This window comes from Telmatherina bonti (genome assembly GCF_933228915.1).
Source record: "Telmatherina bonti genome assembly, chromosome: 9".
Taxonomy (NCBI): domain Eukaryota; kingdom Metazoa; phylum Chordata; class Actinopteri; order Atheriniformes; family Telmatherinidae; genus Telmatherina; species Telmatherina bonti.
The window spans coordinates 37,321,849-37,464,698 of record NC_136627.1 but is presented as its reverse complement, the minus strand read 5'-3'; the positions used below and the strand labels follow the sequence as shown (position 1 = coordinate 37,464,698).

The 142,850-nt window shown below is 46.6% G+C and overlaps 5 protein-coding genes across 23 annotated transcripts in view; 2 read left to right on the top strand and 3 right to left on the bottom strand.

Moving 5' to 3' along the window:
* Positions 1-30,650: 30,650 nt before the first annotated feature.
* iws1 (interacts with SUPT6H, CTD assembly factor 1) lies at positions 30,651-56,578 on the bottom strand. Of its 3 annotated transcripts, none has more exons than XM_079246541.1 (16): positions 56,401-56,578; positions 55,313-55,395; positions 49,586-50,693; positions 46,379-46,447; positions 46,098-46,308; positions 45,975-46,032; positions 45,804-45,904; positions 45,573-45,723; positions 41,395-41,477; positions 41,094-41,223; positions 40,814-40,931; positions 40,625-40,736; positions 39,445-39,501; positions 37,823-37,879; positions 36,689-36,800; positions 30,651-32,605 (listed from the first exon to the last, which is right to left on the bottom strand). In XM_079246541.1, the coding sequence occupies exons 1-16, from the start codon at positions 56,441-56,443 to the stop codon at positions 32,480-32,482; spliced, it is 2,619 nt and encodes an 872-aa protein (XP_079102667.1). In that variant the 5' UTR covers positions 56,444-56,578; the 3' UTR covers positions 30,651-32,479. The 3 variants fall into 3 exon arrangements, with proteins under 3 accessions (XP_079102667.1, XP_079102669.1, XP_079102668.1); XM_079246542.1 differs by lacking the exon at positions 39,445-39,501 and adding an exon at positions 36,414-36,564 and having other exon boundaries at positions 32,488-32,605; XM_079246543.1 differs by lacking the exon at positions 39,445-39,501.
* A 1,295-nt stretch (positions 56,579-57,873) lies between these two features.
* On the top strand, positions 57,874-59,454 carry wdr74 (WD repeat domain 74). Its single transcript, XM_079246511.1, has 2 exons — positions 57,874-58,566; positions 58,640-59,454. The coding sequence occupies exons 1-2, from the start codon at positions 57,958-57,960 to the stop codon at positions 59,147-59,149; spliced, it is 1,119 nt and encodes a 372-aa protein (XP_079102637.1). The 5' UTR covers positions 57,874-57,957; the 3' UTR covers positions 59,150-59,454.
* Positions 59,455-59,629: 175 nt separating this feature from the next.
* On the bottom strand, positions 59,630-86,963 carry LOC306760585 (arf-GAP with coiled-coil, ANK repeat and PH domain-containing protein 2). Of its 3 annotated transcripts, XM_079246509.1 has the most exons (21): positions 86,622-86,963; positions 76,872-76,929; positions 76,678-76,797; positions 76,554-76,607; positions 69,934-69,992; positions 69,623-69,806; positions 68,741-68,785; positions 68,573-68,668; positions 68,422-68,496; positions 67,124-67,227; positions 67,000-67,051; positions 62,783-62,883; positions 62,408-62,713; positions 62,262-62,331; positions 62,096-62,190; positions 61,941-62,023; positions 61,720-61,871; positions 61,528-61,637; positions 61,330-61,440; positions 60,757-60,818; positions 59,630-60,680 (listed from the first exon to the last, which is right to left on the bottom strand). In XM_079246509.1, the coding sequence occupies exons 1-21, from the start codon at positions 86,672-86,674 to the stop codon at positions 60,529-60,531; spliced, it is 2,142 nt and encodes a 713-aa protein (XP_079102635.1). In that variant the 5' UTR covers positions 86,675-86,963; the 3' UTR covers positions 59,630-60,528. The 3 variants fall into 3 exon arrangements, with proteins under 3 accessions (XP_079102635.1, XP_079102636.1, XP_079102634.1); XM_079246510.1 differs by having other exon boundaries at positions 61,330-61,444; positions 61,941-62,190; XM_079246508.1 differs by having other exon boundaries at positions 61,941-62,190.
* An 855-nt stretch (positions 86,964-87,818) lies between these two features.
* Positions 87,819-90,335, bottom strand: ilkap (integrin-linked kinase-associated serine/threonine phosphatase). 6 transcript variants are annotated; one of them, XM_079246515.1, is made up of 10 exons: positions 90,049-90,335; positions 89,417-89,524; positions 89,200-89,311; positions 89,011-89,117; positions 88,853-88,946; positions 88,704-88,791; positions 88,504-88,631; positions 88,314-88,433; positions 88,116-88,197; positions 87,819-88,037 (listed from the first exon to the last, which is right to left on the bottom strand). In XM_079246515.1, the coding sequence occupies exons 1-10, from the start codon at positions 90,089-90,091 to the stop codon at positions 87,882-87,884; spliced, it is 1,038 nt and encodes a 345-aa protein (XP_079102641.1). In that variant the 5' UTR covers positions 90,092-90,335; the 3' UTR covers positions 87,819-87,881. The 6 variants fall into 6 exon arrangements, with proteins under 6 accessions (XP_079102641.1, XP_079102642.1, XP_079102643.1 ...); XM_079246516.1 differs by lacking the exon at positions 90,049-90,335 and having other exon boundaries at positions 89,430-89,522; XM_079246517.1 differs by lacking the exon at positions 90,049-90,335 and having other exon boundaries at positions 89,394-89,493.
* Positions 90,336-108,781: 18,446 nt separating this feature from the next.
* Positions 108,782-142,850, top strand: part of ltbp4 (latent transforming growth factor beta binding protein 4) — a 46,612-nt gene continuing 12,543 nt past the window's right edge. For 9 of the 10 annotated variants that reach the window (XR_013771457.1, XR_013771458.1, XR_013771459.1 and 6 more), the window contains exons 1-19: positions 108,782-109,113; positions 123,468-123,725; positions 124,240-124,313; positions 125,168-125,350; positions 126,557-126,659; positions 129,964-130,023; positions 131,022-131,144; positions 132,922-133,098; positions 133,532-133,660; positions 134,706-134,987; positions 135,059-135,205; positions 136,903-137,034; positions 137,276-137,401; positions 138,180-138,293; positions 138,410-138,529; positions 139,416-139,529; positions 139,668-139,787; positions 140,670-140,795; positions 141,430-141,555. Coding sequence is in view for 7 of the 10 variants with exons in the window: in XM_079246866.1 (XP_079102992.1) it covers positions 108,828-109,113; positions 123,468-123,725; positions 124,240-124,313; positions 125,168-125,350; positions 126,557-126,659; positions 129,964-130,023; positions 131,022-131,144; positions 132,922-133,098; positions 133,532-133,660; positions 134,706-134,987; positions 135,059-135,205; positions 136,903-137,034; positions 137,276-137,401; positions 138,180-138,293; positions 138,410-138,529; positions 139,416-139,529; positions 139,668-139,787; positions 140,670-140,795; positions 141,430-141,555 (2,800 nt within the window). In the remaining 3 variants the exon portion in view is untranslated. The remainder of the gene's footprint in view (positions 109,114-123,467; positions 123,726-124,239; positions 124,314-125,167; positions 125,351-126,556; positions 126,660-129,963; positions 130,024-131,021; positions 131,145-132,921; positions 133,099-133,531; positions 133,661-134,705; positions 134,988-135,058; positions 135,206-136,902; positions 137,035-137,275; positions 137,402-138,179; positions 138,294-138,409; positions 138,530-139,415; positions 139,530-139,667; positions 139,788-140,669; positions 140,796-141,429; positions 141,556-142,850) is intronic. The other variant, XM_079246863.1, reaches the window with a different exon arrangement.

Genomic DNA, 142,850 nt, shown 5'->3' with positions numbered 1-142,850 from the left:
TTGATGTGGTGGAACGGGAGATTATCATGGTGATGAGGTGGAACGTGAGAATATCATCATGATGAGGTGGAACTGGAGAATCTAATCATGATGAGGTGGAACGGGAGATTCTCATGGTGATGAGGTGGAACGGGAGAATCTCATGGTGATTAGGTCGAACAGGAGATTCTCATCGTGATGAGGTGGAATGGGAGATTCTCATCGTGATGAGGTGGAACGGGCGATTCTCATCGTGATGGGGTGGAATGGGAGATTCTCATGGTGATGAGGTGGAACGGAAGATTCTCATCATGATGAGGTGGAACGGGAGATTCTAATGGTGATGAGGTCGAATAGGAGATCCTCATCGTGATGAGGTGGAATGGGAGATTCTCATGGTGATGAGGTGGAACGGGCGATTCTCATCGTGATGGGGTGGAACGGGAGATTCTCATGGTGATGAGGTGGAACGGGCGATTCTCATCGTGATGGGGTGGAACGGGAGATTCTCATGGTGATGAGGTGGAACGGAAGATTTTCATCATGATGAGGTGGAACGGGAGATTTTCATGGTGATGAGGTGGAACGGGAGATTCTCATGGTGATGAGGTGGAACAGGAGATTCTCATCATGATGAGGTGGAACAGGAGATTGTCATGGTGATGAGGTAGAACCGGAGATTCTCATGGTGATTAGGTGGAAGTGAGAATCTCATCATGATGAGGTGGAACTGGAGATTCCCATCATGATGAGGTGGAACGGGAGATTCTCATGGTGATGAGGTGGAACGGGAGAATCTCATGGTGATTAGGTCGAACAGGAGATTCTCATCGTGATGAGGTGGAATGGGAGATTCTCATCGTGATGAGGTGGAACGGGCGATTCTCATTGTCATGGGGTGGAATGGGAGATTCTCATGGTGATGAGGTGGAACGGAAGATTCTCATCATGATGAGGTGGAACGGGAGATTCTAATGGTGATGAGGTCGAATAGGAGATCCTCATCGTGATGAGGTGGAATGGGAGATTCTCATGGTGATGAGGTGGAACGGGCGATTCTCATCGTGATGGGGTGGAACGGGAGATTCTCATGGTGATGAGGTGGAACGGGCGATTCTCATCGTGATGGGGTGGAACGGGAGATTCTCATGGTGATGAGGTGGAACGGAAGATTTTCATCATGATGAGGTGGAACGGGAGATTTTCATGGTGATGAGGTGGAACGGGAGATTCTCATGGTGATGAGGTGGAACAGGAGATTCTCATCATGATGAGGTGGAACAGGAGATTGTCATGGTGATGAGGTAGAACCGGAGATTCTCATGGTGATTAGGTGGAAGTGAGAATCTCATCATGATGAGGTGGAACTGGAGATTCTCATCATGATGAGGTGGAACGGGAGATTCTCATGGTGATGAGGTGGAACGGGAGATTCTCATGGTGATGAGGTCGAACAGGAGATTCTCATGGTGATGAGGTGGAACGGGCGATTCTCATTGTGATGGGGTGGAATGGGAGATTCTCATGGTGATGAGGTGGAACGGAAGATTCTCATCATGATGAGGTGGAACGGGAGATTCTAATGGTGATGAGGTCGAATAGGAGATCCTCATCGTGATGAGGTGGAATGGCAGATTCTCATGGTGATGAGGTGGAACGGGCGATTCTCATCGTGATGAGGTGGAACGGGAGATTCTCATGGTGATGAGGTGGAACGGAAGATTCTCATCATGATGAGGTGGAACGGGAGATTTTCATGGTGATGAGGTAGAACCGGAGATTCTCATGGTGATTAGGTGGAAGTGAGAATCTCATCATGATGAGGTGGAACTGCAGATTCTCATCATGATGAGGTGGAACGGGACATTCTCATCATGATGAGGTGGAACGGGAGATTCTCATGGTGATGAGGGGGAACCGGAGATTCTCATGGTGATGTGGTGGAACAGGAGATTCTCATCATGATGAGGTGGAACGGGAGATTCTCAAGGTGATGAGGTGGAACAGGAGATTCTCATGGTGATGAGGTGGAAAGGGAGATTCTCATCGTGATGAGGTGGAATGGGAGATTCTCATGGTGATGAGGTGGAACGGGAGATTCTCATGGTGATGAGGTGGAAGGGGAGATTCTCATCATGATGAGCTGGAACGGGAGATTCTCTTGGTGATGAGGTGGAACGGGAGAATCTCATCATGATAAGGTGGAACGGGAGATTCTCATGGTGATGAGGTGGAACGGGAGATTCTCTTGGTGATGAGGTGGAACGGGAGATTCTCATCATGATGTGGTGGAACTGGAGGTTCTCATGGTGATGTGGTGGAACGGGAGATTCTCATGGTGATGAGGTGGAACGGGAGATTCTCATGGTGATGTGGTGGAATGGGAGATTCTCATCATGATGAGGTTAAACGGGAGATTCTCATGGTGATGTGGTGGAACGGGAGATTCTCATGGTGATGAGGTGGAACGGGAGATTCTCATGGTGATGAGGTGGAACGGTAGATTCTCATGGTGATGCGGTGGATCGGGAGATTTTCATCGTGATGAGGTGGAACGGGAGATTCTCATCATGATGAGGTGGAACGGGAGATTCTTATGGTGATGAGGTGGAACGGGAGATTCTCATCGTGATGAGTTGGAATGGGAGATTCTCATCATGATGAGGTGGAACGTGAGATTCTCATGGTGATGAGGTGGAACGTGAGATTCACATGGTGATGAGGTGGAACGGGAGATTCTCATGGTGATGAGGTGGAACGGGAGATTCTCATGGTGATGAGGTGGAATGGGAGATTCTCATGGTGATGAGGTGGAACGGGAGATTCTCATCATGATGAGGTGGAACGGGAGATTCTCATCATGAAAAGGTGAAATCGGAGATTCTCATCATGATGAGGTGGAACGGGAGATTCTCATCATTATAAGGTGAAATGGGAGATTCTCATCATGATGAGGTGGAACGGGAGATTCTCATCATTATAAGGTGAAATGGGAGATTCTCATCATGATGAGGTGGAACGGGAGATTCTCATGGTGATGAGGTGGAACGGGAGATTCTCTTGGTGATGAGGTGGAATGGGAGATTCTCATCATGATGAGGTGGAACGGGAGATTGTCATGGTGATGAGGTAGAACCGGAGATTCTCATGGTGATGAGGTGGAACGGGAGATTCTCATCATGATGTGGTGAAACCGTAGACTCTCATCATGATGAGGTGAAAAGGGACATTCTCATCATGATGAGGTGGAACAGGAGATTCTAATGGTGATGAGGTCGAATAGGAGATCCTCATCGTGATGAGGTGGAATGGGAGATTCTCATGGTGATGAGGTGGAACGGGCGATTCTCATCGTGATGAGGTGGAACGTGAGATTCTCATGGTGATGAGGTGGAACGGGAGATTCTCATGGTGATGAGGTGGAACGGGAGATTCTCATGGTGATGAGGTGGAATGGGAGATTCTCATGGTGATGAGGTGGAACGTGATATTCTCATCATGATGAGGTGGAACGGGAGATTCTCATCATGATAAGGTGAAATCGGAGATTCTCATCATGATGAGGTGGAACGGGAGATTCTCATCATGATAAGGTGAAATGGGAGATTCTCATCATGATGAGGTGGAACGGGAGATTCTCATGGTGATGAGGTGGAACGGGATATTCTCTTGGTGATGAGGTGGAACGGGAGATTCTCATCATGATGAGGTGGAACGGGAGATTGTCATGGTGATGAGGTAGAACCGGAGATTCTCATGGTGATGAGGTGGAACTGGAGATTCTCATCATGATGTGGTGAAACCGTAGACTCTCATCATGATGAGGTGAAACGGGACATTCTCATCATGATGAGGTGGAACAGGAGATTATCATCATGATGAGGTGGAACGGGAGATTCTCATGGTGATGAGGTGGAACGGGAGATTCTCATGGTGATGAGGTGGAACGGGAAATTCTTATGGTGATGAGGTGGAACGGGAGATTCTCATGGTGATGAGGTGGAATGGGAGATTCTCATGGTGATGAGGTGGAACGGGTGATTCTCATGGTGATGAGGTGGAACGGGTGATTCTCATCGTGATGGGGTGGAACGGGAGATTCTCATGGTGATGAGGTGGAACGGAAGATTCTCATCATGATGAGGTGGAACGGGAGATTCTCATCATGATGTGATGGAACGGGAGATTCTCATCATGATGAGGTGGAACAGGAGATTCTCATCATGATGAGGTGGAACGGGAGATTCTCATGGTGATGAGGTGGAACGGGAGATTCCCATGTTGATGTGGTGGAACGGGAGATTATCATCGTGATGAGGTGGAACGTGAGAATATCATCATGATGAGGTGGAACTGGAGAATCTAATCATGATGAGGTGGAACGGGAGATTCTCATGGTGATGAGGTGGAACGGGAGAATCTCATGGTGATGAGGTCGAACAGGAGATTCTCATCGTGATGAGTTGGAATGGGAGATTCTCATCGTGATGAGGTGGAACGGGCGATTCTCATAGTGATGGGGTGGAACGGGAGATTCTCATGGTGATGAGGTGGAACGGGCGATTCTCATTGTGATGGGGTGGAATGGGAGATTCTCATGGTGATGAGGTGGAACGGAAGATTCTCATCATGATGAGGTGGAACGGGAGATTCTAATGGTGATGAGGTCGAATAGGAGATCCTCATCGTGATGAGGTGGAATGGGAGATTCTCATGGTGATGAGGTGGAACGGGCGATTCTCATCGTGATGGGGTGGAACGGGAGATTCTCATGGTGATGAGGTGGAATGGAAGATTCTCATCATGATGAGGTGGAACAGGAGATTGTCATGGTGATGAGGTAGAACCGGAGATTCTCATGGTGATTAGGTGGAAGTGAGAATCTCATCATGATGAGGTGGAACTGGAGATTCTCATCATGATGAGGTGGAACGGGAGATTCTCATGGTGATGAGGTGGAACGGGAGATTCTCATGGTGATGAGGTCGAACAGGAGATTCTCATGGTGATGAGGTGGAACGGGCGATTCTCATTGTGATGGGGTGGAATGGGAGATTCTCATGGTGATGAGGTGGAACGGAAGATTCTCATCATGATGAGGTGGAACGGGAGATTCTAATGGTGATGAGGTCGAATAGGAGATCCTCATCGTGATGAGGTGGAATGGGAGATTCTCATCATGATGAGGTGGAACAGGAGATTGTCATGGTGATGAGGTAGAACCGGAGATTCTCATGGTGATGAGGTGGAACGGGAGATTTTCATCATGATGTGGTTTAAATGGGAGATTCTCATCATGATGAGGTGGAACTGGAGATTCTCATCATGATGAGGTGGAACGGGAGATTCTCTTGGTGATGAGGTGGAACGGGAGATTCTCATCATGATAAGGTGGAACGGGAGATTCTCATGGTGATGAGGTGGAATGGGAGATTCTCTTGGTGATGAGGTCGAATGGGAGATCCTCATCGTGATGAGGTGGAATGGGAGATTCTCATGGTGATGAGGTGGAACGGAAGATTCTCATCATGATGAGGTGGAACGGGAGATTTTCATGGTGATGAGGTAGAACCGGAGATTCTCATGGTGATTAGGTGGAAGTGAGAATCTCATCATGATGAGGTGGAACTGGAGATTCTCATCATGATGAGGTGGAACGGGACATTCTCATCATGATGAGGTGGAACGGGAGATTCTCATGGTGATGAGGGGGAACCGGAGATTCTCATGGTGATGTGGTGGAACAGGAGATTCTCATCATGATGAGGTGGAACGGGAGATTCTCAAGGTGATGAGGTGGAACAGGAGATTCTCATGGTGATGAGGTGGAAAGGGAGATTCTCATCGTGATGAGGTGGAATGGGAGATTCTCATGGTGATGAGGTGGAACGGGAGATTCTCATGGTGATGAGGTGGAAGGGGAGATTCTCAAGGCGATGAGGTGGAACGGGAGATTCTCATGGTGATGTGGTTGAACGGGAGATTCTCATCATGATTAGGTGGAACGGGAGATTCTCATCATGATAAGGTGGAACGGGAGATTGTCATGGTGATGAGGTAGAACCGGAGATTCTCTTGGTGATGAGGTGGAACGGGAGATTCTCATCATGATGTGGTGGAACTGGAGGTTCTCATGGTGATGTGGTGGAACGGGAGATTCTCATCATGATAAGGTGGAACGGGAGATTCTCATGGTGATGAGGTGGAACGGGAGATTCTCTTGGTGATGAGGTGGAACGGGAGATTCTCATCATGATGTGGTGGAACTGGAGGTTCTCATGGTGATGTGGTGGAACGGGAGATTCTCATGGTGATGAGGTGGAACGGGAGATTCTCATGGTGATGTGGTGGAATGGGAGATTCTCATCATGATGAGGTTAAACGGGAGATTCTCATGGTGATGTGGTGGAACGGGAGATTCTCATGGTGATGAGGTGGAACGGGAGATTCTCATGGTGATGAGGTGGAACGGTAGATTCTCATGGTGATGAGGTGGAACGGGAGATTCTCATCGTGATGAGTTGGAATGGGAGATTCTCATCATGAAAAGGTGGAACGTGAGATTCTCATGGTGATGAGGTGGAACGTGAGATTCTCATGGTGATGAGGTGGAACGGGAGATTCTCATGGTGATGAGGTGGAACGGGAGATTCTCATGGTGATGAGGTGGAATGGGAGATTCTCATGGTGATGAGGTGGAACGGGAGATTCTCATCATGATGAGGTGGAACGGGAGATTCTCATCATGATAAGGTGAAATCGGAGATTCTCATCATGATGAGGTGGAACGGGAGATTCTCATCATGATAAGGTGAAATGGGAGATTCTCATCATGATGAGGTGGAACGGGAGATTCTCATGGTGATGAGGTGGAACGGGAGATTCTCTTGGTGATGAGGTGGAACGGGAGATTCTCATCATGATGAGGTGGAACGGGAGATTGTCATGGTGATGAGGTAGAACCGGAGATTCTCATGGTGATGAGTTGGAACGGGAGATTCTCATCATGATGTGGTGAAACCGTAGACTCTCATCATGATGAGGTGAAACGGGACATTCTCATCATGATGAGGTGGAACAGGAGATTCTAATGGTGATGAGGTCGAATAGGAGATCCTCATCGTGATGAGGGGGAATGGGAGATTCTCATGGTGATGAGGTGGAACGGGCGATTCTCATCGTGATGAGGTGGAACGTGAGATTCTCATGGTGATGAGGTGGAACGGGAGATTCTCATGGTGATGAGGTGGAACGGGAGATTCTCATGGTGATGAGGTGGAATGGGAGATTCTCATGGTGATGAGGTGTAACGTGAGATTCTCATCATGATGAGGTGGAACGGGAGATTCTCATCATGATATGGTGAAATCAGAGATTCTCATCATGATGAGGTGGAACGGGAGATTCTCATCATGATAAGGTGAAATGGGAGATTCTCATCATGATGAGGTGGAACGGGAGATTCTCATGGTGATGAGGTGGAACGGGAGATTCTCTTGGTGATGAGGTGGAACGGGAGATTCTCATCATGATGAGGTGGAACGGGAGATTGTCATGGTGATGAGGTAGAACCGGAGATTCTCATGGTGATGAGGTGGAACGGGAGACTCTCATCATGATGAGGTGAAACGGGACATTCTCATCATGATGAGGTGGAACAGGAGATTATCATCATGATGAGGTGGAACGGGAGATTCTCATGGTGATGAGGTGGAACGGGAGATTCTCATGGTGATGAGGTGGAACGGGAAATTCTTATGGTGATGAGGTGGAACGGGAGATTCTCATGGTGATGAGGTGGAACGGGAGATTCTCATGGTGATGAGGTGGAACAGGTGATTCTCATGGTGATGAGGTGGAACGGGTGAATCTCATCGTGATGGGGTGGAACGGGAGATTCTCATGGTGATGAGGTGGAACGGAAGATTCTCATCATGATGAGGTGGAACGCGAGATTCTCATCATGATGTGATGGAACGGGAGATTCTCATCATGATGAGGTGGAACAGGAGATTCTCATCATGATGAGGTGGAACGGGAGATTCTCATGGTGATGAGGTGGAACGGGAGATTCCCATGTTGATGTGGTGGAACGGGAGATTATCATCGTGATGAGGTGGAACGTGAGAATATCATCATGATGAGGTGGAACTGGAGAATCTAATCATGATGAGGTGGAACGGGAGATTCTCATGGTGATGAGGTGGAACGGGACAATCTCATGGTGATGAGGTCGAACAGGAGATTCTCATCGTGATGAGGTGGAATGGGAGATTCTCATCGTGATGAGGTGGAACGGGAGATTCTCATCGTGATGGGGTGGAACGGGAGATTCTCATGGTGATGAGGTGGAACGGGCGATTCTCATTGTCATGGGGTGGAATGGGAGATTCTCATGGTGATGAGGTGGAACGGAAGATTCTCATCATGATGAGGTGGAACGGGAGATTCTAATGGTGATGAGGTCGAATAGGAGATCCTCATCGTGATGAGGTGGAATGGGAGATTCTCATGGTGATGAGGTGGAACGGGCGATTCTCATCGTGATGGGGTGGAACGGGAGATTCTCATGGTGATGAGGTGGAACGGAAGATTCTCATCATGATGAGGTGGAACGGGAGATTCTCATCATGATGAGGTGGAACGGGAGATTCTCATGGTGATGAGGTGGAACAGGAGATTCTCATCATGATGAGGTGGAACAGGAGATTGTCATGGTGATGAGGTAGAACCGGAGATTCTCATGGTGATTAGGTGGAAGTGAGAATCTCATCATGATGAGGTGGAACTGGAGATTCTCATCATGATGAGGTGGAACGGGAGATTCTCATGGTGATGAGGTGGAACGGGAGATTCTCATGGTGATGAGGTCGAACAGGAGATTCTCATGGTGATGAGGTGGAACGGGCGATTCTCATTGTGATGGGGTGGAATGGGAGATTCTCATGGTGATGAGGTGGAACGGAAGATTCTCATCATGATGAGGTGGAACGGGAGATTCTAATGGTGATGAGGTTGAATAGGAGATCCTCATCGTGATGAGGTGGAATGGGAGATTCTCAAGGTGATGAGGTGGAACGGGCGATTCTCATCGTGATGGGGTGGAACGGGAGATTCTCATGGTGATGAGGTGGAACGGAAGATTCTCATCATGATGAGGTGGAACGGGAGATATTCATGGTGATGAGGTAGAACCGGAGATTCTCATGGTGATTAGGTGGAAGTGAGAATCTCATCATGATGAGGTGGAACTGGAGATTCTCATCATGATGAGGTGGAACGGGACATTCTCATCATGATGAGGTGGAACGGGAGATTCTCATGGTGATGAGGGGGAACCGGAGATTCTCATGGTGATGTGGTGGAACAGGAGATTCTCATCATGATGAGGTGGAACGGGAGATTCTCAAGGTGATGAGGTGGAACAGGAGATTCTCATGGTGATGAGGTGGAAAGGGAGATTCTCATCGTGATGAGGTGGAATGGGAGATTCTCATGGTGATGAGGTGGAACGGGACATTCTCATCATGATGAGGTGGAACGGGAGATTCTCATGCTGATGAGGGGGAACCGGAGATTCTCATGGTGATGTGGTGGAACAGGAGATTCTCATCATGATGAGGTGGAACGGGAGATTCTCAAGGTGATGAGGTGGAACAGGAGATTCTCATGGTGATGAGGTGGAAAGGGAGATTCTCATCGTGATGAGGTGGAATGGGAGATTCTCATGGTGATGAGGTGGAACGGGAGATTCTCATGGTGATGAGGTGGAAGGGGAGATTCTCATGGCGATGAGGTGGAACGGGAGATTCTCATGGTGATGTGGTTGAACGGGAGATTCTCATCATGATTAGGTGGAACGGGAGATTCTCATCATGATAAGGTGGAACGGGAGATTGTCATGGTGATGAGGTAGAACCGGAGATTCTCTTGGTGATGAGGTGGAACGGGAGATTCTCATCATGATGTGGTGGAACTGGAGGTTCTCATGGTGATGTGGTGGAACGGGAGATTCTCATCATGATAAGGTGGAACGGGAGATTCTCATGGTGATGAGGTGGAACGGGAGATTCTCTTGGTGATGAGGTGGAACGGGAGATTCTCATCATGATGTGGTGGAACTGGAGGTTCTCATGGTGATGTGGTGGAACGGGAGATTCTCATGGTGATGAGGTGGAACGGGAGATTCTCATGGTGATGTGGTGGAATGGGAGATTCTCATCATGATGAGGTTAAACGGGAGATTCTCATGGTGATGTGGTGGAACGGGAGATTCTCATGGTGATGAGGTGGAACGGGAGATTCTCATGGTGATGAGGTGGAACGGTAGATTCTCATGGTGATGAGGTGGAACGGGAGATTCTCATCGTGATGAGTTGGAATGGGAGATTCTCATCATGAAAAGGTGGAACGTGAGATTCTCATGGTGATGAGGTGGAACGGGAGATTCTCATGGTGATGAGGTGGAACGGGAGATTCTCATGGTGATGAGGTGGAATGGGAGATTCTCATGGTGATGAGGTGGAACGGGAGATTCTCATCATGATGAGGTGGAACGGGAGATTCTCATCATGATAAGGTGAAATCGGAGATTCTCATCGTGATGAGGTGGAACGGGAGATTCTCATCATGATAAGGTGAAATGGGAGATTCTCATCATGATGAGGTGGAACGGGAGATTCTCATGGTGATGAGGTGGAACGGGAGATTCTCTTGGTGATGAGGTGGAACGGGAGATTCTCATCATGATGAGGTGGAACGGGAGATTGTCATGGTGATGAGGTAGAACCGGAGATTCTCATGGTGATGAGGTGGAACGGGAGATTCTCATCATGATGTGGTGAAACCGTAGACTCTCATCATGATGAGGTGAAACGGGACATTCTCATCATGATGAGGTGGAACAGGAGATTATCATCATGATGAGGTGGAACGGGAGATTCTCATGGTGATGAGGTGGAACGGGAGATACTCATGGTGATGAGGTGGAACGGGAAATTCTTATGGTGATGAGGTGGAACGGGAGATTCTCATGGTGATGAGGTGGAACGGGAGATTCTCATGGTGATGAGGTGGAACAGGTGATTCTCATGGTGATGAGGTGGAACGGGTGAATCTCATCGTGATGGGGTGGAACGGGAGATTCTCATGGTGATGAGGTGGAACGGAAGATTCTCATCATGATGAGGTGGAACGGGAGATTCTCATCATGATGTGATGGAACGGGAGATTCTCATCATGATGAGGTGGAACAGGAGATTCTCATCATGATGAGGTGGAATGGGAGATTCTCATGGTGATGAGGTGGAACGGGAGATTCCCATGTTGATGTGGTGGAACGGGAGATTATCATCGTGATGAGGTGGAACGTGAGAATATCATCATGATGAGGTGGAACTGGAGAATCTAATCATGATGAGGTGGAACGGGAGATTCTCATGGTGATGAGGTGGAACGGGAGAATCTCATGGTGATGAGGTCGAACAGGAGATTCTCATCGTGATGAGGTGGAATGGGAGATTCTCATCGTGATGAGGTGGAACGGGCGATTCTCATCGTGATGGGGTGGAACGGGAGATTCTCATGGTGATGAGGTGGAAGGGGCGATTCTCATTGTCATGGGGTGGAATGGGAGATTCTCATGGTGATGAGGTGGAACGGAAGATTCTCATCATGATGAGGTGGAACGGGAGATTCTAATGGTGATGAGGTCGAATAGGAGATCCTCATCGTGATGAGGTGGAATGGGAGATTCTCATGGTGATGAGGTGGAACGGGCGATTCTCATCGTGATGGGGTGGAACGGGAGATTCTCATGGTGATGAGGTGGAACGGAAGATTCTCATCATGATGAGGTGGAACGGGAGATTTTCATGGTGATGAGGTGGAACGGGAGATTCTCATGGTGATGAGGTGGAAGTGAGAATCTCATCATGATGAGGTGGAACTGGAGATTCTCATCATGATGAGGTGGAACGGGAGATTCTCATGGTGATGAGGTGGAACGGGAGATTCTCATGGTGATGAGGTCGAACAGGAGATTCTCATGGTGATGAGGTGGAACGGGCGATTCTCATTGTGATGGGGTGGAATGGGAGATTCTCATGGTGATGAGGTGGAACGGAAGATTCTCATCATGATGAGGTGGAACGGGAGATTCTAATGGTGATGAGGTCGAATAGGAGATCCTCATCGTGATGAGGTGGAATGGGAGATTCTCATGGTGATGAGGTGGAACGGGCGATTCTCATCGTGATGGGGTGGAACGGGAGATTCTCATGGTGATGAGGTGGAACGGAAGATTCTCATCATGATGAGGTGGAACGGGAGATTTTCATGGTGATGAGGTAGAACCGGAGATTCTCATGGTGATGAGGTGGAAGTGAGAATCTCATCATGATGAGGTGGAACTGGAGATTCTCATCATGATGAGGTGGAACGGGACATTCTCATCATGATGAGGTGGAACGGGAGATTCTCATGGTGATGAGGGGGAACCGGAGATTCTCATGGTGATGTGGTGGAACAGGAGATTCTCATCATGATGAGGTGGAACGGGAGATTCTCAAGGTGATGAGGTGGAACAGGAGATTCTCATGGTGATGAGGTGGAAAGGGAGATTCTCATCGTGATGAGGTGGAATGGGAGATTCTCATGGTGATGAGGTGGAACGGGAGATTCTCATGGTGATGAGGTGGAAGGGGAGATTCTCATGGCGATGAGGTGGAACGGGAGATTCTCATGGTGATGTGGTTGAACGGGAGATTCTCATCATGATTAGGTGGAACGGGAGATTCTCATCATGATAAGGTGGAACGGGAGATTCTCATGGTGATGAGGTAGAACCGGAGATTCTCATGGTGATTAGGTGGAAGTGAGAATCTCATCATGATGAGGTGGAACGGGAGATTCTCATGGTGATGAGGCGGAACGGGAGATTCCCATGTTGATGTGGTGGAACTGGAGATTATCATCGTGATGAGGTGGAACGTGAGAATATCATCATGATGAGGTGGAACTGGAGAATCTAATCATGATGAGGTGGAACGGGAGATTCTCATGGTGATGAGGTGGAACGGGAGAATCTCATGGTGATGAGGTCGAACAGGAGATTCTCATCGTGATGAGGTGGAATGGGAGATTCTCATCGTGATGAGGTGGAACGGGCGATTCTCATCGTGATGGGGTGGAACGGGAGATTCTCATGGTGATGAGGTGGAACGGGCGATTCTCATTGTCATGGGGTGGAATGGGAGATTCTCATGGTGATGAGGTGGAAGGGAAGATTCTCATCATGATGAGGTGGAACGGGAGATTCTCTTGGTGATGAGGTCGAATAGGAGATCCTCATCGTGATGAGGTGGAATGGGAGATTCTCATGGTGATGAGGTGGAACGGGCGATTCTCATCATGATGAGGTGGAACGGGAGATTTTCATGGTGATGAGGTGGAACGGGAGATTCTCATGGTGATGAGGTGGAACAGGAGATTCTCATCATGATGAGGTGGAACAGGAGATTGTCATGGCCATGAGGTAGAACCGGAGATTCTCATGGTGATTAGGTGGAAGTGAGAATCTCATCATGATGAGGTGGAACTGGAGATTCTCATCATGATGAGGTGGAACGGGAGATTCTCATGGTGATGAGGTGGAACGGGAGATTCTCATGGTGATGAGGTCGAACAGGAGATTCTCATGGTGATGAGGTGGAACGGGCGATTCTCATTGTGATGGGGTGGAATGGGAGATTCTCATGGTGATGAGGTGGAACGGAAGATTCTCATCATGATGAGGTGGAACGGGAGATTCTAATGGTGATGAGGTCGAATAGGAGATCCTCATCGTGATGAGGTGGAATGGGAGATTCTCATGGTGATGAGGTGGAACGGGCGATTCTCATCGTGATGGGGTGGAACGGGAGATTCTCATGGTGATGAGGTGGAACGGAAGATTCTCATCATGATGAGGTGGAACGGGAGATTTTCATGGTGATGAGGTAGAACCGGAGATTCTCATGGTGATTAGGTGGAAGTGAGAATCTCATCATGATGAGGTGGAACTGGAGATTCTCATCATGATGAGGTGGAACGGGACATTCTCATCATGATGAGGTGGAACGGGAGATTCTCATGGTGATGAGGGGGAACCGGAGATTCTCATGGTGATGTGGTGGAACAGGAGATTCTCATCATGATGAGGTGGAACGGGAGATTCTCAAGGTGATGAGGTGGAACAGGAGATTCTCATGGTGATGAGGTGGAAAGGGAGATTCTCATCGTGATGAGGTGGAATGGGAGATTCTCATGGTGATGAGGTGGAACGGGAGATTCTCATGGTGATGAGGTGGAAGGGGAGATTCTCATGGCGATGAGGTGGAACGGGAGATTCTCATGGTGATGTGGTTGAACGGGAGATTCTCATCATGATTAGGTGGAACTGGAGATTCTCTTCATGATGAGGTGGAACGGGACATTCTCATCATGATGAGGTGGAACGGGAGATTCTCATGGTGATGAGGGGGAACCGGAGATTCTCATGGTGATGTGGTGGAACAGGAGATTCTCATCATGATGAGGTGGAACGGGAGATTCTCAAGGTGATGAGGTGGAAAAGGAGATTCTCATGGTGATGAGGTGGAAAGGGAGATTCTCATCGTGATGAGGTGGAATGGGAGATTCTCATGGTGATGAGGTGGAACGGGAGATTCTCATGGTGATGAGGTGGAAGGGGAGATTCTCATGGCGATGAGGTGGAACGGGAGATTCTCATGGTGATGTGGTTGAACGGGAGATTCTCATCATGATTAGTTGGAACGGGAGATTCTCATCATGATAAGGTGGAACGGGAGATTCTCATCATGATAAGGTGGAACGGGAGATTCTCATGGTGATGAGGTAGAACCGGAGATTCTCATGGTGATTAGGTGGAAGTGAGAATCTCATCATGATGAGGTGGAAATGGAGATTCTCATCATGATGAGGTGGAACGGGAGATTCTCATGGTGATGAGGTGGAACGGGAGATTCTCATCATGATAAGGTGGAACGGGAGATTCTCATGGTGATGAGGTGGAACGGGAGATTCTCTTGGTGATGAGGTGGAACGGGAGATTCTCATCATGATGTGGTGGAACTGGAGGTTCTCATGGTGATGTGGTGGAACGGGAGATTCTCATGGTGATGAGGTGGAACGGGAGATTCTCATGGTGATGTGGTGGAATGGGAGATTCTCATCATGATGAGGTTAAACGGGAGATTCTCATGGTGATGTGGTGGAACGGGAGATTCTCATGGTGATGAGGTGGAACGGGAGATTCTCATGGTGATGAGGTCGAACAGGAGATTCTCATGGTGATGAGGTGGAACGGGCGATTCTCATTGTGATGAGGTGGAACGGGAGATTCTAATGGTGATGAGGTCGAATAGGAGATCCTCATCGTGATGAGGTGGAATGGGAGATTCTCATGGTGATGAGGTGGAACGGGCGATTCTCATCGTGATGGGGTGGAACGGGAGATTCTCATGGTGATGAGGTGGAACGGAAGATTCTCATCATGATGAGGTGGAACGGGAGATTTTCATGGTGATGAGGTAGAACCGGAGATTCTCATGGTGATTAGGTGGAAGTGAGAATCTCATCATGATGAGGTGGAACTGGAGATTCTCATCATGATGAGGTGGAACGGGACATTCTCATCATGATGAGGTGGAACGGGAGATTCTCATGGTGATGAGGGGGAACCGGAGATTCTCATGGTGATGTGGTGGAACAGGAGATTCTCATCATGATGAGGTGGAACGGGAGATTCTCAAGGTGATGAGGTGGAACAGGAGATTCTCATGGTGATGAGGTGGAAAGGGAGATTCTCATCGTGATGAGGTGGAATGGGAGATTCTCATGGTGATGAGGTGGAACGGGAGATTCTCATGGTGATGAGGTGGAAGGGGAGATTCTCATGGCGATGAGGTGGAACGGGAGATTCTCATGGTGATGTGGTTGAACGGGAGATTCTCATCATGATTAGGTGGAACGGGAGATTCTCATCATGATAAGGTGGAACGGGAGATTCTCATGGTGATGAGGTAGAACCGGAGATTCTCATGGTGATTAGGTGGAAGTGAGAATCTCATCATGATGAGGTGGAACGGGAGATTCTCATGGTGATGAGGTGGAACGGGAGATTCCCATGTTGATGTGGTGGAACTGGAGATTATCATCGTGATGAGGTGGAACGTGAGAATATCATCATGATGAGGTGGAACTGGAGAATCTAATCATGATGAGGTGGAACGGGAGATTCTCATGGTGATGAGGTGGAACGGGAGAATCTCATGGTGATGAGGTCGAACAGGAGATTCTCATCGTGATGAGGTGGAATGGGAGATTCTCATCGTGATGAGGTGGAACGGGCGATTCTCATCGTGATGGGGTGGAACGGGAGATTCTCATGGTGATGAGGTGGAACGGGCGATTCTCATTGTCATGGGGTGGAATGGGAGATTCTCATGGTGATGAGGTGGAACGGAAGATTCTCATCATGATGAGGTGGAACGGGAGATTCTAATGGTGATGAGGTCGAATAGGAGATCCTCATCGTGATGAGGTGGAATGGGAGATTCTCATGGTGATGAGGTGGAACGGGCGATTCTCATCATGATGAGGTGGAACGGGAGATTTTCATGGTGATGAGGTGGAACGGAAGATTCTCATCATGATGAGGTGGAACGGGAGATTTTCATGGTGATGAGGTAGAACCGGAGATTCTCATGGTGATTAGGTGGAAGTGAGAATCTCATCATGATGAGGTGGAACTGGAGATTCTCATCATGATGAGGTGGAACGGGACATTCTCATCATGATGAGGTGGAACGGGAGATTCTCATGGTGATGAGGGGGAACCGGAGATTCTCATGGTGATGTGGTGGAACAGGAGATTCTCATCATGATGAGGTGGAACGGGAGATTCTCAAGGTGATGAGGTGGAACAGGAGATTCTCATGGTGATGAGGTGGAAAGGGAGATTCTCATCGTGATGAGGTGGAATGGGAGATTCTCATGGTGATGAGGTGGAACGGGAGATTCTCATGGTGATGAGGTGGAAGGGGAGATTCTCATGGCGATGAGGTGGAACGGGAGATTCTCATGGTGATGTGGTTGAACGGGAGATTCTCATCATGATTAGGTGGAACTGGAGATTCTCTTCATGATGAGGTGGAACGGGACATTCTCATCATGATGAGGTGGAACGGGAGATTCTCATGGTGATGAGGGGGAACCGGAGATTCTCATGGTGATGTGGTGGAACAGGAGATTCTCATCATGATGAGGTGGAACGGGAGATTCTCAAGGTGATGAGGTGGAACAGGAGATTCTCATGGTGATGAGGTGGAAAGGGAGATTCTCATCGTGATGAGGTGGAATGGGAGATTCTCATGGTGATGAGGTGGAACGGGAGATTCTCATGGTGATGAGGTGGAAGGGGAGATTCTCATGGCGATGAGGTGGAACGGGAGATTCTCATGGTGATGTGGTTGAACGGGAGATTCTCATCATGATTAGTTGGAACGGGAGATTCTCATCATGATAAGGTGGAACGGGAGATTCTCATCATGATAAGGTGGAACGGGAGATTCTCATGGTGATGAGGTAGAACCGGAGATTCTCATGGTGATTAGGTGGAACTGGAGGTTCTCATGGTGATGTGGTGGAACGGGAGATTCTCATGGTGATGAGGTGGAACGGGAGATTCTCATGGTGATGTGGTGGAATGGGAGATTCTCATCATGATGAGGTTAAACGGGAGATTCTCATGGTGATGTGGTGGAACGGGAGATTCTCATGGTGATGAGGTGGAACGGGAGATTCTCATGGTGATGAGGTCGAACAGGAGATTCTCATGGTGATGAGGTGGAACGGGCGATTCTCATTGTGATGGGGTGGAATGGGAGATTCTCATGGTGATGAGGTGGAACGGAAGATTCTCATCATGATGAGGTGGAACGGGAGATTCTAATGGTGATGAGGTCGAATAGGAGATCCTCATCGTGATGAGGTGGAATGGGAGATTCTCATGGTGATGAGGTGGAACGGGCGATTCTCATCGTGATGGGGTGGAACGGGAGATTCTCATGGTGATGAGGTGGAACGGAAGATTCTGATCATGATGAGGTGGAACGGGAGATTTTCATGGTGATGAGGTAGAACCGGAGATTCTCATGGTGATTAGGTGGAAGTGAGAATCTCATCATGATGAGGTGGAACTGGAGATTCTCATCATGATGAGGTGGAACGGGACATTCTCATCATGATGAGGTGGAACGGGAGATTCTCATGGTGATGAGGGGGAACCGGAGATTCTCATGGTGATGTGGTGGAACAGGAGATTCTCATCATGATGAGGTGGAACGGGAGCATCTCAAGGTGATGAGGTGGAACAGGAGATTCTCATGGTGATGAGGTGGAAAGGGAGATTCTCATCGTGATGAGGTGGAATGGGAGATTCTCATGGTGATGAGGTGGAACGGGAGATTCTCATGGTGATGAGGTGGAAGGGGAGATTCTCATGGCGATGAGGTGGAACGGGAGATTCTCATGGTGATGTGGTTGAACGGGAGATTCTCATCATGATTAGGTGGAACGGGAGATTCTCATCATGATAAGGTGGAACGGGAGATTCTCATGGTGATGAGGTAGAACCGGAGATTCTCATGGTGATTAGGTGGAAGTGAGAATCTCATCATGATGAGGTGGAACGGGAGATTCTCATGGTGATGAGGTGGAACGGGAGATTCCCATGTTGATGTGGTGGAACTGGAGATTATCATCGTGATGAGGTGGAACGTGAGAATATCATCATGATGAGGTGGAACTGGAGAATCTAATCATGATGAGGTGGAACGGGAGATTCTCATGGTGATGAGGTGGAACGGGAGAATCTCATGGTGATGAGGTCGAACAGGAGATTCTCATCGTGATGAGGTGGAATGGGAGATTCTCATCGTGATGAGGTGGAACGGGCGATTCTCATCGTGATGGGGTGGAACGGGAGATTCTCATGGTGATGAGGTGGAACGGGCGATTCTCATTGTCATGGGGTGGAATGGGAGATTCTCATGGTGATGAGGTGGAACGGAAGATTCTCATCATGATGAGGTGGAACGGGAGATTCTAATGGTGATGAGGTCGAATAGGAGATCCTCATCGTGATGAGGTGGAATGGGAGATTCTCATGGTGATGAGGTGGAACGGGCGATTCTCATCATGATGAGGTGGAACGGGAGATTTTCATGGTGATGAGGTGGAACGGGAGATTCTCATGGTGATGAGGTGGAACAGGAGATTCTCATCATGATGAGGTGGAACAGGAGATTGTCATGGCCATGAGGTAGAACCGGAGATTCTCATGGTGATTAGGTGGAAGTGAGAATCTCATCATGATGAGGTGGAACTGGAGATTCTCATCATGATGAGGTGGAACGGGAGATTCTCATGGTGATGAGGTGGAACGGGAGATTCTCATGGTGATGAGGTCGAACAGGAGATTCTCATGGTGATGAGGTGGAACGGGCGATTCTCATTGTGATGGGGTGGAATGGGAGATTCTCATGGTGATGAGGTGGAACGGAAGATTCTCATCATGATGAGGTGGAACGGGAGATTCTAATGGTGATGAGGTCGAATAGGAGATCCTCATCGTGATGAGGTGGAATGGGAGATTCTCATGGTGATGAGGTGGAACGGGCGATTCTCATCGTGATGGGGTGGAACGGGAGATTCTCATGGTGATGAGGTGGAACGGAAGATTCTCATCATGATGAGGTGGAACGGGAGATTTTCATGGTGATGAGGTAGAACCGGAGATTCTCATGGTGATTAGGTGGAAGTGAGAATCTCATCATGATGAGGTGGAACTGGAGATTCTCATCATGATGAGGTGGAACGGGACATTCTCATCATGATGAGGTGGAACGGGAGATTCTCATGGTGATGAGGGGGAACCGGAGATTCTCATGGTGATGTGGTGGAACAGGAGATTCTCATCATGATGAGGTGGAACGGGAGATTCTCAAGGTGATGAGGTGGAACAGGAGATTCTCATGGTGATGAGGTGGAAAGGGAGATTCTCATCGTGATGAGGTGGAATGGGAGATTCTCATGGTGATGAGGTGGAACGGGAGATTCTCATGGTGATGAGGTGGAAGGGGAGATTCTCATGGCGATGAGGTGGAACGGGAGATTCTCATGGTGATGTGGTTGAACGGGAGATTCTCATCATGATTAGGTGGAACTGGAGATTCTCATCATGATGAGGTGGAACGGGACATTCTCATCATGATGAGGTGGAACGGGAGATTCTCATGGTGATGAGGGGGAACCGGAGATTCTCATGGTGATGTGGTGGAACAGGAGATTCTCATCATGATGAGGTGGAACGGGAGATTCTCAAGGTGATGAGGTGGAACAGGAGATTCTCATGGTGATGAGGTGGAAAGGGAGATTCTCATCGTGATGAGGTGGAATGGGAGATTCTCATGGTGATGAGGTGGAACGGGAGATTCTCATGGTGATGAGGTGGAAGGGGAGATTCTCATGGCGATGAGGTGGAACGGGAGATTCTCATGGTGATGTGGTTGAACGGGAGATTCTCATCATGATTAGTTGGAACGGGAGATTCTCATCATGATAAGGTGGAACGGGAGATTCTCATCATGATAAGGTGGAACGGGAGATTCTCATGGTGATGAGGTAGAACCGGAGATTCTCATGGTGATTAGGTGGAAGTGAGAATCTCATCATGATGAGGTGGAACTGGAGATTCTCATCATGATGAGGTGGAACGGGAGATTCTCTTGGTGATGAGGTGGAACGGGAGATTCTCATCATGATAAGGTGGAACGGGAGATTCTCATGGTGATGAGGTGGAACGGGAGATTCTCTTGGTGATGAGGTGGAACGGGAGATTCTCATCATGATGTGGTGGAACTGGAGGTTCTCATGGTGATGTGGTGGAACGGGAGATTCTCATGGTGATGAGGTGGAACGGGAGATTCTCATGGTGATGTGGTGGAATGGGAGATTCTCATCATGATGAGGTTAAACGGGAGATTCTCATGGTGATGTGGTGGAACGGGAGATTCTCATGGTGATGAGGTGGAACGGGAGATTCTCATGGTGATGAGGTGGAACGGTAGATTCTCATGGTGATGCGGTGGAACGGGAGATTTTCATCGTGATGAGGTGGAACGGGAGATTCTCATCATGATGAGGTGGAATGTGAGATTCTTATGGTGATGAGGTGGAACGGGAGATTCTCATCGTGATGAGTTGGAATGGGAGATTCTCATCATGATGAGGTGGAACGTGAGATTCTCATGGTGATGAGGTGGAACGTGAGATTCTCATGGTGATGAGGTGGAACGGGAGATTCTCATGGTGATGAGGTGGAACGGGAGATTCTCATCGTGATGAGGTGGAATGGGAGATTCTCATGGTGATGAGGTGGAACGTGAGATTCTCATCATGATGAGGTGGAACGGGAGATTCTCATCATGATAAGGTGAAATCGGAGATTCTCATCATGATGAGGTGGAACGGGAGATTCTCATCATGATAAGGTGGAACGGGAGATTCTTATGGTGATGAGGTGGAACGTGAGATTCTCATGGTGATGAGGTGGAACGGGAGATTCTCATCATGATGAGGTGGAACGGGAGATTCTCATCATGATGAGGTGGAACGGGCGATTCTCATGGTGATGAGGTGGAACGGGAGATTCTCATCATGATGAGGTGGAACGGGAGATTCTCATCATGATAAGGTGAAACGGGAGATTCTCATCATGATGAGGTGGAACAGGAGATTCTCATGGTGATGAGGTGGAACGGGAGATTCTCATGGTGATGAGGTGGAACGGGAGATTCTCATGGTGATGAGGTGGAACGGGAGATTCTCATCATTATGTGGTTGAACGGGGGGTTCCACCTCATCACATGTGTTTAACTTGTGTTCACATCGGGGTAAAATAACTTCTGGTGCTCACGGTTCAGGAATTTTTTTTAAAAAGACTTTTTATTTGTTAACAGGTATTGGTTGTTTGAAAAGAGAGAGCACCACACTGTGTTTACTGTCATTCATTAACAGTAAACATGACGTTAACCCAGTTGGAAAAGAGAAAAACCCAGTCCAGGATCAGTTCATGATGCCATTATTCATCACTGCCTGTAACTCAGCTGCACTTCTGTTGACCTGACGGTCGGGTGTATCTCAGATCAGGTCAGCAGCTCGGTTTTCAGAGCGAGTCAGTAAACATGGAGGTCAGGGAAGGCCGTAGGACGGTGGGGATCCTTTAGGCCCGATGGGAGTCATCTGATCTCTGTCAACATGCAGTGCCAGCAGAGAACCTGCCGGGCCTTTTGGCGTCCACCAGGTGGGACGCTGAGGTGTCTGCTACCACCAGTTAACTCTTTTCAGCCATTTTTCTCATCGTTTTTATTTTACTGGATCATTTTAGTTGTAACTTTCATGAATTTCTGCAAAAAGTTTTGCTTTAGTCAGTTTCATAAATCATTACAGACACTTCAGATGTTCAATCAGTTTTAGGATTTTAACGCTTTAAAACCAGGCAGAATATGATTACTGCTGTATTTATTAAAAAATAAATAAATAAATAAAACACAACAAATTCTGAATTATTTTCCATTATTTTCCATTTGGATGATTTGATTTTTTCTTTGAATGTCCCCAGAAGGAGTTTCTGAAACTTCAGACAGATGACTTTGATTTATTCTTAATTAATATTTTAAGCCAGGTCTGAACTCTGAGGAGTAAAATTCTTCATCTCCACCTTCCTCATCAGCTCCTGCTAACTTGTTATTAGCATCATTACAAAAAACTAAACCGCAGGTGGGAATAATTTGTGTTGTAACTTCTACATTATTCCCTCTTAAACCCCTCCTGATGTTCATCTTTCATTCGTTTGTTCCTGAAGTTTGACACGGCAACCATCTAGCTAGTTAGCTAGTTCTGGCTAGCTAGCTAGCTAGTTCTGGCTAGCTGGCGCTAGCTGGAGTTCGGCTGAAGAATCCAGATTTGAAGTATTTTTTTTCAGCTTCCAGGGCAAAATGTTTTGTTGGCCATGTTGGCTCCACAGCTCCGTTGCTATGGACGACAGTGTTGTTTCCGTTGCCACGGTGACTTTAACGGTAAGTTTAACAGATCTGGTAGAAATTAAAGCTATGACTCATCGGGAGCTCTCATTGATTTCCACCCTGAACACTGGAAGTTCAATCAGTCCTGTTGGTTCTGGTTCTGGTCCAGTCCAGTCCAGTTACACCAGAAGTTGGGACGATTCCTGAAGGTCTCACACCAGGACACCTTCAAAACATTTTCTCTCTTGGTTTTAAATCATCTGTGAGTTTTAATCCACCAACACACTAAAATTTCAGTTGTGAGTGAGGTTCTGGACCAGGACTCACTTATGGGTTTTCAGAGTTCTTTAGAACACAGAAACTGTTTTGTCTTTTTGTTTTGTTTTGTTTTTTCTTTTCTGTTTTAAACAAAAAAAAAACAAAACAGTTTTTTTCCTCTGTTTAAGATAGAAAGTTGAACAATACAGAGATGAGACTAATAAGAATCATTTAACCTGAAACTGGATAATTGTTTTTCATAAACGAGCAACAAATTAATTACGTTTTAATTGGATTTTTTTTATGTTAAAATGCAATGAGTGTTTTAAAAGAATTAATGACCAAACCTGTGCGCCACATGGATCACTTTCTGGATCACTTTATGTGGTCTTAGAGGGAAACTTATACAATAATCTTATATTCTTATTAACTGACGTCATGAACAAAATATATACAAACTGGGTTAATATGGATCATGTAGTGAATTTATTTTAACAAGATTATGTTTGGAATAATTTGTGAATTGAAATTAATTGTGTTATTAGGGTTGTTTCCACTGTACATGTGTCTGTGTGTGTGCGTGTATTAGGGGTTGGATTTTAACACACTACTTGTGATTAATAATTATAGAGAAGCGCAGAATACAGATTGTTTATTTTTATTGATTCATTTATTGACCTTTTTAAATAGACTTTTACTAGAAAAAGAAAAACATATAAGGATGTTTTCAGAACTGTAAGTTCACATACATCCTGAACTGACATCCCACAGGCCAGACCAGAGGCCCTGGGGCCCGGTTCCGACCCCTGGACCAGATGTTTGCGGGAAAAGTCTCATCAGAAAACTGGTTTATGTGGTTCTGCAGGTCCATTTGGGTCCATGAGGCAGTGACTCAGACTAGAACTGGGACCTGATCCTGGTGCTGCAAAGACCTCTACATGACTCCATTTATGCCGTTGCTACGGCAACGGGAAGGCCAGGGCAGAGCTGAACATGAGATCATCGGGAGCAGTAGAAGGTCTAATTGGTGGGTGTTTCCGTCCTAATGACCGTTATTAAGACAGGTGTGTTTTCTCAGTGACGCAATCCTCCGTCCAGGAAGCCGGGGTGGAATGGAGGTCGTCCGGACCCAGAGGACATCCCAGCAGACGGGCCCAACGGGAGCACAAGGGAGGAGATCCCAGTGTTTACTGGTCAGAAACTCTACAAAATCCTCCACAGTTTCCTTCAGAGAATGAATGGTGTTTCCATGACGACCTGGACGAATCCAATGAAAAGTTACAATAAAGTTCTGTTACACAGGAGACCAGAAACAGGAAGGAAAACCTCCATCAGGACCAGAACCAGGAAGGAAAACCTCCATCAGGACCAGAACCAGGAAGGAAAACCTCCATCAGAACCAGAACCATGAAGGAAAACCTCCATCAGGACCAGAACCATGAAGGAAAACCTCCATCAGGACCAGAACCAGGAAGGAAAAACCTCCATCAGGACCAGAACCAGGAAGGAAAACCTCCATCAGAACCAGAACCATGAAGGAAAACCTCCATTAGGACCAGAACCAGGAAGGAAAACCTCCACCAGAACCAGAACCATGAAGGAAAACCTCCATTAGGACCAGAGCCAGGAAGGAAAAACTCCATCAGGACCAGAAACAGGAAGAAAAACCTCCATCAGGACCAGAACCAGGAGGGAAAACCTCCATCAGGACCAGAACCAGGAAGGAAAACCTCCATCAGGACCAGAACCAGGAAGGGAAACCTCCATCAGAACCAAAACCAGGAAAGAAAACCTCCATCAGGACCAGAACCAGGAAGGAAAACCTCCATCAGGACCAGAACCAGGAAGGAAAACCTCCATCTGGACCAGAACCAGGAAGGAAAACCTCCATCTGGACCAGAACCAGGAAGGAAAACCTCCATCTGGACCAGAACCAGGAAGGAAAACCTCCATCTGGACCAGAACTAGGGAGGAAAACCTCCATCTGGACCAGAACCAGGAAGGAAAACCTCCATCTGGACCAGAACCAGGAAGGAAAACCTCCATCTGGACCAGAACTAGGGAGGAAAACCTCCATCTGGACCAGAACCAGTTGAAGATGAGTAAATCTTGCTCCACCTATTGGTGATGTTTAGTACTGCAGCATCTCAGTTTTTCGGCAGTGAAATGTAATATTCTCAGAATATGTTTGTCCAAATTGCGGCCCGTAGTGTTTCACGTTTCTATGGTGATCACATCACGTGATACAAATGAAGCATCTCTCTGCATCGTATGGATATTCCTGTACCTGCTACGCATGTTATGTTCTGACGAGCTTCTCAGTAAATAATTAGTGCTAAAAGTCGTACTGACTCGTTATTGTACAGTTATACGCCAATCACTGAGTAGAACAATATAAAATTTTCAGATTAATAAAAACAGTTTACATTCTAATTATTTTATCTTCAGGCTTTAAAGAGTCAAACTAAAGTTTATAATTATTATTTCCATGTTTATTTGTGTTCCTGATGTTTCTCATCACGTGATGCTCGCTGTCTCCAGCAGCTTTTTTTATTCTGGTTTTATTCTGATTTCTTCTTCTTTAAATCGGTTTTCCTTAATTTCGCAGCTGTTTTTGTGACTGGGACATAAATCAGTAAAATGCTCTTCATGAGGTATTTATGAAGTCTTGTGTGAACTGTGGAACCTGCAGACTGGTCATGAGGCGTTTGCTGGCAGCCGTGAAAAGGAGCTCTCCTCTGGGATTTCTGGCGCTGAGCAGATGAAGGGATGAGAATTGCTGCGAAGCAGAGAAGAGACGTTTGTTTTTACAAGGTGGAGGCTTTTATTAACAGGTAATGGATCTGATGATGAAATGTCTCACACTGAGTGGAACAGAGGACAGGAAGTGACATCACCACAGCGGAGGCTGCTGATTGGACAGTTGGCTCCTGACAGCTGCTATAAAACATGATGTGAAGCCTGAACACCGACCAGAAAGACGACGATCGTAAAGCCACAGAGATCAACAGTCAAGGTATGTGTGTGTGAGTGTGGTGCGTTCAGGTTCGTTCTCTGCTGCAGGAAAACAGGCTTTCCTCCTTGGAGGAGTTTAAACTTCTGAACCTGACTTCCGGTGTGTTTAATAACAGTTTTTGATCAGTGATCAGAGACGTTTACAAGCCATCGAGTCATTTTGCAGAACAGCAGCTAGATAGAAGTGTTAATAACTGGAAACCAGGAAAATGTAACTATGGAAACGGCTGCGGTCGGGTGTTTGCTTCAGTGCCGGCGGTTTCAGGTTGGATGTCTGGAGGCGTGCCACAGGGCTCTGCACTTGGGCCACTGCTTTGTCTTTTCCAATGAGGAAAAGGTGTGTGTGTTATGTCTATAAACGTCTGGTTGCTCTTTGTGCTGCTTTTTCTATTCATACGTTCATTTTACATCAGAATCTGACAGCTGAAGCTGAAATATCACGTCTCCGTGGAAACAACACGTTGCCGTGGAAACAAAACGTCTCAGTGGAAACAATATGTTGCTATGAAAATGACACGTCTCCGTGGAAACGACACATCTATGTGGAAACGACACGTCTCCATGGAAACGACACGTCTCCGTGGAAACGACACGTCTCCGTGGAAACGACACGTCTCCGTGGAAACGACACGTCTGCATGCTGTTTGACAGGAAATAACGTTTTGGGGAGTTCGGAGACGGCTTGACGGTCGGTTGTTGTTGCAGATGCAGTTCTGCAGCTGCCTGCTGGTGTCCTGGCTGATGTCCATCAGGCTTCTGTCCTGCAGCGTCTACAGCGTCCAACAGCATCACGAGCAGGTCTGGACAGCAAAAACCACAAACTTTAATCTGCTTCCTGTGCTTTAGTGTTGTGACAAACAGCCAGGTAAGTCAGATAGCTCAACTGGTGCACGATGACGAGGAAGACGAAGAAACGTCCTCACTAGTCAGACTGCAGGACATCAACGTCCTCACAGAGGAGCCACGTCTCAGACATGTCCTCATCAGACCTGAACCTGCTCTTAAACAAAATCCTCTGTCAAACTATTTCCCCACAAAACTCTGTTTTTATTTATTAAAATGATTTTTTTAAATGTAATATTTCTACCTCCTGCTGTAATCACGTAGTCTGTAGTTTTGGTTCAGACTAACTCCTGGAGTCATCAGACCTGCTCTGGATCAGACTTCATCCCATCAGGGCCAGAACAAGCGCCCCCCCCTCCCCTCAGGGGTTATGGTGCTGATATCAGATGTTGCAGAAGGGAAGCCGTGTTTAGTCTGGACGATATGTGATCTGTCCGACTCCTCAGAGGCAGCAGGTGGACGGGAAACCAGAAGCTGATTCGCAACAACGTGTGAAAACGCAGCAAGCTGAGGTCCCTGGTTCTGTTTGGAGAAAGAAAACATGGAGCAGAAGCCTTTGTCCATGTCTTCATCAACAGTTAGCAGAGTAAAAGAAACTCATTATTACATGTTTCAGATTCAGTAGAGAAACATGGACTCGTCGACTTGAACATCGTGCAGGAAACATGTTCAGAGAAAAACATCATGTCCAGCTTGTTTAGCTGGACATGATGATAGAAAACCTGTCAAAACTTCTTTATAACAGGTAAAAGTAACGAAAACGTGAAGTTTTACTAAATGCTGAGCCTTCTGTCCTGGAGTTCCACATGTAAACTTCCTGATTTAGCTCAGCGTCTTAAACTATATGAAGATTTCTGGATTGATCTGTTGGTTTTAAATATTTCTCCACCCATTCATGCTGTAGTTAAATTAATCTTTGAGCATCTTTATAGTTTATTTTCAGGTCCAATGTGAAAATCTTGATGAATTGATGTTTAGTCCTTAAAGTCGCTCACTGAAAACCAAACATGACAGTTTCTGCATGCTAGCTTAAAACAAATCTTTTGCTAGCGTGGAGCTAGATTAGCACTTCTACGTAGCTTCTTACTAACATAACATAAGCAGAAGTACTTGCACAGGGACTAAATTTCTCTGGAACTGAGCAGCAACATGTCAGTACTATAAAAGGTCGTGATCACCTGACCTGTCAATCACCTGAGGTGGAACTTTGGGCGTTTATTCAAATTTCAGCTCTAGGTGACGGGGCGCTGGAGGACAGAAATCAAAGTGAAACTTTGGGACCAGAGTCCGATGGTAAGACAGTATATCGTTATATTGCACGTAGCTGCTGAACAACAGGGGGTCCAACATGGAGCCTTGGGGAACTCCACATGCAGATCCGTAGCAATCAACTGGTTTGAACCCTGTTCAAACCAGTTCAGAACCAGACCAGAGATTTCCACCCACTTGTCAGCCTAACTTTTGGTTGTGCTCCAGGATGTAGACCAGCCCATGTCGAGGTCTCCTGCTGCCTTTCGCCATGGTCCTGGCCAGGTGAACCTGGAGGAGCTAACAGCAAAACTACTCCGATTGGATGACTTGGTGAGGATGCAGAATGATGTCATGGAGCCAAAGAGGAAGAGGAGTTTCCCTGGCAACAACTCTCCACTGGACCGCCTGTCAATCAGCTCTATGGAAAACAAACAGGGCGCAACCAGGCAGAGGTGGGACACCTGAGACACGCCCCTCACAGGTGCATTCAGGTTGCCTAGAAACTGGTGTTCTTGTGTCTGTAGTAAAACAGTGCCGTTGCCGCGGCGACGAACCAACCCACCTCCCATTGACAGGATCGCTATGAGTCGTCTACCTAGCGGCAGAGGATAGGACACACCCCCTTTCCTGCGGAGTCCCTGCCCCCTCTTCTGCACAGGTATAGCTCTGCCAGTTGATCAGATTTATTAACGCTAAAGATAACGAAATTATTGATAAAAGCTTAAACATTCCTGAATCTTTCTGCAGAGGAGTCACCTGACACGCCTGCTGATCGCCTTCCCTTCACCTAGACACGCCCACAAACACACCGCCTTGAACGTTTAACTGGGATGCATTCAGGTGCAGCTCCATGTTGCTTTAAATGTACTAAACTGCTTTCTTCGTATTGCATCAGATTTTCTTACTTTCAGAGATAATTTGTAGATTTTGGGATTTGATTTGATATTTTAGTCTTTTTGTAACTTGGAGACAAAAGCTGATCAGTGATCGCTCCCAGAGAAGCTGCATTTATTCAGATATTCCAGTCAATATTTCATACTTGTTGGTTTTTGATTCCTGAACTTTTGGCTGCAACAGATTTTCTGAATTCAGTTTCAAACCAGATAAAACAAGAATGTTTCGGAAGCTTTGGGGAAAATCAGGAGAAAACTTCCAGATTGAAGCTAATTAGCTTTTTTTCTGTAAACTTAAATCATTTTTAAAATGTATATCTTTTTTAAAATAATCAGATAAGAACCAAAAACATAATCTTTCTGGTAAACTTCAGTTTTTAGCTTGTCTCTTAAAACCAGACGAATCTGATGTTGCAGCAGTTGTCCAAGCATCACTTGAACGCAACATTACTTCTGACAGGGGGCGTTGCCGTCAGATTTCGACGTTCATGCGGCCAATGGAGACAAAGCAACATTTTCCTTTTCATGTCTACGTCATAATTTTTTATAAATCTGATTGAACTGATTATGTCTGATAGATGGTACGATGACTTTGTATTGATCATACAAATAAATCTGAATTTAATTCATTTGAATTCCTGCAAATGTTTCTTATAATTTTGTCCATTTTGAATGTAATAAGTTACTAACGATGTAATAACATTTTGCCATTAATGTAATGTAAGTTATTACACTAGTTACTAACCCGTTGTCAGCCAGTATAAAACAAAGAAAATTAAGCTGGTATTGTAATTAATAAATGACACATTTTTCCAATATAGTAATTTTTACCTATTTTATAAATTTAAACATACTTCAATTTATGTTTAAATTGAAGTATATATATATGTATTTAGTTAAATTAAACCAAATTTTAAGTTTCAAATTTCTATGTTTACTTTAAAACATTTACCTGTTTGATAGAAAAACGAATAAGTAAAAACCTGCTGCGGGAAACAATATGAAACCTCGTGTGGAAAAATATGGAATTAGTTACTTTTATTTTAAAAAATGACAACTTCCATCTTCTGTCATTTTTCATATTTACCCACTCCCTCCTGTGGGCCAAACTGGACTTTCTGGTGAACCAGTTTTGGCTCTTGGACCACATTTTAAGAGCTAATCTTCAATATGTGCATAAAAACAAGATGATGGATGCTGGATGCATGAACACCAGAAGTTTTACCTGACCTGAGAGGAATGACGGAGCTGCAGTGAGGTTTTCTTCATCTTTATTTAGAAAATACCATCTGATCGAGAGCAGTACACACACTGAACCAGAAACCCGTTCCAGACCCAGATGGCACTGGGAACGCAGTCTGTACAAACACTACGGCAGCTGAAAGGGCACAAAATGAACCAGATTTATCGTGACATTACAAACACCTTCACAAACAGAGACAGGGAGGGAAAATATAAAGTGTAGACTCTGCTGAAAACATTATGGCAAGCTGGACAAGAAACTCACCAAAACCAGCACAGATGTCTGATTTTTGAGTGTAAAACCTGCAGTAACCAGAATCTGTGACTGTTACAGAGGTCTGTAACTCCCCCAGTTAAAGTTTAACAAAACTAAAGCGTCATAAAATCATAAAAAAATTCTGAAGTTTTCTTTGTTTGATGGTTTTGAACAAAAACAGTCAGCTAGCAGCTAACACAGGCTAGCCATCCATTTCTTAGCATTTCCCACAGACATAAAAAAGTCTAGCACCAACATTTATTAACTTTTAAAAACTTCTTACTGAGGAACCGATGCGTCTGACTGCTGTTCGCTGATGCGAGGATGCTAACTGCCGGAGATGAAATGGCCGATATTTACCACACACTTGCTTTAAAATTAGCGAAGTTCATTTAAACAAAAAGCTAAAAGCTAATGTTGCATCAGCTGTTTTGGTATAAACTATCACTTAGCTAACCACATGTAGTAGTAGCTTTAGGGCTGAAGTTAAACTATTTTACCTTCTTAAGGTAAAGCTAACAGTGTTCAAACTACGAAGCATAACATTGGTGTTCAACAACTAATCTGGCTTCAACATGCTGCAAATGTAAGTTAGGACTAGCTTTGAGCTAATGTAACTGAAAGCCACCCCAATGATGCTAGATTTCAGACATAGCTAAAGTAGCTAAATGTTAACACTAACCGCCTTGGCTAGTTGATATTTCCAACATTCCTTCCATTTTACAGATAACATTAGGTAGTATCATGAGCTTCAAAGCTAAAGGTAAAAGTAGTTTGGAGCTAAAGCTAGCAGACAGCTAACTGAGTTTTCTTTGTTAACCTGGATTGGAGATATAGCAAAGGTGGAGTTAATCAGGCATTCAGTTAGTTAGCAGCAAATTTAGCATGCTGTTTAAAGGCAATACAAATACAAACCTGGTTTGTTTTTTTTGCAGCAATGGCTAACAACACCTTAGATTGATGTCACGTATAGCTGATGTCATCGAGCACCAGCTTTAGCTCCATTTGACAGCCACCATAAGATAGTATGACATGTTGAGATAAAGCTAATGGTATACATGGTTTGAGGCTAAAGCGAGCAGGCTTCTAACTTGTGCATTATTGTTAACCTGTTAATTAGTTTTAACATACTGTTTAAATTCCACTATGCTAATTGAGATAGAAACAAAAGTGGTGTTTTTTTTAAGAGTTTTGTTTTGTGGCTAAATGAATTTAGCATGGCTAATAGTTATTCTGTAACACAAGCTTATGTTGTACATTTTGCTCAGCTGTGGGAAATGCTAATGTTAAAGCAGCTATCTGATAACATCAACCAAAGAAACTTGGTTTGAAGCTAATGTGACTAACAGCTCACAAGCTAAAAGCTGGGAAATAAAACAAACTCAGCTGAGTACAGCAGTCTACTTTATGGTGGAGGAGGTTTAATGTTTGTTGTCCAGAGAGCACATGAGTTTACAGCAGATTTTCACATTCTGACTGAGGCCCTTGAGCAAGGCAGAGCTGGACCTGAAGAGGGACAAACTTGGAAAGTTTGGGGACAAAAAAAGAGCTGAAATCCTTAAAGAAAAAAAAGAAAAAGAAAAAGAAAAAGAAAATCAGAGAGGCATCCGGTTGCCTTCCACGCTGATCTTCACAGCGTGACCCGTCTTCGTCAGGCGGCGGATGTCAGCAAATCTACGCATCTGTTTGTCGACCCGGGACAAACCCTTCTTCATCGGACCCTGCAGGAGGACGGAGTACGTTAAAACAATGAATAAAGGCAGAATAATGGAAGACAGCATGCAGAAAACCAACACGATGTTAGCAAACCAGAGTTAGCTTGTGAGAACATTCTGGTTGACGCCTGGTGAGATCATTCAGAAGATCCCAGTTTCCCAACAACTCAATCAGACGGTTGCAGAATTTCCTCATCATAACAACTCGCTGATTAATCAACCTGATGGGTTTATTAAACCTTTTCATGCCCTTTCAGGTAATTTTCACCTCTGGTGTTGCCACCTGTCTGTAAAAATATGTCTCAAATTGCTGAAATAACTTTTCATTCATTCATGATCTGAACCGCCTAATCAGATCAAGGGTCGCGGGGAGCTGGAGCCTATCCCAGCAGCCTGCGGAACAGAGGCGGGTACATCCTGGACAGCTCGCCAGTCCATCGCAGGGCACTGAAATATCTTGTCCATAAGAAAAAATCCTAATAAATAATTATGTTATTTAAATGCCAAATTAATTAATTAAACAAAAAAAACCAAACTGGTGTTGTCAAGCTGTAATGCGGGTGACCAGTAGGGGGCAGTGTGGGGGAGGTGATACCAACACGCCACTGCATTTCTCTCTGCTTTATCACAGCCTTTATCGCCCCCTGCTGGATCCTCCGGTATCAACTGCAGTGAGCATGACGACGTGTTGGTGGCGACACTAAACGTCTTCAACAACAAACATGCGAATGATTCATGACAGACCAGAATAAGAACCACACGGCAGGCTGGAAACCTCACACCATGCAGACTTACTGCCCCTGCAGACGACTTTCTGCCCCTGCAGACGACTTTCTGCCCCTGCAGACGACTTTCTGCCCCTGCAGACGACTTACTGCCCCCTGCAGACGACTTTCTGCCCCTGCAGACGACTTTCTGCCCCCTGCAGACGACTTTCTGCCCCTGCAGACGACTTTCTGCCCCCTGCAGACGACTTACTGCCCCCTGCAGACGACTTACTGCCCCTGCAGACGACTTACTGCCCCCTGCAGACGACTTTCTGCCCCTGCAGACGACTTTCTGCCCCCTGCAGACGACTTTCTGCCCCTGCAGACGACTTACTGCCCCTGCAGACGACTTACTGCCCCTGCAGACGACTTTCTGCCCCTGCAGACGACTTTCTGCCCCTGCAGACGACTTTCTGCCCCTGCAGACGACTTACTGCCCCTGCAGACGACTTTCTGCCCCTGCAGACGACTTTCTGCCCCTGCAGACGACTTACTGCCCCTGCAGACGACTTACTGCCCCTGCAGACGACTTACTGCCCCTGCAGACGACTTTCTGCCCCCTGCAGACGACTTACTGCCCCTGCAGACGACTTTCTGCCCCTGCAGACGACTTACTGCCCCTGCAGACGACTTTCTGCCCCTGCAGACGACTTACTGCCCCTGCAGACGACTTACTGCCCCTGCAGACGACTTACTGCCCCCTGCAGACGACTTACTGCCCCTGCAGACGACTTACTGCCCCTGCAGACGACTTTCTGCCCCTGCAGACGACTTACTGCCCCTGCAGACAACTTACTGCCCCTGCAGACGACTTTCTGCCCCCTGCAGACGACTTACTGCCCCTGCAGACGACTTTCTGCCCCTGCAGACGACTTACTGCCCCTGCAGACAACTTACTGCCCCTGCAGACGACTTTCTGCCCCCTGCAGACGACTTACTGCCCCCTGCAGACGACTTTCTGCCCCCTGCAGACGACTTTCTGCCCCCTGCAGACGACTTACTGCCCCTGCAGACGACTTACTGCCCCTGCAGACGACTTACTGCCCCTGCAGACGACTTACTGCCCCTGCAGACGACTTACTGCCCCTGCAGACGACTTACTGCCCCTGCAGACGACTTACTGCCCCTGCAGACGACTTTCTGCCCCCTGCAGACGACTTACTGCCCCTGCAGACGACTTACTGCCCCTGCAGACGACTTACTGCCCCTGCAGACGACTTACTGCCCCTGCAGACGACTTACTGCCCCTGCAGACGACTTTCTGCCCCCTGCAGACGACTTACTGCCCCTGCAGACGACTTTCTGCCCCTGCAGACGACTTTCTGCCCCTGCAGACGACTTTCTGCCCCCTGCAGACGACTTACTGCCCCCTGCAGACGACTTACTGCCCCTGCAGACGACTTTCTGCCCCTGCAGACGACTTTCTGCCCCTGCAGACGACTTTCTGCCCCCTGCAGACGACTTACTGCCCCTGCAGACGACTTTCTGCCCCCTGCAGACGACTTTCTGCCCCTGCAGACGACTTTCTGCCCCCTGCAGACGACTTACTGCCCCTGCAGACGACTTTCTGCCCCTGCAGACGACTTTCTGCCCCTGCAGACGACTTTCTGCCCCCTGCAGACGACTTACTGCCCCTGCAGACGACTTTCTGCCCCCTGCAGACGACTTACTGCCCCTGCAGACGACTTACTGCCCCTGCAGACGACTTTCTGCCCCTGCAGACGACTTACTGCCCCTGCAGACGACTTTCTGCCCCCTGCAGACGACTTACTGCCCCTGCAGACGACTTACTGCCCCCTGCAGACGACTTACTGCCCCTGCAGACGACTTACTGCCCCTGCAGACGACTTTCTGCCCCCTGCAGACGACTTACTGCCCCTGCAGACGACTTTCTGCCCCTGCAGACGACTTTCTGCCCCCTGCAGACGACTTACTGCCCCTGCAGACGACTTTCTGCCCCTGCAGACGACTTACTGCCCCTGCAGACGACTTTCTGCCCCTGCAGACGACTTTCTGCCCCTGCAGACGACTTACTGCCCCCTGCAGACGACTTACTGCCCCTGCAGACGACTTACTGCCCCTGCAGACGACTTTCTGCCCCTGCAGACGACTTTCTGCCCCCTGCAGACGACTTACTGCCCCTGCAGACGACTTTCTGCCCCTGCAGACGACTTACTGCCCCTGCAGACGACTTACTGCCCCTGCAGACGACTTACTGCCCCTGCAGACGACTTTCTGCCCCTGCAGACGACTTTCTGCCCCTGCAGACGACTTTCTGCCCCCTGCAGACGACTTACTGCCCCCTGCAGACGACTTACTGCCCCTGCAGACGACTTTCTGCCCCTGCAGACGACTTTCTGCCCCTGCAGACGACTTTCTGCCCCCTGCAGACGACTTACTGCCCCTGCAGACGACTTTCTGCCCCCTGCAGACGACTTTCTGCCCCTGCAGACGACTTTCTGCCCCCTGCAGACGACTTACTGCCCCTGCAGACGACTTTCTGCCCCTGCAGACGACTTTCTGCCCCTGCAGACGACTTTCTGCCCCCTGCAGACGACTTACTGCCCCTGCAGACGACTTTCTGCCCCTGCAGACGACTTACTGCCCCTGCAGACGACTTACTGCCCCCTGCAGACGACTTACTGCCCCTGCAGACGACTTACTGCCCCTGCAGACGACTTTCTGCCCCCTGCAGACGACTTACTGCCCCTGCAGACGACTTTCTGCCCCTGCAGACGACTTTCTGCCCCTGCAGACGACTTTCTGCCCCTGCAGACGACTTTCTGCCCCTGCAGACGACTTACTGCCCCCTGCAGACGACTTACTGCCCCTGCAGACGACTTACTGCCCCTGCAGACGACTTTCTGCCCCTGCAGACGACTTTCTGCCCCCTGCAGACGACTTACTGCCCCTGCAGACGACTTACTGCCCCTGCAGACGACTTACTGCCCCTGCAGACGACTTTCTGCCCCTGCAGACGACTTTCTGCCCCTGCAGACGACTTACTGCCCCCTGCAGACGACTTACTGCCCCTGCAGACGACTTACTGCCCCCTGCAGGCCACAGCAGGAACTACAGCGGCATTCTGTTGCCCTCGATGCTGATCTTCACGGCGCCCTGAGGCCGTCTCATCTTCTTCTCCTCTGCGAAGCGGCGCTTGTGCTTCTCCAGCAGGTTGAGCGCTTTCTTACAGCCGCTCTAAAGAGACCAATCACAGCTCAGCACCGCCTCACCTGAGACGCCAGGTAGCCAATCACAATAAACATCCCGCGGAACACAGCGTTCATGTTTCCTGTCAGGGTTCAGAGGTCACATGACTCACCCTGCTGGAGTCGCCCTCCACGTTCCATTTGGGTCGGACCACATAGTCCTTGTTGGATGGCATGGGCACCCGGGCCCGGGCGCAGAACCCGGGGTCACCAGGCCGCAGGGCCCTGCAGGCAGGAGGGAGGTAATCTGATTACAGGAAGGCTGGTCAGGGCGTAGAGGTAATCTGATTACAGGAGGACTGGTCAGGGGGTAGAGGTAATCTGATTACAGGAGGACTGATCAGGGCGTAGAGGTAATCTGATTACAGGAGGACTGGTCAGGGGGTAGAGGTAATCTGATTACAGGAGGACTGGTCAGGGGGTAGAGGTAATCTGATTACAGGAGGACTGATCAGGGCTCAGAGGTAATCTGATTACAGGAGTACTGATCAGGGCTCAGAGGTAATCTGATTACAGGAGGACTGGTTGGGCGTAGAGGTAATCTGATTACAGGATTGATGGGGGCATAGAGGTAATCTGATTACAGGATTGATGGGGGCATAGAGGTAATCTGATTACAGGAGGGCTGGTCAGGGCGTAGAGGTAATCTGATTACAGGAGGACTGGTCAGGGCGTAGAGGTAATCTGATTACAGGAGGGCTGGTCAGGGCGTAGGGGTAATCTGATTACAGGAGGACTGGTCAGGGCGTAGAGGTAATCTGATTACAGGAGGACTGGTCAGGGCGTAGAGGTAATCTGATAACAGGAGGACTGGTCAGGGCGTAGGGGTAATCTGATTACAGGAGGACTGGTCAGGGCGTAGAGGTAATCTGATTACAGGAGGGCTGGTCAGGGCGTAGGGGTAATCTGATTACAGGAGGACTGGTCAGGGCATAGAGGTAATCTGATTACAGGAGGGCTGGTCAGGGCGTAGAGGTAATCTGATTACAGGAGGGCTGGTCAGGGCGTAGAGGTAATCTGATTACAGGAGGACTGGTCAGGGCGTAGAGGTAATCTGATTACAGGAGGACTGGTCAGGGCGTAGAGGTAATCTGATTACAGGAGGACTGGTCAGGGCGTAGAGGTAATCTGATTACAGGAGGACTGGTCAGGGCGTAGAGGTAATCTGATTACAGGAGGACTGGTCAGGGCGTAGAGGTGATCTGATTACAGGACTGATCAGGAAGATGAGATGAAGATGGACTTACTTCTCTTCCCCGGTCAGCTGTTTCTCCAGGTCTCTGCGGGGCGTCTGGCCTCCGGAACTACAAAAACACACAACGTCATGACGAGTCGGAGGTCCAGCTGCACCTCCATGCAGTCGCCATCGTTTTCATCATCATCATCATCATTATCATTACAGTTGGTTAGTCAAACAAACATAGAAGGACTGGGTCTGGAGGGACACCAGGACCGGATCTGGAGGTCCAGAAAGTAGCTGTTGGACTCACACACAAACACATTCCCAACGTTCCCAACAGTTAGGAAAAGAGCAGCTCAGATTCAGACTAGTCCACATGTTCAGAGCCTGATCCATCCAGTCTGATGGGGATCAAACCACCGAGCCAGATTTACCCTGCGCTCCTACTTTAGCAGCAGACATGGAAACAAGCTGCGGGGAAAACGTCGGATCATGTTCAGCCTTTTTGTGCTCAAAAAAACAAGGACAGAATCCTGATATGAGAGGTGATGAAGATGATGGTGGAGGAAAATTTAATGACATTTTTCTTCTGACGTTTTTCATAAAAAACATTTCAGCTCATACTTCTTCAGTTTCCCTCTGAATCAAAGCGGTTCTGTTGCCGTGTACGAGGCGACGTGCACACAAACCCAACGATCTGCTTGCAAAGCTGCTTTTCCACATTTCTGAGGCTGAGGCTAAAAGTTGTGTAAAATATTCATGTTGGCACGGTTTGCAATTTAACTAATTGTTTAAGTGTAATTTTTAGTGTAATTTTTAACGTGTACATTTTTGCATGTAATATTTTACGTTGAATTATTTTGCGAGTAATTTTTTACACGTATAAGATTTTGCCTGTAATTTTTTGTGTGTAATTTTCTACCTGTAATTTTTTTGCCAGGAATTTATTACGTGTACATTTTTGCGTATCGTTTTTTACATGTAAATTTTTGCGTGTACATTTTTTACTGTAATGTTTTATGTTTAATTATTTCGTAATTAATATGTAATTTTTTATGTGTACATTTTTTGCATGTAATTTTTTCTACGTGTAAGTTTTTGCCTGTAATTTTTTTGCGTGTAATTTTTTTATCTGTAATTACTTGCATTTTTACATTTTTGCATGTAATTTTTTAAACATTTTTTACATTTAAGTTTTTGCCTGTAATTTTTTACCTGTAATTTTTTTGAGCAATTTTTATGTGTACATTTTTGCATGTCATTTTTTACGTGTAATTTTTTGCGTGAAATTTTTCACGTGCAATTTTTTTCTGTAAAATTTGCTTTTTTTTTTTTTTTTGTGTAATTTTTTTAGTGTGTGTGTGATTATACACAACAATCCTGACGGATATTCTCCATATTTCTCCATATTGGTTTACTGGGAAGAAACTGGGTCCAGAACCAGTGGCGGTCTAACTGGTTTTATAAAATTTTCTGGTCATGATGTGAAATGCTGGATGAAAAGAGGAAACGGTACATGTGGACCAGGTCTGTGTTAACCCGTCTCTGCTGTTTACCTGAGCAAAACCCAGACTTTACATTTCCTCTTTCTTCTTCTAAACTCTTTAAAACATTAATGTTTCAGGTTCAGAGCAGCACAGACGGGTTCCAGTTAGAAACCAGTGCAACCATGCCACTCAGTGACTGGACCTGCTTGGTGGAGAGAAGACGTCGGGTTCCTTCGTCCTCTCCACCTTCTGAGGTTGACTGGAGGAGGGGAGACGAGATGAGATGGAAGGAAAGAAGAAGAGAGCAGAGGATCTGTCCCAAAACTCACATTTATACCACAAATACCGATTTAAGACGTTTTGAGGGGGAAGGTTTTCAATGCTGCACCACTAAACCTGCAGCAGGAAGCTGTTTGAGGGGGAAGGTTTTCAATGCTGCACCACTAAACCTGCAGCAGGAAGCTGTTTGAGGGGGAAGGTTTTCAATGCTGCACCACTAAACCTGCAGCAGGAAGCTGTTTGAGGGGGAAGGTTTTCAATGCTGCACCACTAAACCTGCAGCAGGAAGCTGTTTGAGGGGGAAGGTTTTCAATGCTGCACCACTAAACCTGCAGCAGGGAGCTGAACAGCTGAAATTTGCATGAAACAATTTGATTTATTCTGTTTAATTAACGTATTCAGCAACTAATCACCATTAATTACAGAAAATTAAAAGGATGAATTCCATAAAATCTTGAGATCAATCTAATGACTGAAATAATGGAGAAAACTATAATAAAATATTTGATCATGATTAATTACTCAAAGATATGAAATGAATTCCAGTAAATCCTGTAACTCATCCCGCCTCGCGCGACTGATCACAGTTAGTCACTGACGTTGTTACTCTGCATCACCTGTACATCAGGTGACGTCAGGCTTCAGGACACTAACCTGTCGAGCCCAAAGATCAATAAACTAGGACTGAAAGCAGAAAATGATGAGATTAATTATGTGCTTCTGATTCCAGATTAAATCAGGTAAAAGGTCAAAGGTCAGTACCTGCTGACATTCTGGCTTCATGTTTTTCAACAGTTTGAACTGGGATGAAACCACATTAATAATGTGATCAATACCTGCCGATTGATCCGGTATCGGGACTAATCGTGTGATGAACGCTGATTAATTGCAGGAAGTGTGAAATATTTGGCTGAAATTAGAAGACTAGAAGCAGTTTTTCCTCCAGAAGCGGAGCTCTGTGGGTGTTGAGACGGAACCAGGAGGACCAGTGGACAAACTGGTGGGACAGAGGACACAGACTGCTGCTGGTGGACCTGCTGTTTGAAAGAGAGCAGAGGCGTGACGGAACCGGGTCGGGATCCGGGTCGTGGGCTTTTCCTCACCTCAGTCTGCGTCTCTGAGGCATCTGCTGGTCCAGATCTCTCTGCTGCCGCTCCTCCCTCGTCATGCCCTTGTAGTTGGAGGTTAACCCGAAGATGGGCCGCGACCACTCATCTGAACAGGACAACAGAGACATGAGTCTGGACCCGGGTTCTGATCCGGACGGGCCGCCGTGACGCTGCGGGTCTTACTGATCAGTTTGAGAGCCAGGTCTTTGTTGGAGCGGGACTCTTTGGGATGTTTGTAGAGGAACATGACGGCCCGACCGATCCCGCTGTGCTTCAGGGTCTCCTGGCTCACGTTGGGAAGCTGCAGGAGGACAAACACGTCACGCGTCCCCACGGCGCCATCCGGGCCCGGGTTCCAGACCCCGGGGTCCGGACTCCGGGTTCCAGACCCCGGGGTCCGGACTCCGGGGTCCGGACTCCAGGGTCCAGACTCCGGGGTCCAGACTCCGGGGTCCAGACTCACCTCCTGCAGGATCCGCAGCAGCTCCTCTCTGATCCGGAGAGCCGGCAGAGATTTATCCGGAAGAGGACTGATCCACTCCTTAATGGCCGACATGACGCCGCTGTCGATGAACGTCTCCTTCAGGTCCTGCCTGAGGACGGAAACGCCACGGTGACCAATCAGGACGGGTTCTACAGATCCGATATGCGACGAGACCAACGGCTCCTCCACTACGTTATTAACTTGTGTACGACGTGGTTTCTCATTTTATGGTATCTAAGCAACGACGTTGGCGTCTCCACGCCGCGGTTCAGCTTCTTACTTCTTCAGGTGCATGACGACCTGCGGCAGCAACGTCAGCTTCTTCAGCGCCGGTTTCTTCTGGCTGTTCAGCGTCCGGTCCTCCTGTTGGACAGCCCAGGTTACACTGCTGGACCGGTGGACAGGTGGACACAAAGACAGGAAGACACGAGGACACGAAGACAGTTGGACACAAAGACAGGTGGACACGGGGACACGAAGACAGGTGGACACAGGGACAGGAGGACACGAAGACAGGTGGACACGGGGACACGAAGACAGGTGGACACAGGGACAGGAGGACACGAAGACAGGTGGACACGGGGACACGAAGACAGGTGGACACAGGGACAGGAGGACACGAGGACAGGTGGACACAAGGACAGGAGGACACGTGGACATGAGGACAGGTGGACATGAAGACAGGCTGACACGAGGACAGTTAGACAGGTGGACAAGAGGACAGGTGGACATGAGGACAGTTGGACATGAGGACAGGTAGACAGGAGGACACGAGGACAGGTGGACAGGTGGACACGAGGACAGGTGGAAAGGTGGACAGGAGGACACGAGGACAGGTGAACAGGAGGACAGGTGGACACAGGGACAGGAGGACAGGAGGACAGGTGGACAGGTATACACAGGGACACAAAGACAGGTGGACACAGGGACAGGAGGACACGAAGACAGGTGGACACGGGGACACGAAGACAGGTGGACACAGGGACAGGAGGACACGAAGACAGGTGGACAGGTATACACAGGGACACAAAGACAGGTGGACACAAGGACAGGAGGACACGGGGACAGGTAGACAGGTGGACACGAGGACAGGTAGACACGAGGACAGGTGGGCAGGAGGACACGAGGACAGGTGGACAGGAGGACACGAGGACAGGTGGACAGGTGGAAAGGTGGACAGGAGGACACGAGGACAGGTGGACACGAGGACAGGAGGACACAGGGACAGGTAGACAGGAGGACACGAAGACAGGTAGACACAAGGACAGGTGGAAAGGTGGACAGGAGAACAGGTGGACAGGAGGACAAGAGGACAGGTGGACACGGGGACAGGTGGACAGGAGGACACGAGGACAGGTGGACAGGAGGACAGGTGGACACGAGGACAGGTGGAAAGGTGGACAGGAGGACACGAGGACAGGTGAACAGGAGGACAGGTGGACACAGGGACAGGAGGACACGGGGACAGGTAGACACGAGGACAGGTGGACAGGTATACACAGGGACACAAAGACAGGTGGACACAGGGACAGGTAGACACGAGGACAGGTAGACAGGTGGACACGGGGACAGGTAGACAGGTGGACACGAGGACAGGTAGACACGAGGACAGGTGGGCAGGAGGACACGAGGACAGGTGGAAAGGTGGACAGGAGGACACGAGGACAGGTGGACAGGAGGACACGGGGACAGGTAGACAGGAGGACACGAAGACAGGTAGACACGGGGACAGGTGGACAGGAGGACACGAGGACAGGTGGACACGGGGACAGGTGGACAGGAGGACACGAGGACAGGAGGACAGGTGGACACGAGGACAGGTGGAAAGGTGGACAGGAGGACACGAGGACAGGTGAACAGGAGGACAGGTGGACACAGGGACAGGTAGACACGGGGACAGGTAGACACGAGGACAGATGGACAGGTGGACACGGGGACAGGTGGACAGGAGGACACAGGGACAGGTAGACACGAGGACAGGAGGACAGGTGGACACGAGGACAGGTAGACAGGAGGACAGGTGGACACAGGGACAGGTAGACACGGGGACAGGTAGACACGAGGACAGATGGACAGGTGGACAGGAGGACACAGGGACAGGTGGACAGGAGGACAGGAGGACACGGGGACAGGTAGACAGGAGGACACGAGGACAGGTGGACAGGAGGACACGGGGACAGGTAGACAGGAGGACACGTGGACAGGAGGACAGGTGGACACGAGGACAGGTGGAAAGGTGGACAGGAGGACAGGTGGACACGAGGACAGGAGGACACGGGGACAGGTAGACAGGAGGACAGGTGGACAGGAGGACAGGTGGAAAGGTGGACACGAGGACAGGAGGACAGGTGGACACAGGGACAGGTAGACACGAGGACAGGAGGACACAAGGACAGGTGGACACGAGGACAGGTAGACACGGGGACAGGTAGACAGGAGGACACGAGGACAGGAGGACACGAGGACTGGACAGGTGGACACGAGGACAGGTGGACAGGAGAACAGGTGGACAGGAGGACAGGTGGACACGAGGACAGGAGGACACGGGGACAGGTAGACAGGAGGACAGGTGGACACAGGGACAGGTAGACACGAGGACAGGAGGACAGGTGGACACGAGGACAGGTGGACACGAGGACACGGGGACAGGTAGACAGGAGGACACGAGGACAGGTGGACACGAGGACAGGTGGACACGAGGACAGGTGGACAGGAGGACAGGTGGACACAGGGACAGGTAGACACGGGGACAGGTAGACAGGTGGACACGGGGACAGGAGGACACGGGGACAGGTAGACACGAGGACAGGTGGACACGAGAACAGGTGGACAGGAGGACAGGTGGACACGAGGACAGGTGGACACAGGGACAGGTAGACACGTAGACAGGTAGACACGAGGACAGGTAGACAGGTGGACATGGGGACAGGTGGACAGGAGGACACGGGGACAGATGGACAGGTGGACAGGAGGACACGGGGACAGGTAGACAGGTGGACACGAGGACAGGTAGACACGAGGACAGGAGGACAGGTGGACAGGAGGAGAGGTGGACAGGAGCACAGGTGAACACAGGGACAGGAGGACAGGTGGACAAGAGGACAGGTGGACAGGAGGACAAGAGGACACGAGGACAGGTGGACAGGTGGAAAGGTGGACAGGAGGACACGAGGACAGGTGATAGGAGGACAGGAGGACACGAGGACAGGTGGACAGGAGGACAGGTAGACAGGTGGACAGGAGGACACGAGGACAGGTGGACACGAGGACAGGTGGACAGGAGGACAGGTGGACACAGGGACAGGTAGACAGGTAGACACGAGGACAGGTAGACAGGTGGACACGGGGACAGCTGGACAGGAGGACACGAGGACAGGTGGACAGGAGGACAGGTGGACACGAGGACAGGTGGACAGGAGGACAGGTGGACACAGGGACAGGTAGACACGGGGACAGGTAGACAGGTGGACACGGGGACAGCTGGACAGGAGGACACGGGGACAGGTAGACACGAGGACAGGAGGACACGAGGACAGGTGGACACAAGGACAGGTGGACAGGAGGACAGGTGGACAGGTGGAAAGGTGGACAGGAGAACAGGTGGACAGGAGGACAGGTGGACACGAGGACAGGAGGACACGGGGACAGGAGGACAGGTGGACACGAGGACAGGTGGACACGAGGACACGGGGACAGGTAGACAGGAGGACATGAGGACAGGTGGACACGAGGACAGGTGGACACAGGGACAGGTAGACACGGGGACAGGTAGACAGGTGGACACGGGGACAGCTGGACAGGAGGACACGGGGACAGGTAGACACGAGGACAGGAGGACACGAGGACAGGTGGACACAAGGACAGGTGGACACAAGGACAGGTGGACACAAGGACAGGTGGACAGGAGGACAGGTGGACACAGGGACAGGTAGACACGGGGACAGGTAGACAGGTGGACACGAGGACAGGTAGACAGGTGGACACGGGGACAGGTGGACAGAAGGACACGGGGACAGGTAGACACGAGGACAGATGGACAGGTGGACAGGAGGACAGGTGCACAGGAGGACAGGTGGACAGGAGGACAAGAGGACAGGTGGACAGGAGGACAGGTGGACAGGAGGACAAGAGGACAGGAGGACAGGTGCACAGGAGGACAGGTGGACAGGAGGACAGGTGCACAGGTAGACAGGAGGACAAGAGGACAGGAGGACAGGTGGACAGGAGGACAGGTGGACAAGAGGACAGGAGGACAAGAGGACAGGTGGACAGGAGGACAGGTAGACTGGAGGACAGGAGGACAGGTGGACAGGGGGACAGGAGGACAAGAGGACAGGAGGACAGGTGGACAGGAGGACACGAGGACAGGTGGACAGGAGGACAGGTGGACAGGAGGACAAGAGGACAGGTAGGCAGGAGGACAGGTGGACAGGAGGACAGGAGGACAGGAGGACAGACCTCTGCGGCCTCATTCATCTTGGTGATCATGGCGTTGACGACATCGTCGGCGTCGCTGATGAAGGTTCCTCCGTCACGGTGGCGTCTCTTCCTGCTGTTCATGGCTTTCCGTTTGGCGAGCATGATGTCAAAGTCGGACATGAGGCTGGTGCTGCGCACACACACACACACACACAGACAGAGTTAACAGGAGGTGGGCGTGGCGGTGGAGTGGCGTGGGACCAGACGTACTCCTGGCCGCTGCGGTCGATGCCTTCATCGGAGTCGGACTCCTCCTCCACCCGCTGCTTCGCCTCCTTCTTGTCTCCCTCCAGGTCTTCCTGGTTGAAGCCCTGTGGGACCAGATCTGCGTTAAAACCGGACTCCAGCCGCCGACAGACGGCGCCGCAGGCGGCACCTTACCGTGAACTCCTCCTCTTCCTCGTCTCCCGATTCCCCGAAGATGTCTGCGATCATTTTCCTGGAAGAAACGGCAGCCGTCAGCCGGACGACAAACCGACCCTGAACACCTGGAAAGGAACTCACTCCTCCTCATCGTCGCCTCCCGACTCGCTGTCGCTGCCAAACAGCGCCTTCTCGTCCTTCTTCCCCGCCGCCTTCGCCCGCTCCTCCTCCTCGTCACTCGCACTGTCCGAGCCGAGCTCCTTCAGCTTGGCGGCCAGGTCTCTGTCGGGGCCGACGGAGGCGTCGCTGTCCGAGTTCTCGTCGTCCGACACCGCCCGACTCCTCTTCACCGCTGAGGAGCAGGAGGTCACATGATCAGGATTAAAAACCTCCGGAGCGTCCTGGTTTACCTCCAGACGTACCGGGTTTGGGTTTTTCCTCTTCCTCATCCTCTTCCTCGCTGTCCGACAGGACGGCCTTCTTCCTCTTCACTGCAAACAGACAAGATTTTCTTATTTAAATCTGTTGTTTAATTTCCGTCTTCACACCAAAAAGTCCCGTTTTCACGCCGTTTACCCCTTTAAAGGCCGGTTTACGGCACCAGGCCGCTGTTCCGTTACCATAGTTTCCATAGAAATTACTTTTAGTCTCCAGATATTTGTTTTATATCATGATAAACTAAAAACAATCTGCTGCAATATTTTTATTATTAATCATTTTATCTGTAATTTTCCAGAGTCCGGTTTATTTTGTTAAACCCTTTTGGGTCATTTAAAGACAAAAATCCCACAAAAACATATTTTCACTTATTTTGCTCAAATCTTTTAAACTTCAGTCATAGTGAAGAATATTAATCGTTTTATTCACGTTATTTTCAGCCTCTGAATCAGTCGTTACGGCGGGACGTTGCCGTTCTGGTGGAAACAAAAATAAACAGGGTTTTTTTTTTTTTTGAGATGTAATTAAAATATAAAAAATCTGCAATAAAGCGGATCTGGGATAGAAATGGGATTTCATACGATATCGGACCGTCACAGCTGATTCGATGCTTCACAGAGTCTGTAGACACCGCTCTGCGCCGTTTCATCCTTCTGGCGGTGAGAAGCAAACCACCTGATCAATGCAGCCAATCAGGCGACGTCACAACGAGGCTTTGTTCTGATATTTGAGGTTTATATGTTTATTTTACATGTTAAATTTCCCATTTAATCAGTAGTTTAAAGCTGCGGTAGGTGATGTTGGGGCGCGAGCAACACCCTGTCGTGGCTGCTCCCTTTTATATGGCCCCTCCCCCAACATTGCCTCCTCCTCATGTCTTGCCCCTCGATCGACTTCAGTCCCGATCAATACCATAAAATATTCATTATTTCATGTCTTTAACTGAAAGTTGAATGTTTTACTAAATAAAAAAAAAAAAAAAATCCCGTTGAGGAATAAATTAAAGGTGCATTACGTAACATTTTGACCTTAAAGCTCCGCCTCCTGGACGTATTCTATGACACCGTGGAATTTATCTTGTGTATGTCTAGAGCCGCTGCTGCCCAGCAGCGTCCTGAGGCAGAGAAACCGACACGTTACAGCGTTTACATCTGTATAAAAAGAAACTGGATGTTCTAAACGTCTCCGATTCTATTCTATTCTATTCTACAGTCATTTAGATGCTTTTATCCAAAGTGACTTACATATGAGAGTGAGAACAAGAGTGAGAACAACACAAGCAGGAAATCCGACAGTAGAGGACATGGTAGGAAGATGCTGGTGGACTGTCCAGTTGGACACAGGTCCTTCCATGAAGCTACAGGCTTTTTTTTGTTGTTGTTTTTGTTGTTTACTCGCGGGGGCAGCAGCCTAAGCAGGGAAGCCCAGACTTCCCTCTCACCAGCCACATTTACCAACTCTGCGGGGGGGATCCCGAGGCGTTCCCAGGCCAGCCGAGAGATGTAATCCCTCCAGCGTGTCCTGGGTCTTCCCCGGGGTCTCCTCCCAGAGGGACGTGCCTGGAACACCTCACCAGGGAGGTCCAGGAGGCATCCTGACCAGATGCCCGAGCCACCTCAACTGGTTCCTCTCGATGCGGAGGAGCAGCGGCTCTACTCTGATCTCCTCCTGGATGACCGAGCTCCTCACCCTATCCCTAAGGGAGAGCCCGGCCACCCTGCGGAGGAAACCCATTTCAGCCGCCTGTATACGAGATCTGGTTCTTTCGGTCACGACCCACAGCTCATGACCAAAGGTGAGGGTAGGAACGTAGATCGACTGGTAAATCGAGAGCTTCGCCTTCTGGCTCAGCTCCTTCTTCACCACGACAGACCGGCGCAGAGCCCGCATTACTGCAGACGCTGCACCGATCCGTCTGTCCATCTCGCGCTCCATCCTTCCCTCACTCGTGAACAAGACCCCGAGATATTTAAACTCCTCCACTTGAGGCAGGACCGGACTCCCGACCCGGAGAGGGCAATCCACCCTATTCGGCTGAGGACCATGGTCTCAGATTTGGAGGTGCTGATTCTCATCCCAGCCGCTTCACACTCGGCAGCGAATCGCTCAAGTGAGAGCTGGAGATCACGACCAGATGAAGCCAACAGGACCACGTCACAGCCCATTCAGACTCAATGTCCCCCGCCTCACTCAGGACATGTTTGAAGCTCTGCTGAAGGTGGGAGTTGAAGCTCGCTCTGACGGGGGACTCAGCCAGACGTTCCCAGCAGACCCTCACAACACGTTTGGGCCTGCCAGATCTGCCCAGCTTTAAATTTGATGCGTGCTGCGACTGCTAACCACTGAAGTCTGATTAGCAGTGGAGTGACATGAGCTGATTGGGTGAATGGGTTGGTTGAAAACCAGATGTGCTGCGGCATCTGCAGAGGTTTAACCAGCATGCAGGCAGACCTGCCAGTAGGGAACTGCAGTAATCTATCTGTGAAATGACCAGAACCTGAACCAGAAGCTGAGTCGTGTGTTCTGTCAGGTACGTCTGATTCTCTTGATGTTGTAGAGAGCAAATCGGCAAGTATGAGCAAAATGGACCTGTAAAGGTCAACTGGTCATCCATCATGACACCCAGATTCCAGGCAGCAGACGTAGGAACAAGTGTGATAGAGTGGAGCTTCACACGTATCTGCGGCGGTAAGGAAGGATCGGCTGGACAGACAATGAGCTCTGTCTTTGACAGATGGAGCTGAAGGTGGCGATCCTTCATCCATGCAGAGATATCAGCAAGTCAAGCTGATATTCTCAGTGAAACGTTGTGTCGTCTGGTGGGAAGGAGAGGAAAAGCTGAGTGTCATCTGCATAGCAGTGGTAGGAGAAGCCGTGAGAGCTTCTAACTGCACCGAGTGAGGAGGTGTATGGCGGAAAGAGAAGAGGGCCGAGCAGAAACAGATAAAAGTTAGTTTCCCTTCTCAGGTCTTTTAATGTGAGAACAGAAGGAAACTCGTTTAGCGGCATGTTCAGCTGATGGTGAGTCTGAGGGTCACATCGCAGGTCGAAGTTTCTGTCCCATTGACCTAAAAGAAGACCGGAACCAGTCTACATGGTTCTCGCCCTCCCTGCTCCGTCTGCCGATAGTCAATAAAGATCATTCAAACAGCCTGAGTTTCCATGGCAACACCACAGAGTCAGGTCCCTACCTGGCTTGTCGTCCTCTTCGTCGCTATCGTCTCTCTGCTTCTCCTCCTCTTCCTCCCTCTCCTGCTCTCCGCTGCCCGCTTTCCTTCGTCGCCCTTCCTCCTCTTCCTCGTCGCTGTCCGACTGCATCACCCCCTTCCATTTCCCTCCTCCTCCTCCTCCATCCCGCTTGTCCTCCTCATCCTCAGAATCTGTCTGTCCCACCTTCCGTCTGGCCGCCATCTCTGTGTCAGAGTCACTGTTGCTGTCTGAGCGTCGTCCGGGAGACGGAGACCCTGCTGTGGCTTTGGGGACGTCCTCTACGTCCGAGCTGCTTCCTCTGCGTCTGACGGGGGACGGCGCCTTGTCCAACGGCTCGCGTCCGACGGGGGATGACGCCTCGTTGTCTGACGCCTCGTGTCTGATGGGGGACGGCGCTTCGTTGTCTGACGGCTCGTGTCCGACAGGGGATGACGCCTCGTTGTCTGACGCCTCGTGTCTGATGGGGGACGGCGCTTCGTTGTCTGATGGCTCGTGTCCGACGGGGGACGGCGCTTCGTTGTCTGACGCCTCGTGTCTGATGGGGGACGGCGCTTCGTTGTCTGACGGCTCGTGTCCGACGGGGGACGGCGCTTCGTTGTCTGACGCCTCGTGTCCGACGGGGGACGACGCCTCATTGTCTGACGCCTCGTGTCCGACGGGGGACGGCGCTTCGTTGTCTGACGCCTCGTGTCCGACGGGGGACGACGCCTCATTGTCTGACGCCTCGTGTCCGACGGGGGACGACGCCTCGTTGTCTGACACCTCGTGTCTGATGGGGGACGGCGCTTCGTTGTCTGACGGCTCGTGTCTGACGGGGGACGACGCCTCCTCTCCCTCGTTGTCCGATGCACCGCTCGCCCTGCGTTTCGTCGGCGACTCGTCCTCATCCTCAGACTTGCTCATCCTGCGTTTGACCAGGGAGTCTTCATCGCTGTCAGCAGGAGGCGGAGCTTCTGAGTCGCTTTTGTCAGCGTCGTGGCGACCCCCGGGGGCCTCGGCCTCTGAGTCGCTGTCGGCCCGGCAGTGGTCCTCATTTTCAGAGCCGCTGGCTGCCCGGCCCACCTCCATGGCGTCGTTACTGCCGTCGTCCTGAGGAGACATCAAACTCAACTAACCATCAAAAGGCTTAAAACCCAGTTTTACCAGGTAAAACAGGTCAGTGAACGCATCTCCAGCGCTTCAAATCCAGACTGAGAGGTTGTAAAGTTCTGGAGATGAACCGGGTCAGGATCAATAAGAACAACGAGACGCCAACGGGTTGCCAGATCAGGCATCAAAGCAGAGTAAAAACTAGCACTGCTGAAGCTTCTGAGACGAGACGGCTGCATTAAAACGTTTCTACCAGACAGATGGACAAAAAAAACAGCCGACTGATTCTTCGCTGTTTCTATGTTTTGCAGGAAGAAAAAGTAATAATGATTCAACAACAACAACAAAAAAAAAGTAGAAAGACCCTGAAGAACCTCCTTTCCTTTTGGTGGAAAAATCAGCCAATCAGACAAGGACAAGGAGACACATCTGGTTGCTGAGAGGTGTGGGACTGCTGCCTCCTGCTGGACCGGAGGACAAACGCATCCTGGACATGTCCAGCCTGTGACGTGGTCTTTCTGAGGGACAGGACCTGGTTTCTGGACTGGAACAAATCCTTTATGTGGCTCTTCTGGGGAAAAGGTTGCTGCTTTTTCATAATCATTAATAACTTTATTTGCTCAATTTGTAAATAAGTAAATAAAAAAATCAGTTGTTTACTTTCAGTCCAGCTTATAAAAAGGGTTTGTTAAACACGTTTGTGGTTCCTGCATTGAAAAAGATTAAATTTTTTCTGCTCAGATTTGATTTATTTCTGTGATTTTAGGTCCAGTTTGTTAAACAAAATTATTAAATCAGAAGTTTATGGTTGTTCTGAGATGGGTGAAACCAAAGCAAGCTGCTAAATTGCTTCAAATAAAATAAAAAGGTATATATCTATATATACATCTATACATACAGTTCCAGTTGAAAGTTTGGCACACTTATGACATTTTCTCAATCAATTTCATAAGGCAGTCATCTGGAATGGTTTGTCATTAACAGGATTACCTTGTCAAGAGTTATTTGTGGGATTTCTTTCCTTTTTAATGTGTTTGAGGCCATCGGTTGTGATTTCCAGTGGCATGGTTGCTACAAGGTCTATACAGTGGTTTCACCCCATTTGATCTCTGTTGTAATCCATATTATGGCAAGAACCACTCAACTAAGTCAAGAGAAATGACAGTACATCATTACTTTAGGACATGTTGGTCGGTCCATCAGGAAAATTTCAAGAAGTTTGAGGGTATTCTCTAGTGTAGGTACAAAGACCATCAAACATGATGTTGAAACTGGCTCTCATGAGGATCTCCTCAGGACAGGAAGACCAAGATTTACCTCAGCTGCATAGGATAAGCTTATCAGAGTCACCAATCTCAGAAACCACAAAAAAACTGCACCTCAGATAAGAGCCTACAGAAATGCTTCACAGAATTCAAGTTGGTGATGCATTTCAACAGCAGCTGTTCAGAGGAGACTGCATAAATTGGTCCTCCATGGGCAAATAGCTATAAAGAAGCCACTTCTAAAAAAGAAAAATAAGAATAAGAGACTAATTAGGACCAAGAAACATCAGGAATGACCTCATATCAGTGGAAATCTGTGCTCTGGTCTGGTGAGATGCAGAAAAGGTAAGTAGATGGTTCCTATATGTGTGGTTCCCACGGTGAAGCATGCAGGAGGAGACGTGGTGGTATGGGGGTTCTTTGCTCGTGAAACAGTTGAATAATTAGTCAACATCCAAAGAACACTTAACCAGCATGGCTACCACATCATTCTTCAGCAACATGCCATCCCATCTGGTTTGCACTTAGTGGAACCATCACTTGTATCTCAGAGGGCAATGATCCCAAACACACCTCCAGACTGTGTCGGGGATGTTTGACCAAGAAACAGAATGATGGAGTGCTGCATAAGACAACCTGGTTCCATAACCGCTTGACCTTAACTCACTTGAGATGGTTTGGGATGTTTTGGACCAAAGAGTGACAGCAAAGCATCTAACAAGTACTCGACACCTCCGGGAACTCATTTGAGACTATTGATAAGTCATTCCAGGTGACTGCCTCATGAAGCTGATTGAGAAAATGTCATGGGTGTGCCAAGCTGTCATCAATGCAAATGGTGGTTACTTTGAAGAATCTAAAATATAAAAATATTCTGGTTTATTTACCACTTTTTTGTTTACTACATAATACCATATGTGTTCCTTCTCAGTGTGGATGTATTTAGTTGTACTCTGCAATTAAGAAAATGAAAAAAAAATGAAGAAAAACCACTAAGTGAGAAGGTGTGTCCAAACTTTTGACTGGTACTGTGTGTATCTATCTATCTATCTATATATATAGATATATATATCTATATATATCTATATATATTTATATGATTCCATTCTAGATTGCGCCGTCTGATGGCAGCGAATTGTAGGAGCTCTGACTTGCGATCTTGATTTTTTTTTTTTTAAGTACAAACTCTTCTCACACAGATATTACCTCAAATTAGGTCTTTTATTCTGAGGATTTCATGCCGGTTCGGAGGGTGTGCCGCAAGACTTGTTCTGATGAATCTCCATGGCAACAAAAGACTTGTTTACAATCAGGATCAATTGATTAAACTCTCCCAAATCAGGATTATCAGCGAAACAACACATCAAATCCTGATGGAGTTGAAAAGAAAGAGAAGAGTGAGACAGAGGAGAAAGCGATGGAGATTTAAACCACATCTACCAACCGTTCCTAATGGGTAATGTGAGATCACTAGCTAACAAAATGGACGAGCTGGAGATGCTAACAAGGTCTCAGAAAGAATACAGAGAGTGCAGTATTATGTGCTTCACCGAGACATGGCTGCATGAACACATCCCTGACTGTAATGTGTCTGTACCGGGCTTTAAAACGGTCCGTGCAGACCGCAGTAGACAACACAGCGGAAAGCTAAAGGGTGGTGGAATTGCAGTGCTGGTTAACCAGCGTTGGTGTCATCCTGGACATGTTACTGTCAAGGAGAAGATATGCACAAGGGACATGGAACTGTTAGCTGTGAGCTTCCGTCCATATTATTTACCCAGAGAGTTTACCTGTGTTATTCTGGTAGCGGTTTATATAATACCTAGTACCGCACCAGACACAGCCTGTGATGTCATCAGCTCCGTCGTTGCTCGGCTACAAACACAGCATCCAAACTCATTCATGGCGATCTCCGGAGACTTCAACAACGTCTCCCTCTCTGCAACTCTACCAACATTCCAGCAGTTTGTCAGCTGCTCCACCAGAGAAAATAAGATGTTGGACTTATTTTATGCAAATATGAATAATGGATCCAGTTGTTCTGCCCTGCCTCCTTTAGGAAGATCTGACCATAATCTGGTTCTTCTCACCTCCACCTACAAGCCCATCGTTCAGCAGCAACCAGTCATCACAAAGACTATCAACATCTGGTCTGCTGAAGCTGAAGATGCTCTTAGAGGAGGCTTTGAGGCTACAGACTGGAACGTCCTCTGTGAACCTCATGGAGACGACATCAACGCCATGACAGTGTTATTCCAGGTGGACACCTCCACAACCACCTGGATCTATGACTACCTCACAAACAGACCCCAGTTTGTGAGACTGAAAGGTTGTGTGTCTGAGATGGAGGTCAGCAGCACTGGTGCACCACAAGGAACTGTACTCTGGCCATTCCTCTTCACTCTGTACACCTCAGACTTCCAGTACAACTCTGAGTCCTGTCATCTGCAGAAATACTCTGATGACTCTGCAGTTGTGGGGTGTATCAGGGATGGACAAGAAGCAGAGTACAGAGAACTGGTCAGTCAGTTTGTTAAATGGTGCGGTGACAATCATCTCATATTAAATAGCAGCAAAACAAAAGAGATGATTGTTGACTTCAGGAGGAAGAAGAATAAACAAAGCACTGTTTCCATTCTGGGAGAGGAGGTGGAGGTGGTGGAGGAATACAAGTATCTTGGAGTCTAGCTGGACAACAAACTGGACTGGAAATGCAACACTGACTACATCTACAAGAAAGGTCAGAGCAGACTGTACTTCTTAAGGAAGCTGAGATGGTTTAACGTCTGCACCAAGATGTTGCATATCTTCTAGAAGTCTGTTGTGGAGAGTGCAGTCAGCTTTGCAGCATCTGCTGGGGTAGTAGCATCAGAACCAGAGACTTGAAGAGAATCAACAAACTGATCCAGAAAGCTGCTTCTGTGCTTGGAGTAACTCTGGAGCCGCTGGAGCTGATTGTCCAAAGAAGAATGCTGCACAAGCTGATGAAGATGATGGAGGATTCTTCACACCCTCTCCACAACACAGTGATGAAACAACAAAGTGTGTTCAGTGAGAGGCTTCTTCAGGTCCGATGTAAGACTGAAAGATACAGAAGATCATTCCTGCCAGCAGCCATCAGCCTCCGGAACAAGACCTCCTCATATTAATAATTATTATATACTACAATATTGAATTTCCCTTTGGGATTAATAAAGTATTTTGCATTTCATTTCATTTTCATAGGGGAAACGTGAGACGTTGTGATACAAAATCAGCATCGATCTTTAGGAAATGTGGATTCAGAGGTTTGTGAACCAGACTGGTATTTTGCTAAATCTGTGACAGAAATGCAACAAAACGAGCCAGACTGACCTCAGATTGGCGTCCATCACTCCTCATGTCTTCTCCGTCTGATGGTGGATGTTCGTCCTGAACAGGAGTGCCGCCTCCATCATCTGACAACACACACCAGGGCTTTTAACATGTCACAAAGAACCTACAGGTCTGTTTTCCTGTTGTTGATCAGTTAGCTTTAACATGCTAAATATAACACCATCACCACAAAAACATACACCAGAAAAGGATCAATTCACCCCCTGCAAAGTGTATGTAATGTACAACAACCCGAGAAATTAGTCTGAAATATCCTCCACAGTGACCTTTCCTGTAATACTGACACCAGGAAACCCTGAGTTAGCATTAGTGTTTTACATGATGCTAATAGACATCAGGAAGCTGTTTATACACCAGAGCTGCAGCCATGTCTGACAATATTAAGTAAACAGAACACAAACTTTACTTTTACTACAGTTACTGATCAGTTTGGAGGCTAAAGTTGTGTCTGTGTTGCTTGAACTACTAGAATGTAGTAGCTAACCCTGCTAGCTTATTAGCCTATTAGCCGCTAACCCTGCCAGCTTGTTAGTTTTTTAGCCGCTAACCCTGCTAGCAGCTACTATTTTTGTTCTTTTATTTTTATCACATTCTTTATTATACAGGCAGTATAGAAAATTTTAAATTATTATACTAGTCGTATGCGGTGTGAAATAGTACAAATCTGAACAATATATCCGCCGGGGGGGTTACAATTTCTTATGACATCAATAACAATAGTCCCATAAATACATAAATCAGTCTTCATGGTTTCATGTTGGTGGAAAAATGTGATAGGATTAATTTGTTTGTCCTCATTATTCAAAATAGAGAAAAGGGGCTTTTTAATAGTATATCGTAAATATGCCTTTTTGTCAAGTATAAAATAAGATTAATCATATAGAACAGTTTGTTTTCCTCCGGTGGAGTTAATGAAGCCAAACAGGATCTGTTCAAAGCTAAAAACTCAGTTCAAGCAGCGGCTGGTTGTTTTTAGCCTGCTAGCCTATTAGCCTATTAGCCGCTAACCCTGCTAGCTTATTAGCCTGTTAGCTGCCGGTGCTACACAGGAAACAAAGCGGACTTGCCGGAGTTGTTCCCGGACAGGAATTCCTCCTCTTCTCCGTCCATCTCTGAGGCGAGGACAGAGTCGAGGTGGGACCAGGCGGGTCTCTGATCTGCAGATCTTTAATCCAAGCCGGAAAAGTGAAGCTGAACGAGGCAACCCAGATGCTAACACCCACAGCTAGCTACCACACTCGAAACGGTGCTGCTCGGGTTTTGCGCATGCGCCAGGAATCCGGCGCTTCGTACTGACGTAAAATAAACTTTATTTATAAACTTTTCACTTTGTATTTATGACCATTTAAAACACGATTTTTAAGACATATATTAATGTAAATACTTTATAAAATTAAATATTTTAGGCGCCATTGCAGATTTATCCAGCTTTGGTTGGTGAGTTTAAAAAAAAATATTGTAGCGATCCAACATTGACGTTTGTGTCTATGACCGTCAAAAATGTTGAGTGAACGGGAGAGGTTTTGTTTCGGGAGTTGTTGGTTGTTCAGGGAGTTAAGGAAAAGTGTAAAATTAGAGGTTAATAAAATAAAAAGCTGTTTTGGAAACGAACCTTTAAAGCGCTGTCGGACGCTATAATATTTATATTTAATCATTTATATATTTAGCTGGAGGAGAAATAAATAAATATGTTACAGCACGATGTAGGATATAAATTTTAATATAAATTAAGAAAATAAAATTTTTTATCTGCACTGTTTAAAACATAGACATGTGTATACAGAGACGCCTCATTGAGCGCTGGAGAGTGAACCAGCGTCTCCGCCATATTGGATGGGTCTCCCCCTTCGAGTCTTGCTACAGATCAACGTAGTTTCACCACATAACTGTTTTCTGTGGAACAATGTGTATATATTACACACAAATAAGACACTTTTCTACTTGGTGGAGGTGTGCACTCTCCGAGTGTTTTTCTAGTTAACTTTTGAATTGCACAAATCTGATACAATACTTTATTTTCAGACTTTGTACAACTGTATCTCCATATTGATAAATTAATAAATCTAAAAATGAAAGAGTCAACCATAGACAAGAGAAAACCAGCATTTATTCCCGTGTTTTGTTCAGCATACGGTTGGAATAACCGGCAAAATATTTAAAGCGGATCGTGTGGAATTACATTTTATTTGATCAGATAAAATTAGATAAATCCAAATGCATCAATAAACAATCAAACATGTTAGCATCAAAATCATTTATACATTTATTTATACTGTAGCTACCTTATGTCTTAGTTAAATAGCGTTATGAAAATATTTTTTCATAAAAACACGTAGTTTCTAATGTTTTATAGTGACAAGTATCATAACAATATCTCTGTCCTTTGTAACAAACCGAGCTGTGAGAAAAATCAGGTAAAAATTGGTGAAGTCATTATTGTGCTGGCGGCGCGATGCCGCGTCTATGTATATTATGTCTATGGTTTTAAACACGTTTCCTGAATTTTTAATCCAGCCACCGACTGCCGTCATGAACGTGCGACGTAGACAGAGAACCACGCGTGATTTTTGCGGGTCCGGAGCGGATACACGCAGTTTTGCGTGTTTCTAGCAGGTTCGGCCGCGATGGACGAGCGCAGCCGGTTCTGCTCCGTGTGGCTCGGTTCGGAGACCGGCATCCTGAAGGGGGTCAGTCTGACCCGGAAACAGGCCTTTAACTTCTGCAGCGCGAGCCAGCTGAGCCGCGAGCAGGAGGTGCGCGCGCTGTGCTGGCTGGAGCCCACGGAGAGCGAGCTGCTGCTGGGCTCCGTGGACGGAACCGTGAAGACCTTCAGCACCCAGAAGGGCCGCTTCACCGAGGCGCGGCGGTGCGGAGACCCCGCGGACGGCTGCTTCTCCGGGCTCGCGGCGCTGCGCGGCTCCGCCTTCGTCACGTGCACGGAGTCCGGGTCGGTGCGCGTGTGGAAGGACGAGGCCAGCGAGCCGGTGCGCGAGCTGAAGGCGGGGAAGAACGTGTGCAGGATGCGGTTGAGCCCCGTGGACCCGCAGAAGGTGGCCACCGGCGGGAAGGAGAACGGGCTGAAGGTCTGGGACCTGGAGCGGCCCGAGGAGCCGCTGTTTGCCGCCAAGAACCTGCGGGACGACTGGCTGGATCTACGGAGGCCGCACTGGGTCAGAGACATGGCCTTCATCCCGGACTCAGACAAGCTGGTCACCTGCACAGGTTACCACCAGGTGTGCTGAACATTTCTCTCTTTAAAAACACGTTTTATTTATTTATTTATAAATAAAGTTGTTTGTGTTGTAGGTGCACGTGTTTGACCCCTCCACCCCCCAGCGCAGACCTGTCCTGGAGGCGGAGTACGGGGAGCACCCCCTCACGGCTCTGTCTCTGCCCGCCGCCGGCTCCACGGTGGTGGTGGCCAACACCCAGGGTCAGATGGCCCTGCTGGACCTGAGGAAGGGGCTGGTCCGCGGGGCCCTGAAGGGGCTCTCGGGGGGCGTGCGGGGCCTGCAGTGTCACCCCACCCAGCCCCTGGTGGCCTCCTGCGGCTTGGACCGCTTCCTCCGCATCCACAGCTTGGAGGACCGCAGGCTGCTGCACAAAGTCTACCTGAAGTCCCGGCTGAACTGTCTCCTGATGTCCGGGAAGGACATGCAGGATGGGGGGGACGGGGCGGCGGAGGGGGGCGGGGAGGTGAAAGAGGAGGAAGAGGATGATGTGTGGGGGTCCATGGAGCAGGTGGAGGAGGAGACGGCGAAGAGGAAAGCAACAGAGGAGGAAGAGGAGACTAAAAAAAGGAGAAAACAAGACTGAGGGGCGTTCAGGGTCTGAGGGGAGCGTGGGACGTTGGACCCTCAGCGGCTGCAGACTGGAGCGAAGGTTATCAGAGGATCTGCAGGACACCGGCTTCAGGATCACAGTTCTGTGATCCGGGTCACTCGGCCGGTTCTGTGGTTTTTATTGGGCAGGTAAAACAAGCGGTCCAGAACAGGAAGTGATGTCACAGCGGCCCAGTTCCTCGGAGAGGAAGTGGTCTGGATGTTCTGGATGTTTCCAGCCGGAGTGGGACGGAGAAGACCGGTTTAATCGGGATGAATTTCCTCTGTGTTTCAATAAATAACATGTTTTATGAAACGTCTGGTGTTTTCTGTCGGGAAGAACTGACGTTCTGCTGACCACTTGTCCGTTTCGTCCTCGGCGGTGAACCGGATGGAACTTCAGGGAACCTGGATGTACGCTGCAAACAGGATTATTCTGGTTTTCTTTCTGAAATATCTTTAATATTCGGCTTTTATTTTAATTATTTTTAGTTACTTCAATGCAGAAAATCCTGACCGGATCCGGAAACATTCATCATTAACCCTTACAGCTCCACCAGATCTGGAAGTCTTCCTCCACCATCAGCGTGGAACTGGGATGGTCATGTGACCCTCCAGCTGGTCTACAGAGGTTTTCCAGCATTTCTATCCGTCCAGGAGGTCTACAATCCAGATGTGTTTATTCAGAGACTCTAGATGGTAAATCCATTATTTATCACATCTTCATCACCATCACTACCATGTTGCTAAGAGACCTCTATTTTCACCTGGACATGATGATGAAGACACTTCCTGTCAGACTTTCCACCAATCAGAGAGCTTAAACTGACGGTAACGTCCAATCAGAGAGCTGAAGCGCGGACCTCCTGGTCCCTGATGCAGAAAAACTGCTTCATGCTTTTGTTACTGCGAGACTAGATTACTGTAAGTCTCTATTAGTGGGCTGTCCTAAATATGCCCTGAAAAGACTTCAGCTGATCCAGAATTCTGCAGCCAGAGTCCTGACCAGAACCTGTCCTTGAGCCGAGTTCTGCCCGAGGTTTCCTTCCTGTTAAAAGGCAGTTTTTTCCTTCCCACTGTCGCCGTGTGCTTGCTCAGGAAGCGTCTTGGGATGACATTGCCGTGATTTGACGCTATATAAATAAAGTTGAATTGAATTGACGGTAATGTCCAATCAGGAGCTGCCATGATCAGATTTCAGCCTCGCCGTCAGAGAGCGGACAGCATCCTGAAGACGTCTCGTTTCCATGGTGACAGGAAGGAAGCGGAGTTTTAAGGGTTAAAGTTGAGTGGCGGCGTTTGTCTGGACGTGTTTCTGGGGACACGGCGTCCTAACCGTTACCATGGTAACCCCGTTGAACTTCCCGTCTTCTTTCATTCAGTTTTTTCAACACTGTTTGGAGTCGCTCCCTCTAGCTCCGCCTCCTCGCCGCCTCGGCTGAACCGCCGCCTGCTCAGCTTCTCCGGGTCATGTGACGCCATGTCGCTGAAGTCTCGGAAGATGTCCTGAAACGTCTCGTCGTCTCCTGAGGGGACGACAGAACCGCTGCGTTCAGGGTTCAGATAAAACGTAGGAAGAACGGGTGGCGTGTGAGGACTGACCTGCGGCGCCGAAGATTCCCTCCGAGTCCCTCATCTCCTCGTTCATCCGCGCCATCCGCAGCCTGAAACACCCAATCACAGCGTTACTCTAAACCATCACTACAGTGTCCATTACCATGGAAACCTGCTGCTCTCAGGAAACAAGTTCAGATTTTCTGAATAAAGACGTTTAAAGACGTTTCCTGCTTTTCTTCTTCTTTCCTTCAAAGCAGCAGGTTCATCCGGTCCAGGATCAGGTTCTGGATCCAGGTCCAAGATTCAGGAACAGAATCCAGGTTCAGGTCCAGATTCAGGATCCAGGATCAGGTTCTGGATCCAGGTCCAAGATTCAGGAACAGAATCCCGGTTCAGGTCCAGATTCAGGATCCAGGATCAGGTTCTGGATCCAGGTCCAAGATTCAGGAACAGAATCCAGGTTCAGGTCCAGATTCAGGATCCAGGATCAGGTTCTGGATCCAGGTCCAAGATTCAGGAACAGAATCCCGGTTCAGGTCCAGATTCAGGATCCAGGATCAGGTTCTGGATCTAGGATCAGGATGCAGGATCAGAAGGTGAACATCATGTTTGACTCACAGCGTAACGATGTCGGCGTGGGCCGTTTCCATGGCGATGGCCAGTGGGTCCTGCCCCCTCTCGTCCACAGCGTACTGATTGGCTCCTCTCCTCAGCAGCAGACATACCTGCCTGCCTTGACCAATCAGAATCCAGTGTTGAATCTGTCCGTGAAGTGTGTGTGTGTGTGTGTGTGTGTGTGTGTGTGTGTGTGTGTACCCCGTGTGTCCGGCAGTGGCGGCGGCGTGCAGCGCTCCGTGCCCCCTCAGGTCTCGGTGGTTGACGTTGGCGCCGTTCTGCAGCAGGAACTCGCAGGCCGACAGCGACCCCTGCAGGCGACACGGGGAAACCCCACGGCTCAGCGCTCTGCAGCAGAACCAGAGGATTCGGGTCTTTACGGGTCCTACTCACCCCAATGGCGGCGCCAATCAGCGCCGTCCGTCCCTCCTCCTCGCCGACGCTCCCGTTCACCTCTGCGCCCTGTGCCAGCGCCGTCACCATGGCGACGAGGTCCCCGGACACAGAGGCGCGGTAGAGGCGCCGCCCCGCCTCCCTCCGGCGCTCTGACAGAGAAGAAACGCTGAAAGTCTGCAGACATGCGGGTCGGAACCAGAAGAGGACGCCTCACTGACCGTTTGGAGCGCCGTCGGGGCCATGGCGCCACACGAACCTCTTCTCCACGTATTTCTCTCTGATCCACGTTTCCTTCTCCGCCCTGAAGGAGGAGAAGAAGAAGAGGATGACGATGTTCATCAGAACAGAACCTGTCAGAACCGGGACACGGTACCGCGGGCTGTCGGCTCGCGGTTTGGCCCCGCCCTCCTCCAGACATCTCGCCTCGTAGATCCGGTTCACGGCGTCGTTTCCCAGAATGCACAGCAGCTGCAGAAGAAGAAGTTGGAGGATTAATGTGCATCTTCTTCTTCATGTGCTTAATTTCCAGCATCCTTCACCTTCAGCTGCTCCGCCTCCCAGGAGTCCAGCGTGAGCGAGCGCACCTTGGACACGTGCACGCCGAGGCTCCTGCACACACACACACACACACGCATCGTCACACAGGCGGCGTGGCGTCTGTCTGCCGGTGGAGGCGGAGCCTCACCTGTGGATACCCGAGCATTCGATGCACATGGTGACTCCCAGGTTGATGGAGGCCCAGCGAGGCTCCTCCTCGCCGCAGTCGCAGCACCGCTGGTTCCCGGGGGCCCTGAGGGCGGCGGCCAGCGCCGCCGGCGTCCGGCTGGGGGGCCGAGGCAAGGTGTCCGTGCCCGGCTGCGGAGCAGGAAGCTGTTTGGGCTGGACAGTCTGAGGCTCGGTCGTCTCTCGGTAGGCAAGGTCGATGCTGCCCTGCAGGGCGGCGAGCCAGGTCTGCTTCAGCTGGTCCGAGTCGGCCTGCAGAGCGCAGCACCTGAACGCAAATGCACACGCTGCATCACCATGGCAACTGCACCGTGTGTTCAACACGCACGATTCTCACTTCTGGACAGAGAGCAGCTCGAAGCAGAACCGCCGGTCGACGTGCTCCAGAGGTTTCACGGCGCAGAGTCGGAGGTCCTCAAACAGAACCGCCGCCGCCTCCTGCAGGAACATGTGATGCTTCATCACCATGGTAACAGAACCACAACATGACAACAACAACCACGGCAACACCCGGCAACTCCAGGAACTCGACCCTGAAGTAAACCCGAAACACCGAACTGGTCTGACGTTTCTGTTCAACTGAAGCACAATATATTTAGAACCAGACCGGACCGGACAATAAAACTTTCTGAAAATAGAAATTTACATTCGAACTCAGATTTAAAATTTAAATGTTAAAACAAAATTAAAAAACAAAGAAAAAAAGCTAAATTAAATATTTTAAAACTAAATTTAAAATGAAGACAAAGTTTAGAATGTTAAAATTTGAAATTTTTTGCTTTTAATTTTAAACTAATTTAACCGTTTTATTCTCTTATTTCCCCTCCCTGAGCCGTCACCTTATCGTGGTGGAGGGGTCTGTGTGTCCCGAAGATCCTAGCAGCTATGTTGTCGGGGGTTTTATGCCCCTGGTAGGGTCACCATGGCAACCAGGTGTCTAGGGGAGGGACCAGACCAAGTACGGCTCATCGACCTCTATGATGACAACAAACCTGGGCATAAATGTTCCCTTGCCCGGACGCGGGTTACCGGGACCCCCCTCTGGAGCCAGGCCTGGAGGTGGGGTACGAGAGCAAGCGTCTGGTGGCCGGGCCTTCGCCCATGGGGCCCGGTCGGACTCAGCCCGAAAGGGTTACATGGGCCCCACCTCCTGTGAGCTCACCATCTGTGGGAGGAGCCGTAGGGGTCGGGTGCAGTGTGAGCATGGCGGCAGCAAGGGGCGGGGACCCCGGCGGTCCGATCCCTGGCTGCAGAAGCTGGCTCTAGGGACGTGGAACGTCACCTCTCTGGTGGGGAAGGAGCCTGAGCTTGTGAGCGAGGTTGAGCGGTTCCGGCTAGATATAGTTGGACTCACCTCGACGCATGGCTTGGGCTCTGGAACCAATACCCTGGAAAGGGGCTGGACTTTCTTCCACTCTGGAGTTGCTCATGGTGAGAGGTGCCGAGCAGGTGTGGGCATTCTTATCAGCCCCCAGCTTGGTGCCTGCACGTTGGGGTTTACCCCGGTGGATGAAAGGGTAGTTTCCCTCCGCCTCCGGGTGGGGGGACGGGTCCTGACTGTTGTCTGTGCTTATGCACCGAACAGCAGTTCAGAGTACCCACCCTTTCTGGAGTCCTTGGAGGGAGTGCTGGAGGGTGCTCCTTCTGGGGACTCCATTGTTCTGCTGGGGGACATCAATGCTCACGTGGGCAATGACAGTGAAACCTGGAGGGGAGTGATTGGGAGGCAGGGTCCCCCCCCTCTGAACCCAAATGGTGTTTTGTTATTGGACTTCTGTGCTCGTCATGGATTGTCCATAACGAACACCATGTTCCAACAATAAGAGTGTCCATATGTACACCTGGCATCAGGATTCCCTGGGCCGCAGTTCGATGATCGACTTTGTAGTCGTATCGTCGGACCTGCGGCCACATGCCTTGGACACTCGGGTGAAGAGGGGGGCGGAGCTGTCAACTGATCACCACCTGGTGGTGAGTTGGCTCAGATGGTGGGGGAGGAAGCCGGTCAGATCTGGCAGGCCCAAACGTGTTGTGAGGGTCTGCTGGGAACGTCTGGCTGAGTCCCCCATCAGAGCGAGCTTCAACTCCCACCTTCAGCAGAGCTTCAACCATGTCCCGAGTGAGGCGGGGGACATTGAGTCCGAATGGGCTGTGTTCCGTACCTCTATTGTTGAGACGGCCAGCCGGAGCTGCGGCTGTAAGGTCGTTGGTGCCTGTCGTGGCGGTAATCCCAGGACTCGTTGGTGAACATCAGCAGTGAGGGATGCCGTCAAGCTGAAGGAGTCCTATCGGGCCTTCTTGGCCTGTGGGAGTCTGGAGGCAGCTGATGGGTACCGACGGGCTAAGCGGCATGCGGCTTCGACTGTCGCCGAGGCAAAAACTCGGGCATGGGAGGAGTTCGGCGAGGCCATGGAGAAAGACTTCCGGACGGCTTTGAGGAGATTCTGGTCCACTGACCTCAACTCGGGACGTTGTGGGACGGTGGAGGGAATACTTCGAAGACCTCCTCAATCCTACCAACACGTTTTCCGATGAGGAAGCAGAGCTGGGGGACTCAGGGGTGGACTCTCCAATCTCTGGGGCTGAAGTCGCTGAGGTAGTTAAAAAGCTCCTTGGCGGCAAGGCCCCGGGGGTGGATGAGATCCGCCCGGAGTTCCTTAAGGCTCTGGATGCTGTGGGGCTGTCCTGGCTGACATACCTCTGCAGCATCGTGTGGACATCGGGGGCAGTACCGCTGGACTGGCAGACTGGGGTGGTGGTCCCCCTTTTTAGGAAGGGGGACCGGAGGGTGTGTTCCAATTACAGGGGAATCACACTCCTCAGCCTCCCTGGTAAGGTCTATTCAGGGGTCCTGGGGAGGAGGGTCCGCCGGATAGTCGAATCTCGGATTTAGGAGGAGCAGTGCAGTTTTCGTCCTGGTCGCAGAACAGTGGACCAGCTCAATACCCTCTTTTGGGTCCTGGAGGGGGCATGGGAGTTTGCCCAACCAGTCTACATGTCCTTTGTGGATCTGGAGAAGGCATTCAGCGTCCCCCGGGGGCTCCTGTGGGGGTACTCCGGGAGTATGGGGTACCGGACCCCCTTGTACGAGATGTCCGGTCCCTGTACAACAGGTGTCAGAGCTTGGTCTGCATTGCCGGTAGTAAGTCGGATTCGTTTCTGGTGAAGGTTGAACTCCGCCAAGGCTGCCCTTTATCACCGATTCTGTTCATAACTTATATGGACAGAATTTCTAGGCGCAGCCGAGGTGTTGAGGGGATCCGGCTCGGTGGCCTCAGGATTGGGTCTCTGCTTTTTGGAGATGACGTGGTCCTGTTGGCTTCATCTGGCCGTGATCTCCAGCTCTCACTTGAGCGATTCGCGGCCGAGTGTGAAGCGGCTGGGATGAGAATCAGCACCTCCAAATCTGAGACCATGGTCCTCAGCCAGAATAGGGTAGATTGCCCTCTCCGGGTCGGGAGTCAGGTCCTGCCTCAAGTGGAGGAGTTTAAATATCTTGGGGTCTTGTTCACGAGTGAGGGAAGGATGGAGCACGAGATCGGACTCTGCGCCGGTCTGTCGTGGTGATGAAGGAGCTGAGCCAGAAGGCGAAGCTCTCGATTTACCAGTCGAGCTACGTTCCTACCCTCACCTTTGGTCATGAGCTGTGGGTCGTGACCGAAAGAACAAGATCTCGTATACAGGCGGCTGAAATGGGTTTCCTCCGCAGGGTGGCCGGGCTCTCCCTTAGAGATAGGGTGAGGAGCTCGGTCATCCGGGAGGAGATCAGAGTAGAGCCGCTGCTCCTCCGCATCGAGAGGAACCAGTTGAGGTGGCTCGGGCATCTGGTCAGGATGCCTCCTGGACCTCCCTGGTGAGGTGTTCCAGGCACGTCCCTCTGGGAGGAGACCCCGGGGAAGACCCAGGACACGCTGGAGGGATTATATCTCTCGGCTGGCCTGGGAACGACTCGGGATCCCCCCCGCAGAGTTGGCAAATGTGGCTGGGGAGAGGGAAGTCTGGGCTTCCCTGCTTAGGCTGCTGCCCCCGCGACCCGACCCCGGATAAGCGGCAGAAGATGGATGGATGGATATTTTCTTATTTTGAAAGCAAATGTAAATAATTTATTTAAGATGTAAATATTTAAAGAGAATTTCAGACGTAAACTCGTGTCTGTGAACTCACCGCTTCGCCTCCACCTGCTGCTCCAACCAGACGTCTTCCTGAAGCTTCGTGTCACATGATGGTTTCATTCTCTCAATAGTTTGATTTAAATCAAAGATCTGATCGGATTTCTGATTAATTGAAACGATCTGGTTTCAGATTTAAGCAACGCGGATCAGTTTCAGCCTGGAAACCTGATTGTGGACGTGAAATAATCATGAAGGAAAGTTACAGAAGCTCGATCAGGAGTGAGAAATGATTGAAAGCAGACCGGGGGAAGGAAGTGGACCTCAGACCGGGAGAAGGAAGTGGACGGCAGACCGGGAGAAGGAAGTGGACGTCAGACCGGGGGAAGGAATTAGACGTTGGACCGGCAGAAGGAAGAGGCGAGATCAACAGGTCATGTGTTACCTTGTGTGACTTCCTGTAGATCAGCTGGTTGTCTCGGAGGGTAAACCAGCACCTGGAACACAAAGAACTGGGTTTGACTGGAAACCAGGAGCCCAGCAGGAAAAGAAGAGCAGCGACTCCCTACCTTTTCCAGGTTTTGGCTTTCCTCCTGGAACGCTTGAATAGGTAACCCTGAATGATGTCATCGCTCCCAGGACCTGAGCTGACCATCGGCTCACCTGAAGCGTCCTTCACATGTTCAGAAATACATACATGTCACGTTCAGCACGTCCAACCTCACATGACCAACGCTGTTCCAGAAGCTCCTCCCAGGAGTTTCTGGGTCAGGTTGAGGTCTAGACCAGGGGGGTAGAAAGTCCTGCAGGTTTTCCACGTGTCCCTGCTCCAACACACCTGGCTTCTGTTAAATGGATCCAACAGCCTATGAAGTTCTGTACAATGACTGACTAGATTGAGTCAGGTGTGTTGGAGCAGGGAAACAGGGAAACCTGCAGGACTGTAGCCCTGGAGGACCGAAGCTGGTCTAGATTCTGGAGCTGTTCACGGTCCACCACTAGCTAGTGACATAGGCAGCGAGCGCAAACTGTTCATGTAGGACTTAACGAAAGACCCAATGGAGGCAAGAGACGAGCTACGAAGAGATGCAACTGATGACAGCACGGCGGGACCAACGACAGACCCTCCAGACCGCTGATGTCTTTCCTCCTGAACACACCTGAATGTATTTACCTCATTTAATGGTTTAAATTAAATCCTGCAAGTATAACACGAGACCTGAGAGGTTTATACATTTAATCCAGATGTTCTTCGGGTGCAAACACATCAGGATAGTCTGCTAGACTTGGTCCGGTTGGGGACCCGGCTCAGTTGTAGGGGGGTGTGTCCATGTGGACCGAGATTGTGTTCAAGCTGCACTTTGGTCAAACCAGCCAAACCATTAGAATAATACATCCCCATTCCCACCAGAGGTGGCGCTGCACTAGTATTTAGCAGAAGAGAGGACAAGACTGGCGTGAAGAAGAAAACTCTGTTTCCTCCACCTGCCAGTTAAACATGGAGACCAAACTATGGCTGTTTTGGGTTTTTATTGTGTCTTATGCAAGTATACTGCAGAAATACACTGCAACAATGGTCGCAGTATGAACACCAGACCAGGCAGAGGACCCTTAACGCCATCGCTATGGATTTACCCACAATGCAACGCTACGCCACATGCAGGAAGGGACTCGTTATGTAGTCCGCTTCCTGTATTTTGGTCCGCTTGAAACGGACTGAGACCTGCGTTTGCAGGTGGACCGAGACTGCTTCTTTGGTCCGAATCAGAATTAATTTGGCGCGTTCACATTTCCCCAAACGAGGAGACCTTTCCCAGTAAACGAAGTCGGATCCGGATCAAAAAGACAAATGTGGACGTGTTCTTACTCTTTGCTGCACCAGCAGGTGTTTGTTCTCCAGCTCTTTCCTTTTAGCAGCGCAGTCGGCCGACAGCTGCGACAGCTGAGGATCAGAAACACAAACCGTCAGTCCAGGGTGGCTACAGACACAGAAACAGAGCGAGCTCAGAGGTCAGAACCTGCACCGCCATCGTCTTCATGGTGGGCTCCAGATCTCTGAGCAGGTCGAAGCCTTGGTGGAAGAAGGTGAACTGAGCGTGGACGAAGGAAAACACCTGAGAAGACGAGCAGGAGTCAGCCAGTCCAGCAGTACGCAGGTACCAGCAGAGATCCAGTCAGGTACTCACTGAGTTCAAGACGTCGATCTTCTGCTGCGTTCTGAAGGTGTTGAGCTGAAACACATAACGTTCAGAGGTAAGTTCAGCTGGTTCTGCACGGTTGTGCCGCCATGTGATGGCGGAACCGCGCTGCAATGGCGGAACAGGCTGTGACAACGGAACCGCACTGCGACGGCGGAACCAGGCTGTGATTGCGGAACTGGTCTGCGAGGGCGGAACCGATCTGTGATGGTGGAACCACTCTGCGATGGCGCAACCAGGCTACAATGGTGGAACCAGTCTGTGATGGCTAGACCGCGCTGCGATGGCGGAACCGAGCTGCGACGGCGGAACCATGCTGCAATGGCGAAACCGAGCTGCGATGGTGGAACCACTCTGCGATGGCGCAACCAGGCTACAATGGTGGAAACGGTCTGTGAGGGCGGAACAGCGCTGCGATGGTGGAACCAGGCTGCGATGGTGGAACCGTGCTGTGATGGTGGAACCACGCTGCGATGGTGGAACCAGGCTGCGATGGTGGAACCAGGCTGCGATGGTGGAACCAGGCTGCGATGGCAGCTCTGAATCCGACACCAGTTCAAGTCCAAATGCAGTACGATTAAGTCCAGTCCAAATATCGTCCAGCTGAGTCTGGTCTATTTGGTCCAGTCTGACCGGGTTCATTGTGGTCCTGTTCACTTCAGACCACTCCAGTAAACACCAGTGTAATCCATCCCAGTCTGATTCAATCCAGTCCAGTTCAATCCAGTTTAATTCAGCCAAGTCCAGTTTAACTCAGTTAAGTCCAGTTTGATCCAGTCCAGACAAGTTTAATCTAGTCCAGTTTAATCTTGTCCAGTTGAGGCCAGTCCAGCTTAATCCAGTTCGGGCAACATTGGGTCTTGGTCTTACCTGCAGACAGTAGTCCAAGGCAAAGTGCTGGTGGCATTTCCGTGTGGCGAGCAGTAGGTGACTCGCCTGCTCGCCGTCTGCCACTTTGTGACGAGACACCTGAGCGTTCTTCAGCGCCGCCGTCTCCAGATCGTCACCGATACGAATAAACTCCTTCCTCGTCTCCGCCAGCTGAGGAAGGAACCTGGAGGTGTCAGAGACCATCATCACTCTCAGCAGCATCAGGTACATCGCTAGAGTTAAAACTAAAGGACTGGCAGCTTCTGTTACCATGACGACAGGAGCTGACCAATGAAATGGGTTACACTCACTGTGCACAGAGATTCGACAGCTGATGGTTGATGGCTCTCTGCGTCTGATCCAACAACATCTGTAGAACCAGAGACCACAGAGGTTAGACACCAACATCTGCCCCAGTCCAGTCCGGTGGGGTCCAGTATGTCTACGGTTGTCCAGTCTAGTGGATCAAGTCTGTCCCAGTCCAGTCTGACTAAGTCCAACCAAATTGAGACCAGTTTCAGTTCAAATCTAGCACAGTCCACTTTAAGATAGTCCAGTTCACTTCAGTCTGGTCAAGTCCAGTACAGTTTTATCCACTGTGGTCCTCTCCATTTTAATCCAGTCAAGTCCAGTTTAATCCAGAGCAGTTCAATCCAGTCCAGCCTAGATTAATGCAGTCTATCCATCCATTCTCCGCTGCTTGTCCGGGGAGGTCAATCCACCCAATTCCAACTGGGAACAATGGTCTCAGATTTGGAGGTGCTGATTTTCATCCCAGCTGTTTCACACTCGGGTGCGAATCTCAACAGGACCATGTCATCCACAAAAAGCAGAGACCTAATCCTGAGCCGGATCCCCTCAACACCTTGGCTGTGCCTAGAAATTCTGTCCATAACAGTTATGAACAGAATTGGTGATAAAGGGCTGCCTTGGCGGAGTCCAACCCTCACTGAAAATAAATCTGGCTTACTGCCAGCAATGCCGATCAAGCTCTGACACCTGTCAAACAGGGATTGACCGACAGCTCGTATAAGAGAGTCCGGTACCTCAGGGAGTATCCCCCACAGGAGCCCCCAGGGGACACGGTCAAACGTCTTCTCTAGATCCACAAAGCAAATGTAGACTGGTTGGGCAAACTCCTATGCCCCCTCCCCGGGACCCCAAAGACGATATAGAGCTGGTCCACTGTTGTGCAACCAGGGCCAAAACTGCACTGCTCTTCCTCAATCTGAGATTTGACTACCCAAAAGACCCTGCTCTCCAGGACCCCCTGTATAGACCTTACTGGGAGGCTGAAGAGTGTGATTCCCCTGTAATTGGAACACACCTTCCGGTCCCCCTTCTTGAAAAGGGGAACCACAACCCCAGTCTGCCAGTCCAGTGGCACTGTCCCCGATGTCAACGCAGTGCTGCAGAGAAAGGTGAGCCAGGACAGTCCTACAGGATACAGTCCTCCTTGCCACCAAGGAGTTTTTTTTTTTTTAACCACCTCAGCGACTTCAGCTCTGGAGAAAGGAGAGTCCACCCGAGTACCCCAGCTCTGCTTCCTCATCGGAAGACGTATTGGTATGATTGAGGTCTTCGAAGTATTCCTTCCACCAACTCACAATATCCCGAGTTCAGTTTAGCAGCTCCCTATCTCTGCTGTACACAGTATCGACAGAGCACTGCTTCCCCCTCCTGCGTCACTGGATGGTGGACCAGAATCACCTCGAAGCCGTCCAGAAGTCGGTCTCCATGGCCTTGCCGAACTCCTCCCACGCCCGAGTTTTTGCCTTGGCGACAGCCGAAGCTGCATGCCGCTTAGCCTGTCGGTACCCATCAGCTGCCTCCAGAGTCCCACAGGCCAACAAGGCCCGATACAACTCCTTCTTCAGCATGACAGCATCCCTCACTGCTGGTGTCCACCTACAATTTCTGGGATTACCCCCACAACAGGCACCATCGACCTTACGGCCACAGCTCTGGCTGGCTGCCTCAACAATAAAGGCACGGAACACAGCCCACTCAGACTAAATGTCCCCCACCTCACTCCAGGTCTCACTGTCATTGCCTACGTGAGCACTGAAGTCCCCCAGCAGAACTATGGAGTCCCCAGAAGGAGCACCCTCCAGCACTCTCTCCAAGGACTCCAGAAAGGGTGGTTACTCTGAACTGCTGTTGGATAAATAAGCACAGACAACAGTCAGGACGCGTTCCCCCATCCGAAGGCGGAGGGAAACAATCCTTTTGTCCACCGGCGTAAACCCCACTATACAGACACCAAGCCAGGGGCTACTAAGAATGCCCACACCTGCGCAGCGCCTCTCACCATGAGCAACTCCAGAGTGGAAGAAGGTCCAGCAGTCCCTCTCGAGGGTTCTGGTTCCAGAGCCCAAGCCATGCATCGAGGTGAGTTCAACTATATCTAGCCAAAACAGCTCAACCTCGCTCACAAGCTCAGGCTCCATCCCCACCAGAGACGTGACATTCCACATTTCTGGAGCCAGCTTCTGCAGCCGGGGATCGGACCGCCAGGGTCCCCGTCCCTTGCTGCCACCCAGCTCACCTTGCACCCGACCCCTACGGCTCCTCCTGCAGATGGTGAGCCCACGGAAGGTGGGGCCCACATAATCCTTATGGGCTGAGCCCGACCGGGTACCACGGGCAAAGGCCGGCCACCAGACACTTGCTCGTGCCCCACCCCATGCTTGGCTCCAGAAGGGGACCCTGCTGGCCAGCGTCCAGGAATGGAATCATTTTCGCCAAAAATTGTCAACATCATAAGGGTCTAAGAGCCACACTTAGACTGATCCCTCCCTTAGAAATATGTTTGCCATGGGTGACCTTACCAGGGGCATAAAACACCCGACAAGAGAGCTGCTACGACAGGGGTGGGCAACTCCAGTCCTCAGCCCAGTCTAGTTTAATCCACTCCCGTCTAGTTTTAGCTAGTCTAGTTAAATTTATTCCAGTCTACTCAAAGGAGTCATAACCTGGTCTTTTCATGTCTCCACTGTCCTCTCAGTGCTTTTAAATAATTGTTCAAAAACTTATTAAACAAAAAAAATTTAAAATGCGCCTTTGCTTACTATTTACTCATCGTAAAACTTTTCTTGTGAGATTTCATGCTTGATTTTGATAAACATAGATATTAGTTTAAATAATGTTAATGAGGTCCGCACTGATTGATCGTTAGAAGTCCAGCACTAGAAGGGGGGACGGGGCCAGTATGTCTAATGCTTAAAACAGCAGCTAGTGATGGCAAGCGAACCGACAGCGGCATCTTTCTGAAGTCAGCCATTTATGTTTGAACCCGACTCTGAGCCTAAGAGAGAAGGTACCAAGATGGTGGAAGGAGCATTTACAACAAACTGTCTCTGAATGTCATCATTTTCATGTCTGCTCACCTGCTGTAAAGTCAGATTGCATGTTGACAACAAGGCATGTTGTTCATGTCAATACATCTAGGTTTTATTCTGTGTTGGACCTTTTCTTAAACTATGAATGTACTTTTTAAAATAAATCCGAAGTTAAAGAGGTAAAAAATTAAGTAATGCTGACGCTGCATCATATTTCCCTACCAAACTTACACACACGCCACACCGAACTTACCGGCAGCCAGATAAGCACACACATTTTAACATGGAACTGCACAAAGCAGCGCGTTTACTTTAGGTTTTATTTACTGTCAGTGTTTATCTTAATTAATTTGCCTTTTTAGAAGTTTCCAGAAGTCTGGAAAATGTGGTGATTTCCACATGACATTTAGTCACCGTGCGGCCGTGTTACTGTTACTGTACAGATAAATAACATGAAGTTAAATATCCTGTAAAAATAAAGCATCACGGTTTGGCTTCCTGCTGACCAATGTAGACTCATGTTTTATATATGCAGCATCACCTGCCATCTTTTATGTTCTAATTATCGTCTGTTGAGCTGCACATGTGGAAATTCTGCAAATAGAAAGAACAGGGACACAGCAAGATATTACTAATTACTGTGCTTAGAAAATAAAATGTGTCTTTCATTTCTCAAGTGCTCAGAAGGAAGGATGAAGCTCCAAACTCCCCCGTGTCTGATCCAACATCCTGGCATGGAACCTGTCTGATTAAATGCTTTTTCATTCCAAAATGCAAGAAACATTTATAAGCAGGATTGTGTACATTTACCGATTGGAGGAAATGAGAGGGAAGTTTCTTATCTATACCCAAACATTCAGAAATGAAGCTAATCAAATGACGAATAACTGCAAAAGGTGATATGTACTTGCCATTTTGTACAACAAATAGTAACTTTGATGGTAACTTTAAATACACAACTTTACCATAGACACATTTCTGCATGACTTTTGAATATGAAATGTAAATCTGAAGTAAAAAAACAAAAAAACAAAAAACAGCCCACTAAAACACAATGCCTTTATTAGTGTAAAGACATAAAATCAATGCCCATTTTTAATGTAATAAAATGAAAATGATATTTTTCACCCTTTGTTATTGATTCTGTGAACAGAGTAGCCAAGTTTTCTGGGTTAAATGTGGTGTCTGGTGGTTCTGGAACCACTGAGCAAGCCTCCAAAGAAATCTTCCTTTTCCTCCAGACTGAGTTGAGACTTCTTCAGTAATGGCTGTTAGGATCAGGGAAGGCTTAGAACCACGGTATTAAGAGATGTGCAGACTCCTACATCATCTTCACTGCTGTCGCCTGGGTTCCTTTTCTGCACAGAACCAGATACTGACATCAAAACAAGCAATAAAAGTGCCTCTTAGCTTCCATTAAGAATGTATGTGTTTGAATTAATGATTATTTTTCTGGATGTAAAACGAATGAGAAAGACAACAAACCTGTACTTCTAAAGTGAGGGTGTAAAGTCCTTGATGACAGCTGTGTTCCAGTTGTTGCTTGCGTTACCGGGTCAGTCTATCAGCCAACATCTACCTGTAAACCGCTGGTGCTGCGCATGGCATGAGATGTGCTGGACTAAAATCTGCAAATAGAAGTTAGAAAAATATCAGATCATCTCATGAATAGATGTAGGTGTAAATAGCTGCAGTTTATGAGTCAAAAATATTGTAATACCAATAGATAAAATCCTATAAAGCACTTTCTTGCCAAAGTTTTATAAAAAAAACAAAACGTTTTGCCCTCCCACAAACCTCATGTAGATAAAAATATATAAAAAGTAATAATTATCTGGCTTGATGCAAATGTGACGAAACATATATTTCAGATCCATACACGGCAGAAGTCAGACACCCATATCCACAGAGGCTGTTGCCATAGCAACCACCCAGATAAAAGAGGTGGGGGTCCACACCTCAGTGGTGACATGCAGAACCCTCCACCACCGGACTTTACAGACAGTTCACCAGCTTCGAACTCCAGGAGGCTCATTTCTGCCCAGTGTTACCAGTAAAATTTATCCGCAAATATTACGTCCTGCACAGCTCCCGCTTTACACACATTATGTGAAAATATCAGACAAATTAATGGTTAATGGTAATAGTTCAGTGATAAAATCTGATGCTATTGGAAATAAAAAAAGCAGTAAGATGTCATAATTTTTTTTATAAAAATACACATCCTCCCTGATGAAATGATGGCAGCATCAGACTACATGATGGTCACCATGTTAGAATAAATTATAAAAACTGCCATGTCGAGGTCGGAGGAAAACACTGGCATCATGACAAACCAACCATCATGAATACTGTACGTACTGTGTGGTAGCAGGCATGAAAAATAAGAAATAGAGAAGTCTTTTACAACATTTGCGTAGCAGAGCGTAAGATAAATAGAAAATAAAACATGGGGCTCATTTGTACACAGCAGGATGTTAAACCTTCAGACTTGTCCCATTAGCATTAGCGTTAGCATTATCTGCATCAGGTTAAGTCACGTCTCAGTCATGGCAAAAAATAACTTTATATCATAAGCAAAACTTACCGACTGCATTGATGGTGAGCCGCTTAAAGTTGCAAATGTCCCTCTTTCCAGCCACAGTAGGTTGATGCTTTCTTCACCTGGTTTTTTCCTCAAATGTTTGCAAAATGCACAAGCCAGCCGCAATCGGCAGAGATGCAGGTGCATTATCAGCAAAAATAAATGTAATCCATCTGTCCCTGGTAGATTGGTCGCTGATGAAGGGAGAGCAAAAACATCCTGGTGTTGGTTTTAGCAACAGGCAACCAAACAGTGGACATGGGATCGCTGTTTCCACATCTTCTCACAGCTTGTTGATAACGGCGACTGAGGAAGGCCCAGCAGGTGGGTTTAGGCCTAGAACAGGGGTGGGTTTATACATTTAACTCCCCGGGATGACAAAATCCCGGGGGCAAATAAAATAGACGCGTTTGCAAGACTTCAGCATTGTGGACAGTTTTGCTGCGAACAAAGCGCCCAGATGGAAAGCTCGACTGTCTTCAAAAGAAATGTGTCCGGGGATGTTAACACTTCTTTAAATCGATCAAGTCCAGTCTAGTTTAATCCAGTCCAATTTGATCTAGTCCAGTCTACTTTATTCCAGTCCACTATAATCCAGTCCAGTCCAGTTTGATCCAGTCTAGTCCAGTTTGATCCAGTCTGGTCCACTTTAATCTAGTCCAGTCCAGTTTGATCCAGTCCAGTCTGGTGTTTCAGCTGAATTAAAAACACTGCAGACAGTAATATTTTGCCGTCATTTTCTTTTACTCTTAAATACCCAGAATCCATCAGGATATGTGACATCACAGGTGTGTCTGTCCTTAGTTACACCTCCTGGTTAAATCTGCCAGAAAGTAACTCAGTTCCAGTTGATAAAAGTAACTAGTTACCAGAGAAAGTAACTATTTCATGATTTTCTAAAATGTGTTGACAGGTTTATCAGGTTTGAAGTTAAATTTTGAGGAAACTGATCATGTGAGGCCGCTGAGAGCGCCTCACACCTTCATCCGCCTGAAGCTGAACTCACCGTGTGGAAGCCGAGCATCTCCTGCAGACCTTGGTGGAACCGGTCCAGACAGGTCTGAGAGGAAGCAAACAGGAAGTCAAACAAACGGCGCCACATCGGCCGTGTTTCCATCAGGGCGGCGTACCGTGACGACGGCGTCCTCCTTGTGGTATGAGAATAGCTCAGTCAGGCTGCTCAGAAACAGCTGATTGGTCACGTTGTATGTCTGCCCCGCCTCCACCATCTTCCTGCACAGCTTCATCACCTGATTGGTCAGAAGGGTTAGACTCATAGCAGACGTTCCACATAGCAGAACACCGGGTTTTTATGTGTTTTTACCTTCTCCAGTCGAGTATCCAGCAGAGAAACGTCGGCCTCAAACTGATCCAGAGTCAGTCTGAAAAAAATGGATGAAAAACAGAAGACCTTGGTGAGAAAGCAGAGACGCCACAAACTGTTGTTTGTGTTTACAGCAGAAATAAACATGTTTACAGCAGAAATAAACAGGTTTACAGCAGAAATAAACAGGTTTACAGCAGAAATAAACACGTTTACAGCAGGAATAAATATGTTTACAGCAGAAATAAACATGTTTACAGCAGAAATAAACAGGTTTACAGCAGGAATAAATATGTTTACAGCAGAAATAAACATGTTTACAGCAGAAATAAACATGTTTACAGCAGGAATAAACAGGTTTACAGCAGGAATAAACATGTTTACAGCAGAAATAAACAGGTTTACAGCAGAAATAAACATGTTTACAGCAGAAATAAACAGGTTTACAGCAGAAATAAACAATTTTACAGCAGAAATAAACAGGTTTACAGCAGAAATAAACAATTTTACAGCAGAAATAAACATGTTTACAGCAGGAATAAACATGTTTACAGCAGGAATAAACAGGTTTACAGCAGGAATAAACATGTTTACAGCAGAAATAAACAGGTTTACAGCAGAAATAAACAGGTTTACAGCCTGGTACAAGAAACATTTAGGTTTAATAGGTCAGGTTTACCTTCATGACAACTGTGGGGGGAGGGAATTTTTTCTAACTCGTCTGTTTAAAAGTAATTTAACCTCGAAGTTCTGCATATTTAGAGGTGTGTCCTTTTGATTGACAGGTACCCGAGTGTAGACTAACCGCAGTTTTCAGCCGGTTAACAACGTGACTTAGCTTCAACCTGCTTACCTCCGTTAGCTGGTTAGCTCCTGTTATCTCCGGGTCGGTTAGCTATTAGCTACAGGCAGGTGAGAGACTGATAGATGTCAATCACCCCCCCCCCCTTTCATTGTAGGGGGACAGAATTGGCATCAGTAGAGTGTTACTGGTTTTGTACTGGAATCCTCTACAAGAACCGAACTGGTCCCATAACAGCAGCCTGAGCGTCCCGACGTGAGGACTTAAGGATCCTCAGTTCCAGGTTTATTTTCCTTCTATATTAGTTTCTTAAGTCGGCCTCCACAGACAGAATTATATCATGTCTGTTTTGATGATAAGTTATTGATTTCTGATAATAATTGTAGAAAATAATAAATCTACAACATCAGTAACAACAAGTCAATCATCTCTACAGGTGCATGAGGACAAGCGTAGTCCATGTGGCTCTGTGGGATTGTTTTGTGTTCAAACTAAACTTAACTAAGGCGAAGCACAGCGCCTGAATATGGAAGGCCGGTTGCGCCAAAAAAGTGTGTCAGAACATCTTCAAAATGCGTGTACCGATCGCATCAAGAATGCGTTCTGAAACGATTTCGTGACGCGTTCTGACCGCCTTCAGACCGTCTTCAGACCGTCTTAACATCCATTGGTTGAGGACTATGGGTTATGCCAAAAAAAGTTATTTTTTATTTGAATGCCATTTAATTGTAAAAACTACGGATGAAATGCAAACCACTCAATAATAACAATAATTATTATAATAGCCTAAGATTGGCAGACGTCACTTTCTGACTGGTCTCTAGGGCTGGGTGATTAATCAGATTTTAATCTCAATTACGATCTGGTTTCCAACGATCATGAAAATAAAAGGGTGTGGTTATTATTAAATAGCAGCAAAACAAAAGAGATGATGGTTGACTTCAGGAGGAACAAGAATAAACAAAGCACTGTTTCCATCCTGGGAGAGGAGGTGGAGGTGGTGGAGGAATACAAGTAGGGCTGGGCGACATGGCCAAAAAAATAAAATCTCCGATTTTTTTTAAACCAAATCCAATTTTAGATTTTAATAGATTTTTTTCCCTTTACTGTAAAGAAAATGAAAAAAATTACAAATATTCAAAATTATTTTTTTTCAAAAATGCTTTTATTGCAGTCAGCCTAAAAGTTTACCTAAATTTAAAGTGCAACTAAACAAGCGGTTAAACAAGATTGTAAAAAGAGATGCAGGCGCCGCTGTAAACATTATAAATAACATGTTTCCACTTGGTGCGTTTCCACTGTGAGATAGTTTTTAAGTTTTGATCATACATTTAAGAATAGGCCTCATCTCACTTGTGTAATTTTATTCTAAAATAAAAAACTGATAAATAAATAAATAAAAATGCCTCCTCTTGGAAGAAAAATAGTGATTCCTTATCGAGTATTTTGACATTAAATAACCAAAACAATTTCCCACATTGGCAATGAGGGAATAAAAATAAATGTTTCTTTACACATAACATGTTTAGAGAAAATTGACCTCTTTGATACAAAATACTATTTTTAAAAAAAATCCCTGAATGTTACTAAAGCTATATTTCTAACACACATGTATTATTACATTCTTGCTGTTTTTTGTTTAATTTACAGATTTTTGGCAAAAAGACGAGCCTGTCGACTGCATCTGGCTTCAGACCCCTGTGGCATGTGACCCCCTCCCACACTGTAACCCCTGTGTTTCCATCACACCTAGAACTGCACAAAAACTAAATATCATCATAAAACCCGCTGCTATAAAAGTTTTTACGATCTCAAGAGGTGGTTTTTCAGACATTTCAATACAGAACTATATTGCAAAAGTGTAATGGAAACACTTTTTTTTGCGTTTACGTGTCCCCAGACGTGACGTGGGGGTCGTGACGTGACGTGGGGGTCGTGACCAGGTAATTCTCGGAAAAGATGGCGGGGTGTGGAATAAACACCAGCGAATTTCAGAGTTTTAGAAAAGAAAATTACATTTTGCAAAAAAATGTAATGGAAACGCAGACAGGGCACTTGTACTTTTTTAGCTTCCATGTTGTGTTTATGCGTTTCTGTGGGAAACCAGCGGGAGCGCGCTGACGTCACTATAAGGTACGGAAGCCCAAAAGGTGCTGGCGGGGCAAAAGAAAAAATCCTGATTTTCATAAAAATAAATCGTCATGTACAGCAAATTCAAATTAATCGATTAAATCAATTAATCACCCAGCCCTAACTACAAGTATCTTGGAGTCTAGCTGGACAACAAACTGGACTGGAAATGCAACACTGACTACATCTACAAGAAAGGTCAGAGCAGACTGTACTTCTTAAGGAAGCTGAGATGGTTTAACGTCTGCACCAAGATGTTGCGTATCTTCTATAAGTCTGTTGTGGAGAGTGCAGTCAGCTTTGCAGCATCTGCTGGGGTAGTAGCATCAGAACCAGAGACTTGAAGAGAATCAACAAACTGATCCAGAAAGCTGCTTCTGTGCTTGGAGTAACTCTGGAGCCGCTGGAGCTGATTGTCCAAAGAAGAATGCTGCACAAGCTGATGAAGATGATGGAGGATTCTTCACACCCTCTCCACAACACAGTGATGAAACAACAAAGTGTGTTCAGTGAGAGGCTTCTTCAGGTCCGATGCAAGACTGAAAGATACAGAAGATCCTTCTTGCCAGCAGCCATCAGCCTCCGGAACAAGACCTCCTCTAATTAATTATGATATACAACAATGTTGAATTTCCCTTTGGGGATTAATAAAATATTTTGCATTTCATTTATCTTTCTCTCTGCAGTTTCCTCTCCTGCTGTCTTCAGCTGCTAATCGAGCGTCTCTGGCGTTGCAGCGCTGTGCTGTAAACTCCTCCCACAGCCGCTTTGCTTCCATTCAGACACTGTTGCCAACTTGGAGACTTTCTCGCTAAATCTGGAGACTTTTTTTTGTTAAAAGCAACAAATCTAGCAGCTTTTACTGGAGTTATTAGAGACTTTTCTGGTGTTTTGGCGACAGACTTGAAGGCACATATTGTTCTGCAGTTACTGTAAGGAAGGAGCAGCGGGAGCCTCTCCCGTCCTAAAGCACTCCCAGGCGGCCAGTCTCAGTCGGCTCCGGCTGCAGGTCCATGTAGAATAACTGCAGTAGGTTGTGGAAGTTCACCTAAACATAGTTTATACCACTGTCAGGGACAACTGGCTGCATTATTTTCCTATACATAGTTCGGCCAGTTAAACACTGTAATATCCCTCCGTTACGGGGCGTTACCATAGCAACGCGTTAACCAGCTGGTTCAGATCAGCCGTCTTTTAACAGGTGAATGAGAGAAACGCGCTGCAGCCTGACAGCGGTTGTTTGGTATAAAACGTACATCCAGACCAACGTAAAATAGTTCCTATATAAACGGTAAAAGCGGATTAAACAACTCGGAACAGTGCATTAGACGGTTATAATGCACGACACGGAGTCTAGAACACCACAACGTGCAGCGTTGTTTATAAATACTGGATAATTGTGTTAAATAATCGAGATCTCAGTCTCACTGGAAATAATTGTGATGAGAAATTCTGTCATGATCGAGCAGCCCTAATGGTCGCTGGATTCTCTGATAACCTGCAGATTATCACCGTCCATCTTTCCATCTGAGAGACCAGTGGTGTTACTGGTCAGTTTCCAGTTAAACCAGTCGTGTTACTGGTCTGTTTCCAGTTAAACCAGTCATGTTACTGGTCTGTTCCCAGTTAAACCAGTCATGTTACTGGTCTGTTCCCAGTTAAACCAATCATGTTACCGGTCTGTTCCCAGTTAAACTAGTCATGTTACCGGTCTGTTTCCAGTTAAACCAGTCATGTTACCGGTCTGTTCCCAGTTACTGGTCTGTTCCCAGTTAAACCAGTCATATTACTGGTCTGTTCCCAGTTAAACCAGTCATGTTACTGGTCTGTTCCCAGTTAAACCAATCATGTTACCGGTCTGTTCCCAGTTAAACTAGTCATGTTACCGGTCTGTTTCCAGTTAAACCAGTCATGTTACCGGTCTGTTCCCAGTTACTGGTCTGTTCCCAGTTAAACCAGTCATATTACCAGTCTTTTCCCAGTGAAACCAGTCATGTTACCGGTCTGTTCCCAGTTACTGGTCTGTTCCCAGTTAAACCAGTCATATTACCAGTCTTTTCCCAGTGAAACCAGTCATGTTACCGGTCTGTTCCCAGTTAAACCAGTCATGTTACTGGTCTGTTCCCAGTGAAACCAGTCATTTTACTGGTCTGTTCCCAGTTAAACCAGTCATGTTACCGGTTTGTTCCCAGTTAAACCAGGCATGTCACTGGTCTGTTTCCATTTAAACCAGTCATGTCACTGGTCTGTTTCCAGTTAAACCAGTCATGTTACTGGTCTGTTTCCAGTTAAACCAGTCATGTTACTGGTCTGTTCCCAGTTACTGGTCTGTTCCCAGTGAAACCAGTCATGTTACTGGTCTGTTCCAGTTAAACCAGTCATGTTACCGGTCTGTTCCCAGTTACTGGTCTGTTCCCAGTTGAACCAGTCATGTTACTGGTCTGTTTCCAGTTAAACCAGTCATGTTACCGGTCTGTTCCCAGTTACTGGTCTGTTCCCAGTTAAACCAGTCATATTACCAGTCTTTTCCCAGATAAACCAGTCATGGTACTGGTCTGTTCCCAGTTAAACCAGTCATGTTACTGACCTGTTCCCAGTTAAACCAGGCATGTCACTGGTCTGTTTCCATTTAAACCAGTCATGTTACTGGTCTGTTCCAGTTAAACCAGTCATGTGACCGGTCTGTTCCCAGTTACTGGTCTTTTCCCAGTTAAACCAGTCATGTTACAGGTCTATTTCCAGTTAAACCAGTCATGTCATTGGTCTGTTCCCAGTGAAACCAGTCATGTTACTGGTCCATTCCCAGTTAAACCAGTCATGTTACTGGTGTGTTCCCGTTAAACCAGTCATGTTACCGGTCCGTTCCCAGTTAAACCAGTCATGTTACCGGCCTGTTTCCAGTGAAACCAGTCATGTTACCGGTCTGTTCCCAGTTAAACCAGTCATGTTACTAGTCTGTTCCCAGTTAAACCAGTCATGTTACTGGTCGGTTTCCAGTTAAACGAGTCATGTTACTGGTCTGTTCCCAGTTAAACCAGTCATGTTACCGGTCTGTTCCCAGTTAAACCAGTCATGTTACCGGTCTGTTCCCATTTAAACCAGTCATGTTACCGGTCTGTTCACAGTTAGACCAGTCATGTTACTGGTCTGTTCCCAGTTAAACCAGTCATGTTACCGGTCTGTTCCCAGTGAAACCAGTCATGTTACCGGTCTGTTCCCGTGAAACCAGTCATGTTACTGGACTATTCCCAGTGAAACCAGTCATTTTACTGGTCTGTTCCCAGTTAAACCAGTCATGTTACCGGTTTGTTCCCAGTTAAACCAGTCATGTTACTGGTCTGTTTCCATTTAAACCAGTGATGTTACTGGTCTGTTCCCAGTTAAACCAGGCATGTCACTGGTCTGTTTCCAGTTAAACCAATCATGTTACCGGTCTGTTCCCAGTTAAACCAGTCATGTTACCGACCCATTGCCAGTTAGACCAGTCATGTTACTGGTCTGTTCCCAGTTAAACCAGTCATTTTACTGGTCTGTTCCCAGTTAAACCACTCATGTTACTGGTCTATTCCCAGTTAAACCAGTCATGCTACCGGTCTGTTACCAGTTAAACCAGTCATGTTACCGGTCTGCTTCCAGTTAAACCAGTCAAGTTACCAGTCTGCTTCCAGTTAAACCAGTCAAGTTACCAGTCTGTTCACAGTTAAACCAGTCATGTTACTGGTCTGTTCCCAGTTAAACCAGACATGTTACTGGTCTGTTCCCAGTTAATGCTCTGTTCCCAGTTAAACGAGTCCTGTGACTGGTCTGTTTCCATTTAAAACAGTCATGATACTGGTCTGTTCCCAGTTAAACCAGTCATGTTACTGGTCTGTTCCCAGTTAAACCACACATGTTACTGGTCTATTCCCAGTTAAACCAGTCATGCTACCGGTCTGTTCCCAGTTAAACCAGTCATGTTACCGGTCTGCTTCCAGTTAAACCAGTCATGTTACCAGTCTGTTCACAGTTAAACCAGTCATGTTACTGGTCTGTTCCCAGTTAAACCAGACATGTTACTGGTCTGTTCCCAGTTAATGGTCTGTTTCCATTTAAACCAGTCATGTTACTGGTCTGTTCCCTGTGAAACCAGTCATGTTACTGGTGTGTTCCCGTTAAACCAGTCATGTTACTGGTCTGTTTCCAGTGAAACCAGTCATGTTACCGGTCTGTTTCCAGTTAAACCAGTCATGTTACCGGTCTGTTCCCAGTGAAACCAGTCAAGTTACTGGTCTGTTCCCAGGTAAACCAGTCATGTTACTGGTCTATTTCCAGTTAAACCAGTCATGTCATTGGTCTGTTCCCAGTGAAACCAGTCATGTTACTGGTCTGTTCCCAGTTAAACCAGTCATGTTACTGGTCTGTTCCCAGTTACTGGTCTGTTCCCAGTGAAACCAGTCATGTTACTGGTCTGTTCCCAGTTAAACCAGTCATGTTACCGGTCTGTTCCCAGTTACTGGTCTGTTCCCAGTTGAACCAGTCATGTTACCGGTTTGTTCCCAGTTAAACCAGGCATGTCACTGGTCTGTTTCCATTTAAACCAGGCATGTCACTGGTCTGTTTCCAGTTAAACCAGTCATGTTACTGGTCTGTTCCCAGTTACTGGTCTGTTCCCAGTGAAACCAGTCATGTTACTGGTCTGTTCCAGTTAAACCAGTCATGTTACCGGTCTGTTCCCAGTTACTGGTCTGTTCCCAGTTGAACCAGTCATGTTACTGGTCTGTTTCCAGTTAAACCAGTCATGTTACCGGTCTGTTCCCAGTTACTGGTCTGTTCCCAGTTAAACCAGTCATATTACCAGTCTTTTCCCAGGTAAACCAGTCATGTTACTGGTCTGTTCCCAGTTAAACCAGTCATGTTACTGACCTGTTCCCAGTTAAACCAGGCATGTCACTGGTCTGTTTCCATTTAAACCAGTCATGTTACTGGTCTGTTCCAGTTAAACCAGTCATGTGACCGGTCTGTTCCCAGTTACTGGTCTTTTCCCAGTTAAACCAGTCATGTTACAGGTCTATTTCCAGTTAAACCAGTCATGTTACCGGTCTGTTCCCAGTTAAACCAGTCATGTCATTGGTCTGTTCCCAGTGAAACCAGTCATGTTACTGGTCCATTCCCAGTTAAACCAGTCATGTTACTGGTGTGTTCCCGTTAAACCAGTCATGTTACCGGTCCGTTCCCAGTTAAACCAGTCATGTTACCGGCCTGTTTCCAGTGAAACCAGTCATGTTACCGGTCTGTTCCCAGTTAAACCAGTCATGTTACTAGTCTGTTCCCAGTTAAACCAGTCATGTTACTGGTCGGTTTCCAGTTAAACGAGTCATGTTACTGGTCTGTTCCCAGTTAAAACAGTCATGTTACCGGTCTGTTCCCAGTTAAACCAGTCATGTTACCGGTCTGTTCCCAGTTAAACCAGTCATGTTACCGGTCTGTTCACAGTTAGACCAGTCATGTTACTGGTCTGTTCCCAGTTAAACCAGTCATGTTACCGGTCTGTTCCCAGTGAAACCAGTCATGTTACCGGTCTGTTCCCGTGAAACCAGTCATGTTACTGGACTATTCCCAGTGAAACCAGTCATTTTACTGGTCTGTTCCCAGTTAAACCAGTCATGTTACCGGTTTGTTCCCAGTTAAACCAGGCATGTTACTGGTCTGTTTCCATTTAAACCAGTGATGTTACTGGTCTGTTCCCAGTTAAACCAGGCATGTCACTGGTCTGTTTCCAGTTAAACCAGTCAAGTTACCAGTCTGTTCACAGTTAAACCAGTCATGTTACTGGTCTGTTCCCATTTAAACCAGACATGTTACTGGTCTGTTCCCAGTTAATGCTCTGTTCCCAGTTAAACGAGTCCTGTCACTGGTCTGTTTCCATTTAAAACAGTCATGATACTGGTCTGTTCCCAGTTAAACCAGTCATGTTACTGGTCTGTTCCCAGTTAAACCACACATGTTACTGGTCTATTCCCAGTTAAACCAGTCATGCTACCGGTCTGTTCCCAGTTAAACCAGTCATGTTACCGGTCTGCTTCCAGTTAAACCAGTCATGTTACTGGTCTATTTCCAGTTAAACCAGTCATGTCATTGGTCTGTTCCCAGTGAAACCAGTCATGTTACTGGTCTGTTTCCAGTTAAACCAGTCATGTTACTGGTCTGTTCCAGTGAAACCAGTCATGTTACCGGTCCATTCCCAGTTAAACCAGTCATGTCATTGGTCTGTTCCCAGTGAAACCAGTCATGTTACTGGTCTGTTCCCAGTTAAACCACTCATGTTACTGGTCTATTCCCAGTTGAACCAGTCATGCTACCGGTCTGTTCCCAGTTAAACCAGTCATGTTACCTGTCTGCTTCCAGTTAAACCAGTCGTGTTACCAGTCTGTTCACAGTTAAACCAGTCATGTTACTGGTCTGTTCCCAGTTAAACCAGACATGTTACTGGTCTGTTCCCAGTTAAGCCAGTCATGTTACTGACCTGTTCCCAGTTAAACTAGTCATATTACCAGTCTTTTCCCAGTGAAACCAGTCATGTTACTGGTCTGTTCCCAGTTAAACCAGTCATGTTACTGGTCTGTTCCCAGTTAAACCAGTCATGTTACCGGTCTGTTCCCAGTTACAGGTCTGTTCCCAGTTGAACCAGTCACGTTACTGGTCTATTTCCAGTTAAACCAGTCATGTTACTGGTCCGTTCCCAGTAAAACCATTCATGTAACTGGTCTGTGTATCCTTCTCCAGATGTGCGGGGTCTTTAAATCAGCTTGCTGCACATGCGCACTCTGTGTGTTTCTCACCTGAAGTCAGGTGAGTCTTTGATGCATTCCTCAAAGTCCAGCAGGGAATCCATGATACTCTTCCGTCACTGTCACTCAGTTGGGCTGCTGATAAAGTTTATTCCAGCCTCCACATCCTGACCGTTACCACTAGTTACAGCTAGTTAGCGCTAGTTAGCAGTTAGCCCGCGGCTAGCCCGTTAGCTCGGCTGCAGGACCTCCGGTGATTCATGCCGTTAAGCTCCGCACCGGATCCAAACTCTCACCGCCCACAGCGTGGTAAAAACAGGCGTCAGCATCCTGCCCTCGCGCCTGGTCACGTAACGACTGGGTCCACAGGGTCCGCTCCTGATCCGCCGGTCGGTTCGGTTCTGAAAGAAGCGGAATCAAAGTGTTTTCAGGGTAACAGCTGCCCCCGCGTCCTGCTGTCTGTTGCTAACCGACCGGTTCCGCTGCGTTTCCGGTCTGTTCCAGGCAGGAGAGACGGCGACACCCAGCGGTGCGGGGAGGAACTGCACCCAGGGGTGAAATTAAATTAAATTAAATTAAAATAAATGAAATGCTAAATCTTTTAATTATGTCATCTGCCTGGCTTTTTATTTTAATTTAATTTATTCCAATCTTTCTGTTCTATTCTACAGTCATTAGCACATTCTCCAACACAACATCTAAGAACACAACAACAGGGAAGAACATAGATCAGTGCTGGTCAGACTGGTGCGCGTCCAGGTGGGTGCAGGTGTTCCCAGGTAGAGCTGGAGGCAGATCTCTACTTTTCCCTCCCTTCAACAGTCTCTATGTTAAAACACAAACAATAAATCCTGCAGAGAACTGGACCAGGTTCTCCGTCTGACAAACAGTTCAGCTAAGACCAGAACTGAAGAGCCAAGTCTGCAGCTTAAAGCCTAATCCTGGTCCTCAACCTGGTCCTGGACGTCCCCGGTCCCCATCCTGGTCCTGGACGTCCCCGGTCCTCAACCTGGTCCTGGACGTCCCCGGTCCCCATCCTGGTCCTGGACGTCCCCGGTCCTCAACCTGGTCCTGGACGTCCCCGGTCCCCATCCTGGTCCTGGACGTCCCCGGTCCTCAACCTGGTCCTGGACGTCCCCGGTCCCCATCCTGGTCCTGGACGTCCCCGGTCCCCATCCTGAGCAAACTAAACAGTTTTTGTCTCCGTACCATGAGAGCAGGAAGAAAACAGGGGCAGAAGTGGTGAAGAAGAACTTTATTTGGAGACAAGAAGAAGAGCAGATGTTGACCAGCTGTGATGTCATGATGATGTCATGATGACGAAGCTCCGTAGTCAATAGAAACCAGGATGACGGTGACGTTGTCGGCGCAGCCGCGTCTCACCGCCTCGCTGGCCAGTTGCTGGCAGGCGGCGTCGAAGCGGGCTTCCTCCTCCGCCTGACCCGACCGGGACTCCGCTCCTCCCTCCTGCACACAGACACCGGTTAGAACCGGTCCATCAGACCGGAACCGGAACCAGAACCAGCAGAAAGACGGCGGAGACACCTGGAGGACGGTGAGGACAAACTTCACCGCTTCATCCACCGAGAAGACCTTAAACACACCGTCACATGCCAGGAGGAGGAACCTGCAGGAGGAGGAGGAGAGTGGGTAGCCTGCTGCTGGAGGAGAGGAGGAGCATTCTACTCCTCTCCTCCAGCAGGAGCAGCCGTCGGAACGGACCAATCAGCAGCCGGTTCTGACCTGTCGCTGGCGGTCAGCTGACACCTCCTCAGGTCGGGGGTGGAGATGACGCCGCAGCGTTTGTACTGACCGTCTCCGATGGAGCGAGACACCTCCAGCACGCCGAGGACGCGGCCGTCCCTGTGAGGACAAACGGACGGGTTAGCGTTAGCTCCCAGCATGAGGAGGAGGTGCGGCGTGCGGGTCCGACCTGACAGCGCCTCCTGCTCTCTGGATCCTCATGCGCTCCTCGTAGATGGTCGGGTTGTGCTCCTTACTGAGCGCCAGCGTCGCCGTCCTCCGCCGTCCGTCCACTGTCTCCGTCCGACACAACACCGCCTGCAGACAGAGACGCCGTCTGAGCACACGTGACAAGGCACGTGGCGTGACAAGGCGGCGGCGGCGGCTCACCCTGCTGTCTCCCAGGTTGGCCACGTACGCCGTGGCGTCCACCACCAGCAGGACGGTCGCCGTGGAGCCGTCCTTCCACGCTGGCTTCCTGCGCAGAGACAGCAGCTCAGACATGGAGGACGCCGCGGGGCGGAAACAAACGCTCTTACTGGCTGGACGCCGTCTTCAGGAAGTCCTCGTCCGTCTGCCGGAAGGCGTCCAGGAGACACATCCTGATCGGCTTGTCCAGGCGGTCGGCGTCTCCTGCAGCAGAGACACGTCTGAGGACACGTCTCATCGTTATGGTGAGCTGCTGAAGGAGACGCACCTGCAGGGAACCTCTTGGCCAGATTCTGGTGAAGATGTTCGGCGGCGAATCGAGACGCGCGCGCTCCGCCGTGGCCGTCGAAGACGGCAAAGTAAGAGACGCGAGACCTGCGGGACAAGAGAGAGAAAGACACACCTGTAGGCCGGACTCAGGCGGGTTTCGCTCCAAACTTTCCCGTCCGAGTCTCACACGCTCCCCGGCAGCGACGGCAGGTTCATGTCCGGCAGCAGCACGTGAGCGTCCTGCATCTCCTCGCGCTCGCCGCGCCGCGCCGCCACGTAGGCCTTCAGCGCGGGGACGCCTGCAGGACGACACACAGCGTGAGTCCGGCTTCCGTCACGCCAACGTCACGTTTGCTCTGAGACGGAAGGAAGCAGACAAACATCGTGCTGCAACAGCTGAAAACCTTCTCTACAAACTTTCTTGATCTCCTCCTCCTCCTCTTCCTCTTCTTCATCCCGCCTCCGTTTCATCGCTTTCTCCTCTTCATCATGTCTGGTCGTCTGAGGCGGAGCTAGAGGAGTCAAACACATGTTCAATGTGTCTTCTGCTGGATAAAGCTGGAAAATAAAACAGGACTGTGTTTCTCACACACACACACACACACACGTAAACCTACAAACACACACATGCACACACAACCCCTCCTGAATGAAAACTTCATGCCGCATTAAGTTTCATCTCAATCCATTATTCATATTTTCAAGAGATAAATGTTCATATCTGGATGTAAATCATATTTTATGTAAATATATTTAGATCTCTGGACAATCTGAGCATTAATATCTGGATGTAAATTTAATTTAATGTAAATTTATTTAGATTTTATATAAGTTTAGACTTTAAGTAAATATATTTAGATTTCATATAAATAATTTAGATTTTATGTAAATATATTTAGATTTATGGACAATCTGAGAGTTAGCATCAGAGCTAATGCTAGCATCCATCCCAGTAGAACCGGAAATTTCCAGGAACCGGTTAAGGATCTGCGGTCGGTACCGGGTCCGCGAACACGACTCGTGCAGGTCCCCTCACCGGCAGTCTGTGTCGGTTCTGGAAGGTCGTCGAACAAATCCATTCTGATGGGTTTAACCAGCTGTTAGCCGCAAGCTAACAACCTAGCCGCGGAGCTAACTGCCTTCCAGCACGCGGCTTCCACTGGGAGGTGCACGTGTACGTGTACGCGTGTGTATGCCCGTGCGTGTGCTGACGGTTCCAAGTGGACACCGGGTCCAATTGGGTCAAGATGTGGTAAAATCTGCGGGTTAAACGTATTAATCACTTCTGTTCCAGAACCGCAGAACAGAGCAAGCACTTCCGGTTACTCCTTTCCGAAAAATAATCCACTTCCGGCTCAGTAATTATAATTTATTATAATATAATATAATATAATATAATATAATATAATATAATATAATATAATATAATATAATATAATATAGTAGAATATAATATAATGTAATGTAATATAATTATACCATGGTAATTGTGAAATTTAATGGCAACGTCTCCAGGTGTGTTTTAATGTGGATGAAGATGGATCCAGAATACAGAAACTTTTATACCACAGATGTTATATGACCCGTCACTGCAGACCTTCACCACAGACATCATATATACATAGACTCATCGTGCTTCCTACTTCGATGGGTCTCCATGCGCCTCCAATGCATTTATCTGTAAGGTGTAGGTCCAACCACAACAATAACTTCACCAATTTTTACCTGATTTTTCTCACAGTTTGGTTTGTTACAAAGGGCAGAGATATTGTTATGATACAGATCACTGTAAAACATTAAAAATTGTTTTATGCTAAAAAAAATTTTTATATGCTATTTAACAAAGACATAAGGTAGCTATAATATAAATAAATGTATAAATGAATTTGACATTAACATGTTTGATTGTTTATTGATGCATTTGGATTCATCTATTTTTATCTGGTAAAATAACAAATTATTGTTCAACCTTGTGAAATGTAATTCCACAAGATCTGCTTTCAATATTTCGCCGGTTATTGCAACTGCATGCTGAACAAAACACGGGAATAGCTGCTGCTTTCTTTTGACAACGGTTGACTCTCTCTTTTATTTACATTTATTAATTTATCACTATAGAGATACAGTTGTACCAAGTCTGAAAATAAAGTATTGTATCAAAACTGTACAATTCAGCAGTTTCTCAGAAAAACACTCGGAGAGCGTATACCTCTGCCAAGGTCTTTTAAAAGTTCCTGGATCCAAACGGTGATCCGGATCACCACCAAAATTAAATCAGTTCTTTGTTTTCATATTTTCAACAAGTCCTAAACATTTCATGAAAATCTGTTCATAACTTTTTAAGTTATCTTGAACACAAGCAAACAGATAAAGCGGTAAAAACATAACCTCCTTGGTGGAGGAAAATATGCTACAATGTAAAACTCTCTTTGTGAAACATCAATATATTTTTCCATAAACACCTCATAGGAGTAAAATTTATCATTTGCATTCAGTAGATTTTTCACTGTGTTGACATGTTTTCTCTCTGGACATTCGGACAGCTGTAGAAAATGGCGTGATGACAATGTAGGGAACAGGTGGACATTCGGACACATTGGGGGTGTTTCTCAATCCAGGGTCTGCACACTTCCAAGTACAGATTCGTCGGCTACATGCGTCATCGTGGCGCGCCAAGTGCTGTCTCAATTCAAAGGCTCCCTCGAATCCACCCTTCAAATCCGCACTTCGTTTGGCTCCAGATGAGCTTAAAACGAAGGATACAAGACATGTATCCTTTGCACCCTCTCCTATCCCAGAATCCATTGAGCTCCTGATAGAAAAGAATGAGCAGCAGAGCACCGGTGTAGGTACCACACCATCCAGACCGTTTATTTATTTATTTTTATGAATAAACACACACATATGTGTGTCCAATAACCACAAATTAATTTCATTCCAGTCGTCCTCAGATGTCTTCATCTCCTTTCATTAAAGAAAAGACTGAATTTATTCCAGTCACTCAGATAACTGGAGACTGGAATAAGGAACAATAATTAAAAATGTGCTGAATTATAATCCAGTGATATAAGACACTGTTTTGTCATTTAATTGTGTTAAAGAAAAAAAACCCAAAAAACAGATCCTGGACAAATTAGAGCATTTTACTGTTGAACAGTGGGACAAAACACCTGTCAACAGGTGCAGAAGTCTGACTGGGAGGAACAGAAAACACCTGACTGGGGGTTCAGTCGGTGAATTTAATCCAACAAAAATCACTCATATATATATGAGTGATATATGAGTGTGTATATATATATATATATATATATATATATATATATATATATATATATATATATATATATATATATATATATATATATACACACACACAGGAAACTGAACGCACCACCTTTTATTTTATCATCATGTTTGTTGTTGTTTTGTCTCTTTGCTTGTATTTGTTTGATTTGTTTGTCTTCAGTTTAATTATTCCTTTCTGGAAACCAACCCTGTGCCCCCCCCCCCCCCCCCCCCCCCCCTTGATCCGCGCGTAGCCGCGGACTTGCGCATCCCCTATTGGCTGACGGCTGGATGGAGGCTATAAAGTTGGGTTAGAAAGTGACCCTGAACGCATCACAGTCCGCGGATCTGGCTGTGATCAGAGCCGCGTGTTTTCTGGCTCCGTGGACATGCGGGTCTTCTGGCTGCTGCTGTGGACCAGCTGCGGGGCTCGCGGCGCAGCACTGCGGGAGGAGGCGGGCACGCGGAGCGGGGTCCGCACCGGGACCGGCTGGAAGAGGGGCACCGGCAGACCTGCAGCCTGGGGACAGCTGGAGGAGAAGCCCGGTGTCCGGAGACCCCTCCTGCCAGGGTCCGGTTTGATTTCTGATTCAGAAGCAGAAAAGTTGCAGTTTGGCTGTTAAATCGCAACAATGTGCGGTTTTTCCCGCTTTGTGCGCAACTGTCGGTCACATGGTTAAATCCTGGTAAATGTCTTCCTCTGGAGACGGTGAGGAAGAGGAGGAGGAGGAGAAGCTCCATCAGAGCTTCTTCTTCTTCTGAGGTAAAATGTAGAAACAGCGGGTCGACCAATCAGCTCGAGGCAGGTGTGTGAGACTGCAGACATGTCAGGAATGTGTGAAATACTCTGTGTGTGTGTGTGTGTGTGTGTGTGTGTGTGTGTGTGTGTGTGTGTGTGTGTGTGTGTGTCAGGTTGAAGTCTGGCTGACGGTGAAGTGATGGAGGTAAAGTCAACACACACACACACATTCAGCAGATCGGTGTGTGTGTGAGTTTGAACCGACTGACCGGTTTTAGTCGGAACCAGTTTTTCTGCTTTTCAGGAGATTTTCAGACAGAAAATTATCAGAATTAAAACAAGAAATTAAAACAATTTAAATGAGAATCAGTTTGAAGTTTCTGCTCAGATTTTATGTTTTATTCTGCTGAAGCTAAAAGCTGATTCTCCACACCGGTCTCTAGTCCGGTCTCCGGTCCGGTCTCTAGTCCGGTCTCTGGTCTGGTCTCTAGTCCGGTCTCTAGTCTGGTCTCTGGTCCGGTCTCTAGTCCGGTCTCTGGTCTGGTCTCTGGTCTGGTCTCTGGTCTGGTCTCCGGTCTGGTCTCTGGTCTGGTCTCTGGTCTGGTCTCTGGTCCGGTCTCTGGTCTGGTCTCTGGTCTGTTCTCTGGTCTGTTCTCTGGTCTGGTCTTTGGTCCGGTCTCTGGTCTGTTCTCTGGTCCGGTCTCCAGTCCGGTCTCCGGTCCAGTCTCCGGTCCGGTCTCCAGTCCGGTCTCCAGTCCAGTCTCTAGTCCGGTCTCCGGTCTGGTCTCTAGTCCGGTCTCCGGTCTGGTCTCTAGTCCGGTCTCTAGTCTGGTCTCTGGTCCGGTCTCTAGTCCGGTCTCTGGTCTGGTCTCTGGTCTGGTCTCCGGTCTGGTCTCTGGTCTGGTCTCTGGTCCGGTCTCCGGTCTGGTCTCTGGTCCGGTCTCCGGTCCGGTCTCTGGTCCGGTCTCTGGTCTGGTCTCTGGTCTGGTCTCCGGTCTGGTCTCTGGTCTGGTCTCTGGTCCGGTCTCCGGTCTGGTCTCTGGTCCGGTCTCCGGTCCGGTCTCTGGTCCGGTCTCTGGTCTGGTCTCTGGTCCGGTCTCTGGTCTGGTCTCTGGTCCGGTCTCCGGTCCGGTCTCCGGTCTGGTCTCCGGTCTGGTCTCTAGTCCGGTCTCTAGTCCGGTCTCCGGTCTGGTCTCCGGTCCGCTCTCCGGTCCGGTCTCCGGTCTGGTCTCCGGTCTGGTCTCCGGTCCGGTCTCCGGTCCGGTCTCTGGTCCGGTCTCTGGTCCGGTCTCCGGTCTGGTCTCTGGTCTGGTCTCTGGTCTGGTCTCCGGTCCGGTCTCTGGTCTGGTCTCTGGTCTGGTCTCTGGTCCGGTCTCTGGTCTGGTCTCTGGTCTGTTCTCTGGTCTGTTCTCTGGTCTGGTCTTTGGTCCGGTCTCTGGTCTGTTCTCTGGTCCGGTCTCCAGTCCGGTCTCCGGTCCAGTCTCCGGTCCGGTCTCCAGTCCGGTCTCCAGTCCAGTCTCCGGTCCAGTCTCTGGTCTGGTCTCTGGTCTGGTCTGGTCTCCAGTCTCCAGTCTGGTCTCCGGTCCGTCTCTGGTCTGTGATTTGGATTCGTCAACAGATGGATTCTGGGCCTAATTCGTGAACCAATCAGAGTGATTGATCGTGATGACATCAGCCTGTCCCTTATAAAGTGTGAACAGGTGTCCTCACATTTAGAGATTTACTTCCTGCAGGTAAAGTACTGATGCTAACATCAAGCTAATCTAATGCTAGCTCCGTGCTAGTATTAGATTAGCTTGATATTAGCATCATGCTATGCTAGCTCCGTGCTGGCATTAGATCAGCTTTAACCTAACTATGTCGTTTTACTCTGTATATTCAGCGGAGCTTTTATCTGAAGCGACTGACATGAGCGTGAGAACAAACACTCCCGTACCCCGACAGGCACATCGGGGACAACTCGGGGTCCAGTGTCGTGCCCAAGGGCACTTTGGCACACAGTCAGGGGAAGCCTAGAATTGACTGACAGCCGTTTTTTTTATTTACATTCAGCTCAGTTCAACACGATTCTGATCCTCATCATAACCCTGATCCAGACCTGGATTGGAACCAGGTTTTTGGACTTGGTACCGACATGTGGATGCTCCGTTTCTTCTAGGAGACATTTGGAATCCTGATGGCCCCAGCTTCTTGTTGGACCGGACAGTAAGGAAGAGACTGGTTAAACTGGTTAGACTGGTTAAACTGGTTAGGAGCTGGATCTGTTCTGGGGATCTCACTGGACTCCATCCAGGAGGTGTCGGGTAGATGGATGCTAGCCGTCCAACGTCCAACATGGAAGATTCATCCTGTTGTAGAGGCCATTAGCAGGGTCTTCCTTCTGCTGTGGAAATTTGCCCGATATGGGATCAATAATTCCGATTTTTGTCTGAAGACGACTTTCAGACCAAAGCTGATTTCTATCGTCAGCTATGTTAGCTCAACAGCCTCTCTGCGAGGTGACTTTCTTTTGCCTGAATTTATTTACAATTCTATTAAAGTAAAAAGTAAAACGTGAGCCGTGATAGAATATTAAATAAATCTGAATATATGTAAAAATAGATGTAAATTATTGGTAATAAATTCATTTTTAAAATGTCCACAATATGCACTTATGAATTAGTTTGACTTCTATACATTTTATTTTTAATCAGACAGATGGAAAACATCAGGTTTAGTTTCCTATCCTATTTATTCAGCTTCTCTTTTGTTCCGCTAAGCGTTGTTATTCCTGCTCGCCATGTGAGGAGGATGAGGGGAAGGAAGCTGGAGATGAAACGTGATCTCCAACAAGCTGTGCGGTGTTTTCGGAAAACCAAAGAAGAAGAATTTCTTTGAAGATATGCAGTTTGAGAGCGTAGGAAGCTAACCACGGCTTCACAGAGCAGCTGTGAGGTAGTTACATCAAAGCCTCCTTTGTCTCAAAGTTACCAAGTTTATGTGCTTTTTACTTGGGAAGAGTTTCCGAGAGGCACTTTTATTTATTAAATTTTTTTTGTGCAAATATACAGCGTTGGTTCCGACTTTTCATTTTATTCCGTTAAAAAAGGCGAAAATGATCACGTCAAGAAAGAAAAACAGGATGAATATAAACCAAGCTTCAACCTACGGCGGCTAAAAGTGAAGCCTATGCGGAAATGACAAAAACTGCAGTTCCCCCCTTTATCCACTAGGGGCTCCAGAGCAAATCCCCATAAAGTCTCATGTTAAAAAGACCAACTTCACAGCAGAAATAAACATGTTTACCTTCATGACAACTGTGGGGGTAGTGAATTATTTTCTAACTCCTCCATTTAAAAGTAATTTATTTAGAAATTTGGCATATTTAGGGGCGTGTCCTTATGATCGACAGGTACCCAATCTCCCACTTCAAGCAGAAGGAATTTAGAACAGCCGTTTTTAGCCGGTTAACAACGTGACTTAGCTTTAGCCCGCTTACCTCCGTTAGCTTGTTAGCTCCAACTAAGTTTGGGTTAGCCCGGTAAGCTCTTAGCTACAGGCAGCTTGGAGTTCGCTCGATGTCAGTCATCCACCCCAGTGCTCACAGCCCCCTCTCAGCTCCATCTTTTAGCCAATTTTTGTTTCCGGGAGAAACGACATGCATGCCCCTGCCAAGATGGTGATGGTAGGAACCGCCCACCGAGCTTCAATTCAGCTCTTAAGAAGCTTACAGCTGATGTCACGGAGGCTCCGCCGATCTTTTATATACAGTCTATGATATAAACTAAAGTGTTGTATATATTTAGCAGCTTATTAGCGTCAACATTAACAGCTAACATTGACAGCAGGCTCTGACATTAGCAGTTAACGCTAAGGCCACAGTCAATAACTGCTGATACTATGATTGCAGGGATTCACAGCTAATGCTAAGACCATGAGCAGCTAATGCCAATACAGCAGGCTTCCACATTAGCAGCTAATGCTAAGACAGCAGGGTCTCGCGTTAGCGGCTAATGCTAAGACAGCAGGGTCTCACATTAGCAGCTAACGCTGAGGAGCAAGCTCTCCCATTAGCAGTTAATTATTTAAAGGTTGATCCCTGAAATTAATCTTGTTACCACAAATGATTTTAGTGTTTGTTCGTAAATCAACAGACTCTCGATTGTCTGGTGGTTTTTCTAAAGCTTGACCAGGTCAAGTTTTTCTAAAACTTTTCTAAAACTTTCTAAAACAGAAATGAGGACCGGTAACGGGGTTTCTGTATCTTCACCAGGTCAAGTTTTAGAAAAACTTGACCTGGTGACAGCATCAGATGTAGACGCCGATGCAGAGCGCTACAGTTTTAGAAAAACTTGACCTGGTGAAGATACAGAAACCCCGTTACCGGTCCTCATTTCTGTTATCGTCAGTGCAAACAGCCAGAACGTCTTGGCGTAAGGAGGTCGAAAGCGGCCAGGGTTCTGCTGCCAAAGCTGTGTTTGGACATGCTAGCGAGGCCTCTCTGCTGCTACAATACGAGCGGTACACTGTGAGTAATGATTAAATCCTCTGCCGAGAGGCCGCACACAGCTTCCTGTCCTGAAACCTTCATCCTGACTTATTACTGATAAACAGGAAACTGCTAGTGCTGTAGCGCTCAGCATCGGCGTCTACATCTGATGCTGTCATCATGTCGTCATGGGGGTGGGGTCGCCACCTAGGTTGCCTTCTGCCTCCTAAACAAGCTTGTCGGCACATTTCTTCTGATTTCTTCACACTTCCTGTTGCACACAGCTGCGAAGTCACGCCGGTCCGTCACTTTGATGAGGCGAAGGGGGTCGGGCAGGGGTCTGTTAAGCACCGGAAGAACTCTTGTTAGGTGACTTTGTTGATGAAGATCTGGACCAGATTTCAGTCCAGCACCACAATGTGGGACTAGATCTCCAGCCAGACTCTTGTCCTCTTGACGATGGTGGAACGACCTGCCGAGCTCTGCAGAGTCCTGATCTGCTTCAGGTGCAGAATCAGCTCTTCAAGCAGCATTTCTGCACTTAGCTTAGCTCTGCTATATGTCAGAAAGAGTCAGAAACATTCGTCCTGCTCTTTGACACAACCCGGCACTGAAAAAGCAGCGTCCACGTTGATACTGTGGGATAATTCATTTCTCATCATTAAACAAAGTGTTGCAGGAAGGAAGGAGACAATGGGAAGCTCTGCCTCCAGCTCTACCTGGCTACACCTGCATCCAACTGGACTAGCACCAGTCTGACCAGCATGGATCCATGATGTTTGATTTGTTGCTTGTGTTGTTCTCGCTCTCAGATACAAGTTGCTTTGGATAAAAGCAGTAGTTGTAGCAGAGGTCTAGATCACCTCAGACCTGCTCGATAAATGAAGCCGATCAATGACCCGTTGGTTGGTTTTCCCTCTGCAGACCTCGTGTGTGTGGAGACCAGTGTTGCGTTGGATGGATCCTGTCACCTAAAACCAGGAGATGCACCAAACGTGAGTATGGAATTTACCATGTTTTATGACACGCATACAATTAGTTTTTAAACAGAACAGCTGATTTTTTCAGATGTATGCATCCATGGATGTGACATAGCGGTCATGTGACCAGTTTTACAAGGAATTAGAGAAACGAGGGAGAAGGATCAAGAAAGCTAGCTGCCATGATGTTAATTTGTTTTATTGTTTGTCAATTTGCTATTTGTTCAAACTTTAGTTTCCAAACCAGTTCGGCTCTTATGTGGTCGATGCTGGTGATCAGGACCTGAAGGATTTTCCTAAATCCGGCTTTACAAACCTCCAAACCTGCTAACTGACGGAGGTTTAGCGAGCAGATTTAGCTTTCCAGAACATTTACAATGAGCTGCTCAGTTTCACAGCAGCTGAACTAAAAGCTTATAAGTGGTTGGAGGTTTATTAATGTTTGGTGGCAGGATGGGAATCAGACCTCCAGCTGTGAAACATTTTTCCTCTTCAAAGTAAAAACCAGCAGAAACGTTAACGTGATGTAGAAATTAGGGATATGTTTTTATAAAGGAATTAATGTTACTGTGAGGAAACATTGGTATTTAATGACTGTTTGACACCATGAAGGGAAAAAAAGTCCATCTTTCCATCAATGCTGAAACTCTCGTCTCTATATCTGCATTTACAACTCGGAAAAGACTAAATCTGTCATAGATCCATCCAACTTCATCGCATTTCCACTGCTAAATAACAACAAAGTGCTGCTAACACAGCTGAGAGGTTTCCAGGTGTCTGCTTGGATGGTAGCACCACATTTATGCTTTCGTTCAGGGTCACCAGGTGGTCTGGAACATGAAAACCAGCAACAGGAGGCCAACTGGAACTTCCACAGACACTGGAGAAGCTAGCTGTAGCAGCCAAGTGCTAGAAGTTAGCTTGCTGTAGTAGTTGAGATGCTAGCAGCTAGCACGTTGCAGCAGCCAAGCTGCTAGCAGCTAGCTTGCTGTAGTCGAGCTGCTAGCAGCTAGCTAGCTGTAATCTAGCCGCTGTAGCTAGCTTGCTGTAGTCGAGCCGCTGCAGCTAGCTTGCTGTAGTCTAGCAGCTAGCTTGTTATTTTTTTATAGTTTCATTGATGGCCTAGTCACGTGATCAGTAATGAAAGCTGAGGGTGGTTTGTTGATATAAAATAAAATGTGGGATGAGAAGGTAAGCAGGAAATCCCAACATGAGCTGCGTGGCGGAGGTCTGAACTCGCAGAGCTTTTGGAGTCCATCATGTTTGTGCTGCTCGGTGGAGGTTTAGTCCTGGTTCCTGGTACCAGGGATCAGCTGCAGCCTGAGGCATGTGTGGTGCCCCGTAGCTTCTGGGTCGACATCTCAGAGTGGTTTAAGGAGATTAAACTGTGATTGTGGTGGAAGTTCGGTCAGCTGGTGAGAATGTGATTATGTTCGACCTCTGCGGGGTTAAAGGGCGGCATTAGCATTAGCTTCATGTAGCCCTGATGGCTTCATGATGCAATCAGAGCTGCGTTACAGGTTTCCAGTCAGCAGATGCAAATCGTCGACTTATTCATGACTCCTCGTCTTTCTGAAGTCTTCACCGTCTCCACCGTCTCCCCTTCACATCAGCGTTTAAATAAAAAGTTCTGCCAGGAGACGGCACAACGACATGTTTCTGGTTTTCATATGAAAAAAACCCTAAAGTTTTATGATGTCATGGTTTTCTGGATGATGTCATCCCTGTCTGTGTCTTACTGTGAGGACATTTGTCCATGAATCGACCGTTTCAGACAATCTGTCCTCTCCCCCCAGCCAGATGTTCTCCTCCCTGTCGTAACGGAGCTCCCTGTCGCTATGCCAACACCTGCGTGTGCAGACCTGGTTACCATGGTAACAGATGCCAGTTCTCCATGGCAACCTCTTCGTCTCCACCTGGCGCTTCAGACCCGAACCGAGTCACCGCAGGGAGTCTGGGTTTGATCGGGGTGGATCCAGATGTGGATCCTCTGGAGTCTGGACCTGGAGTTCCGGCCTGGGAAAGCCTGGAACTGAAGTCTGGACCAGGACCGAAGGGAAATGAAGGTCCAACAGGAGGGAAGACGAGGCCGGTGAAGCAGATCCCGAGGTAACAAACCGGACTCCTCGTCTCGTATTCCAATGTCTCCCTTCGCTCGTCTCCTTGTCTCCTTGCTTAGTCCTTGTGGCGTTCCCTGTGATGCTGTCTCTCCAGAAGACATGTTGGTAGAACAGGTGGAGCGTCACGCTGGATATACTGGAGGACGCCGGTGTCACGCCGACCAGTCCAGCTGGGGGTCCAGGAGTGTGGTTTCCGCAGATGACAGGTCTCACCACAAACCGGGTTCTGCTGCTCGGTGTGAGACCCAGTCTGCCGGGACAGAGCTGGTTTTACACCAGTGTCCCATAGAGGACAATGTCTGAGAGACTCCCAGTATAACAAACTGGTCTCCAGTAGGGAAAGTCTGATGGTGTCTTCCAGGTGGGACTGTACAGGGTGCAGCAGGTAGAGGACAGCATGAGGACCATTCAGCTCAACTGGACACCGAGCAACAAGACAATCCTTTATTCTGTCTCCGTATGTCCTTTCTCTTCTTGTCTCCTCTTCGTGTCCCATATCTCCTCTGCTTGTCCATTGATGTCTCTCGCCACATCTCACCTCCTCTTGGACCTGATTGTTCCGGTCCGGACACTGGGCGCTGCAGTTCTTTGTCAAGCCAGCAGGGGGAGATGTGGTCCCACACATCCTTCTTCTGCAGTCAGACTGAAGCTCTGATCTGCATGAAAACTCCTCAGAATCTGATCCTGGTCGTGCAGGAGGATCCGTCCCTCCATCTGACCCGTTCAGGTCCTGGTTCTGGAAGGATCCGTCTCTCCATCTGACCCGTTCTGGTCTTGGTTCTGGTTCAGAATTTGGTCTTTGCTGGTTTTCTGATGAAACTAAATAAATGGCAAAATGGCCTAAATATCCAGTTTAGACCGGTTCAGAGGTCATAAATTCCTCTGGACTTGGTCCAAAGATGGACCGGATGGAATAAAACCTGATGGGACCTTTAGAGACTGGAACTTGTTTGGACCTCCCAACAGTTTCATCAACGGCGTCTACTGAGTGCGCTCAGAAATGGCGACCAGCAGAGTGAACATGTGACTCCAGACACACAGCAGTGATGAAACGTAAACTGGGAGCTCTGGGAGATCTGGTCAGCTCTGGACTCTGCAGAACCGCTGCTCTTCATCAGTCAGCCTGAGAGCAGACGGCAGGATGTGCATACTGGGTCAGAACCAGTCTGTCAGATGGAAAGATGGACACCAATCTGAGACAAACCAGATCTAAAGATTCACTTTCTCCTACTGTGGTGGATCCAGAGGATCTGGAGGAATCTGTATGAAAGGGACAACTGGAAGGTCTGAACTGGAGGATTTAGGTTGGAAGGAACATGAAGGTCTTTAGAGCAACATCTGTTCCCATCCAGACAACATCTGCCAGATTTCAGCAAGACGATGCAAACCCACTTCCTGCTTCCACCATCAGACCAGAACGAGCCTCTTCATACGATGTTTATGTGTTTCAGTCTGAGGGAGGCTCAGTCGATGCTTCTGAGGAAAACTTCATCACCTGGAGGACGAGAAGGCAACATGGCCGCCCTGCTGATGAAACACATTACCAATCTACTCAACCTGACCTCTTCCTCCAACTCTTCATCCTCCTCCTCAGCCAGCCAGGAGACTGTTTACACTCAGAGGGGTGAGTTCACCACAGGGATTTGGTTTTAGAGGTTTCCAGATAAAGATAGCAGCCCCCCCCAGCCCCCCCCAGGTGGAAATGTAAACACTGCATTCATCTTAAGTACTCAGAGCAACATCTCAATACTTAACCCCTCATTTTACAACAAATAAAAGTGAAATTTCATTTTAAGGTCTGCAATTTGACACGTCCCCAGTGACTAATTCATAACGCTAATTTACCAACTTCTCTGCCAGATAATGTTAACTAGCTTTAAAGCTGGGGTAGGTGATGTTGGAGAGCTAGCAAGATCTGAAAGTGGTGCCCTGTCTTGGCTCCTCCCCCCCGCACTGGCCCCTCCTCCTGTCTTGGCTCCTCTCCCTGCACTGGCCCCTCCTCTTGTCTTGGCCCCTCCTCCTGCACTGGCCCCTCCTCCTGTCTTGGCTCCTCCCCCTGCACTGACCCCTCCTCCTTTCTTGGCTCCGCCCCCTGTATTGGCCGCTCCTCCGGTCTTGGCTCCTCCCCCTGCACTGGCCCCTCCTCCTGTCTTGGCTCTCCCCCTGCACTGGCCCCTCCTCCTGTCTTGGCTCCCCCCCCTGCATTGGCCCCTCCTCCTGTCTTGGCTCCCCCCCTGCATTGGCATAGATATCATATATATGTAGACGCCGCATTGTATCACGCCGCCTATACGAGCTGACGTCTCATCGTGCCGCCATCTTGGATGGGTCTCCCATGCGCCTCCAATGCATTTATATGTAAGGTGTAGGTTTAACCACGACAAGAACTCCACGGATTTTTACCTGTTTTTCCTCACAGTTTGGTTTGTTACAAAGGGCAGAGATATTGTTATGATACAGATCACTGTAAAACATTAAAAAACAACGTGCTTTTAAGTTAAAATATTTTGACAAGTTCAATAGTTAGGGATCATTAGCTATCTAACTATCCCTTAGTTATGCTGCGATAGGTTTAGACTGCCGAGGGACATTTCCTGGTACACAAGGGCTGCTAACTTTCCAAAAACCTTGGAGTAAGATTTAATGAAGACAATCCAAATTTTGCATATACATACATACATACATACATATATATATATATATATATATATATATATATATATATATATGTATATATATATATATATATATATATATATATATGTATATATATACATACATACATACATACATATATATATATATATATATATATATATATATATATATATATATATATATATATGTATATATATACTGAAAAATACTTTATTAATCTATTAATCCCAAAGGGAAATTAAAGGGACTCCTGTCTTGGCTCCTCCCCCCTGCATTGGCTCCTCCTCCTCTTGTCTTGCCCCCTCCCCCTCTGGTTTTACTCCTTGCGTCATCCAAGGCTTTTTTCTTACCTCTGCCAAGGAGGTTATGTTTTTACTGATGTTTTTCTGTTTGTGTTCAAGATAACTCAAAAAGTTATGGACGAGTTTTAATTTAATTTTTGCCAGTTGTTGGAAACGTGAAAAGGAAGAACTGGTTTAATTTTGGTGGTGATCCAGAAACTTGGTGGTGATGCCATGGCGGTATTTGGCAGTAACACGTAGTTTCATTAACGTCCAACCTTTTAAACCCTACAAATCTCTAGATAGCTTATATTGCCTCAGAAATGTTAGCAATAGTGTCTGTTTTTACTTGGTTAGCACATCTGTTCAGCATGCTAGTTAAGAGTATTACCTTTTCCAACTATGTTAGCATGCTAAGAGTAGCCTGTTTTTACTTGTTAAAACATCCCTTTAGCAAGCTAGTTAATAGTAATTCCTTTTCAACCATAATAGAATACTAAAACTAGCCAATCACCTGTCAAACATAATTTTAGCATGCATGCTAGTGAACAGTAATATATTTTCAACCAGGTTAGAATGCTAAAAATAGCTTGTTTTACTCTTTAAAACCCTCTCTTAGCATGCTAGTTAGTGATAATACATTATTAGCCATGTTTGCATGCTAAAACTAGCCTGTTTTTACTTGCCTTTTGTCCGTGTCATGAATGTCAGCTGCAGCTTCACTTTCCCAATTTCTTTGTCCATTTTCAGCACTAAGAATCTCCAATAACACAACTGGACTGCAGCTTTGTTTGGTGGTGCAGTAGTGAAAAAGGTTCCTCCTCAAACAGCTTCCTGCTGAAGAACATTTACCATTTGTAGATGATTTAAACAAGTGCTTGTTGTACAAGACAAATTAGTGTAGCAAATACTAAACTTGTTCAGTCTTCATAAAATATTGGTTGTAAAGGTGAAACGATCTTACAAGATGTAATATTTCCCATAAGCAGTCCTGCAGATAAAGCCCACTGCAAGCTCTGCAGGATCGTGAGTTCTGCTGAAAACTGTACCTGGAACTCTTTTTACTTCTTTTAACATCAGCTATAACAAAAACAAAAAGCTAAAGGTCCGTGAGATTTTTTTTTATTCAAAACAAACAAACAAACAAAAAGAAAATCCCAACCAGCAGTAAATGTTCCAGGTTCCTTCCCAGCATTTTTCTGTAAGAGAAAGATGGTGTGGGAACTCATTCCTTTATGGTTTTCCAGAAAATACCCGAAGTACGGAAGAAGTTCATGTTGATATTCTCTCAACTGAGTCAGATATATTTCCACAGAAAAACATGACAGGGTTGAATGGAGTTGAACATTTTTGGTGAAAATTATTTGTGATGCTAATTAAAAAGACAACCAATCTCTGGAGTTTGTGATAAAATCACCTGAATCACAAAGGGAAGTGTTTCCTATTTATTGTGTAGGTAGTTTAAAAAAAAAGTAAAAAATCACTGAACATGTTTTCAACCAACACAGGCATCCATGCTAATTGATCAGCCTAACCTGCTAAGCTTAGTTAGCATACAAATACTAACAATGGTCAAATGACTAAAATATCCATTTAGCAGGCTAGTTAACCCCTTAACAGTCACCCCCCAAAATGCCAAAAACGTCTGAAAAAGACATACTCAAATTAAATTAGACGCTGTTCTTGAACCCTTTGGAGTAGATTTAAAAGCACGGTCTCTTTATAAAGAAAACACCCTAAAGTTTTACCCTGAGTTCACAGATGTATTGTAACTGTAAGCAGCATGAAGTTATTGAAGTTGGAACACAAGGAAATTTCAGTTTTTTTCCCTCGTCTGAATTTCTCTTCTACTTTGTCAACATGCTGCTCATGGAGAGATGGAGATATGGACTGGAAAATCAGATGGAGCTGTAGCCTGAAGCTTTTCCTATGACCAGTTCAAATTTGGTGACAATAGCAGCCAAAATTAGTATTCTATGAGGGCTTTACTGTAAGTATGTTCACGTGCTCCCCAAAGTGGCCATTTGGAGTCTCCAATTGGCCACTTAATAGCACAACCGTGTCAGTTAAGCTAAAACTAGCTTGTTTACATGCTAAAACATCATAACCAGGAAGTTGTATTCATATTAATTGATCTTTTAAACATGAACACTCCTCTATGACCAAACCTTAGTGTGAATACTGTATTTAATGTTTGATTTAGAGCAGATATTCATGTTCAGACACATTACCAGGATCTTGGACGCACATACCAGAACACATGCATCATTATTTTGTGGAATAAGCCGTGTTTGGCTGAATGTTGGTGCTGAGAGATAAACAGGGCACACGGTTCATGTCTTTTAGTCATACAGCCACCATTGGAATGTGTTTTCCATCCCTGACATGTTAATGGAGCCGAGCGGCTGGTTTTCACTGTGGGATTCAGATAAGCACCGTGTTAATGCAGTCGCACGGTTCAGGACTGATTGCTGCGATTAGTCCAAGAAACAGTTCCTGTCATTGTTCAGCTGTGGGAGAACCGACCGCAGACCAGGCTGGTCTGATGGAACGAGGTCTGAAGTTCAGATGGAGGGTCAGGGGTCACTGAAGGCTGTGTCCAAGACGTCTTCTGCCTGGTTTGACCTGCGGTTGGACGAGCAGAGGCGGAGCAGACTGGTGCTTCTGCAGGTGCTTAGCCAGTCGGCTGGGATCCCACATTCCAGCTTCTCTCATCACCAAGCTTCTCCAGTTTTAGTTCCCCAATGCTACATAGCATACGCTAGTGGTGGGGTTGCTTTTGCTAACCTTGAACAAACACTCCCTGCATCATAGATGGGTGATTACCAGAAAGAGGCTGCTTGATGCGGACTCTGGATCCTCTCTGAGGATCGGGGGGGAATACAGACCTTTCCTTGCAGTTTCTGTAGGCGGTGCATGACCTTTGTCCTCCTGGCTTCATCAGCTGCACCTGTAAAGGTGGATGGAACCTGTTCTCCTGCAGCCTGTAGGGCAGGAATCCTCCATCCTGGTCCTGGAGGACCGGTGTCCGGCAGGCGTTCCAAGTGTCCCTGCAGGGACACAGGCAGGTCCCTGACCGGACCAGGACTGAGGAACTTCCATGCTCCAGGTGAACTCTGCGCTTCAGTTTTACCTCTGATTGGTTGTTATTATAATAAATGTTCAGGTTCATGTTATGTTCCAGTCCAATATGCCGGAACCGAGACGTAAAACATTGTCAGTTTAATTCTCTGATTTATTGGTTTTATTGGTTCCTTCTTTTCCTTCCAGCTCATGGCGTCACTGACAGATCAACTTTTATTTCTGATGGTCGATAAAAAAAGTTTGTCCAGCAGACAGAGGATTACTTCACTCTTCCTAGGATTACTTTACTTTTCCTAGGATTACTTTACTCTTCCTAGGATTACTTTACTTTTCCTAGGATTACTTTACTCTTCCTAGGATTACTTTACTTTTCCTAGGATTACTTTACTCTTCCTGGGATTACTTCACTTTTCCTAGGATTACTTTACTTTTCCTAGGATTACTTTACTCTTCCTAGGATTACTTTACTTTTCCTAGAATTACTTTACTTTTCCTAGGATTTCTTCACTTTTCCTAGGATTACTTTACTTTTCCAGGATTACTTTACTTTTCCAGGATTACTTTACTCTTCCTAGGATTACTTTACTCTTCCTAGGATTACTTTACTTTTCCTAGGATTACTTTACTCTTCCTAGGATTTCTTCACTTTTCCTAGGATTTCTTCACTTTTCCTAGGATTTCTTCACTCTTCCTAGGATTTCTTCACTCTTCCTAGGATTACTTTACTCTTCCTAGGATTACTTTACTTTTCCAGGATTACTTTACTTTTCCAGGATTACTTTACTCTTCCTAGGATTACTTCACTCTTCCTAGGATTACTTCACTCTTCCTAGGATTACTTCACTCTTCCTGGGATTACTTTACTTTTCCTGGGATTACTTCACTCTTCCTAGGATTACTTCACTCTTCCTAGGATTACTTCACTCTTCCTAGGATTACTTCACTCTTCCTAGGATTACTTTACTCTTCCTAGGATTACTTTACTCTTCCTAGGATTACTTCACTTTTCCTAGGATTACTTTACTTTTCCTAGGATTACTTTACTCTTCCTAGGATTACTTTACTTTTCCTAGAATTACTTTACTTTTCCTAGGATTTCTTCACTTTTCCTAGGATTACTTTACTCTTCCTAGGATTACTTTACTCTTCCTAGGATTACTTTACTCTTCCTAGGATTACTTCACTCTTCCTGGGATTACTTTACTTTTCCTGGGATTACTTCACTTTTCCTGGGATTACTTCACTTTTCCTGGGATTACTTCACTCTTCCTAGGATTACTTTACTCTTCCTAGGATTACTTTACTCTTCCTAGGATTACTTTACTTTTCCTAGGATTACTTCACTCTTCCTAGGATTACTTTGTTCAGTCCTGAGCTGCTACTTTCTGCGTTCCGCTGACAGTATCGCGGTTTTCTGTCGGAGGACGTAACTTTTACATGTTCTGCTGTGTTTCAGGTGAATTTCTTCTGGAATATGAAGACACATGTTGATTCTGACACGTATGGAACGTCCTCACGTGTCTCAGCTTTCTGCAGAAACCTGAGTCCTGCAAGCTGAACTCGTAGTTGTGAGGATAAACTTTATTTTGTGGTTGTTGTCAACGAGGCCTCGTGATGAAGAGATCAGCTGTGATGCATCGTGCCGACGTGACGCTGACATGTAAACATCCAGAGTTTGTGACACGATGAGTTTTAGCATGTTTTGAGCGCGGCCCGTCCCCTCACCCTGACGTCTGGAGCCACTTTTGGTGTTTCAACCCCCTGAAACCCAAAACCAGGGTTGCATCACCACGCTGACATCCACTAATGTTGTGCAGCTTGTTATGAAATGCTGCATGGATGCGGGGCCTCTGCTCACGCGAAGAGCGAGGAAGAGGAGTGAAGGGGAGAGATTCATACGGGGCCAGATCCCTGCAAAACGTTTAGTTTGGAGCCAAGCCCACAGTTGCACACTGCTTTTAATTATCTCTCTACCTTGCTCCCTCTCTCTCGCTCACACTCAGGAGAGTTTAGTGGAAACCGGCCGGGCGGAGGAGGGGAGGGGGAGGTCGTTTTCTTCTTCCTCCCTTTTTTCCCCTCCAGCGACTCTTGTTTTCAGAAAAGGAGAGCGAGTGGGGCGAGCGAGGTAGAGTCTGAGTGGGGAGTGTTGGAAGTTTCTGGCCATGCAGCACACTCAGAAACTCTGACAGAAACTCTCAACATGCTGCTCAGCTGCTTTCTGTCCTTCTTCACGCTCTTCGCCTCCCGTCTGCCAGCGGATGGACAGACGGGAGGAGGAGGAGGAGGAGGAGGAGGAGGAGTGGAGAGGTTCCAGGTGATGTTCACGCCGACCATCTGCAAGGTGCACTGCAGCCAGGAGCGATGTGTCAACCAGTGTGAGAGGGGCAACATGACCACGCTGTACAGCCATGGAGGAGGAAGAGGAGGAGGAGGAGGAGGAGGAGGAGGAAGGAGAGACGACTCTCATGGACCAGGTTTCAGAGTCTGTAAGTTTCTCTCTCGTTGAAAAAGCCCTCTGAGTGTCGGCCACTGGTTTAAGCCAGGATGAACCAGGTTCCTCTGACATGCAGTACCAGCAGCCGCCACTAGAGGCTGCTCTGCCCGGCTGACGTCAAACAAGCATCAATTCCTTTTCAGGAATCATTTCAGAGGCACCACGGGTCCAATCTGTGCTCTAATCCGTAGGATTGGAAGTTCTGCTGCACTAATAAGATTTGAAGCATCTGCACAGCTTTTATGTTCAGATGGAAACTTGTTTAACTCAGGAAAATGGCCGCATGCCCACCCTGTGGGGGGGTTAGAACAGCTTTGTCTCTGAAACATAACTTTAGCTCTTGAACCAGAGCTTCACTTTTGCACATTCAGGGACATTTTTGGAAATTTTAGTTGCTCGACAATCTAAATTAAAAAAAAAAAAAACGCGGTTGTTCTACGTTCTTCTGACTTCAAGTGGGAGATTGGGTACCTGTCAATCAAAAGGACACGCCCCTAAATATGCCGAACTTTGAGATTAAATTACTTTTAATCGAGTTAGAAAAAAATTCACTCCCCCCACAGTTGTCATGAAGGTAAACCTGACCTGTTAAACCGGAAATGGTTTTTGTACCAGGCTGTAAACATGTTTATTTCAGCTGTAAACATGTTTATTCCCGCTGTAAACATGTATATTTCTGCTGTAAACATGTTTATTCCCGCTGTAAACATGTTTATTCCTGCTGTAAACATGTTTATATCTGCTGTAAACATGTTTATTCCTGCTGTAAACATGTTTATTTCAGCTGTAAACATGTTTATTCCCGCTGTAAACATGTATATTTCTGCTGTAAACATGTTTATTCCTGCTGTACACGTTTATTTCTGCTGTAAACATGTTTATTCCCACTGTAAACATGTTTATTCCTGCTGTAAACATGTTTATATCTGCTGTAAACATGTTTATTCCTGCTGTAAACATGTTTATATCTGCTGTATACATGCTTAGTCCCGCTGTAAACATGTTTATTCCCGCTGTAAACATGTTTATTCCCGCTGTAAACATGTTTATTCCTGCTGTACACGTTTATTTCTGCTGTAAAGATGTTTATTCCCGCTGTAAACATGTTTATTCCTGCTGTAAACATGTTTATATCTGCTGTAAACATGTTTATTCCTGCTGAAAACATGTTTATATCTGCTGTAAACATGTTTATTTCTGCTGTAAACATGTTTATTTCTGCTGTAAACATGTTTATTCCTGCTGTAAACATGTTTATTCCTGCTGTAAACATGTTTATATCTGCTGTAAACATGTTTATTTCTGCTGTAAACATGTTTATATCTGCTGTAAACATGCTTAGTCCTGCTGTAAACATGTTTATATCTGCTGTAAACATGTTTATTCCTGCTGTAAACAAGTTTATTTCTGCTGTAAACATGTTTATTCCTGCTGTGAACATGTTTATTTCTGCTGTAAACATGTTTATTTCTGCTGTAAACATGTTTATTTCCGCTGTGAAGTTGGTCTTTTTAACATGGGAGTCTATGGGGATTTGCTGTTTTGCAGCCCCTAGTGGATGAAGGGGGAACTGCAGTTTTATGCACTTCCACATTGGCTTCACTTTTAACCGCCGGAGGTTGCTACTTGGGTAAAACACATGTTTACCAGCTTGTTTGATGTGTAAAGTAAATTTTACTCGGCAGACAATACCATTAGGACTGACACCATCTCTGTCAGTGGGGACTCTTGTGTTGGTAAACAGATGAAGCAGGCGTGCTGCAGCTACTGCTAGCTTCATCACTGTCCTGGTTGGCTTCCTGCAGGATTTTCTCTTCCAGACGAGATAAATGTGTTGCTGCATCAGAGCAGCAAGCTGGAAGCCTCTCAGCTGTGCTAGAAGCACGTTGTTGCTGCTCAGCAGCAAATGAAACTTCTCTCGGTGGAAATGTGATAAAGTTGGTTGGATATGTGACAGATTCAAGCTTTACCGTGTTGTAAATGGAGACGAGATATTCAGCGTTACTGAAAACAGATTTATTTCCTTCATGATGTCCATAATAAGCAGATGATTTTTGTAGTTTATGCATACGACCTTCCTGTATTCTCCTAACTACCTGAGGCAATCGATTCGAGCCCTGTTGCACAATCTGATACAGGTCTTCTGCCCCCGGTGGTCAATATGACACATCACAGCAATAAATGGTAAAAAGTTTTTCATTTTAGATTTTGTTGAAGGGCCAAAAAATAAAAAATAAAATAAATTAATAAAAAGCAATTTTCTCGATTTTTTTCATTGATAAGGTCATTTACATCATCTGTGGACCATCCTTCTGTAGACCATCCATCTGTAGACCATCCATCTATAGACCATCCATCTGTAGACCATCCATCTATAGACCATCCATCTGTAGACCATCCTTCTGTAGACCATCCTTCTGTAGACCATCCATCTGTAGACCATCCATCTATAGACCATCCATCTATAGACTAGGTGTAGACCATCCATCTATAGACCATCCATCTGTAGACTAGGTGTAGACCATCCATCTGTAGACCATCCATCTGTAGACCATCTATAGACCATCCATCTGTAGACCATCCATCTGTAGACTAGGTGTAGACCATCCATCTGTAGACCATCCATCTGTAGACCATCCATCGTAGACTAGGTGTAGACCATCCATCTGTAGACCATCCATCTGTAGACCATCCATCTATAGACCATCCATCTGTAGACCATCCATCTATAGACCATCCATCTATAGACCATCCATCTGTAGACTAGGTGTAGACCATCCATCTGTAGACTAGGTGTAGACCATCCATCTGTAGACTATCTGTAGACCATCTGTAGACCATCCATCTGTAGACCATCTTTTCGTAGACTATCAGTAGACCATCCATCTGTAGAACATCTGTAGACCATCTATTCATAGACCATCTGTAGACCATCTATCAGTAGACCATCTATTTGTAGACCATCTGTGGACCATCTATCAGTAGACCATCCATCTGTAGACCATCTATCAGTAGACCATCTGTAGACCATCTATCAGTAGACCATCTGTAGACCATCTATCTGTAGACCATCTATCTGTAGACCATCTATCAGTATACCATCTGGAGACCATCTATCTGTAAACCATCTGTAGACCATCTATCTGTAAACCATCAGTAGACCATCTATCTGTAGACCATCTGGAGACCATCTATCTGTAAACCATCTGTAGACCATCTATCTGTAAACCATCTGTAGACCATCTATCAGTAGACCATCTGTAGACCATCTATCTGTAGACCATCTATCTGTAGACCATCTATCTGTAGACCATCTATCAGTATACCATCTGGAGACCATCTATCTGTAAACCATCTGTAGACCATCTATCTGTAAACCATCAGTAGACCATCTATCTGTAGACCATCTGGAGACCATCTATCTGTAAACCATCTGTAGACCATCTATCTGTAAACCATCAGTAGACCATCTATCTGTAGACCATCCATCTGTAGACCATCTATCAGTAGACCATCTATCTGTAGACCATCTGTAGGCCATCTATCTGTAAACCATCAGTAGACCATCTATCTGTAGACCATCTGTAGACCATCTATTCGTAGACCATCTGTAGACCATCTATCAGAAGACCATCTATCTGTAGACCATCCATCTGTAGACCATCTGGAGACCATCCATCTGTAGACCATCTGTAGACCATCCATCTGTAAACCATTTGTAGACCATCCATCTATAGACCATCTATCTGAAGAACAGCCATCTGTAGACCATCTGTAGACCATCCATCTGTAGACCATCGGTAAACCATCTATCTGTAGACCATCCATCTGTAGACCATCCATCTGTAGACTACATGTAGACCATCTATCTGTAGACCATCTGTAGACCATTTTCAGACCGACTGAATCTGATCCCAGGTATTTCAGCTGCTGTTGTTTTTACACACCATGAACTCAGGAAACATTTTAAAACACAGATATAAAGCAGAGCTTGAGTCAGAACCAGAGTGGGTCCAGTTCTGAGAAACGGTGTGTGAACCTGCTAAGGCAAACTTCATGGAACTTCTTTTTGTGTCTTTTAGGGGTCCACTTTCAGGGTCCACTTAACCTGGTGGGACCACTTAACCTGGTGGTTTACCAAAACGGTTTTACATCATTATTCTATTTGAAATGAATAATTCTTCTCAAACCTGAATAATCCCCAACATCTAAACTAGTTCCCACCAATCCTCCACATGGTCCTTACGAATAGTTCTCCAGGATCCTTACAGGACTTTCCAGGTGTAGGTCTCTAGGATCCTTACAGGACTTTCCAGGTGTACGTCTCCAGGATCCTAAAGGACTTTTCAGGAGTAGTTCTTCAGGATGCTTGAAGAACTTTCCAGGAGTAGTTCTCCAGGATCCTTACAGGACTTTCCAGGAGTAGTTCTCCAGGATCCTTACAGGACTTTCCAGGAGTAGTTCTCCAGGATCCTGAAGGACTTTCCAGGAGTAGTTCTCCAGGATACTAAAGGACTTTCCAGGAGTAGTTCTCCAGGATACTAAAGGACTTTCCAGGAGTAGTTCTCCAGGATACTAAAGGACTTTCCAGGAGTAGTTCTCCGGGATACTAAAGGACTTTCCAGGAGTAGTTCTCCGGGATCCTAAAGGACTTTCCAGGAGTAGTTCTCCAGGATGCTTGAAGAACTTTCCAGGAGTAGTTCTCCAGGATCCTTACAGGACTTTCCAGGAGTAGTTCTCCAGGATACTAAAGGACTTTCCAGGAGTAGTTCTCCAGGATACTAAAGGACTTTCCAGGAGTAGTTCTCCAGGAAGCTTGAAGGACTTTCCAAGAGTAGTTCTCTGGGATCCTAAAGGACTTTCCAGGAGTAGTTCTCCAGGAAGCTTGAAGGACTTTCCAGGAGTAGTTCTCCGGGATCCTAAAGGACTTTCCAGGAGTAGTTCTCCAGGATGCTTGAAGAACTTTCCAGGAGTAGTTCTCCAGGATCCTTACAGGACTTTCCAGGAGTAGTTCTCCAGGATACTAAAGGACTTTCCAGGAGTAGTTCTCCAGGATACTAAAGGACTTTCCAGGAGTAGTTCTCCAGGATACTAAAGGACTTTCCAGGAGTAGTTCTCCAGGATCCTTACAGGACTTTCCAGGAGTAGTTCTCCAGGATACTAAAGGACTTTCCAGGAGTAGTTCTCCAGGATACTAAAGGACTTTCCAGGAGTAGTTCTCCAGGATACTAAAGGACTTTCCAAGAGTAGTTCTCCAGGAAGCTTGAAGGACTTCCCAAGAGTAGTTCTCCAGGATGCTTGAAGAACTTTCCAGGAGTAGTTCTCCAGGATGCTTGAAGAACTTTCCAGGAGTAGTTCTCCAGGATACTAAAGGACTTTCCAAGAGTAGTTCTCCAGGAAGCTTGAAGGACTTCCCAAGAGTAGTTCTCCAGGATGCTTGAAGAACTTTCCAGGAGTAGTTCTCCAGGAAGCTTGAAGAACTTTGCAGGAGTAGTTCTCCAGGATGCTTGAAGAACTTTCCAGGAGTAGTTCTCCAGGATCCTTACAGGACTTTCCAGGAGTAGTTCTCCAGGATACTAAAGGACTTTCCAGGAGTAGTTCTCCAGGATACTAAAGGACTTTCCAGGAGTAGTTCTCCAGGAAGCTTGAAGGACTTTCCAAGAGTAGTTCTCCGGGATCCTAAAGGACTTTCCAGGAGTAGTTCTCCAGGAAGCTTGAAGGACTTTCCAGGAGTAGTTCTCCGGGATCCTAAAGGACTTTCCAGGAGTAGTTCTCCAGGAAGCTTGAAGGACTTTCCAGGAGTAGTTCTCCGGGATCCTAAAGGACTTTCCAGGAGTAGTTCTCCAGGAAGCTTGAAGGACTTTCCAGGAGTAGTTCTCCGGGATCCTAAAGGACTTTCCAGGAGTAGTTCTCCAGGATGCTTGAAGAACTTTCCAGGAGTAGTTCTCCAGGATGCTTGAAGAACTTTCCAGGAGTAGTTCTCCAGGATCCTTACAGGACTTTCCAGGAGTAGTTCTCCAGGATACTAAAGGACTTTCCAGGAGTAGTTCTCCAGGATACTAAAGGACTTTCCAAGAGTAGTTCTCCAGGAAGCTTGAAGGACTTCCCAAGAGTAGTTCTCCAGGATGCTTGAAGAACTTTCCAGGAGTAGTTCTCCAGGATGCTTGAAGAACTTTCCAGGAGTAGTTCTCCAGGAAGCTTGAAGGACTTTCCAGGAGTAGTTCTCCAGGAAGCTTGAAGGACTTTCCAGGAGTAGTTCTCCAGGATGCTTGAAGAACTTTCCAGGAGTAGTTCTCCAGGATCCTTACAGGACTTTCCAGGAGTAGTTCTCCAGGATCCTTACAGGACTTTCCAGGAGTAGTTCTCCGGGATACTAAAGGACTTTCCAGGAGTAGTTCTCCGGGATCCTAAAGGACTTTCCAGGAGTAGTTCTCCAGGATGCTTGAAGAACTTTCCAGGAGTAGTTCTCCAGGATCCTTACAGGACTTTCCAGGAGTAGTTCTCCAGGATACTAAAGGACTTTCCAGGAGTAGTTCTCCAGGATACTAAAGGACTTTCCAGGAGTAGTTCTCCAGGAAGCTTGAAGGACTTTCCAAGAGTAGTTCTCTGGGATCCTAAAGGACTTTCCAGGAGTAGTTCTCCAGGAAGCTTGAAGGACTTTCCAGGAGTAGTTCTCCGGGATCCTAAAGGACTTTCCAGGAGTAGTTCTCCAGGATACTAAAGGACTTTCCAAGAGTAGTTCTCCAGGAAGCTTGAAGGACTTCCCAAGAGTAGTTCTCCAGGATGCTTGAAGAACTTTCCAGGAGTAGTTCTCCAGGATGCTTGAAGAACTTTCCAGGAGTAGTTCTCCAGGATACTAAAGGACTTTCCAAGAGTAGTTCTCCAGGAAGCTTGAAGGACTTCCCAAGAGTAGTTCTCCAGGATGCTTGAAGAACTTTCCAGGAGTAGTTCTCCAGGAAGCTTGAAGAACTTTGCAGGAGTAGTTCTCCAGGATGCTTGAAGAACTTTCCAGGAGTAGTTCTCCAGGATCCTTACAGGACTTTCCAGGAGTAGTTCTCCAGGATACTAAAGGACTTTCCAGGAGTAGTTCTCCAGGATACTAAAGGACTTTCCAGGAGTAGTTCTCCAGGAAGCTTGAAGGACTTTCCAAGAGTAGTTCTCCGGGATCCTAAAGGACTTTCCAGGAGTAGTTCTCCAGGAAGCTTGAAGGACTTTCCAGGAGTAGTTCTCCGGGATCCTAAAGGACTTTCCAGGAGTAGTTCTCCAGGAAGCTTGAAGGACTTTCCAGGAGTAGTTCTCCGGGATCCTAAAGGACTTTCCAGGAGTAGTTCTCCAGGAAGCTTGAAGGACTTTCCAGGAGTAGTTCTCCGGGATCCTAAAGGACTTTCCAGGAGTAGTTCTCCAGGATGCTTGAAGAACTTTCCAGGAGTAGTTCTCCAGGATGCTTGAAGAACTTTCCAGGAGTAGTTCTCCAGGATCCTTACAGGACTTTCCAGGAGTAGTTCTCCAGGATACTAAAGGACTTTCCAGGAGTAGTTCTCCAGGATACTAAAGGACTTTCCAAGAGTAGTTCTCCAGGAAGCTTGAAGGACTTCCCAAGAGTAGTTCTCCAGGATGCTTGAAGAACTTTCCAGGAGTAGTTCTCCAGGATGCTTGAAGAACTTTCCAGGAGTAGTTCTCCAGGAAGCTTGAAGGACTTTCCAGGAGTAGTTCTCCAGGAAGCTTGAAGGACTTTCCAGGAGTAGTTCTCCAGGATGCTTGAAGAACTTTCCAGGAGTAGTTCTCCAGGATCCTTACAGGACTTTCCAGGAGTAGTTCTCCAGGATCCTTACAGGACTTTCCAGGAGTAGTTCTCCAGGATCCTGAAGGACTTTCCAGGAGTAGTTCTCCAGGATACTAAAGGACTTTCCAGGAGTAGTTCTCCAGGATACTAAAGGACTTTCCAGGAGTAGTTCTCCAGGATACTAAAGGACTTTCCAGGAGTAGTTCTCCGGGATACTAAAGGACTTTCCAGGAGTAGTTCTCCGGGATCCTAAAGGACTTTCCAAGAGTAGTTCTCCAGGAAGCTTGAAGGACTTCCCAAGAGTAGTTCTCCAGGATGCTTGAAGAACTTTCCAGGAGTAGTTCTCCAGGATGCTTGAAGAACTTTCCAGGAGTAGTTCTCCAGGAAGCTTGAAGGACTTTCCAGGAGTAGTTCTCCAGGAAGCTTGAAGGACTTTCCAGGAGTAGTTCTCCAGGATGCTTGAAGAACTTTCCAGGAGTAGTTCTCCAGGATGCTTGAAGAACTTTCCAGGAGTAGTTCTCCAGGATGCTTGAAGAACTTTCCAGGAGTAGTTCTCCAGGAAGCTTGAAGGACTTTCCAGGAGTAGTTCTCCAGGATGCTTGAAGAACTTTCCAGGAGTAGTTCTCCAGGATGCTTGAAGAACTTTCCAGGAGTAGTTCTCCAGGATGCTTGAAGGACTTTCCAGGAGTAGTTCTCCAGGATGCTTGAAGAACTTTCCAGGAGTAGTTCTCCAGGATGCTTGAAGAACTTTCCAGGAGTAGTTCTCCAGGATGCTTGAAGAACTTTCCAGGAGTAGTTCTCCAGGATGCTTGAAGAACTTTCCAGGAGTAGTTCTCCAGGAAGCTTGAAGGACTTTCCAGGAGTAGTTCTCCAGGATGCTTGAAGAACTTTCCAGGAGTAGTTCTCCAGGATGCTTGAAGAACTTTCCAGGAGTAGTTCTCCAGGATGCTTGAAGAACTTTCCAGGAGTAGTTCTCCAGGAAGCTTGAAGGACTTTCCAGGAGTAGTTCTCCAGGAAGCTTGAAGGACTTTCCAGGAGTAGTTCTCCAGGAAGCTTGAAGGACTTTCCAGGAGTAGTTCTCCAGGATGCTTGAAGAACTTTCCAGGAGTAGTTCTCCAGGATGCTTGAAGAACTTTCCAGGAGTAGTTCTCCAGGATGCTTGAAGAACTTTCCAGGAGTAGTTCTCCAGGAAGCTTGAAGGACTTTCCAGGAGTAGTTCTCCAGGAAGCTTGAAGGACTTTCCAGGAGTAGTTCTCCAGGAAGCTTGAAGGACTTTCCAGGAGTAGTTCTCCAGGAAGCTTGAAGGACTTTCCAGGAGTAGTTCTCCAGGAAGCTTGAAGGACTTTCCAGGAGTAGTTCTCCAGGAAGCTTGAAGGACTTTCCAGGAGTAGTTCTCCAGGAAGCTTGAAGGACTTTCCAGGAGTAGTTCTCCAGGAAGCTTGAAGGACTTTCCAGGAGTAGTTCTCCAGGAAGCTTGAAGGACTTTCCAGGAGTAGTTCTCCAGGAAGCTTGAAGGACTTTCCAGGAGTAGTTCTCCAGGAAGCTTGAAGGACTTTCCAGGAGTAGTTCTCCAGGAAGCTTGAAGGACTTTCCAAAGCTGCTTCTGCCTTTGTTTAGTTTTCTGTCCACCGCTCTTCAGCCATGTTCCAGGTTTTTCTCCTTTTATCTGTTCAGTTAATCTCATTAATCCCTTAAACTTTTCAAAAGAAAACATCCAAACGCCAGAGATTCTTTAACTTTGTTCTTGTTTTCTTCTGGTTCTGATCCTGGGGTCACCTGAGCAGATAATTAATCTTCAGTTGCAGTTGTGTCTGTTGGTTTTCTGGCTTTTTGTGCGAGTTTTGCTGCATCTGGATGAAAACTTGAAAGGAGGAAGAGGAGCAGAGAGAGAAGACATATGGCTTTCATTTATCATTAACTGAGACTCCATCACACATGTTTCTGTCTCTTCAGAGGACAATTCTCTGACCTACATTTATTTCCTGGAAAAAAGAAACAATTTGAAGTCGTATATTTAGTTTTTTCCCAGAAGAAAGTTGAATCTTAACATGAATGTTGCACAAACACACTCACACACTCCAGTCCAGGATGTTTAGCTGGTGATGTGTGACTGTTTAAACTAGCATGAGGTAAGAGATGTAAACACTCTGGAGGACAGGGGGGCGGGGGGGTGTGATGACATCATGAAGTCAGAGGTCAATCCTCCTCACAAACAGTCGTTCTCTGGTTAGCTTCTCTGACTGATGGTTTAAAGCTACCGCTAAAAAGGGCCTAAATGTTCTCACATAAAGCTATGCTAACGCGTAGCATGAAAACTCATGCTGCTAGCGTTTCTGAAGACTTGCATGGACGTTCAGGAACGGTATCTGACTGTAAATTATGTTTACAGTTTACTGACTAGAAGGAAATTTTTCTTTGATGTAGTTTAAAGCTAACTTTTAGCATCATTATTAGCGTCTTCCACAGGACAGTTGTTGATTCTCTCATGTCTAACAAAAGACTAAGAAGCTCCTTTTTATTCCAATCCTGATACCATTATTGACACCAATACAAATATTGATACTAATACTCACACCAATAAGATCCCGAACCAGTACTCTTACTGGTTTCGTCTTGCAGATATTGGAGTATGGATTTCATCCCTAGCTGTGTCCAGTCTGGCAGTTCTGAGTGCAGCATCTATATAAAAGACGATCTGCAGTTCTGTCACGTGGAACTGAATGTTATTGGGCAGATGATAAACTGATAATCTGACCAGTAAAAAGCAGATTTATCACAGTTTAAACTGATCTTTTACCTCCTTGTGAGCCTGTTAACTGTTATTTTCTACTAAAACTCAACATTTCAGCCTCTCAGCAGATAAACTCCATGTCTGGAGTCAACAGATGGACCAGCTCAATTTCTGACCATAAATCTCTTCTTAAGAACCACTTTCATCTTCTGACTTTGGCTCTGTTGCTGGAATTTGAGGCTGAAGCTTAAAACATTTTTCACATTTCTGCCGTTTTCTGTGTTTATCTTTTTTAAAATCTGGTCTTGTTTATGGTTCTTTTTTCCCCTTTATATCCCTTTTACCCCCCAAATGTCTTAACTGTCAGTGTTGATACGATCCATCTGTAGGGCAATGTCACGTAAGATAACTGCATCCAAAGTGGATCTGTGGATTGCACCAGAAGAAGATTAGGAAGAATAAAAAGAGGAAGAAGTAGAATAGTTAGAAGAAGAGGTTGAAGAAGAAGTGTGAAAACACATCAGTTTCTTAAAGTTAAGAAGTTTTTCTAATGGAAAACTGTTCCTCTCAATTTCCATCTCATTTGCTTTGACACCAGCACAATACAGCTTCCTGTTGCAGCAGCTCAAACAGGAAACAGGAAATGGCTGCCGGCGTCCATTTTCACCTCCAGCTTTGTTCTAGAAACTTCACATCGGTGTGAACTTGGATCGGGATGGAAGGAATACCTGAACATTTTCCACAAACAGCTGAGAGATCACTGCTCTTAATCAACAGCAAGCAGCCGCTCCTATAAATCCTGACTTTATATTTTTATTTATTTTAATTTTTTATTTATTTATGTACTTTATTATTTTTAAAAAACTCTAACTATCCATTTCAACTCTGATGGCGCTCCATTTTTCTGAAAGTCACGACACTGACATCAGCGCTAACTAGCAGCAGAGACCAGCGCTAGTTAGCAGCAGCGACCAGCGCTAGTTAGCAGCAGAGACCAGGGCTAGTTAGCAGCAGAGACCAGCGCTAACTAGCAGTAGAGACCAGCGCTATTTAGCAGCAGAGACCATAACTTGCTAACAGCAGAGACCAGAACTAGCTAGCTGCAGAGACCAGTGCTAACTAGCAGCAGAGACCAGCGCTAGTTAGCAGCAGAGACCAGTGCTAGCTAGCAGTAGAGACCAGCGCAAGTTAGCAGCAGGGAACAATGCTAGATAGCAGCAGGGAACAATGCTAGCTAGCAGCAGAGACCAGTGCTAGCTAGCAGCAGAACCTGTGCTAGCTAGCAGCAGAGACGAGTTCTAGTTAGCAGCAGAGACCAGTGCTAGCTAGCATGAGGGAACAGTGCTAGTGGTTGTTTATTTCATCACTTTTCTTTATCTTTTCGGAATTTATGATTTCAATTCCAATTCTATTTTCATTTATAGAGCGCTTTAGAACAACACAGTTGACTAAAGCGCTGTACACAATCCCAAGCTCAACAACATACAGAATATAATAGAAGTAAAATAAAATAAAACAACAAAAAATATTAGTCACTTTAACACACAATATATAAAAAGAAATAAAGAAACATTAAAAAAGAATCAGCAGCGTTAAAAACCAGTGAAAAAAGGTGACTCTTTAGAACAGATGTAAAAGCAGAAAGAGACCCAACCCGTCTCAGGTGCAGTGGCAGTGAATTCAATAGTTTTGGACAAACAACTGAAAAGGAGTGGTCGCCCCTGGATTTCAGCTTGGTTTTTGGGACAACCAGCAGGAAGCAATCTGCCAACCTCAGACAGCGAGAAGGGGTGTAAGTCTGAAGCAGGTTGGACAGACACTGTGGGGCGAGGCCAACATTTGAAAACAAATAAAAGCGTTCTGAACTAACTAACTAAACTAGCAGTCGGGCAAGAGTTGACTGACTGAGCCCGACATAAAGTGCGCTGCAGTAATCTAGGCGACTGGTAATAAAAGCATGAATTAAAATCTCGAAATCATGTCAAGAAACAAGGGGCTTGGCTTTAGACAGTTGTCTAAGCTGAAAGAAACTGGATTTAACAACAGCGCTAATCTGTGAATCAAACTTCAGAGCACTGTCCAGTTTCACACCAAGGTTTGTCCCTGTGGGCCTGAGATACTGACCCAAGTATCCCAGGTCTAGGCAGGTGGAAGAAGCATCTTTAGGGGATATTAATAATACCTCCGTTTTTTATCATTAAAATGAAGAAAATTCAAAGACATCCAGGCTTTAATTTCTTAAAAAAAAACATAAAAGTGGTTTTATGCAGTAAGCATTACTTTTCTTCCGTGGCATATATATCTGGGTGTCATCAGCATAAAAGTGAAAAGTAATGCCATGCTTACGAAAGATGGACCTGAGGGGAAGGAGGTAGAGAGAAAAAAGAAGAGGCCCAAGAACTGAACCCTGGGGCACTCCACACGTAAGGGGTGCTGCTGATGATTCTGCACTCTCAATACGGACACAAAAAGTCCGGTCGGTCAGATACGACCGAAGCCACTGCAAGACACACCCCCAAATCCCCACCAAGTTCTCTAGACGAGACAGGAGTATCTGGTAGTCCACAGTATCAAAGGCAGCTGTTAAGTCTGTTTCGGTGCTGTGCTTGGTTTTAAAACCAGACTGGAACACCTCAAGAACATCATATTCCACTAAAAACAAAGTTAACTGACCATAAATTATTTTTTCCAAAACCTTGGAGAGAAAAGGAAGTTTTGAAACAGGCCTGAAGTTTGAGAGGATTGTGGGGTCAAGTCCATGTTTTTAATGAGAGGTTGTATTATAGCATGTTTGAAGCTAGCTGGTACATTTCCAGTAGTTAGGCTACCATTTACAATAGCTAGAATATTTGGTGCCATGGAGGGAAAACGGCTTTAAAAAGCCTAGGTGGAACTGGCTCACCAGGGGAACCTGAATGTCTCATGTGACCTATCAGCTCATCCAAAGAGGATAGACTGATAGGCGTAAAAGCATTTAAAACAGTCGTGGTGCAGCTTGGAATGGATGGGTCGTGAGCTGGAGGGGTTATAAAGGACCTGGTACTTGCTATTTTATTAATAAATAAGTAAGAAAATGATGTATAACAAAAAGGTCTGTTGATGAAACAGTTTTTTAAAAATATACATTAATAGGATTTATTGCAATAATTATCCACAGAAATAATGATTTTATCACAGAATTTACCAAAAAAGTGACACTTTTCTTTTCATTCCAAGGAAAATTTCCCTGGTTTGTTTTTTTTTTTATTCTATGAAATAATTTTTTAAAGAAATATAGTTTTCTTTAGATTTTATAAATTATTGAGAAATTTTTAGATTAATATTATAAGTTTGTTATGAATTTATTAGAGCCTTTAAAAGTTTGGAATCAATAAATAGGTTTTTAATTATGAAATTACTTTCTGATGTAACAAGAACCGTCCAGCCAATGCTTTTTCTGAATTTATTAAATATTTTGACAAAAAGTAAAATGTTTATTAACCAATAATTGAGTTTCTACAATATTATTAATTTTTAAAAATATATTTTAATTAATTTATCAGATAAAAATTAACTTTTTTCTGAGTTCATGTTAATTTTATTTATTAAGATAAATCCAAGTTATGTTATATTTTCACTCAATAGAAAAGTTGATCAAAAACAATCTGTTTCTTTTACCTTCTTTTCTCTGAGAGTTTTGTTAAATTATCAGGTTAGTTTATAGAAAATTATTTGTTTGTGCCACTTTCCCTGCAGAAAATACCAAAGCAGGCTATTTTACTCTAGTGAAGACAAGTTGTCATGGTAACCGATAAAAAAAACAGTAAACATCGATATTTGTCTTCATCCTCAGTCCTCTGTCCTCTGCTGTGTAAGAACGGAGGCGTCTGTCTCCAGAAGGACCGCTGTCTCTGCCCCGCAAACTTCACTGGGAAGTTCTGCCACATCCCCGTCACACCTGCAGCCGCCGCAGTCGGCCCCGCCCCCCACGCCTCCACCAATGACATCGTCAAACCAGCGCTCCTCTCTGCCCTGGCAGCCAATCAGGAGCTGACCCGGTCTGAGTTCCTGCTGCCGCTGGGACCCAATCAGGAAGCGTTGCAACCCGGAGGTGAGTCCGAACCCTGCAGGTGTAACCTGGTCTAATTTCCACCACAACGTTCAGACGTTTGATCCAATCAAGGAAGATTTTTATTCTAAATCTTATCATTTTTAAAGAATTTCACAGTTTTTATTGTTTTTAGTTTTACAATATTTTTTAAATTGTCATATTTTATTAAAGCTCTTCAGCTGTATTTGAAAGATGTATTTTTTTTATGCAGTTTGCATAAAAAAGCTTTATGGTTTCTTAATTATTTTTATTCACTTTTTTTAAGCTTTTTTCAGGCTTTACATTCATCTTTTGTAAATATGTTATTTTGCTTGATATTGATACTTAAGGACTTTTAGGTCTTATTGAATATTTTAAAGTCGTTTTTCATGTTTTTCTTTTGTCTCTTTAATAAACATCAACTTGGTTGATAATTTGTTGAACTTTGGTGCTTTGATGAAAGCATGTTTTAGTTTTCCATGTTATATTTATCTAAACATGTTTATATGAATGTTCTTCCAACACGGCGCCGCAGCTCCCGGCTCCATGGTGAAGGTCCGAGTACAGCATCCTCTGGAGGCCAGTGTGAAGATCCACCAGGTGACGAAGGTAGGAAAACGTGTCTGACTGGACGATTACGTTGAGATCATGTTTAAAAAAATCAAACCAAAACCTTTATTTATGAAGTGCTTTTATAAATAAATAAACAATAAAATAGATAAAAGGAGCCGAGAAAGATAGTGATGTGTCTGCATGTTTAAACCTTTACAAGTAAAATTTTTGAAACGTGTCTGAAAGAGACAGGCAGCCAGCGAAGGAGTTCTGGGGTCACGTCCCGACACCATTGTTTCCATGGCAACAGATGGGAAACCAGCGAAAGACAGCAGAGAAGAGACTGGTCAGTCTAAGGCGTTCAGCAGTAGAATAGAGGCGTGAATGAGCCTTTCCAGCAAGTCACGAGGACGATAAAGCCTGACCTCACATGATAAAAACTAGACTGAACTGTCAAATTTGAGGTTAAATTAAAAAAAACAACCCGAAGTTTTTAGTGAAAGGACGGTTAAATGGGTCCAGAGAGGCAACAGTACGGCTGCTTCCTGCCAGAAGGTCCGTTTCCCCAAAAATAAATCACCTCTGTTTTATTTTCATTTATTCAGAGGAAGTTTAGCTCCATGTGTGAATGTCCCTGAAACGCTTGTGGAGGCTCGTTGTACGACTTTACGGTAAATAAATCTGGATGCCGTCAGCAAAACGATGAAATGACGTCTTACGTTTTAAAAATGGACCCCAGCGGAAGTAAATAAAGTGAGAATAGAAGAAGACCTAAGATGGAGCCTTGAGGTACCCCATGTTTAACAAGACGTTGAGATCTTTGTGTCTATCGTTACCTTCGGTTTACCAGTTAGACTGGATCCAGTGTGAAAACCAGTTAGCTCTTCCTTGATGTTTTCTTGTTGCTCCAGGTATCCAGATCCAGTGCCGCTCTGCAGACCCTCGCCTCGTCCTCAGGGTCAGCTGGGGCTCCAGCCCCGGCTCCAGTTCCAGGAGGCAGCAGCGGGGTATGGGCCCAGACTGTGAGGGGGGTCGGGACCTACACCCAGTACTCAGGCTTTAAGTACTGCTTCAGAGAGGTGAAGGATGGACAGGTGAGAAAACCAAAGAAAAATATCTCTGTTTCAGAAGTCTCCTGTTTTTAACCCTTTAACGCCTGAGACAAGAAAGGATATTGAGTGCCTCTTGTTGAATTAACAGTGAGGATCACTGTGCTCGGGGCTCCAGAACAGAGCAAATCCCCATAGACTCCCATGTTAAAAAGACCAACTTCACAGCAGGAATAAACATGTTTACAGCAGGAATAAACATGTTTACAGCAGAAATAAACATGTTTACAGCAGGAATAAACATGTTTACAGCAGAAATAAACATGTTTACAGCAGGAATAAACATGTTTACAGCCTGGTACAAAATACATTTTCGGTTTAATAGGTCAGGTTTACCTTCATGACAACTGTGGGGGGAGTGAATTTTTTCTAACTTCTCTGTGTAGAAGTAATTTCCTATTGAAATTCAGCATATTTAGGGGCGTGTCCTTTTGATTGACAGGTACCCGATATCCAGTTTCAAGAACGAATAACAACCGCGGTTTTTAGCCGGTTAACAACGTGACTTAGCTTTAGCCCGCTTACTTCCGTTAGCTGGTTAGCTCCTGTTATCTCAGTATAGCTCGGTTAGCTCTTAGCTACAGAAAGCTCGGACTTCACTCGATGTCAATCATCCACCATGACGCACAGCCCCCCTCTCAGCTCCACCTCTTTGCCCATATTTGTATCTTCCGGGCGAGACGACGCACATGCCCCTGCCAAGATGGTGATGGTAGGAACCGCCCACCGAGCTTCAATTCAGCTCTTCAGAAACCTACGGGTGACGTCACGGAGGCTCCGCCCATCTTTTATATACAGTTTATGGAGACCACAGTGCTAACCACTACACCACTGTAGCCCAGGACAACTTCATATGAAATTATTTAAGAGTTTGGTTTATGAAGTTAATTATAGTTTTGGTTCATGAGATTTTTTAGTGTTGGTCATAAAAAAAGAAAAAAGAAAAGAATATTCACAAAAAAACTGCAGTTCTTACATTTACTTTGACTTTTCTTTATTCACAGTCGAGGACAAGCTGCTGCAAACCCACCTTTTTGGTATCTGATGCTTTTTTGTTTTTAGATAAATGGATGCATCAACAAATGAAATGAAGCTGATGAGAAAGCTTTACATGTTGAATTTAAACTGTAAATTTAATCAGTCAAACTACAGAAAAGTGAATAATAAACATGAATGTTTGTGTTTGTGCAGTGCAGCTCTCCGCTTCCCGGCCTGAGGAGCAGGGAAATGTGCTGCAAAGGGATCGGGAAGGCGTGGGGGCTCACCGACTGTGCTCTCTGCCCCGAAAACGCGGGTATGAACCGTCTTATATGTCAACATGGAGTATCTCTGCAGCAAACTGCACGGCATCTGTTAAACTTTTACCTCCCAGAACAATTCATTCTTTTCATCAGCTTCAGTCCTAAACTTAACTATTGGCTTTAACAAAGACAATCTTATTGATTATTAAGAATTGAAAAACGGATCTGAAAGGACCCTGAAGAGTCCGGCGGTCCTCACGGGGCTAGCGGTGAACCAACAACCTGATGGTTTTGTAGCTAGGCTAAGGCTATCATTTTTAATAAGTGTATAAAAACAGTTATAAATTGTAACAAAGTGGATTTACATTGATTATATAATTTAGCTTGACTGATTATATCGTCACTTTACCTTGAGATAACTTTGTTGTAAATTGGGTATAGATGAATAAAGTTTAACTGAATTGAATACGAGATAAATCGAGAGCTCAGTGGTGGAGTTCGCTGTGAAATGCAGCTAACACCAGATCACCCAGACAAACCCAAACGCATCTGAAATTAAATTTGGAGCTCAGTACACGGGGTTTCCTCCAAATGTCCAGAAACCTTTTCGACATCGCAGCGGAAACCCGACAAATTTGTCGCCGGATTGACTTCAGCTGTTTGTCAAAGCAAAAGGTCCTCGTCAATCAGCCAATTCTTTTACAATTATTATCAATATTTCAATGAATTCCTTTTATGAACATATTTAATATAAACTAGACTAATAGGGATTTTTTTGTAATTAGATCAAAGTAGTAGAAATAGTAGCAGAGAGAAGTAATGTACTCCACTAGAGGGCGCCTAAAAAGGAGAAACGGGATCTCCGGTTGACTGGTGGCGTGACTTAGCCATGGAGTAAGGAAACACACCAGCCCGCCCGTTTAACTGGGTTTAATTGTGACGTGTATCTCGCAGCCGTGCTGCATTCAAGGGCAGCTAGGAAAGTACAAGTCTAACATCGTACCTAGCACAAGGACAATTTTAGCACATATTGTCTAAAAAATTAGGATTAATATTTTCTCCCGAGGGCTTCCTGACACGGCCGCCCCCAAAGGCCCGTAGGGTATTTGTATTGAGCAGGAAGACCCCTCAAGTTGTCGAAGCACCTCTCTCATCATCCTTAAGTCTTGGGATCATAATCAGACGGGCCATATGACTTGTATTGCAGCAGTCCTGATGCGTCTATCTGCTCCGCAGTATGTACGCGTGACCTTACCAACCGGACACTGTGCTCGAGGAAGCTGAGGGTCAACAATGAGGACCACCTGGTCCACAGCCAGGGATTTTGCATCAGTTCTCCACTTCTGTCTCTCTTGCATACTCGACAAGTTGTGGCTGGTCAAGCGGGACCAAAAGTGATCAACGACCACTTGTCTATGCCTCCCTCTATGGTTACAGATGGTGTTATCATAAATGACTTCAGGGAGCGAGGTGTCGTATCGTTCCATTAGCACAGTGTTTCTCAGTTCCAGTCTTCAGGCCCCCCTGGCCTGCATGTTTTATAGGCAACCCTACTTTAACACACCTGAATAAAATAAAGGGCTCATTAACAGGCTGCAAAGAACTTGATGAGGAAGTTGAATAATTAGACTCAGGTCTTTAGAGGAGGATCATGTCTAAAAGAGGACCGGAATTGAGAAACACTGCATTAGCAGCCCCAGTTAGGGGTGATGAGATCTGGGTCTGCTAAGTCGGAAGAAAGGTAACCAAGTGGTTTGGTGTCAGTTAGGACTGTCAGCAGCATGGTTTCAGTCACAGTCTCCTCCTTTACTACAACTCTAAGGGCTGCCTTTAATGTCTTTACTTCTGTTTCCCACACCCCACCGAAGTGAGGAGCACTTGGTGGATTGAAACAGAACTTGGTCTGCTGGTTTACTAGCTGTTCTTTGATATCGGGAGCCATGACTTCAAAAGCTTCACTCAACTCCCGAGCTCCACCGACGAAGTTGGTCCCATTGTCAGATAGGAGCTCAAAAGGTTGTCCCCTTCTGGCAACAAGACGGTGCAGGGACATCAGAAAGGCACTAGTGTCAAGACTCTCTAAGAGGTCTAAGTGCACACATTGGGTTGTCATACACTTGTAGATCCCCATCGTTTTTCTGTTCGACTTCCAATCCTCACAGTGAACGGCCCGAAACAGTCCGCCCCTACTGAGTAGAATGGTGGTTTGCAAAGGCGTAAACGAGCGGGTGGTATGTCTGCCATCTTAGGCACAGACAGCTTGGCACGCCAACGTTGACACTGCACACAGGTTCTCTGATGCTTCTTGACTGCATCCCTTCGCCGTAGGATCCAGAATCTCCTGCACAATTCAGCCAGGACTCTCTCTGGTCTGGATAATAGCGTGCGTGATACTGCCATAGCTTACAGGAAACCACACCCCATTTAGTACACCGTAATCATCACCAGCAGCTACCGATTGGTCTAAAATACGTGTATCCCACTGCAACTAGCAGTGCAGCACATTGATATTAGCCGGCCCCAGAAATGTAAACTATGTCTGACTAACAAACTTCAGCATCCGAAGCTGACACAGCGGCGTAACAACAGTGGTACAAACACATATACAGTTTTTCTTCTTATTGTGTGTGTGCTCCTGACAATAATTCGGTGAAAAGTAAGAGTTTCTACAAAGTGAAGGTAGCCTAAGGAACTGTGCACTTTGACATCTCGAACAGATTTGGTTTAATCATTCGCATTACTACGTCACCCAAAAGTCTTAACAGGTACTGAAGGGACCAGATTTACACCACTAGAGTTGATCCTGACGGCAGCATGGATCCATGTTTTCATGATGTTTCCAGAAGATTCTGATCCTCCCATCTGAATGTGGAGCTGAAATAAAGTAGCTTAAATCTCTTTTTATCCTCATTTTGATGCAGTTTGAACTTCAGCAAGTCGCCTTCACCACGTCTGCGTAACTAAATGATAAAAGCTCTGACTAACTCGTTAAAATCTGAACATATTTCACCAGAATATTTGCTTATAATCATACAACTAGGAGGCTAACAGGCCAGTAATGATGCGGTCTTGTGTTTGTGCAGCTCAGTAACAGTACAGGAATGTATCTCTGAGGGGACCGGAGGAAGTGTGCTCGCTTAGCTGGTGTCTGACTTTAGAAAAACAATGACGTATCGTTTTAAACACAGGGCTGCTGCAGCGTGTAAAAGTTGTGTTAAAAGAGAAACATTTACATGTTTATACGTTCGTGTTTAATGTTTGAGGTTAACACACTTTGTTAGGATGTGGCAAAGCTGTCAGTACTTCTGTGTGAGGAAATAATCATTAAGAGGACTAATATTTGTTGTTGATCTTCAGGTCAGAGCAACAGCAGCTGTCCTGTTGGGTTCGATCGAGCCAATGGAACGCAGTGTGTCGGTGAGTTTAACACGCAGCTGTGGCTGGTTGGATTTATGGTAGACGGAGAGAAATTAGGCTTAATCATTGTTTTGTGTGCAACTTTTGGTTCTTATTTTCTAACTCTTCTCGAGTCAAAATTTCTCTCCATAGCTGCTGTTGGAAGCCAGAAGAAACCACTTGTTTATGGAGAGAAATTAGACTCAGAGGTGTTCATTAACTATAATTTCTCTCCACAAAATGGTTAACAGGTTTGTAACAGGTTGTAGAGTTTAACTTTGGAGCATAGGACGCAAAGAAACAAACAAAAGAACAACAAAAACCTTCTATGGAGATAAATTAGACTCAGTTGTGGTGATTAGGTCTGATCTTCTCCGTGCACTCCGGATGTAAGTCGTTAACAAACATCCGTTACTGGTTCTGTCAGATAAACAGCAGGTGGTGCTAAAGGCTCATTTATGCTGGATGCAGGAGACGGAAACACAGCAAATTTAAGCTTTTTTTAAGGGGCTGACGCAGAAAGCGGAGCAACGCCACCAGAAATCACAGGCACTGGTGAGTTCTATAGCTAACGCACGACAAGCGAAGGGAACAAACCAGTGAAGAAGAAGAGGAAGAAGATGACGCAGAAACCGACAAATGAAAAGCATCAGATGAAGATGAGAAGATGGGGTCTACTTCTTCTTCTTCTGGTGTTTTTGGACGGTTGTAAACAGCTTTATAGCGGTGTGTTACCACCTGGTGTCAGAACGTGGAACTAAACTCAGCGCTGCCCCCTAGTGGGAGAACTTAGCAACCGCGCTACAGAAAAGACGCGTGGAAGCAGGACAACGTTGTCCCCGTTTACAGACGTCAGGGAGCATAAACAGGCCTCGAGGCGTTCTGAGTCCAGCTCCCAGACATCTGGTCCTGCATGGCGAGGGATGAAACGTGGCGTTTTCAGGGAATTATTGGGTAAAATCCTCCCGTCTTTCAGCTCCTGGAGTTTGTCCTGACAGCTGATGTGTTGATATGCGTAGATGTGAATGAGTGCCTCCAGCCGGGGCTGTGTGAGAACGGGATCTGTGTGAACACCAGGGGGAGCTTTAGCTGTGTGTGTCGGGTGGGATACATCCTCGATGCCACACACGGGATCTGCATCTGTAAGTAACACACACACGTGTACACGCACGCTGCCGCCAGCTTGGGAATGAACAGAGGAATAACGCCACGCCTGTCCAGACTTCCAGAATCCATCTGAACGTTCCAGATCACAGTTTATATCCTGATGCAGATGTTTGGGATCAGATCTGCTTCCAGAGCTGCTGACAAATACAAAAACTTCTCAATCTGTTAGAAATGTCCAAAATGAAATGAATGCAGCTTCCTTATTAACAAATGCAAAATGTTGAAAAGTCCAGCAGCGAGTCAGCGTCACAGTAAATCTTCCATCAGAGCCCATCGGGTCGCTCGTCAGACCGTTTCTGGGAAGCCTGGCTGGTGTTTGCTTATTCCAGCCGGCATTTTTCTGAGCTGAAGGAGAAAGAAGAGCTGCAGGATGCTGGTCTGCCTGCTGAGATGCTCCGATCCAAGATTAACTCTTTAACAAAGTGTCTGGATTCCTGTGGTTTGCAGGCTATGTTTCAGTCGTTTGTCTGTAAATGGGAGTTTATCTAGAAGTCTTGTACCTCACTGGAAATGTCTGGAGTTATGATAGTTTAATAAGGAGTCGGTAGAAATCAGATCTGTAGGTAAAGTTGCATTCTGCAAGTCAGAAAACACACATCAGCTTGTCTGACATTTTACATGTTTACAAGCCTGACCCAGAAAATGGAAATTTAGATTTTTTTAAAAATCTGAATTTATTTGGTCCCCAAAAATATTTAAAATAAAATTACCAAAGTATTTTTTATATATTTAAAGTTAATTACAATTTGATGCTGACTTGTTGTTGTGCAAAAAGCGTCAACCAGGGGCAGAAGACAACGTTTTGGGTAAAATGTTTTTGACCTTGATGCGTCACAAAAGGTCACGGTAACTGTCCCAGACTGGATCGAATCGGATTAAAAACGGTTGCAGATGCATCACATGACATTCCAAACTTAAATCCCTGCATCATGGTTTCATAGCACGCAGACATCCATCATGTTCAGCAGCGTCCTGAGGCTGAGAAGAACTTCACTACCTTGTTTTATCCAGAATACGTGTTCAGATCTCGTTTTGCTCTCTGCAACATGTTACATGCTAGTAACTGGATATCAACACTCCCACCGTTTTAAGCGTGCACCACGGCGGAATCAGCGAAGTGACAAGACTTTTACTGGCTGGAGAGATCTCAGAGGAGAGACAGGATGAAGATCGCTTTCTTTCAGTCACAGGTCGTACCGGTACGCAGCGGTACGTAGCGGGACGTAGCGGTACGCAGCGGTACGCAGCGGTACGTAGCTGTACGTAGCGGTACGCAGCGGTACGTAGCTGTACGTAGCGGTACGCAGCGGTACGTAGCTGTACGTAGCGGTACGCAGCGGTACGTAGCGGTACGCAGCTGTACGTAGCGGTACGCAGCTGTACGTAGCGTTACGCAGCGGGACGTAGCGGTACGTAGCTGTACGTAGCGGTACGCAGCTGTACGTAGCGTTACGCAGCGGGACGTAGCGGGACGCAGCGGGACGTAGCGGTAAAACTGACTTGTAGAATTCATCCATACGTGTAGATTTGATTTGTACCTTTACAAGTTGCCGGTTATGAGACTCCGTAAGCGTAGACTTCAGCGCTTCTTGTGTTTGTGATGAAACCGTCTGCCTGTCTTTGCCAGCCGGAGATCAGCATGTTCTGGTTCTGCATGCAGCTCTGACAGCTCCTCCTCGCCTTTCAGCTCGATTCGGACTCCCAGACCAGTTCCTCTTCGTATTTACAACCCATCCTGTATGTCGTCCTCAGCCCACAGTGTGATATCAGAGGAGAAGGGCCAGTGTTACCGGGTCCTGGAGTCGGGTCTGGGCCCGTCCTCCTGCTCTATGCCCATCGTCCGGAACATCACCAAGCAGATCTGCTGCTGCAGCCGAGTTGGCAAAGCCTGGGGCCCCGACTGCCAGAGGTGTCCTTACTTTGGTTCAGGTGGGTCATAAAGCCAGAGGTCCTCCACCAACATCGGCTGCACAACATCATCATCATCTCAGGAACGGTGTAACTGACCCTCCAGCTGGTCTACGGAGGTTTTCCAGCGTTTCTATCCGTCCAGGAGGTTTACAATCCAGACACAACATGTAGTGTTTATTCTCCAGATGGTAATGATCCATGATACACCATTATTCATCACATCTTCAACTTATGTCAAACTTTCCACCAATCAGAGAGCTTAAATAGACGGTAATGTCCAATCAGGAGCAGCCAAAGATCAACAGATGATGAGAAAAGCAGGAAGACTACGGTCCTGTATGGCTGGAATAATGATAATTCCTGTTCCTGCCTGCAGAGGGCAGCGTTGCTGCTGCAGCTTTCTGACTCCGGCCTCTTGTTTGAGCTTTTCCTGCTTCTGTTTTCTCTCCAGTTGCCTTTAAGGAGATCTGTCCAGCTGGTCCAGGTTATCACTACTCAGCTTCGACTCTGCAGTTCACCCAGAGAGTTCCTGATCCGGTGGGGGGCCGAGGGTCCCTACCGGCAGCTCAGGATAACGCAGGTACACATCAGCCCGATGGACCGAGCAGATAGTACATGTCCTGCAGGGCTTTGCTCCTCCGGATTTGTGTATAAAACTGCCAGTAACTGAACAGATGTGTATTCATCTTGCATAAAGCAGAAGCACACCTGAGAATTCAGCCAATCACAGCATCGCTGTGAGGCGCACTGCTCAGAAGGATGTCGGGGTCAAAGCCTCGGACGGGAATACGGAGATTACGCACCACCCAGGCTAGTTTCAAGTATATTCAGTATACATTCAGGACAATCGTTACTTCCAACCACCTCGTCCTGCAGTCTAGGGCAGCACTGTGGCGTAGCGGTTAGCACTGCTGAACAAGGCCGTTGGTTTGAGCCTTGGCTAGGGGAAGGTTTGATCAGTGGCCTTGCTGTAGGATCGCATGTGCACGCGTGGGCTCTCTGGGTACTCTGACACGTGTAAGCTTAACTGATCACTCCACACGTCGGTGGCTTTGGGTGAAGTTCAGTAGAATAAAACCTGTTGCATCCTCTGAGAGAAGCAAGACCTTTTTTCTTGTTCTCGAGAACAAAATAACAGCATTTTGTCCTTGTAGACGTGGTTGAGTTCCACTCATTTCCTCAGCTAGACTATTGTTTTCTATTGATTAGCTTGTATAAATACTGATTGTGTTGGATTAGACAATAAAATCTCCTGAGGTGACTGTTGTAATGTGGTGCTGTACACAAAAGTTAGACTGAATCAAAACCAAACTGACTTTTCAGAGAAAGGGACATTTCAGATTTGTTAAAATGTTTACAACACATAAACACAACACGAGCTGAACGAGAACAAAAAACACTAAACTGTCAGCGAAAACACAAACAACAAGCTTTGTTATGGAGTTGGGCTCGGTTAAAGTCCTAGGTGTACCAACAGGAACCACCCTGGGCCCATGAGCAAGGTCCTGAAACCCCAAAGTGCTCCCCAGGAAACTCTAGTCAGCCTAGAGAGTAAAATACAGAACCTCATGTCCTGATCGGGATTAATAAAGTAAAAAAAACCAAAACCAATTCCTTCTTCCCAGCAGGTCCTGAATCTGGGTCCAGTAACAGAGGAACATCCATGTCCCAGCAGAAACCCTCCACTGGATCAGGGATCTCTAGCGCTGCATCAGCTGGTACCAGAAGCAGTCCATCTCAGCCCGAGGTCCGACTTCAGACTCGTCCAGTTGCCAACTCTCCCGCCTTCAGGCCGGCTGAAGCAGTCACCGTGACCGTCCAGGGCAGAACCCAGCAAAACCGCCCCGGTTCTGGCCCTCCTCTCCCAACACAACCCAGACCTCAGCCTCCGTCCGCCGACAGGAACTGTAGGAAACTCAGAGAAAGTCTTTATTTCTGATGAAGCTGAGTGTGTGCTGAGCACGGTGTGTTTTCTCAGCCGGCGGTCGGCCCTCCATAGGGTCCAGACCTGATCCGTCAGCAGATGGAGGAGATTCGCTCTCAGTTCCAGAACAAGGGTCCAGACCCAGAGGAGATCAGAACCGACCAGCTGTAAGCACGACGGCCCGACCCACCAGAGTCCTGAGTGAGTGGAAAAGGAGCTATATCCAACAGGAAATTTGTTTAAACTGGTTTTCATCTAAATTCATCCAGTTCAAAATAAAAGATGGGCGGAGCCTCTGTGACGTCACCGGAAGGTTTCTGAATAGCTGAAATTAAGCTTATTGGGCAGTTCCTACCATCGCCATCTTGGCAGCGTCACGCGTGTCGTCTCTCCCGGACAATACAATATTTGGCAAAGAGGTGGAGCTGAAATGGGGGTGTGTGTGTGGATGATTGACGGCTAGCACTCTCTGAACTGCCTGTAGTCTTGGTGTCATGGTGGATGACCAGTTTACCTTTAAGGTCCATGTTGCCTCTGTTGCCCGTACCTGCTGATATTCTCTCTACAACATCAAGAGAATCAGACGTACCTGACAGAACACACGACTCAGGTTCTGGTCATCTCATGCATCGATTACTGCAGTTCCCTACTGGCAGGTCTGCCTGCATGATGGTTAAACCTCTGCAGATGATCCAGAACCAGCAGCACGGCTGGTTTTCAACCAGCCCAAACTGGTTCATGTCACTCCACTGCTAATTGCTCTTCACTGGTTTCCGGTCGCAGCGCGCATCAAATTTAAAGCTTTGCTTCTGGTTTACAAAACAATAACTACCTTCACTCCCTAATCCAGACCTACACTCCCTCTCCACAGCTATGTTCCACCAGTGAAAGACGCCTCGTGTTACCACCAATACATGGGACTAAATCACCAGCCAGACTCTTTCCTCTGTTGTTCCACGATGGTGGAATGATCTCCCAAACTCTGTCCGCTCTGCAGAGTCCCTGTCTACTTTTAAGACCCAGCTGAAGACTCAGCTCTTCAAGGAGAACTTCAACACTTAGTTTAGCTGTATTTAGTGGAAAGTTGGAGAACTTAGTCCAGTTCGTTGCGACAAACTTTATGATATTAATTCTTTGTATTATAACATAGGTGGTATTATGGGGTGGAAAGGGAGTAAACAAAAAGAAAACAAAAAGCCTGTAGCTTCATGGAAGGACCTGTGTCCAACTGGACAGTCCACCAGCACCTTCCTACCATGTCCTCTACTGTTTGATTTCATGCTTGTGTTGTTCTCACTCTCATATGTAAGTCGCTTTGGTAAAAGCGTCTAAATGACTGTAGAATAGAATAGAATAGAATAGAATAGAATGGAATAGAGCTAATAAGCTAACCATGAGCTAACAGAACTAACGGAGGTAAGTGAGCTAAAGCTAAATCACACTTAACCGGCTAAAAACCGTAGTTGGTCGAGACTTCTCCTTCTTGATGCGGGAGATACGGTCCGTGTCAATCAAAAGGACACACCCCTAAATATGCTGAATTTCTATGTGAAATGACTTCCAAATGGAGGAGTTATAAAAAAAATTCACTCCCCCCACAGGTGTCATGACCTGACCTATTAAACTTAAAATGGAATTTTGTAGCAGGCTGTAAACATGTTTATTTCCGCTGTAAACATGTTTATTCCTGCTGTAAACATGTTTATTTCCGCTGTAAACATGTTTATTTCTGCTGTAAACATGTTTATTTCTGCTGTGAAGTTGATCTTTTTAACATGGGAGTCTATGGGGATTTGCTCTGTTTTGCAGCCCCTAGTGGATGAAGGGGGAACTGCAGGTTCTGGCTTCACTTTGCCCCTCGGGTTTACAGCTGTTTCACCTGCTGTGTGTGTTTGCAGCAGTAAGAGGCGTGTGTGAAAGCCGACCAGGTGTGTGTGGGCATGGCCGCTGTGTGGATCAGCCAGGTGGGAAACACACTTGTGTGTGTGATCAGGGATACCAGCCCAACTTTCAGCGCACACACTGCAATGGTGAGGACGATCATTTCTTTAGATACGACTAATTTATCTGGAGGTTTTCTGAATTTTCCATGTTTATCGTCCTTTACAATTTGTTTTTGGTTTATTTATTGATCCCGAACTGGGAAATTGTTTTTGCTAAAGCAGCCATAAAAACAAACAAACAAACAAACAGTTTAACGTGAGGATGCTGAATAACATGACAATACAACATTTGTTTCATGCAGTGTTTTCTGTTTGGGACTGCGTGCAGATGTGAATGAGTGTGTGCAGTCTCCAGGTGTGTGTTCGGCCGGAGAGTGTGTGAACACACCTGGAAGCTACAGGTGTGTTTGTCCACCTGGATACAGAAACAACAACCAACAGAACAGCTGTGAAGGTGAAAACTTTCTCTGTTTATCGTTTTATTTGTCTACAAACTGTAAAGAAGTTTGTTCATAAATCTGATAAAATCTATTTAACATAGAACAACTTTCCCAGACAATAAAAGAAAAAACAAAATCAGGATTTTCATCAAAGTAATTAATACAAAATTATAATATATGAAATACTAAATATATAAAATAATAATATAATATATGAAATAATATCTAAAATAAAAATGATAAATAATAATATTTATTAATTAAACTAAAACTGATGTAGGAATCTTAAATTTATATAATTACAAAAAAAATACAAATAATACAATTACTTAAAAATATAGAAAATATATAGAACATTAATTATTAAAGGTATTATTAAATATATACACCACAAAAGTGAAAATACTAAGGTCTGAATTTAAACTTTCCTTTATTAAGTAAATTGTAATTAATAATCCGAATTTTTCTCATTAACATCAAATTAAAAACAGATGCTGTTTACATGCTAAAAGACATCTAAACACACGCCGTCCACCACACACACACACACACACACACACACACACACACACACACACACACACACACACACAGTTCAGCAGCATCCCTTCTACCAGCCTTGTTTCTGAAGCACACGTATGTTCACCTGTAGCAGACATGAAGCTGAATCGTGGCTAATCAGCGTGATTAATCAGTTTTTCGTGACTTTGTACGTCATCTGAAACAATCACCAAAGTTTTTACGGATTCCTGATCGTTCATGCGCGTTTCTACGTTTCTGTTGAACCTTCAGACATCGACGAGTGTCAGCAGAATCCCTGCAACGGCGGTCGCTGTGAAAACTCACCGGGCAGCTACAGGTGTGCTTGTCGCCATGGTTACAGGCTTGTTGGAAACACCTGCACAGGTGAGACACACGATGGCAGCCTGCTGTTTAAAGACACTCAGAAAATCCTGATTTCATTGGTTAAACAAGCTGCTTCTTCTTCTGCTGCTGTTTTGAATGTCTGCTGGCGTGACCAGATGTGGACGAGTGTGTGGATCCTCTGCTGTGTCCCGGCCAGGAGTGCATCAACTCCGCGGGGTCGTACCGCTGCATGTCCTGCCAGCCCGGATACGGGCTGCTCAACGGCATCTGCGCAGGTAACACACACCTCAGAATTCAGCCAATCACAGCGTCGCTCTGAGGCGCATTGCTCAGACTGCTGTTAGCTACAGTTAGCTTAGCATTAAACTGCTTACTGAACAAACTGCAAATAAAGCTGCTAAAGAAAATACGTTTTTATGAAATTTTGATTTGACTGCTTGATCTGATTCATAACGTCAGCGTGCTCGATGCCTAATTTCCTCCTAATAAAAAACTCTGTACACCTAAACAATTTAGGCCGAATAAGTATTAAGTCCACGTCTTTATTTTATTTTATTTTTTTTATTATAAATAAATAATTGAGCAAAAATGATTTTTATTTGTCCTGTTACATTTCTATAATTATAATTATATATATATATATATATATTACTTTTATAATTTTTTTCAAATGAGAATAAAACTTGCACAGTAGAAAATTGTTTGTACAATTCTACAAAAATATGACAATATTGAAATACAGACAAAGAAAATGAAGTAAAATACAATGAAAAACAGGTATTTAAATTAAATGTAAAATTAATAGAGTACAACAAATATTTTCAAAATCAATAAAACGAAAGACATGAATTATTTTAAGATAATAAATAAATAATTTCAAAATTTCTCATTTTTAATTTAAATTTTAAATTTAATTTTTATTTTTAAAATATTTATCTGACAAATATTTTGACAAAAAATAAATATTAAAATTTAAAATAAAAATAAATAAAAAATAAATAAAATTTCTGGGATTCTTTTCTAAATATTTGTAAATAAGATTATAAAATATGTATATTTTAAAAAACTTTTTAAACTTTTATGATAAATTGTTTGAGTTTTCTCCTCAGTCTGTTTGTCTGTTTATGCTGTAAACAAACAACACGTCATGACGCTCCTCAGACATCGACGAGTGTCGTCAGGCTCTGTGCTCCAACGGTCATTGTGAAAACACACCTGGGAGCTTCCGCTGTGTCTGTCGCCATGGTTACAAGCTGCAGAACTACACCTGCACAGGTTCACGGCTTTTATTGCAGTAAAACTCGGAATAAGCTCCTCCCACCTGCAGGGTCAGCGCGGCCCATTACTGACCTGCCTGGTGTGTGTGTGTGTGTGTGTGTGTGTGTGTGTGTGTGTGTGTGTGTGTGTGTTTAGATGTGGACGAGTGTGCCGAGCCGTCTCAATGTCCCGGACAAATGTGTGTGAACTCAGTGGGATCCTACAGGTGTGTGTCGTGTCGTCCAGGATACACACTGACCAACAGGAAGTGTACAGGTACACACACGCTTTCGCTGCAGAGTACATGTGTTGCTTGGTCGTTAAATTCTTCTTCGTGGGTAAAGTTCAGCGTTAAAGCTTCGCCCTGAGGCGTGGCGTCCCACAGGGCGCCGTCATCAGCCTCCTCCAGGTCCTCGTCGGGTTCGCCTGGTCCCAGTGTGATCATGTGCATCACTTTACTCACCTGCTTGGAGTTCTGCTTTCTTCATTACGTGACGCTCTGAAATGACAGATAAAGCAGAAAGTTGTGTAGCACACACACGGCAACGCGGACACAAAGTACATAAAATATTAAAAATACAGTAAAATAAAACGTGTGTTGGTGTTAATAAATGTAAGTTTACCTTTTAATTTACTTCTCCCAAACTGACACATTTACCAGATTTTCTTCTTCTTTGTCCTGGATGCAGGAAAAATCACAAAAATAATTAATTAATTACATCTTTATTTATTTTATTTTTGTTTGTTTGACAGAATTGTGTTTGGTCAGAAAGTCATGGTTCATGTTTGTCATCTTCTTACTGCTGCTGGGAGTAAATTTCATTTTCTTGTTGTTTTAAAGTAACTTTCTGTGTTTAAAACTCAGCGTTTTGGACTCATTTGATGGCATATTAATATTATTACCAACATTTCCTTCATGTTTTGCAGGAATTTGTCCATTAAACTTCCTTCCTTCACTCTCTGAAGTTTATTAAATAAAAAGTTTGAAGATTTTCTGCCTGAAAAACAGAAACCTGTTTTTAGCAACACATCTAGACTACTTATCAGCGTCACCTTTAGTCTTCAGTCTTCAGAAGAAAACCTTGTGGTGCGGCTCTTTTCCTTCAGCTGCCGACTCAGTAAATCGGCTTCCTGCGGTTGTCAATGTTTCTGCTGCAGATGTTGACGAATGTGCTAGCGGCGTGGCGTGTGAAGCAGAGCGGCTGTGTGTGAACACCATCGGCTCGTTCAGGTGCGAATGTCGGCCCGGCTATCGGACCTCCGGGCTGGGGAGGCAATGCAGAGGTGAGTGATGATCGATGTGGGTTGGAACAGGCTGCCATGTTACAATGGAAACCTGAAAATAATCCTCAAGGATAAGAACTCTATATCTACCAACATTCAGGGGGAATAAAAGCCCTCAAATTCTAAAAAGAGACGTGAACTGTATTGTATCTAGTTATTTTATGTCTACGTTGCAGCAGCCGGAGGTCAATCTTAAGACTTCTATCTGATATTAAATCATTATTCTGCAGAATCCAGCGAACAGTGCAACACTCAAACAAACCAGATTGTGTGTTCAGATGTGAGTTCAGCTGGACGAACCTTAAAAAGCTGATTTATGATGTCATAGATCTTTCTACGTGATCTAAAAAGATTCTTCCGAGAAATATCTCTCGCTTCTGGAAGCATCTGATGCTTCAGACCAAGTTCAGTACGTCAAGTTTCTGGAGTCTGTGGAGCGGAAAGAGACTCTAAATTATAGTTTCATACATGACTACACACACGATAAAAACGCTGCTTAGCATTAAAAAAAGATTATATTTCTATGTTTTACTGGATTGTTTGTTAAAAAAGGAAAAAGAATGAATAGAAATATTTTCATGTCCGGGTTTCCTTCTCGCATTCTGGTGTTAACGGATCATTTCTGCCTCCTCAGACATTGACGAGTGTTTGGAGGGCGACTTCTGCTTCGCCAGAGGAGAGTGTGTGAACACACCTGGATCCTACATGTGTGTGTGTTCGCAGGGTTTCACACTGAGTGCCAACAGGACAGCCTGCATCGGTGAGGGCATGTCCCCAGATGTGAAGTAGGGATCATGATGGTGCAATATGTATGGAGGGTGGAGAAAGAAATCCTTTTACAAATAAAGTAAAGAATAAAACCTCCATCCTTAATAGAAAACAGCAGTAAGATGCAGAGTTTTACCAGGATTTAGAAAGAGAAATGAGGAAGAAGGGCTTCAAGACACTGCGGAGAATCCTCCCGAGAAAACCCTGAAATGAGGCTACCTGGATACCTAGCTAACTAGACACGCAGCTACCTAGCTTGATAGCTACTTACAGAAACATGGATACCTGACTATGTAGCTACCTGGATACCTAGCTAACTAGACACGCAGCTACCTAGCTTAATAGCTACTTACAGAAACATGGATACCTGACTATGTAGCTACCTGGATACCTAGCTAACTAGACACGCAGCTACCTAGCGTAATAGCAACTTACAGAAACATGGATACCTGACTATGTAGCTACCTGGATACCTAGCTAGCTAGCTGCACAGCTACCTAGCTTAATAGCTTAATAGCAACTTACAGAAACATGGATACCTGACTATGTAGCTACCTGGATACCTAGCTAACTAGACACGCAGCTACCTAGCGTAATAGCAACTTACAGAAACATGGATACCTGACTATGTAGCTACCTGGATACCTAGCTAACTAGACACGCAGCTACCTAGCGTAATAGCAACTTACAGAAACATGGATACCTGACTATGTAGCTACCTGGATACCTAGCTAGCTAGCTGCACAGCTACCTAGCTTAATAGCTTAATAGCAACTTACAGAAACATGGATACCTGACTATGTAGCTACCTGGATACGTAGCTAACTAGCTGCACAGCTACCTAGCTTCATAGCTACTTACAGAAACATGGATACCTGACTATGTAGCTACCTGGATACCTAGCGAACTAGCTACACAGCTACCTGGTTTAATAGCTACCTACAGAAACATGGATACCTAGCTAACTAGCTATGTAGCTACCTAGCTTAATAGCTACTTATAGATACATGGATACCTGACTATGTAGCTACCTGAATACCTAACTAACTAGACACGCATCTACCTAGCTTAATAGCTACTTACAGAAACATAGATACCTGACTATGCAGCTACCTGAATACCTAACTAACTAGCAACACAGCTCCCTGGTTTAATAGCTACCTACAGAAACATGGATACCTGACTATGTAGCTACCTGGATACCTAGCTAACTAGCTACACAGCTCCCTGGTTTAATAGCTACCTACAGAAACATGGATACCTGACTATGTAGCTACCTGGATACCT

Excerpts from the sequence above, each read along its gene's own strand:
- wdr74 (XM_079246511.1), top strand. The coding sequence starts at position 57,958 with ATGGACGAGCGCAGCCGGTTCTGCTCCGTGTGGCTCGGTTCGGAGACC. Across the intron at positions 58,567-58,639 it reads CCTGCACAGGTTACCACCAG|GTGCACGTGTTTGACCCCTC; the intron begins GTGTGCTGAACA and ends TTTGTGTTGTAG.
- iws1 (XM_079246541.1), bottom strand. The coding sequence starts at position 56,443 with ATGGACGGAGAAGAGGAGGAATTCCTGTCCGGGAACAACTCCG. Across the intron at positions 39,502-40,624 it reads CCTCAGAGACGCAGACTGAG|TCAACCTCAGAAGGTGGAGA; the intron begins GTGAGGAAAAGC and ends CCCCTCCTCCAG. Across the intron at positions 32,606-36,688 it reads TGGAGGGCGACTCCAGCAGG|GGTCCGATGAAGAAGGGTTT; the intron begins GTGAGTCATGTG and ends GTCCTCCTGCAG.
- ilkap (XM_079246512.1), bottom strand. The coding sequence starts at position 89,467 with ATGAAGAAGAGGAAGAGGAGGAGGAGGAGATCAAGAAAGTTTGTAGAG. Across the intron at positions 89,312-89,393 it reads TTCAGCTGTTGCAGCACGAT|GCGTCCCCGCGCTGAAGGCC; the intron begins GTTTGTCTGCTT and ends GTCGTCCTGCAG. Across the intron at positions 88,198-88,313 it reads CAGCTGACCGCCAGCGACAG|GTTCCTCCTCCTGGCATGTG; the intron begins GTCAGAACCGGC and ends CTCCTCCTGCAG.
- LOC306760585 (XM_079246508.1), bottom strand. The coding sequence starts at position 86,674 with ATGGATTCCCTGCTGGACTTTGAGGAATGCATCAAAGACTCACCTGAC. Across the intron at positions 76,798-76,871 it reads TGGATACTCGACTGGAGAAG|GTGATGAAGCTGTGCAGGAA; the intron begins GTAAAAACACAT and ends CTGACCAATCAG. Across the intron at positions 69,807-69,933 it reads CTGTCGAATCTCTGTGCACA|GTTCCTTCCTCAGCTGGCGG; the intron begins GTGAGTGTAACC and ends TGACACCTCCAG.